Source organism: Erythranthe guttata, chromosome 6 (assembly GCF_056151865.1).
Source record: "Erythranthe guttata isolate IM_541 chromosome 6, IM_541, whole genome shotgun sequence".
Classification (NCBI taxonomy): Eukaryota; Viridiplantae; Streptophyta; class Magnoliopsida; order Lamiales; family Phrymaceae; genus Erythranthe; species Erythranthe guttata.
In genome coordinates this window covers 4,336,365-4,442,095 of record NC_142538.1, presented here as the reverse complement: position 1 = coordinate 4,442,095, position 105,731 = coordinate 4,336,365, and the positions used below count along the sequence as shown (strand labels likewise).

The 105,731-nt window shown below is 35.7% G+C and overlaps 20 protein-coding genes and 1 non-coding gene across 22 annotated transcripts; 8 read left to right on the top strand and 13 right to left on the bottom strand.

Annotated features, from left to right (window-relative positions):
- Window positions 1-713: 713 nt before the first annotated feature.
- On the bottom strand, window positions 714-4,748 carry LOC105977926 (uncharacterized). Its single transcript, XM_013003324.2, has 6 exons — window positions 4,421-4,748; window positions 3,310-3,400; window positions 1,996-2,111; window positions 1,747-1,806; window positions 1,596-1,661; window positions 714-1,245 (listed from the first exon to the last, which is right to left on the bottom strand). Exons 1-6 carry the CDS (start codon window positions 4,475-4,477, stop codon window positions 1,057-1,059), a joined length of 579 nt encoding a protein of 192 aa, XP_012858778.1. The 5' UTR covers window positions 4,478-4,748; the 3' UTR covers window positions 714-1,056.
- Window positions 4,749-6,123: 1,375 nt separating this feature from the next.
- LOC105977605 (protein EXPORTIN 1A) lies at window positions 6,124-18,660 on the bottom strand. Its single transcript, XM_013002926.2, has 32 exons — window positions 18,223-18,660; window positions 15,964-16,080; window positions 15,746-15,838; window positions 15,576-15,647; window positions 15,317-15,424; window positions 15,162-15,244; window positions 14,783-14,921; window positions 14,602-14,670; window positions 14,449-14,526; window positions 14,269-14,331; window positions 14,140-14,184; window positions 13,383-13,490; window positions 13,207-13,305; window positions 12,141-12,344; window positions 11,963-12,022; window positions 10,983-11,093; window positions 10,638-10,735; window positions 10,335-10,443; window positions 10,065-10,130; window positions 9,854-9,952; window positions 9,645-9,725; window positions 9,421-9,510; window positions 8,792-8,877; window positions 8,603-8,683; window positions 8,340-8,522; window positions 7,952-8,018; window positions 7,703-7,813; window positions 7,448-7,555; window positions 7,228-7,365; window positions 6,996-7,133; window positions 6,803-6,907; window positions 6,124-6,700 (listed from the first exon to the last, which is right to left on the bottom strand). The coding sequence occupies exons 1-32, from the start codon at window positions 18,319-18,321 to the stop codon at window positions 6,578-6,580; spliced, it is 3,231 nt and encodes a 1,076-aa protein (XP_012858380.1). The 5' UTR covers window positions 18,322-18,660; the 3' UTR covers window positions 6,124-6,577.
- Window positions 18,661-20,343: 1,683 nt separating this feature from the next.
- On the top strand, window positions 20,344-22,383 carry LOC105977668 (NADH-ubiquinone oxidoreductase-like protein). Its single transcript, XM_013003006.2, has 3 exons — window positions 20,344-20,564; window positions 21,840-21,924; window positions 22,099-22,383. The coding sequence occupies exons 1-3, from the start codon at window positions 20,424-20,426 to the stop codon at window positions 22,206-22,208; spliced, it is 336 nt and encodes a 111-aa protein (XP_012858460.1). The 5' UTR covers window positions 20,344-20,423; the 3' UTR covers window positions 22,209-22,383.
- Window positions 22,384-22,457: 74 nt separating this feature from the next.
- Window positions 22,458-26,863, bottom strand: LOC105977667 (uncharacterized). Its single transcript, XM_088819561.1, has 8 exons — window positions 26,200-26,863; window positions 25,827-25,922; window positions 25,398-25,508; window positions 24,999-25,308; window positions 24,492-24,582; window positions 23,696-24,029; window positions 23,272-23,420; window positions 22,458-23,171 (listed from the first exon to the last, which is right to left on the bottom strand). Exons 1-8 carry the CDS (start codon window positions 26,500-26,502, stop codon window positions 22,658-22,660), a joined length of 1,908 nt encoding a protein of 635 aa, XP_088675687.1. The 5' UTR covers window positions 26,503-26,863; the 3' UTR covers window positions 22,458-22,657.
- A 10,730-nt stretch (window positions 26,864-37,593) lies between these two features.
- On the top strand, window positions 37,594-39,953 carry LOC105977418 (uncharacterized protein C16G5.07c). The gene is made up of 5 exons (XM_013002728.2): window positions 37,594-37,842; window positions 38,891-39,040; window positions 39,147-39,204; window positions 39,324-39,377; window positions 39,702-39,953. Exons 1-5 carry the CDS (start codon window positions 37,648-37,650, stop codon window positions 39,734-39,736), a joined length of 492 nt encoding a protein of 163 aa, XP_012858182.2. The 5' UTR covers window positions 37,594-37,647; the 3' UTR covers window positions 39,737-39,953.
- Window positions 39,954-45,183: 5,230 nt separating this feature from the next.
- Window positions 45,184-49,480, bottom strand: LOC105977563 (4-coumarate--CoA ligase 2). Its single transcript, XM_013002881.2, has 5 exons — window positions 48,050-49,480; window positions 46,262-46,460; window positions 46,002-46,147; window positions 45,817-45,884; window positions 45,184-45,729 (listed from the first exon to the last, which is right to left on the bottom strand). The coding sequence occupies exons 1-5, from the start codon at window positions 49,124-49,126 to the stop codon at window positions 45,510-45,512; spliced, it is 1,710 nt and encodes a 569-aa protein (XP_012858335.2). The 5' UTR covers window positions 49,127-49,480; the 3' UTR covers window positions 45,184-45,509.
- A 2,225-nt stretch (window positions 49,481-51,705) lies between these two features.
- Window positions 51,706-52,637, bottom strand: LOC105977564 (FAS1 domain-containing protein SELMODRAFT_448915). The gene has a single exon (XM_013002882.2). It carries the CDS (start codon window positions 52,537-52,539, stop codon window positions 51,853-51,855), a length of 687 nt encoding a protein of 228 aa, XP_012858336.2. The 5' UTR covers window positions 52,540-52,637; the 3' UTR covers window positions 51,706-51,852.
- A 343-nt stretch (window positions 52,638-52,980) lies between these two features.
- On the bottom strand, window positions 52,981-57,289 carry LOC105977562 (cellulose synthase-like protein D3). Its single transcript, XM_013002880.2, has 3 exons — window positions 56,198-57,289; window positions 55,094-55,901; window positions 52,981-54,954 (listed from the first exon to the last, which is right to left on the bottom strand). Exons 1-3 carry the CDS (start codon window positions 57,115-57,117, stop codon window positions 53,203-53,205), a joined length of 3,480 nt encoding a protein of 1,159 aa, XP_012858334.2. The 5' UTR covers window positions 57,118-57,289; the 3' UTR covers window positions 52,981-53,202.
- Window positions 57,290-60,636: 3,347 nt separating this feature from the next.
- TRNAY-GUA (transfer RNA tyrosine (anticodon GUA)) lies at window positions 60,637-60,724 on the bottom strand. The gene is given in 2 exon segments: window positions 60,637-60,672; window positions 60,688-60,724. It is a non-coding gene; the product is annotated as a tRNA-Tyr (tRNA).
- A 486-nt stretch (window positions 60,725-61,210) lies between these two features.
- LOC105977321 (syntaxin-21) lies at window positions 61,211-63,579 on the top strand. Its single transcript, XM_088818897.1, has 7 exons — window positions 61,211-61,584; window positions 61,994-62,087; window positions 62,347-62,495; window positions 62,743-62,817; window positions 62,923-63,083; window positions 63,185-63,285; window positions 63,487-63,579. Exons 1-7 carry the CDS (start codon window positions 61,403-61,405, stop codon window positions 63,547-63,549), a joined length of 825 nt encoding a protein of 274 aa, XP_088675023.1. The 5' UTR covers window positions 61,211-61,402; the 3' UTR covers window positions 63,550-63,579.
- Window positions 63,580-64,659: 1,080 nt separating this feature from the next.
- On the top strand, window positions 64,660-65,998 carry LOC148769926 (norbelladine synthase-like). The gene is made up of 2 exons (XM_088819558.1): window positions 64,660-65,098; window positions 65,563-65,998. Exons 1-2 carry the CDS (start codon window positions 64,915-64,917, stop codon window positions 65,868-65,870), a joined length of 492 nt encoding a protein of 163 aa, XP_088675684.1. The 5' UTR covers window positions 64,660-64,914; the 3' UTR covers window positions 65,871-65,998.
- Window positions 65,999-66,613: 615 nt separating this feature from the next.
- Window positions 66,614-67,393, top strand: LOC148769925 (norbelladine synthase-like). The gene is made up of 2 exons (XM_088819557.1): window positions 66,614-66,950; window positions 67,028-67,393. Exons 1-2 carry the CDS (start codon window positions 66,767-66,769, stop codon window positions 67,333-67,335), a joined length of 492 nt encoding a protein of 163 aa, XP_088675683.1. The 5' UTR covers window positions 66,614-66,766; the 3' UTR covers window positions 67,336-67,393.
- A 33-nt stretch (window positions 67,394-67,426) lies between these two features.
- Window positions 67,427-68,988, top strand: LOC105977974 (norbelladine synthase). The gene is made up of 2 exons (XM_088819560.1): window positions 67,427-68,320; window positions 68,501-68,988. The coding sequence occupies exons 1-2, from the start codon at window positions 68,137-68,139 to the stop codon at window positions 68,791-68,793; spliced, it is 477 nt and encodes a 158-aa protein (XP_088675686.1). The 5' UTR covers window positions 67,427-68,136; the 3' UTR covers window positions 68,794-68,988.
- A 152-nt stretch (window positions 68,989-69,140) lies between these two features.
- LOC105977893 (norbelladine synthase) lies at window positions 69,141-70,141 on the top strand. Its single transcript, XM_013003283.2, has 2 exons — window positions 69,141-69,508; window positions 69,639-70,141. Exons 1-2 carry the CDS (start codon window positions 69,325-69,327, stop codon window positions 69,929-69,931), a joined length of 477 nt encoding a protein of 158 aa, XP_012858737.1. The 5' UTR covers window positions 69,141-69,324; the 3' UTR covers window positions 69,932-70,141.
- A 1,213-nt stretch (window positions 70,142-71,354) lies between these two features.
- On the bottom strand, window positions 71,355-74,656 carry LOC105977411 (plasma protein). The gene is made up of 7 exons (XM_088819556.1): window positions 74,306-74,656; window positions 74,041-74,145; window positions 73,800-73,914; window positions 73,252-73,367; window positions 72,227-72,415; window positions 71,821-71,963; window positions 71,355-71,687 (listed from the first exon to the last, which is right to left on the bottom strand). Exons 1-7 carry the CDS (start codon window positions 74,428-74,430, stop codon window positions 71,518-71,520), a joined length of 963 nt encoding a protein of 320 aa, XP_088675682.1. The 5' UTR covers window positions 74,431-74,656; the 3' UTR covers window positions 71,355-71,517.
- A 421-nt stretch (window positions 74,657-75,077) lies between these two features.
- On the bottom strand, window positions 75,078-79,085 carry LOC105977645 (WEB family protein At5g16730, chloroplastic). Its single transcript, XM_013002978.2, has 3 exons — window positions 78,529-79,085; window positions 77,836-78,052; window positions 75,078-77,709 (listed from the first exon to the last, which is right to left on the bottom strand). Exons 1-3 carry the CDS (start codon window positions 78,543-78,545, stop codon window positions 75,376-75,378), a joined length of 2,568 nt encoding a protein of 855 aa, XP_012858432.1. The 5' UTR covers window positions 78,546-79,085; the 3' UTR covers window positions 75,078-75,375.
- Window positions 79,086-81,661: 2,576 nt separating this feature from the next.
- Window positions 81,662-83,775, bottom strand: LOC105977425 (F-box only protein). The gene is made up of 2 exons (XM_013002735.2): window positions 83,414-83,775; window positions 81,662-82,163 (listed from the first exon to the last, which is right to left on the bottom strand). Exons 1-2 carry the CDS (start codon window positions 83,728-83,730, stop codon window positions 82,040-82,042), a joined length of 441 nt encoding a protein of 146 aa, XP_012858189.2. The 5' UTR covers window positions 83,731-83,775; the 3' UTR covers window positions 81,662-82,039.
- Window positions 83,776-86,058: 2,283 nt separating this feature from the next.
- Window positions 86,059-87,743, bottom strand: LOC105978019 (protein RGF1 INDUCIBLE TRANSCRIPTION FACTOR 1). The gene is made up of 4 exons (XM_013003427.2): window positions 87,617-87,743; window positions 87,288-87,500; window positions 86,978-87,193; window positions 86,059-86,696 (listed from the first exon to the last, which is right to left on the bottom strand). The coding sequence occupies exons 1-4, from the start codon at window positions 87,617-87,619 to the stop codon at window positions 86,469-86,471; spliced, it is 660 nt and encodes a 219-aa protein (XP_012858881.2). The 5' UTR covers window positions 87,620-87,743; the 3' UTR covers window positions 86,059-86,468.
- Window positions 87,744-89,385: 1,642 nt separating this feature from the next.
- Window positions 89,386-90,499, top strand: LOC105977979 (AIG2-like (avirulence induced gene) family protein). The gene has a single exon (XM_013003382.2). The coding sequence runs from the start codon at window positions 89,796-89,798 to the stop codon at window positions 90,336-90,338; it is 543 nt and encodes a 180-aa protein (XP_012858836.2). The 5' UTR covers window positions 89,386-89,795; the 3' UTR covers window positions 90,339-90,499.
- A 922-nt stretch (window positions 90,500-91,421) lies between these two features.
- On the bottom strand, window positions 91,422-95,590 carry LOC105977915 (uncharacterized). 2 transcript variants are annotated; one of them, XR_016031729.1, is made up of 6 exons: window positions 95,167-95,433; window positions 94,735-94,867; window positions 93,350-93,443; window positions 92,010-92,090; window positions 91,591-91,913; window positions 91,422-91,549 (listed from the first exon to the last, which is right to left on the bottom strand). XR_016031729.1 is itself a non-coding variant. In XM_013003311.2 (5 exons), exons 1-5 carry the CDS (start codon window positions 95,201-95,203, stop codon window positions 91,776-91,778), a joined length of 483 nt encoding a protein of 160 aa, XP_012858765.2. In that variant the 5' UTR covers window positions 95,204-95,590; the 3' UTR covers window positions 91,537-91,775. The 2 variants fall into 2 exon arrangements, 1 of the variants encoding a protein (XP_012858765.2); XM_013003311.2 differs by having other exon boundaries at window positions 91,537-91,913; window positions 95,167-95,590.
- Window positions 95,591-97,241: 1,651 nt separating this feature from the next.
- On the bottom strand, window positions 97,242-105,385 carry LOC105977612 (ASI1-immunoprecipitated protein 2). Its single transcript, XM_088819551.1, is given in 11 exon segments — window positions 97,242-97,879; window positions 97,974-98,324; window positions 99,041-99,420; window positions 99,935-100,059; window positions 100,166-100,396; window positions 100,511-101,168; window positions 101,171-101,650; window positions 101,814-102,283; window positions 102,372-102,457; window positions 103,119-103,928; window positions 105,202-105,385. Coding segments are annotated over 11 exon segments (4,029 nt in total). The 5' UTR covers window positions 105,268-105,385; the 3' UTR covers window positions 97,242-97,507.
- Window positions 105,386-105,731: the final 346 nt, after the last annotated feature.

Here is a 105,731-nt window from a genome sequence, read left to right as displayed (position 1 = left end):
TTTATTAGCTTCAATGGAGGTAAATCTTGTTCATCTCTTATTTTTATTAAAAAAATTTACTCATTGCAATTATATAGTAATGGGGCCCGATATAAACCCGAAACCCGAAAAAATACATGAGCCGAGCTTGAGCCTATTCTAATGAGGCCCGATGACATGTGAGCTTGAGCCTATAGTAACGAGGCCCGATGGTATGTAAGCCTGAGCCGACCCAAGCTCGGCTCACATGGCCCGATTGCCAGCCCTAGATATATACAAATAATTAATCGGGTGTATTATTCTCGAGGAAGAAAAAAAACTCTCATTATGTGTCAAATTTAATTAAAATTTGTAGATTATGTGGAATATTATCTAGTTTGCAACCGTTTTATTCCATTCAGTTTCACATTTCGAAACAAGATGATCATAAAAATTGCCTCTTCACTTTTATAATTAGATTGTGGTGCATTAGAAACTGCATTTCTATACAAAACGAGTATAAACTAAAGAGCGTTCCACGAAATCTGTTGAATTTGATACCATAAAGGTGGACGTGTAAAAATATTCATAGTTAATAGATGATTGTAATTACCGTAACATAAGGGGTTTTTCGTAATTTGACTTTACCTCGAGGGTGACCATAAGTCGCCCTAATTAATATTGCTTCTTAAGAATAATATAAATTCAAGTTTTGTGCATTGCCAAAAACTTTTGAAAAAGTCACCTTAGCATAATTGAGAGAAACCTGTGATGAAATTTCCTACTACAATTTTCAGAAGTATTACTAGGGATGTATTAACATGAATCCACACTGTAAGAAAACTACCCGCAGTTCACCTTCATCTTCAAGGCTTTTTTCAGTAAGCAGCTAATACACACTGCTAAAGGTCCAGAAACACATGCCGAAAACGGGACAAAAATTTCAGAATTTAGGTATCCCCAATTTACAAATTGATTGATTGATTAAAAAAAGAAAAAAACGGCATCACAAAAGTAGTAGTTACTTTTTTTTTTTTAAGTACAAGCTTGTTTACTTTCCAAAGAGTTGTGAGACGGAAAATCGAGTTTCAACCTTGGCTAGAATGAAGGGCCGACTGAAGAAAATCCAGCAGCCTTGTGCTCTTTCAAAGTGCTTGACAACCAGTCCAACCCCTCGTACAAACCATCGCCTTTGAGAGCACAAGTGCCTTGTATGTGCCATTTTCTATGTTTTAGATCGTATAGCCCTAGCCCGTCGCAAACTTCCATTGGTGTCATTGCTCCTTTCTATACGAAAAAACAAAAATCGAATTGTAACAAAACAAATAGAACCAAAATATAGGAATATATTCTGCTAATGCACAATAATATCAGAACTGCACAAAGGACGTTAGTAGCCATGCATATCATTTTCATCGATAATAATACCGTACTATTTTTTTTTTATCTTTGAAGTTCAAAAGTCCAGTGCTTGGTTATATTTAAAACAGGTCAAATCTGAAATTTTATTTTATTTTCTCCAACAGCCAAAAAGTGCAACAAACCATAGATTAAAAATCTGGTCGACATGGTTCCGAACACTACATTGCGTACCTAAATCTAAATTTTACTTTAGGAGATGAGAAATATATGCATACCATGTCTTGCTTGTTTGCGAAGACCAATATAACAGCATTAAGCATGAAGGGGTCTTTGATGATGGCCTGGAAAAAAGAATAAATCAATGTAAAAGATGCAACAACTGGAAAATCTAAGGTATATAAACATATCGATCATTTAAGAATAAACCTGAAATTCTGCCTTTGCCCTCCCGATCCTCTCTCGATCTAGAGAATCCACAACATAGATCTGCATAGCAAGGCATGGAGAAAGAAAACTCACATATCAGGAGAGTTGAAATGTAAATTTGAAAATGGTAATATCACAACCTTGGCAAATTTTACTTTGAAAAAGCTACAGGCAAAATGTAACCAAGCCAAACTTTACAATGCAAAAAATCGTGAAAAGAATTACAGAACTAATTAAAAAAAATCTTACCAGCCCATCTGTATTATTGAAGTAATGTCTCCACAAGGGTCTTAATTTCTCTTGTCCGCCCACATCCCACACTGTAAACATCACATTTTTATATTGAACCTTCTCCACATTAAAACCTGCACGAAAGCAATAACTTTAATCATTTCAAACTTCTGCCACAAGATTTATGTGCACCTACAAAACCATAAGAAATCACACATGCATACACACAGATATAGATCAAAATCCATTATCAACGATGCAAAAGAGTATATCCTTCACGCGTTTTACATCTCTTAAGAATTGGAATGTAAAGAGAGTTTCATGCCAGAAAACTGCATAAACTATTCTTGAACCTCCAAGAAGCATAACTGTAGCATTTGATAAATCTCGTAACCATGAATCCAGGTAGTGTAAAAATCTAGAAGAGATATAAATGTCCTATTTATTGATGTTCAAAGCCATGAATTGACTTTTGTACCCCAAGCACGTCTCATATGTTATATGTAGGGTCATAACCAGGTTCTCTCAATTCTGTCTGACCTATCCATATTATATTTTGGTTGAGTTCTGAAAAATCAGTTTCTAAGTTATCTCCTGACAAACGTAAGAACTTCAAACATAGAGCAGCTAAGCATCTTCGATGAATATACAGAAATAAATTATCAATGTGTAATACAAAGTAATTACAGTATACAACGTCAAAACCAAAGTGCATCCTTCTACTGAACATCATATACCTTGAGTCCTTGAGCATATAATATAAATACATTATTTGTATAGTTTCAGTGTCACTCAAAGATATGGCAAAAGGCAATTTCTAAGCTACGCTTAACTTTAGCGGGATGAAGGCATTCTGTATACGGACACCGGGGTTAGGGGGTGGATATATCGTAGTTAAGACTATTAATAAATATTCTGAAATTATGTACCAGCTATTCCATTTTTACTACAAAATATATAGCATAGTTTATCTTCAATACCTAAAAAACACTGTCTCAAAAGCACTAACAACAGGCTGATGGAACTTCCAAGTCCAACAATTCCAGATCAAGCAGTCAAACTTTAAGACAAAGGAAGAGAGTTATTTTGCCACTCTCTCATTTGAAGTTAAGAAATCTAGTAGTGTTCAAGATATATAATACGAAACAATAAGACAAAGGAAGAGAGTAAGAACTGCAAGACGGCATGAACTCGTGGAATAGTACATATTCAGCTCAAAACAGCGTAGCCGCTATTCCAATGATCAAATACTCTTCTTGTCAGCGATTATGAAAACATTCTAGGCTCAAAATGATACAATATCAAAGAAGAACCTAAAAAAAAAACACTAACCAATAGTAGGCACTGTCGATAAAACCTCTCCAATGTGAAGTTTATACAATATAGTTGTCTTGCCGGCAGCATCCAGCCCAAGCATCACAACCTAAACCAATCAAATATGTAAAACGATGAAGCCTACATCACAAACCAACAAAACTTCATAACATCTCCCCAAATAATTTTTATTTTACAACGAAGCTAGATAGTGCCCATCATTTTGAGCATCAAAATTAGTAACCTCAATGTAATAACAAAACTGCACATGCAATTGGCACAAAAAAAAAAAAAAAAGTTGATCAAAAGAAGTATATACAGTGCACATAATAATAATTTGAAATCGATAAACATACTTTTTGTGATTGCCCCACACTAATGGATGACATATTATCTACTACATTTCTGACCCAAGAAATTCGGCTGAATCTAATGTTCTCCGACTTACATGCATTGGCGAAAAATTGGACTATATACAATGATATCATTTCCGAGTCGGTAATTATCTGCACTAATATCATAGAATATTTATATCATTTTGAACGTTAGATTCGATATTAGATGTTACATTTCCTTTTTGGGAAAACTGTTTCTAATAGCATTTACCAGATAACTTATCGTATCTACAATCGATTCCCTATGTTCAATGAAATGACTTTGAACCATGCCTATGCTAACCCAAAGTACATGCACCACTTCGAAAAGCTGAGAAACATCCTATTTTCAACTCAATTAGCAAACGGCATGTCAGTCAAAAGAACTAGTATGTCAAAGCATACACAATTATCAAGTGCAAACACACAATTTTGGAATCAAACAGCGCAAAAATCTCGCAGTTTCCAAATTCACAAATTGCAAAATTCAATCAACAAATTAATAATAAAAAGCAATCAGATTACTAAGCGGGGAAAATTAAATTGAAAATTCAGAATCTGAGCTCGCCTCATCCAATTAAACAAAATTTGTGTTCGCATGAAGTAAAATACTCCAATCACATAAAATAAAATCAACCAAAAAAAAATAAAAATTAATCAGCTACACAAAGTTGCAGTTTCAGAAAGCAAACCTCAGATCAAAACAAAGAGAATTCAAAAAAAAAAAAATTGGCGTGGATTTTGCGAGCATGTACCCGCATCTCAGAGTTGCCGAAGAAAGTATCGAAGAGTTTGCGAAACGCTTGTCCCATTCCGCGCTCTCCTTTTTTGACCTTGTTTCTTCGCCCTCAGTATAAACGCAAATGAGAAGAAAATCAGCGATCGGAGAAGTAGAGTGAGTTTTCTAATGGTTTTGGGAAATGGAAAAAGCTTTGTACAAATTGCAGAATATGCGATTTAATGGAACTTCGGCAAAGCAAAATTGTTTGTTAGAGAGAGAGAGAAGAGAGAGAAAGTTAGCGTTGTTTTTGTCTCCAGTCCTTTTTCTTTTTCCTTTTATTTTTTAAAGGAATTTGACAGTTCGATAGATAATTATATATTTTTCTTCATTTGATATTCTTTTTCCATCACAATATTTTGTAGGAAGCTGACCGTATATTGATTTTGTTTTTCAATCCTTGGAAAATATTCCAATAAAACGAATTTACGTGCGCCATTTCATAAATCATAATGAATTTATATTATTAATTCCAAATGTTTGTAAAAGTCTACTTCTTCAAGACTTGGGAATGAAGTTCATACTAATCAACAGCTCCAGAAATTGAAATTCAACACATTCTAAATTTTGGTAACGCATTAATTCAAAAAAATAATAATAATAATAAATAAATTGGTAACGCATGTTGATCCCGTTTAGATTTTATGTTATACTATTCACCTACAAATTAATTTGTGTAAAAATTAATTAAAGTAAAGTTTAATATAATTCATTTATAAGAATATTCTAGTTATGCATGTGAACATACAGGTACACACACCGTTTACAGCACACAAAATACGTGCATACCAAATAAAGAAATACATGCGAGTTTAACCGAACTTATTGGCGTCCAAAATTGCATTAGACTTGTGTTACCCCTTAGACGAAAACATTGGCTATGACTCGAGCGTGGCCGGGTTATAGTCGAAATGGTGTTACGGTATATTGGCATAGGGCAAGCTGCACATAGGTCAAACCGTCGCTGAGTGATTGACAAGCATTGGGAGTACTTCACTGAGAAAGCTAGGCAAGGATTTTCGATAGCTGACAGGGGTGAGTAGATCTCGAGCAGCCTTGGAAGGCAAGTGTGGGCAAGGTAGGCTGGCTGACTAGCACGCATGCTGGCAACCTCGACGTTAGGCGCGCACGCGCACCGGCAAGGCAGACTCGATGAATAACTTTACTTGGGCGGTTCTGAATGGCAGTTGCGGAGCGATTGACATCAGCAAACATTTAGATATTGTCTCTTTTATGTTGTAATAGTTAGTCAAATGATTGCATGTCTGTCGCCATATGTCCCTTAGCAGTTTAGTGCATAAATTGCATTGTACCTTGTATTTTATAGGCCTTCTAGTGCGCACCTTGCGCTTTCCTTGTATAATTCATGAGTTGAGTAATTGAGGTTTAACTTTCCCAATAATTTTTTTTGTGTATTGCTTACTTGATCAAAACGATAGCTTTATACGTGTGTGTGTGTGAAGAATTGTTGAACGAGCTGACTGCTTTAGTTTGTAAATCAGGCCATACAATGGGAAAAATTTCATGTGCACGTTTACCACCTGCAACAACTTGCATAATCGTGTGCATGAAATGGATTCTTGTACGATTACTTGTAGAGATCAACATAAAGCTTCAGTTTAAATCCACTTTCTAGCCGACTTGAACAAATAAGATGCTAAATCCACCACATGCATTCTCTTAAAACAAATTAACCTCTAACTTAGCAAACCTGCATAATAATGCTGGGATCAAAGACAACAGTCAAAACAAGAACAATCCATCCTCCAAAATCCAGAAATACTTAAAACTGTCCTAACAATTAATCGGCAAAAAGAGGATTTTCTGCACAATCAACTAATGTTTGTATACATTAGACCCTACCACAAATACCACCTCCCAATGACAATCAGCTTAGACACAGTCCCATCCATTACTAAATTCAGACAACTAAATTACTACTTTACAACCAGCATGTTGTTTCTTCAGCAGCCGAGGATAGCTTCGTCACTTCACACGAGACTATGTTCCAGCCAGATTATATGAAATTGGGAAAAATTTAACGGCTGGACCCTCCATCAAAAACCTAATTTTTTTTTTTGTTTTAAGTTACAAATCCACAAAAACTAGCCTTTAGAAGGAAAATATGCCAAACTCATGAGTCCAGCATCTCATCTTGTATCTCGTTGGGTGCAATAAGTCCGGGAATTGACAGCATGCGTTGCCTCTCCTTCTCTCTCTGAACAGCAGCCTCATCGGCATAAAGATCTTTGTTGTCCTGAAATCATAAAGTCCAGAACAAGTACATGATTGAAACGTTAATTACCAGATGGAACAGTTTAATGCAGCATCGTGAAGCCGTAGAAAAAAAACACCTCACCTGAGCTGAAAATTCTTTTGATTGCACAAGAAAGTCTCGAATATGGTTTTTGAATAAAGGAAGATCCTGTCCTGACTCAAAAAGTCCGTTCACGAATTGGGTTACCTAAAAAGGAACAAAAATGTAAGTAATTGCACTAATGACGCATTGGATAAGTATTTGAAGTATCGCTAACAAGTTTTTTCTTCAATACCTCAGTTGTGGTCATGTTGGGAAACGATGAGCTCAAAAGTTTAATTGTGTATTCGCGAATGAACAAGCCATTATTCGGATAAGGATAAGGAACTGTCGCGACATCCCACAGAGGCTCAGTCACGCCATCGGATTCCACCTGTAGTTGATACAACAAAAGTAAACGATAAATAAGAATAAAGGAACAAATCAAAATTCACATAAGAAAAAGGAGAAACAGAAGTGAAGATTACCAGGCAGAACAAGTGTTGCAACACCAGTACATGCAATTTAAAACCAGGCTTGTGGAATGTGTCGGTTAAAACAGCAAATATTTCTTGTTCTATCGTCAGAAAATAAGTCCTGAAGAACTGATTGCAGAACTCGGAAGCCTGAAAAACCAGAACAATTGTTAGGCACACTGCCAGGAATGATTTTATGTATACTATAATAAAGAAACAATTCAAAATTCACCTGAAAGTTTTTCAGCATCTCTATTAAAAGGTTAAGTCCAGTTTCCGCAATATTTCGTTCAGTATGCCGGAAAGCCCAAATGATGGAATCAATTACAAGTTTCAGTTGCTGAACATAATCAGTAAAACAACATAATGAATTAGATGCTCGCATAAAGATACTGAATAAAAATACTTGAGTTGATGGGGTCCACTTTCAAATGGACTTTATACATCATAATATACAGGGCACTGGCTTTGGTGCAATAGTACAAACCTCGCTTGACAAGTGAATCAAAGCAGGAAAACAATTTGCAGCAATGGCTCGAAGTAACGAAAAGAACTTGAGTCGATGCTCAGGATAGTCCTCAAAATTCTTTGTTATCATCTGAATGAAAACCAATGATGATATCAAACATTACAAAACATCGAAGGAAATTGTAAAAATCATACACTAAAGTAGAATTCATAAGGTAACTAAACAAAAACGAGTTGTTATTAGTGTGTAACAAAGAAGTAAACAAACCTCTAGAGTACACTGGAAAACAGCTTCAAATATCCGAGGAACATCTTCAATCATTGAGCCCTTATACCTAATCAAAGTAGAGAAAAGAAAATAATGGCAAACTAACAGCAAGCTAAGAGAAAAAGGAAACAAATACACGAGCACAATCACAACCACAAGCATCTCGGAAGAGAAACACCGTATTTGAACCATCTAGAAATGTGATTAGAAACACTTGATGTTGCTCTAATTAATGTTACTAAAAACAAATGAATAAAAAATACTGCCATGAAAGTTTCCACGAGATTTCAAGATGTTGACCTATGGATATCCAATAGACACGTGCTCAAACTCAGAAAAGATAAAAGCATACTTATTTATTATTGTAGCAAAAAGAGAGAGAACTTACTTATTTATGATTGTAGCAAAGAGAGAAAGAACTTCCGACTCTCTTGCATCCGGTAAATTCCTGGCATAGTCGCCAAGCACAGGGTCCATCATTGGAGGCACAAATTGTTTTCCAATATGTGGTTGACCTTCTGCCTTGTCTAGAAATGTCTCAATGAGCTTTAGTGTTTCCCTCTTAACCGAACTGTTGAAAAGGGACAAAACCGAAATAATTACCACAATGCGTTACCAATAAGGGAATAATGCTTTAACTTCAGAACTTACCGTAAAAGTTTCACAATAGATGTCCTCGAAGCATAACGCCCTCCTTGGGCAATACTGGTGGATATAAGCTCACTATACATTCTGTGGATGCAACCAATATCTTGTTATTAAGAAAATAGATTGACGGTAACTTCTAAGACAAAAACACAAGTATATTATTTTGAAAAAATAAAATGAAGACAAACAAACCTGTACACATTAAGCATGTCCAGAAATATCAGAGAAATCTGTGGCAGAAAATATGTTCCAAGAGAGGTTGCGGCACTAGTATTCGTCTGGAGGAACAAATGCATGCATAAGAGTACATCCAAAAGAAGAAAGATAGAAGTTGACTGAAAAGCAACATGAAGTAAGAGAACACCGTTGAATAATGTCAATCTTAATGGACTATCATATAGATCTTTGAACAAACAAAAAACTCACAAGTGCTATCAATCAAATACCATACAGTATTGGGATTTCCTCAAACCTCGTATCTGTTTCCAGACCAAGCACTATCTTGAAGGAATGAAACTTGTACAACTTCAATCCGTACAAATAAAGGCATACAGTCACCAGATCCATACCACCAGATTTAAAATGGCTTAGTTTGATTTGACACGACTAATTAAGAGAAATTGTGCTTGACCTAGGTTTCGTTATTGATAATGAAAGCTTCAATTGACTGGTTTCTGAAATGAGCTCAATTATATACATACATATATAAACATACTGTTTTTCAATTTATCATCCCTAAAGGTTACTACTAGAAAAGAGAAATGCAGAGATGACAAATTGAAAATAACATTACAATACAAGTGCACGCTTTTTAAACAAACCTGCAATATATTGAGCACTGCCCTAATCACATCTGGATCTTTCAAGAAATCAACACTCTGACGTGCCTGCCCTATAATTTCAGCCCATTTCTGCAGCATACCAACAATTAGCCACAGCAAAAGCCACGCAGGAGCATCGTAGAAAAAAGACTAATGAATGAAGTGTAGGCAGAAATGCCTAACACATGGATCTATCTTAAAATGGTGTGGCCAATAGAACCAACCTGATTAGGAAGCAGCATCAATCTCTGCAAATATTCATCTCTTTTGATAGCATCAGATTCTGCTTGAATCATAGTACCTACCTGAAGGAGATAAAGTGGTAAGAGTTAAGAGACTATGAAAATCTGTAGTCATGCTAGACATTATAACAAGAACATGGTAATCAAAGCTATCCTTTCAAATAGGTATATGTCATACAAAGGGAACCTACAGATTCATAGAAGGAGTGGATCTGATGAGGCTCTAGATCTGCAATAGTTGTTGGAAGAGTTGTCAGAAGTTCTGATACAAATGGCTCGTTTTCACCAACCTGGGATAGAGAAATGACAGACAAGGGTTAACTTTATTGGTTCTAAAACATCATATAATCATTTGCTCTACTCAGGATTATTTCCAGAGGCAACAACTAACAGAATCATAACCTGCACAGTGACAAATTTACGCTTGCACTTTTGGACAATTTTCAAGAATGTATCGCATGCCATATCCTACAAAGAAAAGGAAAGCATCAACAAAATATCAGTGCACAGTAAAAAACCTGAAAATAAAAGTCAAATAAGCATAGACTTGTTAATGAAGCTGAACTGCATGATGGATAAGGACACCAAAGATACTAAAGAAAATAAACAGCTTTCCACAAAACACGGACCCTTCATCCATAGTAATTCAGACAAGCAAGAGTTGAATTTAACCTGAACTCCTGGATGAATTTCGTGCATGAACTCAAATAACTTGTTCACAACAGTTTTCAAGAACTTCCAGTGAGCCCTCAAAAATCTTGGGTATTGCCCAACCACATACCTGCGGGCGGCCCAAATACAAACAGACAGTGAGAAAATTTCAAAGAAAACGGTCAAACCGTTACAGTATTGCTCACCAAAATTACAAGCAGGATGATAAAGAATATGGTAATCAGGAAAACACCCTCATGCAGCATCCTAGGTGGTAGCTATCAGTATCTAATAAATATTAAGTCAGAGTCTCAAGATCCTCACATTATATTACTGGCTATGACCGCTTTATTGTCCTTTCCTTTGGTGATCTCACAAAGGTTCAACAAATCACGAATTACCATCACCAAAAACCTGTTTTCCTGTTACAATTAAAAAGTGCTCAGGGATATGAAAGCTATAGATGATCAAAAATAAAATAAATGAACTCAATCATGGGGGACACAATGGGGGGGGTTTGAGTGATAGCAGATAAACAAGAATAGATCACTCTTCTTTTGACCGTACTAGCATTTCATCACATAGAAATGTTTGTGTAAAAAATTAGTATTCGATATATCCAAAAACAGAATCATATTCAAGAAGGAAATTAATAAAATGATCACCTACCTGTTCCTCCACCATTGACCCAGATATAGATCCAATTGCCCAACACAGCGTATTGAGGTTGTTCCAGGTATAATCCTCCCCACTTAGTTGTTGACTTAACTTCTTCAACATCTGTACCCACCCCATGAAATAAATCCATAAATTAATTGGTCCAAAAGCAGTATTCAATCAAAGAACCTAAAATTCAGTATGGACAGCAAGAAGGTAATATACTCTTCCAAAACATGATTATAGGCAGCGAGTGTCTCTAAATGATGAACATAATGATAAAATTAGTTTAGGGAAGTAAGAATAATCAGTCAATAGTACATTAAGAAATCAATGGATAACTCTAGCTAGCATGCTTAAGGTCAAGACGATAGATTGTACGCACGCTTGCTTATAAAACAGAAGTACAATTGAACAAATTACATTATCACAAACTTCCATGTGGCAAACTGTGACTAACATTTTGTACTATGTCAAAAGCAGTTAGAATAACTGATGGTGGACTTTTGACTCAAGAACACTGGCGTATGTAGGAGTGAACAAAAACTGAAACCACGATTAACCTGCCATAGAAAAGCATCGGGTCCCTTCCATTTGACAAAGGAAATCATTATTAAGAAAAGTGTTTTTTTTATAACAAGTAATTGAAAAGATAAGTATTGGAAAGCCATTGGCAGAGTCATATATTGCATCTGTATCTGTATGCAGGATGATAAAGAATATGTTAATCAGAGCCACAAGTAATCAAAGAAAACAATATTTTTACATCTGCCAAAACTGTAGGCTCCGGACGTTTTTTATTTGGGAAGAGAGAAAAAAAGAAATTTCTTTCACTGTGAATTCAGCTACACTATCAAACAAATTAAAAAAAAAATCAATAACAGATAAATCAAGTCATATCCTCTCACTGCTAACTTACTACAATCAGATACAGCATTCATCAAGAACAACACCATTTCTAATAGTTATTCTACATCTACAACTAAAGATACCTGTTTTTCAGTATCCTCGTGATCGAGATGTGCCAAGTAAATCAATGTTTCCCTCATTATCTGCAAGTTTATTAATTATTTCATATATTCAACATGAGTCGGACCAAAGAACAAAATTCCAAAAGAAAAAATAAAAGAGTAAAGTGAAAATGCTATTGAGTTTTAAATAAAATTGCACCTTATACTGCACAAGCACATCATTGTCTTTCATAGTTTCACGAACTATATTTCCATTTTCATCCTCTACAATGAGAACCTCTTCTGGCTTTGCCATGCGGCAGATCATCAGTAATCTTAACTTAGACATTGGACCAGCGTAAAGTTGACGTCTCTGCATGAGTGGAGAATTATGTGCATCATTCAATCCTGGAATGATGTGAATCTGCTTGATTGATAAAAAAAACGGGGAAGCGTTAGTGATATCACTACAGTGTGGTCAGACATGCAAAGAAACAGTTCCAGACTTTTTTTTCTTCCCCCATTGCCTCTAAATTAGAGGGGATGTGTTACAAGAATTAATCAATACAGTTACACTCACATCCGCATGAGAAAACTAACATAAGATAAAGTCAGATCTCCCAAAGCTAAAAGAATTTAAATGAGATTTCGCTCCATATGATATAGAGCCTATTAACCACGGAAATTGACCAGAACTCAAAGGGACCAACAAATCAACACGGCTTACAATCTAACCCTCCCACATCTGCCCCAGACTCGAAATAATCCATACACACTGCCAGTTGGGAAATTTTAGACTTCAATCTTGATGCATCTAAAATGCATTGAATAGGCACAAATATTTTCTACGTAAATCAGCATATGTCACCAGATAAGAGACAAAGAAACGGATAGAAAGATCTGAAATTGTAATGGTTTTAACCATAACCATCAACACTAAGAATGAGCAGTCACAAAACCTAGGAGCCACTGCCAGGTCATAACCTAACTTTAGCGTCACTACACAATTGAATCTACACTTAAATTGGGATCCAGATCCATAAGGAGAAGCCTATAATTGTTTTTTGTATACCTCTCGATTCTTCATTCTCAAGCTTATCAACCTTCTAATGATTAAGCACTGACAGAGCACTCATCCAACAAAACTTCTTAGTTGGGTCCGGGGTCTACATCCTTAATTTAGTCCAATTAAACAAGAAAACTACATTTGCGGAAAATATGCAATAATTCCGAAACAATAAAATTTAAAAATTCAAGGAGTACAAAGGGTTCAAAAATAATTCTACCTGCACTCCCATCATGTTTGCAGTTGCAGCAGGATTGTCCAGATTGTGGTGAGCTTCAAACAGCGCCAAAACTAAAGAATTCCAATAGTCCAAGCAAACCTGCAAGCCATACTCAGATATTGCAACAGATATTATAGACGAATAAGAGAATACATCGGTTAAAGTAAGACAGGTACCTTAAAAACTTCGGTGTCATCCACATATGAGATATTTATGAGATACTCAAGACCCATTAGTAGTGCATTTATGCTCTCTTGGGAGGATTCTAGTAATCGGATATGAGACTGCGGCCATGGGAAAAAAAGGCATGTGAGTCTAATAAAAAATCAATTCATGAAGGAACATGAAGGGTCATAATCAGCACACTGGTCTTTTTAGCATACAAGTCTGGAAGAGGGTGAATGAGTGGATCATAAAGAATCAGATGAAAAGTTGGAGATTATTTATTTATTTATTTTGGCAAAAGTTGAATTCAGTAAATTCACTCTTAAGATAACCAAGCACACTGAAACAGCATTTGCATGTACAACCAATTACAATTTTGCGAGGAAGGAAGTAGTTTGTGCGACTAGAGTAAAGAAATTCATGTGAATGAGATACCGAAAAAATATGCAAATAATTAAGCACGTTATATTTAATTGCTAATCACACAGAGCAATGTAGCAACCATCTTAGAATAATCTCAAACATACCCATCATATCCTCTAGACTGATGTCATATGTGCCAAAAAAAAAAATCAAAGTAGCTTTTATGTTAACATATAGTGATCCAGAGATTGGATTCTTTGGAGGATATATATGAGTTCCTGATCTATTTCCAGATAGTTTTCTTTAACACATGTTTCAACTAATAGGCAACAATCTTATTGATGGAGGACTGCTTTTTGGATTTGTTTTGGCCTTTTTTTATGGAAACCAAGAGAAATAAATTACCTTGTAGAAGGACGTGAAAAATAGGGCCAAGTTCTGGATAAATGCCTGCAAAAAACCCAAGCGGAAAGAATCTAAGTGAAGATAAGAAGATTTGAGAGAAGTTCAAATACATTTGTTTCAACCAATCACCTGCTCTTCATTGTTGCCATTCGCATAAGCCTCTAAAAAGTTGGTAGTGGGTGGGACAATGCCCTAGCACACAAAAGAAAGTACAACAGGATTCAGCGTAAAAAGTAATTCAGTTATATTGAGAATCTAAGTAATAAAGACCATATTGCAGTATCACAGCAATGGCATTATATTCTATACCTGCAACTGAACCATAAAAATACTATACATTTTGACATACTGCTTGTTGTAATACTCCCCAAAAGCAAGAGCAGCGACCTGTGCAACAATCAGAACTATTTTTAGGACAAAGTTTGGCATAATGTATTTTTTATTTCATAGGGCATATAATACCTCTGTCAGGCACTGAAGAGTGAGATTGCGGTAAGCCGTCACAGGAAAGAAATTTAGTAGTAGTTCAAGCTGCCAACCAGGAAACAAAATAAGGGCATAAATTTTAAGTGCACAACAATTTAATCCCAAAAATAAATACCAGACGCTGCACAAGCAACCACATGAAAGAAGAAATACAAACCAGCATGGATTCAAATATATAGCCCAGCGGAATCCACGAAAGAAAAGCATGCAATGTGGAAAGGGTAGCCCGCACGAGTTCAGCTCTTTGAGATGCAGACAATACGTATAAGCACAACTCATGAATGAGCTGGAATTCACTGTACACAAATATATTCCCAATTATAGATAAGATAAATGGAAATCACTCCACATTGAAAGCAATCATAAAACAGTCAACTAGATCCAGAAACTTGACGAAGAAAAAAACAATTGCCTTCAGGAGATATACAATGCAATTAGGAAAAACAAACATGTTAGTTATTAGGCCTCAAAATATTATCTAACGAAAATATATCAGCAGGTGTAACCTCGTAGTAGACAATATATCACTTCATTACCTGTTCAAGGATTGTTTTAACTCTTTAATCTTTTGTTGAGTCATTTCACCCCTTGAGAAGTCAAAGACCTCTTCGCTTAGAAGCTGGCAAAAGTAACATCTTCAAGTCAATTAGATGTTGATTGAAAGGTTTACAGAGAGGACAAATTTACTTACTTTCAGAATAACCATGCAATTCTCGCAGATGGTTTCACTTGTTTTTGCTGCGGCAACCAAGTCAGGGATGAAGCTCCGCCACCGAGCTGGCCACTCATGCTTCAGTATCTGAATATAAAATAATCACAATCTAGAAATTTAGTTCATGAAACCAAATCACAAGGGCTTTCTTTTTTTTTTAAAACACACAAGGATTCTTGAAATACACAAAAAAAAATGTGCATTGATTATGATCATTTGGAGGATTAGAAGATATTACCTGAACCAATATAATATTTAATTTATTGACATACAGCCTCTCCCTCCGGAAAGAGATATCGTCGCTTGAAAGCTAACAAAAAATTATCATATGGTGAAAACATAAGTATTTATACTCTCCCAGCCAGAAGTAACCCCAAATCATTGCCATAGAGGTGTGCATTTAGTTACCTTAACTATAACTTCAGAAATATAGTTTTTCATGCCATCTCGTTGTTCCGCGGGTAAAGCATTCCATCTATACTTGATAACACCTTCTAGAACCTGCATGTGGAAGTTTTGCAGATATTTGGTATGTAAAAAAGGCCCGTAGCTATAAAATTAAAAAAAAATATATAATAATAAATAAAATAAAAAATTCATAAATATCATGACAATACAAAACAGACCTGTAAAGCAAAAAATTTGGTGTTCAAATTCGTTGTATTACATAAAATGTGAACCACTTGAAGCCACATGTCTGGATTATTTTGCAAATCCCGCAAGATATGATCTGCAGCTGCTCTCTGTTAAAAAATGGCAACAGAAGAACACAAAAGGAGGTAAGTTCTCGGATATGCACAAAATTTATGTAAACTCAATAGAAGGCAAGGATTTTAGTCGAGGAGCTGGTTATTTAGCAGACAAGATAGAATCTCCTTTCAAGGACAAATTCTAGCAGCAAAATTAGTTAGACGTTGTAGAAAAACAGAACATATAATTACTAGCAAACAGATTCGCAGAAACCACATAAAGAAGATTTCAAAATTAACAGGACACAAATCACAATAAGTACACATAGAAAAGTCCAGATCTGAGAAGATACCATAACGAATATGAATATGCGTAGTTAATGAAGTGTTTGTAACATGATTAAGTTTCTTCACCATAAGAAGATTTACTTTTGCTAATTAAACAAGTCAACGGCCCCTATGCTATATACTTTTCCTGTGTTTCTCCGGATGACAGACAATACCAGCTCCTTGGTCTGTTTATTTCTACCACCTTTCTGCTATCTCTATTCGTCCTACATCACTAATTATACTTCTATATTCTATTTGGGAACTTTATTTCACCTCACTACAGAATTTCCTCCAACACCATATCTTCATGCATTACCACCCTTCGACAAATCTACTTCAGAGAGCATACTCCTCCATCCCAAATTTACTGCCTTCCTTTTGTTTCTCGGACATCCCAAAAATGGAACTCCATTTCCTAAGATGATTTTTTTTTCCAGAACCTAAGTCTCCATATAAACAATGATGTGTGCCGCAACTAAATGCACTAATAGTGTATAGTATGCAAAACTTACTCCAATGTAGCTTCCATCTATATCTCTGGATCAAGTCAAAATAAATTTTGGGACACATGGAGTACTAAATTTTACACATTTAAGATTGTTACCATCTAATCAAGCTGAATAAGAGTTGCCAATCTATAATATTGTAATGGTAACAAAAAATGAAAACTTATTTATTATTTGGACGTCAATTTTGATGTATGCAGAAATTGCTCTACTTGACATATATTCTTGTTGAGTAACATTTGTGAAGTTATATAACTGTACAACAAAGAAAAGGAAAAACGTATTAAGCGAATACAGAGATTCAGGTTGGATTGCCCCCAATCTCATGCATTTGCAATGAATATAACCATAAGTCGAGGCATAACAAGGTAACTCATTTACTACCAGCGTACAACTATTATAGCGATTCGAAAATCACAAAGGTTATTCAGTCGTAAGATCAAGTCAAGTTAATAAATTCCCATTTATAGTTACCACAATTCATTTTGCAAAGTCTACAAGATAACCGTAGATCAAGACGAGTAACTTTATGGCCCTTACATTTTTCACCATTTAAGATTTTTTTCCTCCCTCAAGGAACTACAAACCCTTGATGACAATTCAATGCATACCCACACATCAGGGAAAAATAACGAGAGCTATTATATCAAGGTGAAATTTACAAAATGTACAAGAAATAACCGCACAAATCACAAAAAGCAAATCATGTGCGCTGTGAGATGGTGTTACAACTTCCGTAAACATTTTAACTGCTAAAAGATTGACGGATATTTCATGTGAGCTAAAGATACCACCAACATGCACGCAAGAAGCAAACTGATTGGGAAAAAAAAGTTCTTACCAAATATGATTGATTTAACACTTCTAATCCCCAAAGTTAAGGTGTAAGCCCTAACTAGTTAGCCCCAAAATGTCATACAGAATAAGTTTTTACCATCAAATAAATTAAAGAATGCTGCACTGGTGCAGAACTAGTTCTAGTCAATCTTTACAAATTGAAGTAACGATTTCAGACATAATTCAGTAAAATGCCAATGCCACTGTTCTCAATGACGGACGACATTCAACCACAAACATGTTCACATGAACCAGATACACCATGTTATCATAAAATGTGCAATCCTCTATTCTAAAAATGCATTGGTTCCACATTAAAAAAAAATAACAATAATTATAAGTAAATGCTGCGAAAACACCTTTAAGTATCAGAAACAATTTAATTTTCTCAGGGTTTTTGCAAAAACAAATCAAATTCTCGAACAACCAATGAGGCAAACACACGCAAAAAAAAGTTTTAGGGCCAACAGAAAACCAGGAATAAACAAAAAGGCAAAATAAAAAGAAAAAAAATGCCCCATACCTCCTCTTGAGATCCAGTTCCGTAAAAAGCATCAACAGTAGCGTCGAGCAAAGCGACGTCCATTGGCTGACTTAAATCTCTGAGCTTGTCGGCCGCCATTGAAGAGAGAGAGAGAGATCGTGCTTGAATTCAAAATTAAAACCCTAGGACAAAAACTCACTGATCCAAAAACCTAAAACCTAAGTGCAATTGCACCGATAAACCAAACCTCCGAATATATATGAGAGAAAAGGGAGGGAGAGAAGAGGGGGAAGGACTGAGTTGGAAATAAAAAAAAGACAGCTTCAAATTGAAGCAGAGTGGTTTTAGAGAGAGAAAGTGAGAGGGACTTTGAAAATCGTTTTAGCCCTTCCCTCCCCTTTTATACTAGAGAGAGAAACACAGACGGGATGGGTATAGAATATAGATAGTTGTAATTTGTTAATTGAATTTATGAATAATTATTATTAAAAAATATATATTATATATTCGAAAAATGCAAATAAATGCATAAGACTCATTAATATAAGGTGGAAATACCAAAAAAATATTGAAAAATAATAAGTATTTAACGATTAAGTGGAAAAAATACGTATCCGATTATGAAGTTTATTATAAATATCGGATTATTTCATAATCGGATTTCATGAGATAAATGGGGCTTTAGGAAATCAAATTAAACCTATTTGGGCCGGGCTTTTTAATTAGACGGGCCGATGTTTGTCCTGGGCAATCTATAAACTCGGCAATTTATTGATAATAGGGTAAATTACGAAAACCCACCTGAACTTAAGTTAAATAACGAAAAGCCCCACACCTATTCATAATTATCAAAAACTCCTTGAGATTTGTTTACGTCTTCCACCAGCCCCTTACAGTGTGACATTTCATGGATTTGTTTTGATTTCAGGGAATAGATTTTACCCAATTTCAGATATTTTCTTTTATTTCTCACCTATTTAACTGAAAGTATAATAGTATAATAGACTGTACACATTTTATGTTGAAAAACTCGATCACCATTTAATCAAAGGGGCATTTTGGTTATTACGCATAGGTGGGGTATATTTTGTTATCTAACTTAAGTTTAGGGGGGTTTCGTAATTTTACCCTTGATAATATTGGATAATGTAGATAAATATAATCAATCGGCTTTCAACAAATCAATATATTTCTAAGGCCTAGTTAATGAATGTTGATGAAATTGTAACATTGATTAAAATGGATATGATTAGATTGTATGTAACAATATAGTATTTAAGTAACTTATAATTGAGATTTCTAGTTATGTAATCCATGTATTAGGTTAGACTCAATATCGCACTCGTAGATTTGATTAAGTTTTGAGTTTGCTTTTAGTGACGTGTGTTGAATTTAAACCTTGAATATTTGGTATATTTCGATTATTTTGAATTCAATGTTTTCGATCTTAACTATTAACGCACATATTTTCCTTTTGCAAGCAAATCAATGATGACATGTGATGGGTGGACTAAATCCACGTTTTGCATAAGCTTTACTCTTGCAAGCATGCTATGATTAGATCGATTAAGAGCTCGATGAATTTTTTTTAAACAGTTGATAAGCTCTTATATTTTATAAGCTGTTTTAGGAGCTGATAAACTGTTACGTCTTGTTTTTTGAATTAATATTTAAAGTATTTGAAGAATGAGCTCGTATACTATTTTCACTAACTACAAGATTTTAAATAAAAATGTGGGTAGAAGTATTTTTTTAAAAGAACTTACTTGCTCTCTGGCAACTTATTTTTGAATTTTTAAGATTTTTTTGAAAAAAATTACCATCCACTTTGGAATAGCTCTTTAACATCTTATAAAATCTTTTTAACAACTTATAAGTTTAGCCAAACACGAGGTTCACATATTACAATAATTTGAAGTTATTTATAAAAAAATAAAAATTATTTGTAGTCATTTCAAATTCATTACTTTCAAAATTTTCAATTAAAATATATTTTTTTTTCTAATAAAATGTGGATTAATAAAATATGCCCCTTTGACTGAAATTTTATCTAGAATTATGCCACCAATAAAATAAAGGGGTCCAAATATAATTAGCCTAACTTAGTGGTTCGGAATGCAATTTCGTCATAAATTGTGTCAGGTTGTGTTATTTTATACAATTTCATTCTGTGCTAAAAAAATTCCGCAACTCTCTCTCTCTCTCTCTCTCTCTCTCCACACACACCTGAGCTCCGAGCAATGGCGACCTTCGGGAGAAGAAATGGATTGACAATAGCGACGCAGCTCATGAAAACCCTAACCGGATCCTCCAATTCCAGAAGCCTCAGCGGCATCGTTAGCAGCGAGGTCGTCACCTCTCACACCCAAAAATGGATGCAGGTACTCAATTCTGAAATCACCTCTAAAATTGATGTCTTGTCTGATGAAAATATTCAATTATACCAGAGTTTCGATTTTTTTTTTTTTTTTTGTAGTGAGATTATATGATTGTTTTAATTGATTTAAAATCTGGAATTTGTGCAATTTAGATATGAAGATCTGTAATCATTTATATCTATTGTTTCTATTAAATTTTCTTCTTGTTCGTCCGACTGGAGATTTTGTATTCCCTTTTCCAAAGATTGAGAAACTTTTGGGCTTGATATGCCCTCTATTTATGTATATATGTGTGTATGTATGTATGTATGTATGTATATGTGTAGAAAGATGTTTGCTTTGGGGTAATCTCGCCAATTCAACCCTAATTTCATGTCTTCAGTCTTTGTTACTTGTGCAATTTTCGAATTCTTTTTTCACCATGAGTACATGAAAACAGAAGACGGGAAACCTGTTTAGGTCGGAGTAGTGAAGCATGAAATCGTGTTTCAAGGTAAAATTGTTAATCAGTAATAACTGATAAGTGCATAGAACTTTCCCTTTTCTTGCTTGTTTGCTTTATTGCGGGTAGACCTTTATATATCTCCCCAACTGGTTCATTGAGAAGAGTTCGCGAAAACTCGAAACAGGATAACTAAAATCTATCTAGCTACTTGAATAGTTAATTGTTCAAAAATTGTCTGGATAAGTGGGATAATTCAGGATCATCACTGGAGAACTACCCATTATTTATACACGACTCAGCTGTGTGAATGACAACCATCAATAATGCTTACTGTGTGAGTTACAATAAAAAAGAAAAGTTCTGAGCATTTAGGTGATGTGATGAATATGGCAAATATGCAATCTGAAGCCGTCTACTATTAAGCTATCAGAAAACTCATTCCTTTTGTTGTATCAGCTATAGGAAATAAAATTAGGTCGGTATGTGTTTAGAGTAACATAACCCGTAAATCCGTAATACAGCACTCACTTTTCGATATTAGCTATATTGAAGCAAGATAGATGTGGATTATGTTGATAGAAAACCCCATACCAGACTCGCAAGCTCTTTCGTAGCCTCGTCTTTAACCTAATGAGTGCATTCTGAAAATAAAGACCAATCTTTCGCCCCTTCTGGTTGCTAACTGTATGTCGCTTTTCTGACAATACTGTCAATTGTCGTTACAAGTATGCATGTCTGATGAATCATCTTCTTGGTATTTGATTGTGAATGAGTACTAACACTATTACTCTCTCTCATATCCTTATTATTTGTTTTGTTCGGTACTGATTTAGGATACAAGTAAAAAGTCTCCAATGGAGTTGATCAATGAAGTTCCACCTATCAAAGTAGATCACAGGATTGTTGCTTGTGAAGGAGGTATGCCTACCATTTTACCGCAAAAATTTCAGTTCCACTCAAGTAATTAAAATAAAATTAGCAGAATATCTGCTAAAATATGTTTCTATTAGCAGAATATGATCCTATGATCCTCGGATAATATTCGGCCTCATCTATTTTCATTTATTTTTTACCGTTTCCCGTCTATTGCAGATAACGACCCGGCACTTGGGCATCCAATTGAGTTCATATGTCTCGACAAGGCCGAGCCAGCTGTGTGCAAGTATTGCGGTCTCCGTTACGTGCAAGACCATCATCATTAGACACTTCAAGTCAATGGTTTTTAGTTCATTGAAAGTTTATGACCAATTGTTTTAAGGTGTAATTTCCGTATTAACATGGTGTTATGGCATTGTCTGCCATATGTTCAAATAAGGATTCAACCAAACACTCAATGGAATTTTCCCTGCTCAAATGAAATTGCATTATTTCAACCAATCGACATTGTGATTTGAATTTATTACAGAAGTATTTTGGTTTTTTGAAAATTTTGCTCAAAAAGTCAGCATCAATGAATAGTAAAATTATTTCATTAAATCTACCCAATGAATAGCTCACCCTTTCGGGTCCTAAACTATGCGCGAACCAAAATTCCCCGAGGGAAAACAATTAACCACCGTGTTCCCAGAATAAAAAAAAAAACCGGGCCATTACAAACTTCTATTTTTAAATCATACTGCCAAATAATACAATTAAATCAAAAGAATTCAACTCACTCAGCAACTTCTCCAGTTCCAGCAAGTTTCTTTCTCTGCTGATGCTCGGCAGCTTTATAGTCCACCACTTCCCTAAACAGACTCGCATCCAACACACAGTCCTCACTGCCATAAACCGCCGCCTGAACACTCGCCATAAGCTTGGCTATCTCTCTACCCGAAAATCCCTCAGTCTTCGCAGCAGCTTCCTTAATAATCTCGTCACTAACTCCCTTAATCTCAATCTTCTGCTGCTGTTTCTTGAACAAGTTTGAAAACAGGCCCGGTTTTCTCGCCCCTGCTTGCGCTATGTATCTGTCCAAATACAGCTTAAGCAGCTTAAATCGTTCGTCTTCACCTGGTAATGGAAATTCCAAGACTTCATCAATTCGATCCGACACAGCAGAATCGAGATCGCCAGGCCGATTTGTGGCGAGTGCGAGAACTATGTCCTTTGATTGGTCGCCTGTTCGGTATAGGAGTGCGTTGAGCGCGCTCCTTTGGGCTTCACTCATGTAGGTTTTGTTTCGCCTGAATTTAATAGAACATTCAGAGGGTTAGTAAGTATTGACAATTTTATTTTCTTCTGGAAATTATCTGCCGAATTTCTTTTTCAGGGATTTTTACTTACTCGCACAAGAATGCATCTGCTTCGTCAATGAAAAGCAACAAGCCCCTGTTGGATTTCTTGGCCCAATCGAAGAGCTGGTGTATCTTTGTAACAGCCTGCGAGCCAAGTGGCGCCACGTCACCTCCAGTCATCAGTGCGTAGTCAAGGCCCTAAAAGCAAAGTAGATGGTCAGACAGTAGACACTGAAATTTCAATAAACATACACATCCATCAATTATTACCATGATTCTTTCAAGCCTCTGTTCTAAACCGAAGCTTATAGAATGAATAAGCTTATGTTCACTTTTTCTCATAATTAATTTGTTTAATTCCAGGCACTAATCATTTCCTAATTATGAGCAAGCCATTTGATACAGATTAATATTTAACCCAAATACCAGAATAACTAGTTCCAAAAGAAAAGAAAAAGGTAATAATGTCATACAGATTTACGGGCAAGCTCCCTAGCAGCCATTGTCTTCCCTGTTCCTGGAGGACCATAAAAGAGCATGTTTCTAAACGGCGCCTGATGAGCTTTTGTATTTGCTGTCGCACTAGCCAACTGTTGAATCCGTTTTTGGAGAGAAGGGTGTAAAATAACATCACCAAAACCATTTCCATTTTGGGAGGTGGAACTTTTATTAGCAGCACCAGAAAGTGCACTCATGGAACGCGAGAGCAATCCAGACCACGGGTATTTCCCTCGAGAAGATTCTCGGATTAGAGATGGTTGTCCTAATATTCTGTCCACGTAACTCCAAATCACACGAGCACCTTCTCTGAAAACCCACAAGGCAGATTTTATGTTATGTGCTTGAAAAAAAGCTGATGATAAAACTAACCACCGAAAACCATGGAGATGTGGTATAGATGCCACTACCCCTTGAAAATAACTTTTATTGCCGAGAAACTATTATGCTCTAGGATATGAGACACAATAAACTAATTATCAGACATGATGGCCATATATATACTGTTTACATATACAATAATAATCATTTACCATGACCATGAGCATCAAAATGTTAAAATATTTTTTTTTCGAAAACCATACCAAATGCAGAAATTCTGCTTATCAGGTCTATGCCTGGATCACGGGAAGTGACTGAAAAAAGAAAAATGAAATATGGCATGTTTTATTCACCTTTCAGTCAAATGGGCTTTTACATGTGAATGTAGACAATATAATGCACTACACCTCTTTTGTATTCTAAGGTTGACATTCCAAAATGATATAGTACCTTGTCGTGTAGACTCCTGCTGCTAGAGCCGTTACCCCTGCAACAGCTACAACCAGTTTATTCTGATCTGTTAAAATAGCTCGCATACCCCCTGCATTTCATGGAACAGTAACTTTAAAAAAGATGACGAAACATGTTAAAACAGTAGCCAGGCATAAAAACTGAACAATGTTCAGAAGTGTATGGAACATTACAGTTTTTCTTCTAATATTATGTAGCAATATTTGCATAAACAACTAACCAACTTATCGATTGAGCATGTAAATCTAGATCAGATTGTCCAATAATAGCAAAGTCAGAAAAGCTATAAAGTGAATCCTAGATAACTATCAGCAATTACTCAAAAGAGAGAAGATGCGATGCATAAGGTAAATGCTAGTTATTTTAATGTCTAAAAGGATAAATAGTAGAAAGGAGAAAGCAACAAAACCCAACAACGATAACAAAAGACAATTCATTTTTTTTTTTTTTGAGGAAAAAAAAAATTAACCGATGAGAAAAAAAAACCTCCAATGTGATCAAAAGTCGTGTTAATAGCAGCGACCCATTTCTCCCGCTCTGCATTTGCACGTTCGACAAGCATTCTTCTATTAACATCCTCTGCAAGTTTAGCTTCGTGGGCTCTTCCCTCTGCTTCTGCAATAGCCCTAACCCTTATAGTTTCACGCTCTATCTCAGCCTTCTCCCTTTCAGTTTGGCGACGTTGTGCTTGAATTTGTTCCTCGGATGCTCGTCTAGCTGCCTCTTGCCTCATAGCTGATTCCTCTTGCATTTTTACGAGTTCTTGATTTCTAGCTCTTTGATGTTCGTTCTCTGCCTGAAAAAACAATTGGTATTATATCATCTGTATATTTATTGGAATTGCTTGGCTACTTCCTTTGCATATGAAACGAAGGGATCAGTTACCTGCATCCTTTTTCTGGCCAATTCATCCTCGTACCTAGCCATCTGAGATTTTATTTGTGCTTGTTGCTGAGCAAGCTTTTTCTGTTCATCGTAAATTACCCTTTGTCTCTCCTGCCAAGATTCGGAAGCCATATTAGTTAACAGTAGCACATATTACAGAAAAAGGTGAAAAATTTAACAGCTCGTATTACATTAGGGTTGCTCTCAATAATCGCATAGAAGTACATTTAAGTCAATAAACACAAGACCTAATCAGGGATATCAATCACACATAACAAACATACCTAACAAACTCACGCTTTTTTTTAGAGGATGGATCCATGGACTAGTCAACAACAACAACAATAGCAAATTGAACTTCTTCTAAGTTCAGACGAAGAAAATGGTAGCAAAGGAGCAAAAAGCAACAGCAAAAATAATGAAGCTTACCGCTTCAGCTTGAGCTTGCAATGCCTTGAACTCCGCTGATTTTGAGGAAAACTCTTGTTGTCTTGTTTCTTCTTGCTTTTTCATCACTTCGAATGCCTACACCAAAAGAAATCTCGAATGAATTCACAGCACATCATCAGCTTCGAACGAATTAATGACATCATTTCCCACCCACCCACACATTTTCCACAACTAAAGATTGTAAATCTAATTTTACACAGCCACTAAGATAAACCATGAAGTAAACCACACACACTCGCCCTATTCAATCGCAAATGCAAATAAAATTTAATATCCCCAGTACCTATTCAAGTTTCAATCTTTGAGCAGAAAATCAACAAAAAATAGGAGAAGAAAAGCAAATTTCAAAAACCTTCTTAGCATGTGAAGAACTAGTAATCTCCTTCAAAGCCTTGACGCCCCTTTCCAAGGCCTCGGGGTCGAACCCAGCAGACGTAGTCCTCGGATGATCATTGCGAACCCGCGGTGGCTCGGCCGCCGCCGGCTCAGATGGCGGCTTAGCCGGCTCCGAAGTCGGCTGCTGAGCAGCTGGTGGCGCTGAAGAAGAACTGCCAAATGGGGAAAAATTAAAGGGCCCATCTGCATAAGCACGATCAACGCCAAAAGTAGCATAAGCTAGGGTAGCTAAAACCCCTGATGCACAATTTTTAGCCATCGGAGAAAAAAAAAATTAATCAGTTAATTGTGCAGATTGGTAATGGATTATTGTGGTTTGGAGAGTGCATAAAACTGAAAAATGAAGAAGAAAAACAGCGGTGAAGAAATTTGCTTGGAGAAGAAGAAAAGAGGGAGTATTGGCGAAGACGCCAATCAATTGGGGGTTTTGGGGGAATAGAAGTTCCAGGGTTTATGTAGGGTTTGTTATTTTTAATTTATTTTTCCTGAATTACAAATTTGGGGGTTTTGGTTTGTTGAACAAACAAGCGGTGAGGTGCAGTCGTGTAGATAGTGTAAGTATACGGTTCAAGATCCAACGGGTCGGCCCGTGAGATGACCCGTTATTTGCTTTATTTATTACTCTTGAATTTTGTGTTGGGGGGAATTATCATTTTACTAATTTGTTGAGTGGTAATTATGTAATTACTGGTATATTGAAGTTATTAATTATTTGTTGTCAGACAGTTCCTTAATTGGCCGGCAGTTTTGTTGTTATTTGGTGAGTGACGGTTCTGTAATTATTTGGTGAGTTACGATATCAGGACAAGAAAATGAAAGACCGACTTTTGAAAACAAAAGTTAAAGATTCACATCTCGTAATCCACATCAAAATTAAATTTTCATTCACATACTCATTGTCGTTCACTCCATCGGCGACCATGAAAATTCCCAAAGTCAGGTTTTTTTCTTTCATAGTATTATGTAAATTTAGTGCAGGATTTAACATTTCAGTATTATTAATTATTAGGGTAAATTGCAACCACCCCTCAGGTATAGTTAAATTACGAAAACTCCCCTCATGTTTGAGTAATTACATCTATCCCCCTCAACTTACACGTTCACCCTTGTTGTTTCATATTTTGTGGAATCTTTTATATTATATGGAATATTCTCAATTTTGGACCCATTTTATCTCATTCGAGCTCCACATTTTGAAGCTAGATGGTCATTAGATGTGCTTTTTGGTTTGTATATATCAGATTGTGGTGCATCAGAAACTATATTTTTACACAAAACGAGTTCAAACCAGAAAACATTGCACGGAATCTGGATGATTATGTTGAATTTGATAAGGATAGAAATGTAAGAAGATTCATATTTGAGGGAGGCATATATAATTATCCAAATATAATGGGGTTTTTTCGTTATTTAACCATAGCTTAAGGGTGGATGTAATTTACCATATTAGTTATTAAAGATCGACGCCACATGTCTTTCGATTCAAAAGTTGGGCCTGAGCCCATATATGAATAAAAGGCTAGATTATTAATCAGGCAATTTAAAAGTTGGACTTGGATCCACGGAAAGTATAGGGCATGTTTGTTTCTATTTCCAAAATGAATTTCCAGTTTTATACTATACATAAAACTGGGATTATGTTTGTTTGTGACTTTTCACTTGAAAATTCCTATTTTTCTTAAAACAATTTCCAATAGAAATACACTATTCATATTTTTCTAACTTTTCAAACCTATAATAATACCAACTAATCTATTTCTCTCTCCTCCATTTTTTCTCCCATCTCATCAATAATAATAATATTAATATTATTAATAATAATAATAATAATAATAATAATAATAATAATAATAATAATAATAATAATAATAATAATAATAATAAAAATCATAATAATAATTATAAAAATAATAATAATAATAATAATAATAATAATAATAATAATAATAATAATAATAATAATAATAATAATAATAATAATAATAATAATAATAATAATAATAATCACCATCATCTTCCCCAATCATTATATTCTACTTTTGCACGTACTTTCGTAGAGAAAATTCCCACAACCAAACATATTCTCATTTCTACACCTACATAAAACTAAAAATATCACTCCATCCAAACATATTCTCATTTTCTACACGAAAACCAATACATCTACTTTTTCCATCAGAAATTTTGAAAATTAGAACTTGCCATTGGAAACATAACCAAACATCCCCTATAATGTCAGCATTTTTCCACCTAAAATTGGTTAATTAATAAATGATCAAATTATTGAATTAACCCTCTTCGTACATTCATTTTTTCTTTATTTAATTTAACAAGATATGAAATGAAGTTCAGCTCGAAATCAAAAATCAATAGTAACCATGGCTTCTCCAAAAAATATATGTATATATTTATAATTCGTTAATGTAAAAATTATTAACTTCATGTGCAATTTATTAATTACTAACCATGGCTTCTCCAAAAAATAACATATATTTAATTGAATAAAATGATTATATATTACACTTAAAACAATTTATGTGGGAATAACAACTAAAATAAAAAAAACAGAGTTGATGATCATGATACAAATGTTCAGTTTTCACTTGCGCTACTCCGGAGATTTCATCACAGTCACACGATTTATACATCCGCAAGGCGATATTTTAAATAAATAGTGCACGACGAGGCAGTAAGTAGTAGTACAGTATTAATTTCATCTCGAGAAAAGAATAATAATAATAAATTACTTTAAAAATAAAATTTATATATGTAGTAATAATATTAATGAATGTAATGATCAAGAAGTAGGTGCTGCAAGTTTGGCTCTCAAATCTTTCCTCAAAATTTTACCAGCTGGTGATTTGGGAATTGCATGAACAAAGTACACTTTGTGCAATCTCTTGTAGAAAAAATATTTTAAGGAACTTACGATCGATACAACTGCGCGCGGCCTCATCGTCATTCAAATACCCTGAAACACATTATTATTTATATTAATTAGAAATTATAAACTTCCGAGTAACCGTTACAAATTAAAATAGACAAACAATGTATTATTACCTTTCAGAATTTGAGGTCCACGTATGCAAATTTCACCGGGTTGGTTGCGAAGGAGAGAGCAGCCAGTTTCCGGGTCGACCAGCATTACGAACCACATTGCCACACGAGCCCAATTTCGTGGGTAATGGCTGCTTTGCGAAAGAAGGTGACATAGATAATACAGAACCCGCCTCGGTCATGCCATAACCCTACATACAACAATTACAAACACCATTTTCAAAATTAGTAACTTAGTTTAATAGTTTAATTGTAGGGCAAAGTACAATTTACACCCTTGAACTATGGGGTTGTACCAGTTTGCCCCCTTGAACTACAAAACGACTCAAATATCCTTCTCTATTTAAATTTTGTTTGTAAATTTTGACGTGACACTTTGATTTTATGATTTGTAGTTATTTTTTCCACTTTTGGACATTTTATGACTATATATATAAAAGTTTTTCACTGATTTTTTTTTTGTTTTGCTTATTTTGTCAAGTTTTTTTGCTCCATATTTTTGGGTTTGTTTTCTCGTATTTTAATTTTTTTTCTCCTTATTTAACCACTAAAAGGCCACTGTTTTTTTTTTTCTAAAATTTATTAAAATGTCGAGTAACGGCTCAAATACACAAAAGTCTTGTACTTTGTTGTACAAGACATCTTATAATGCACGAAAATCACCCCAAAAATTATGCATTTAATTAAAGGCATAAACAAAAAAATGTACAATTTGAACAAAAGGACAATTGACGAACGTATTGAATCCAAAAATTAAACACAATTAAAAAAATCATGTAAACCATAAATTCACTTCAATCACAAATTCATAACAAAATAGACAACTACAACATGTATTAATTATATAATTATTAAGTTTCTTACAACAAACCCCAAGGGCAGATAAGTCATTGCACATTTAAATTAAAGGTGTTAATAATTTAATGGTTGACCATAAACTCGAGGCGGGCATTTGAGACGTTTTATAATTCAGGGGACAAACCAGTACAACCTTTATAGTTCAGGGGTATAAACTGTATTTTGCCCTTAATTGTATGCAATTCATTAATTATCTATTTTGGTGAGAATAAGAGATGGAAGTGGGATTTAAACTTATTTCCGCATAGTTTGGATGAGATAAATTACAAACAAAAAGATAATTATAGTCGTTAAACGCAAAAGTATCTAAATAAGACTTGAGTTTTGAAAACAAATTAGTCCAATGTGACATGAGTTGCAATAATTTGATTTCATGAAAATATTTATAATCAAAGTCTAGTGCATGGTGATGCGAATTACTTAATTGTTAAATTAAGTCTAAAAATAGTGATACATAAAATTTCAATAATTCAATAATTTAATAATCTCGCTTATAATTTCTTTCCATCCCAACTTAGTAAAAATAGACTAAATTTCTAGTTTAATAATTTAATATTCACTCAATTAATAAACTTTTATTGGACAACATTAATTTATGTGAAATGCTTTTTGGGGTTAGAACTTATCTATTTGCATTTCATACCCTAAAAAACACTCCTCTCAACAAACCTCTCCCATCTACCCCGAAAAATCGAAACATTTAAAAAAAATTCAAAAAATTCGAATTCAAGCAAAAACTAGCCATATTCATCGAAATTTTGAGGTATTTTCAACTCCTAAACGTTTTTATTGCATTGGGTAGGAAATTTCAGTTGTAATTTCATCTTAAACAACCCTATAAATCAAACCCAACACATGCAAAAGTGCATTGTTGCGGATTGTGGCAGTGTTTGGTATTTCAAGAATAACTTTCAAATACGACCTCCAATTGAGCTGATTCAAGTGGACTTAGATATCTAATTTCAAGATCTGCAACTTTCGTGAAATGCAAAATTGTCAAATTTGGGCTAAAAAGTGGTGAAAACAGTGTTTGAAGTAGACGCAGAAGCCCAGATTGCGATCCAGCCTTCCTGTATCGCGATCTTGGGGTCTTACAAAAGGCATTTTTTATCAGGACCCAGATCGCGAGCCAACCTTCTTGTATCGCGATCTGGGGGTCTCACACAAGGTTTTTTGATCAAGAACCAGATCGCAATCCACTATTCCCGTATCGCGATCTGGAAAGGCGGTACGCAGTTTCCAAGGCTGCCATATCGCGATCCAAGAAGCCCAAACCATATATTTTTCTTTGTTTTCTTACTATAAATAGAAGGTCTGCTTTTTCATTTTTAAAGCTCTCGACCTCTTCTTCGATTTTTCGTCGGTTTTCGCCAGTTCTTCACGGGAAGCTTCGACTCGGGTTTTTCATAAGCTTTTCTTTACGTTTAGTTTTTGATTTCTCGTGTTATTCATTTTGATGCTATGTTTCTAATGAAGTGAGCATTTTTTTAGGGAAATGAAACCTTGTATATATTGATATTGATTTACAGTTCTCTGATCTATTTGTTGTTCTTTGATTCTGTTTATGTTTTCCTGTATTAAATGCTTTCGATTGTTTGGCCAACAGTTGAATTGATTGTAAATGGGGATGAACTCGAGAGAAGATTTCTCGTTTGATTTTAGGAAAACATAGCTCGAGTTGTAGAAACGGAGACGTGATGCACCTCGGGTAGCCCTTAAGGACTTGACCTAAATGCTCTCTTAATATCAGGTTCTGAACGGAGACGTCGGACTTGTGGGTAGAATCTAACTACACCGAAGACAGGGGTTAGGGTATTTTAGTGTATGAGTTAGCGAATATAGAATTGACATTAGATTCGGATTTGTAGATCTTTATCAATAGCACACCGGTGGATTTTACCCTAGAAGCCATAACACGTCGGAATTCCTCGCTTGTCTTGGCGGACCGTTGTTTTTATTTATTGTTTCTTTTTAGTTTCATTTATCCCATTCTTTCGTTTGTCTAAAATTTCGGGATAAATAGATTGCTCTAAAAACCTATAATCTTCTATTGTATATTTCGGATTAGTAATTCTTCTACAAGAGTGGACTTGTACTTGAAGTAATCTAAATTTACAATCGAGAAACTTAGAAAAAAAGAAGAAGAGACAATTTCTTCTCTTGAACGTGAATAGGCGTGTACTCATCATTGTCTCTCTCATCAACATAATCTCTATTATATATAGCACAAGGAATTAGAGTCACACATTAATTCTAATATATAATAGGGTTAATATGCTATGAGCCCCTCAAACGAAACCGAATTTGAACTAAATGACAAGTTCAAATTCATTTTTTTGATTAAATCCTTAATTTCAAATAATATATGGGCCACATCCCTAATTTTTTTTTATCCCTATATTACCCTTATACCCTAAATTATATAACCTACATATATTACGTTTCTCCAATTCAGATTTATTTTGTTTTTTGGTTTCTCTCACGTTCTCTCTCTTCCTCCCTCTCTCACACGATCTGTGTATCTGTAATTCCGTTTTTTTTCTCGCTCTCTCTCTCGCTCTCTCACCTCTCCATCCCCACACACCTCTCTTGTTAATTAATTCAGTAGTAGCCGAGCCAAGCCAGAGGTTGTGGTGGAAAGGGCGGCGACGGGGGCTGTGGTGGAGAAGGAGGCGGCGGCGGCGGGCTGTGGTGGTTGAGATGGCGAAGAGGGGTTGTGGTAGTCGAGACGGCGGCGGGGGCTATGGTGGTTGATTCGGGATCGGCAATTGTGGTGGTCTAGACGGCGGGCTGTGGTGGTCGGGATGGCGGCGAGGCTGTGGAGGAGGACACGGCGGCCGCGGGCTGTGGTGGTCAAGCCGACTGGCTCTGATGGTCGAGATGGCGGCGAGGGGTTGTTGTGGTTGTGGCGGGGGATGTGGTTAATTATGGTGGAGATTTGATCTTGATCTTCAAGAGATTTTGTTTGATGTAGGTTCCAAATCGTAAATCTGGTTTTCCCAAAGTTCGTAGGCGACTATGGTTGCGATGGATGCAGACGTTGGCGGCTAGGGTTTGACGGCTAGGGTTGACGAGGATTGTGTGTTTGTTGGTTGCTAGGGTTTGGTAGTACACCATAGTAGACCATAATGGACCGTAGTATACCACAGTCTATTATAATATTACAACAAATAAAATATATATATATATATATATATATATATATATATATATATATATATATATATATATATATATATATATATATATATATATATATATATATATATATATATATATATATATATATTGAATTAACGAAAACGAAAAACGAGTTTTGTTTTGTAATTTTCAATAATATTGTAGATTGTTTTTTTTAATAATAGTGTAAAAACGATAGTACAACATAGTACACCATAGTATACCATAGTATTTTTAAAATTTGCTGAATTATTTAACAAAAAAAAGAAAAAAAAACGTAAATTTCAAAAAAATGTTATAAATAAGGAATTTTTTTTTTATATATAATAACGTAAAAAATGTAGAGTGAAAATTGAAAAAATAAAGATGAGTGAAAGGGCATTTTTGGAATGAATTTAATAAATGATGTGAAGCAAATGTTTAGTTGAGCTTGTCATTTAGTTCTAATTAGTTTTGTCACCAGAGACCTATATCTTAAGAGCCCTATATAATATTGGTTGAACTTTATCTTCTCGAATAATTAGAAAATCCATTGGGCTACAATAGGGACTATAGGAGAAAATATAAATCGGATAACTAATAATTAATTAAATCCAAACTCTTAAAATAATTTATTTCATTAATCATTAAATATTTATTTATTTTCCACTACCAAATAGTTATTGAACTCCCGTTTATATTCTCAAATATTACATTCGAGCTCCGATCGATCATTACTTAAATTCTCCCCACATTAAGATATTTTATAACCATCAAATAATTTATCACTGCTAAATAAATTAAATGGTGTCTTTTCATGAGTCTTACCCGCTTATAACTTATTTGAGTATGCCGGATACGAAATCCACCTGGCCAGGACTTGGCATAAATAAATCTTATAAGCTACTCAAGGGTTATTATCAATCTCATATTTCAGAGATGTGGATTCCTTTCGATAATTAATTTCCACCTATTAATTCTTAATGTATATACCCAACGCACCGGAGACCATTTGACTCAATATAGGAATTTCTCCCACTATGACATCAAAGTAGAGATCATCAATTAAATATGTAGGTTAATTATCTAGGGATTAAGAGATTAAGTAACTTAATGTCAACTAGAAATAATACAGTTTCATTTTGAACAGTGATGAAACAATTATTTCACTTTGTCCGGTTCAACACATGTCGGGTGTGCTAGCATAATAAGTCAAAACAATAACTATAAAAGTTATTCTCTTTTTACTGAGATCAAGACCAATCATTTAAATATTGTGCTACAATATTTTACCAACGGATCGTCCATTTCCATCTAGATTGTGAACGTTTATCTTTGTATTCTAAACGAACTTTCAAAATTGATATTTCTGTGCGCCGTAGCACACCATTTCGAATACTATTAGAATATTAGACTTATGCTTTTAATTAATTAACAAACAATCAATTAAATGCATTGAATACCCTAGTGAAAATTCTCATAAAATGGTACGAAACTATTTTATTGATTAAATAATAAAAATGTAGCTAAAAGCGAGACTTTTAGTCTGCTATCCTAACATATGTCACAGTCACAAACCACATCCAACCATCTTATATGAAGACAACGAGGTATTTACATATTTTCGTATGAATGATGAGGTTGAGCACCTTGAGGGAATTATCCATCCCAGTTCTGTAGATACTTTTGCGCGTGATGATAGTGGATGAAGATGATGGTAGAGGAACTTTACGAACAAAATCATATCCACATTGCTACTCCGGATTTGAGTGTGAGCCAGGACACAAGTTTGAAATTTGAGGTAGAGCTTACTCCAAAGCTTGAATATCTTATGTACAAGTTTGAGAGATCGGTAGGCAAGCAACCCATTCCAGTCTCCTACCGACTGATTTCCAAAGCAAACGAGAAGTTCCATGGGATGGAATGAGCACTATATGATTGCAATCTTTTCCATGATACGATTGCAAAGTATGTGTCAAGATTGATGGATGGATGCGCAATTTACAAGGTTTTGGATTGGACATAATCCGTCCAAATTGTGTCGAGCCGTCGACGGTAACACATGCGTTGAATGGGAGATAACCCATTATTTATTTCTCGTCATTTTTTTCTTCTTTGTTTTTGTCATTTTTTGCATTTTGTTTTTTTGGTTTAAAGCTAAATTTCACCATTTTTTCTTGATTTTTATCGGTATCTCGTCCGCAAGGAAAGAAGAGTAAGAAGTCGGGAAGTCTAGACAACTCCGGCAATTCGCCCTCGGTGCCAAAATCCACGGCACCCCGTGCAACCAAAGAGCACTTTCGCAACCGTATAACACTGATCAATCTGCGGCACGACTGTTCAGGGCCTATTTCTTTCTCATATCTTTTATTTTTCGCATTGAGGGCAATTCATAAATTTAAGTTTGGGGTGTGTTTAGCTTATTCTCTTTTTGGTCTTTTGCATGCATATCATATAATTTAGTTTCATTTATGTATTTCGATTTCCGTATTGGTGTTATGTTTGTCACATGCATTTATATAGGATCGAGTGTAAGTTGCATTTTCGGATTCTATTGAAGCAGAGCAGTTAATGAATTAGTAGACTTGCTAGTTGATTTTAAAATTAAGGTTGTGCATAGTCGGCAATTAATAAATGAACCTTCCGACTGCGTTTCTACAACTTGTTTTGAGAGCCTTCCGAATATTTTACGATTAAGCATGAGCACACTTTTCTGAAGGGTATAATAGTCTGAGGTTTGGGGGTGGGTAAGAATTGAACTATGGTTTATGGGTGAAAAAAACAAATATTTAAAACATTATTCAATACAGTAAACTGCAAAATGTACCCTTGTGTAATCTCTAAATAGCAAAAACCCCCATGTGATAAATAAACTAGCAAAAACCCCCATGTGAAATTTAGTCAAAGGGAAAACCCCACCGGTTGACTTGTGTGTGGCTCACTCGCGGGTTGCGCGACTGGGAGTTGGTTTTTGGACATGAAATAACGAAATTGACCTTTAAAATGTATTTATATGTATATATATTATATGTATATATTTTTCTTTTTAATTTGGTTGTTTAAAAATTAAAATATTGTTAAAAAATAGTAAATAATTAAATTGAATTTTTTTAATAAATTTGTTAATCAAATTAAGTATATATTTTTTTAAATACATAATAATGAAATTTAAGTTTTCTTTTGATGTATTTAAAATATATTAAAAAATTATGTGATAATAAAAATAGAAATAAATTTAGAAATCCCATTGTACCTTTATAACTAAGATTTAACAAAGATAAAATAATTAAAATATTTAAAAAATATAAGAATTTATTAATTGCAAAATTCCAGAGATATTTGGGTCTTTTTATTTGAATCAACCCTCAAATGAGTAATGAGTCTGTGTGCTATTTAAATAATTTCACAGGGGGTGTTTTTTCTAGTTTATTTATCATAGGGAGATTTTTGCTATTTAGAAATTACACAGGAATACTTTTTAGAGTTTACTCTTATTCAATATAGGATAAATTACACCCACACCCCTGAGGTATGCTTAAATAACTTTAAGATCCATGTGGTATCGATAATTACACTTACCCCCTTGAAACGTAGTTATAAACACTAATGAGATAATTCATCGGATACGTTATAACAATAGAGTTCTAACGGACTATTGGTTTCAGGAACTGGTGGAGACACAAAGAGTTATGGGTGATTTAAGAAATATTGATGGAGCCATGTCACCCCATAACTCCCCCGTTAGATGTTCTAACTATGTTTCAGAGGTGAGTGTAATTATTGATACCATAGGAACCTTAAAATTATTTAAGCATGCCTCAGAGGTGTGGGTGTAATTTACCCCTTAATATAAAGAATCTGAAAAGATTAGGTCGGGTTAATTTTTCAAATTTTCTATTCTTGGAGAACAAGCTAGCACTCTCGGTCTTACTTAACAAGCACCCAATTCCTTTCCGTCAAAATTCCGTCGAAATTTCTTCTCAATTCCGTCAAAATTTGTTGAAAAAACCCTATCAAAATCGAAACAATGAATTTGCTAAGACAAAATTCTGTGAACAAGCTGCGAATCCTCGCCCAAATCGGCAGCCGTGCGATCACAACCGCTCCGCCGCCGCTTGTTTCTGCACATCAGCCCGCTCACCCGGTTGCCATCGCAATCCGACTCACCAGCCAGCCGGCCGACCCTATCCCTAGGTATTACTTGTATTTCCTTTATTTATTTTTTGGGTTTCTGAATTTGTGAGCAACTAATTTTTGCTGTTTTTACCGCCTTTCTTGAAGGTATGATATCTCGCCGCCGGTAAATTGGGGATATCTGACTGTATCAGATATGAATACTTGCATTATTGAGCGATTTGGCAAGTATTCAAAGACATTAACTAAAGGAGCCCATTATCTGATTCCGTTTGTTGATAGAATTGCTTACGTGCATTCTCTGAAAGAACAAGCACTTTGTTTTCCTTATCAACATGCTATTACCAAGGACAATGTCTTAATTGTATTTGATGGAATCATGTATGTCAAGGTATGTGTCAATTTTTCATTTTAAAATTTGCCTAAATGATTTTCTTTTTGAATGACCCTATTCGAAATGTATTATTTAGTATTAATATCTCAAATACGCCTCGTGAATTACATTTGAAGTCTTGCACTTAAAATATTTGAAATGAGTGGTGGTGGGATTCGAACTCAACACCTTCTATTTGGTCTGCCTCTCATATCATGTTAAATGATACATTTCACTAACAACATAAGATTATGTTAAAATGATACATTTCACTAACAGCTTAAGATTTTGATTGAGATGATCATTCAAAGTGGTATTAGAGCCAGATCAAATGAAAGGTCCTAGGTTCAAATGTGTCACCCATTTCAAGTGCAAGACTTCAAATGTAATTAGTTGCACTTGAAGGGACGTATTTGAGATATTAGTATTGAATGATGCATTTCAATAAAAGCTTAAGCTTTTGGCTGAGGTGGTCATTTAACACCATAGTAGTTAAACTCGCGAGATACCGCGATATGTATCGTCGGTCCCAATCAAAACGATACAACTCATGGTCTGTATCGTTTGTGCATAAATATCGGTAAATATCGCGAGATATCGTATCGTATCGCCATATCCGATATTTACGATATTAATCAAAATATTAGGAAAAAAAAATAAAAAGTAAAAGAAAAAAGAAGAAAACTAAATATTCACATAATCAGGATGTGAAAACGGATTTCAATATGATTTAATATTCTTTTTTTACATATATTATGTCCAGAAATGTAAACTTCAAGTTTGATATTGAGATATTGATAAGAGAAAAAAGGGAACAAAATTGAAGTGATGAAGTTGAAATGGAACATGAGGAATAGGGATTTAAATGAAATTTTTTACCCGTTTATAATATTTTTATTATGTAGTTATATATATTTTATTACTTTTAATAGTTGGTTAAATATTTACGATACGAAAAACGATACGATACACATACAAAAACGATACACCGATATTTTCCGATTCAATAACCATGTTTAACACTTTTAAATAAACATTGACATCTTTTTTTTTTCGTGTTCTGAAGATCGTTGACCCTCTGTTAGCTTCTTATGGAGTTCTGAATCCATTGAATTCTGCAATTCAACTTGCGATTGTAGTTGTGCAAACTGAGATTGGTAAGATCGTTGGCAAGAATATATATGTGGAATATAGCACACTCCAAGAGAAGACAACGGTGAGTATTTGATGCTTGGTGTTACTAGTTAGCTGATTTTATCTATTTTTTAAACTTTAATATACACGAGTTTATTTGCATGATATTTCCCTTTCATTTGGTGCAGATTTCAATCAATAAAGTTATTAAAGATTGGGGCTTAGAGTGCATTCGTTGTGAAATAAGTGAGTTTATTTTTATGAAAAGAAATATTCCTTTGTTTGATTGGTTAATCTATCTATCGTTGAGGGTTTATGTTTGTTGTCTTATATGCATCTTTGTTTTACTTCTTCTCCAAATTCAGTGTCGATGGAGAAGGTGACAATGGAGACAGAGGCTGGTAAAGTCTTATCTGATGGTAATGGGTTCGTTTCCTGCTACTTATGTTGTTAGTTTGTATTTTTCGTTCATTGTAATGGAAGCTCGCATGCAGGATATAAAATTCTTTTTCAAGCCTAACGTGTGTCAACTTTGAATTTGGATAACGCGATTTATATGAAAACTTGTAGAATGACAACTCTGTTCGGAATTTATTCTTTTAAACATGTGGAATTACATTATAATAGAAGATTTCGTTGTTGTCGTAAGATCCATACAAGTCTATGTGGGTATAGAGGGGAGGTTCTTCACCTCTTTATCTATTTATATACTTACGTACTTGTACGATGTCTTGTATTTGCAGGTTGCTGGTTTAAAAACTGTCGAGGACCGTGTTGACTTTTTCAAGAAAATTGAGCTTCTTAAGGGCATCTCCAAAGTGGAGAGTTAAAACCACGGATGCTATATCTATTATGGCTCTTCAATAGTGTTATAGCAACTCAATTTTTACTATCTTCTCCAACCATATCATTTATATTTTAGCATTTTATAATATTTTATTAATTTTCAACTATTCTATTATAATAGTTGTGTGTAATTAATTTTTTTCCCCTTATATATGTACAATAGAAAATAAACAATTAAACAAAAATTAAATAAATAATTAATATATATATATATATATTCTACAAATAGTTTTAATCGAATTTACATACATCAAACATACTTAATATAAGAAAATTCAAGTTTAAATAACCATAAAAAAAGAAAAAAAATGACGTAAATTAAAAATACAAAATACACTTAATTTATTTTGGTTTTCACTATCACTTTAGGTCCGTAATTTATTTATTTGACTTTAATTATTACCATTGTTTGTGGGATGGTGGGGTTATGTAATATTTTAATGTTTTTGTCATATACGGTATACCATACGTGAATAGTAGCAGGTATATATACCAGCTCCATCTTAGGTTTTAGCTGGTGACCAATATTATAGCTCTCCCGCTGGAGCATGAATTTTAGTTCATAAACGGTAAAATTGTAAAATTATAGCATTTAGCACTCCAAACACCACATGATTGGAGATGCTCTAATATGTGCTTTGCTTTTTAATTTGAAAACGCTTCAATTTTAGTATTTTACAATCGATGAGTATCCTAGAAATAGGATAAACTTTGATTTGTTGAAAAAGCAATTAAATTAGCCACCAAAATAGTACAAACATTAGGTGATTGTCAGCTATATACAATTCGAATAATTTTTATACTTAAAAGGGTTAAATACAAAAACACCCCTGTACTATGAACTTTGTATCATATATCCCTGTATTACATATAAATACAAAAACTTCCCTGTTGTTATATTTTTTTCCAAAATCTGACAAAAATACCCATGCCAAAATTATAAATGTATGGGTTTGTTTGAGTCATTTTCCACTATATTTTTTAACATTTTCGGTCAATTTTACTTGGGAAATTTTGATATTTTGATATTTTTCTTCAAAACCTTTAATTACTTAGATTTTTTTTTTTAATTTCCTGAATAAAACCTTTTACTTTTACGATTTTGAATTTATTCATTTTTTTCTTAAATGTCTTCCGGTACGTTTTGTGTAAACTTGTACGAAACACACAACACAAACAGTTTACTGTATGTTTTGTACTAGTTTATACGACATATGAGTCAACATTTCATAGTGTTTTGTACAAAATTATTGGTAAACATGTATATGATAGTTAATTTCATACAGAACACCATGAAATCCATTGAAGAATTTCGTGATATTGTACACGAAAAGACTAAAAATCGAAAAAAATATAAGACAAAAACGTAAATTTTTACCTCATTAACGGGATCGATGTTGGTCATCTTGATAATTGTTGGGTTCTAACTGATTGTAACGAAAACAAATCACGATCTACAAAAGTCGGTATATTTAGAGGTTGAAAGGATTTCGAAAAAGGTTAAATGATTTCTAGACAAATGAATTATTTCGCGAACACCTTTTGATTGACGGAATCAATTATTAAGCTTAGGTTTCCACTGTCCAAACCTAGATCGAGAGACTCGTTTTTGAGCTTGCTTGCGCTGCATTCTTCTGAGTCTCAAACTGCCTCCGAATTTGTCTTCTCTAGTCAACTCGTCACCTACCACATTGCATGAGGTCCCTTCATCGGCCTGCGAATCAATATGTAACGATCGAACATCTCTTCATCGCAAACTTTTCATTAGCAACCTTAGCCTATTCGGGATTTTTCCTTAGCGGTTTGTTGTCCCAATTTCATCCCTCCACTTTTTATCCTTTGATATTTGGCCCAATGGATTCATTCATTCATCTTTAGCATATTGGCCCGACCTTGCCAAATTAGGCCCTCATCAACACTAATATCACCATACACTAGTCGTATTCAATCAACGGCGATTTCGGGCTCCACTAGCTTAGCTGAAGAATTCTCAAGGAATTAAAAAAATAAAATTTGCTATTAATTAAAAACGTGACAAGTCACGCTTTTCAACGTAAAATTGTTTGGAATTGTTTTGAGAGTTATTTTTGTAGAATTATGAAGAATCACAGAGAATTCATTTTGAGTTTTTTAGAGAAAAAGAGCAGTTGTATTTCATTGAAGAAGAATTTGTTACATGGAAAAAAACTCAATGAGCTGAATTTAATATTTATACATGTGGACAAATAAATGAAAAATTGCTATAGCTTATACAGTTATACACATGGTTGTCAAATCGTAAATCGAATCGAAAATCGTTTTGTCAAATTTGCGAATCGTAAATCGTAAGATTTATTAAATTTCATTAAAATATTAATATATTAAATAATGTACACATATTTATGAGACATTGCATAATATTAACAACAATATATATATATATATATATATATATATATATATATATATATATATATATATATATATATATATATATATATATATATATATATATATATATATATATATATATATATTGTTGCATAGAAATCTACAATTAAACTACAAGGTTATATGATTAATATGCTAATATTTAAAATTTTATAGTAAATGGACTATACAAAAATTTAACACAATAAAAACAAAAAGTTTAATATCAAAAGAATTTCATTTAATTTGTAGTATTTGTCAATGCATGGCAATTGACGTGTGTCCGAGTAAATCAAATATAACATTGAAAAAAAATAAGAATAAAACTCTCTTGAATATACCTGCTACTTTATAATGTTATTAGAGTTGCAAAGTACAATAAAAATATTATTAATTTAAAAAAAATACAATTGCAGATGAACAATATCAAAAGAAGAAAAAATAGTCATTATAAGATGTAAAGTGTTGGTATTACGAGGAATTATCATATATTATATTATTTGTACTTCAAATCTAATATTTTAGCACAATTTTTAATTTTATTCTGAAAATATATTTTTTTGCTGAAAATTGTCCAAATCGTAAAAATCGTACAAATCGAATCGTAAATCGTACAAATCGAATGCAAATCGTACGATTTTTTAAGATTTACGATTTATTCAACGATTTGAATCGTGAAGGATTCAAATCGAATCGAATCGTACGATTCAAATCGTAAATCGTACGATTTTGATAACAATGGTTATACATACTAGCAACATAAAAAGGATAATTATAGGAACTTAGACGCAATATCTAATATTTTTCAATTTTTTTTGGGGATATATGTTTTGAGAGTGAAACTAATATTTATTTATTATCTGAGGGAAACAAAATACGCTGTGACAATCAAATTATATTTAAATGTATGTTGGAAAACGTATTTTATAAGAAGAGTATGAACAAAAAATAATGTTTTTTTGTTTTTTGTCAATATGTTTTTTAGGGTTACAGTCAAATCTTTCTATTGTAACAGTTAAATTATGTGTAGAGGACAGATAAACTTTTCAAATTGTAATGATAATTATTTTTGAAACGGAAAACAAATGTAATTGATATTAATTAATAATATTAATAAGGGTACATTACAATCCCCTGAGGTATAGTTAAGTTACGAAAACCTCTTTCTGTTTGGGTAATTACAATCACCCATCAACTATAAATTTTCTTACAGGTCCTGTCTCGATTTCAAATTTAGTGGAATTTTCAAGATTATATTGAATATTACTACTTTTGTACCCGTTTTATCCCATTCGAACTCTATATTTTGAAGTAAGATGATCATAATATGTGTTTTTTGACTTGTATATATTAGATTGTGGTGCATCGGAAACTGTATTCAACACAAAATGAGTACAAACTAGAGCATATTTCACGAAATCTAGATGATTATTGTTGAATTTGACACCATAAAGAGCAAGAAAAAAACATAGTTGAGGGGTAGATATAATTATACAAACAAATGATTTTTTTCATAAATTGTTGTAATTTACCCTATGCTTGTGGCTATATGCAATACTAATTCCACTTGTGCAAGACCAAATTAAAGAAAGATTCCAAAAGATTCAATTTTATTAAGATGAAATGACAAATATACCCATAAATTAAATTGGCTTTTGTTGCTCATGCAAGACCAAATAACAAATAATGGGGAAAAAAACAAAAACAAAACAAAAAGAAGAAAACAAAGAAAACGTGAAATTAAAAAAACCCAGCCCCACTCCACTGTGAAACTCTACCCTACACCCAAGCTCCCCCGCCAAAGCTCCGCCGCCAACCGCCGCACTTGATGCGACGTTCTTGATGTCGTGTACAAATTTTTGAAACCTTCGATGAATTTGGACAATAAACTTCGTCTTAGCATTCGCCTTTTGCTATAAAAAAATAAAATGAATATTGAAATAAAACGTAATTAGAAAATAGAAAGTTAAAAGAATATGAAACAACTAAATTTCGACATTAATGTGTTGAATATATGTCCATAAATCGACACCTTAATGTCGAAATTTAATATATTTGGACTAATTCGCTAATAGCTAAATTTCGACACTAAGGTGTCGATATTGTACTCCAAAATTGACATCTCAATGTCGATTTTTACTTATAAAATTCGACCTGTACATGTCGACCGTGTCTGCGCGAGATTGTTTTTTGAAAAAAATGATATTCTAGCTAAAAAACACATAAATGCATATTTTCTTGGGTTCTTCCACCGTAGAATCTTCTATTTTGGTGTCTTCTTACTACATACTTGTCATCTTTGTAAGATTTGTTGAGTTTTAATGAATATGAATGTTTAGGTTGTGGGTTTATGAAGCATGAAGAAGAAAGGTTTTGGGGGTTTTGGAAGATGGAGAAGATGAGAGTTGGTCTTGTGGTTTTGTGATAGAATTTTTTTGTATTTTTGAGTTTTTAGTATTGCACATTTGGAATGTTCTATTTTTTTAACAAGTAAGGATATTATAGTATATATACATTGAAAATTTTAATTTAATCTTGCACAACTGGAATTAGTTTTGCATATAGCCGCATGCTTACTCTATTAATCATTAAAGATCAACAGATGTGGCTTTTAATTTCAAAGTTGGGCCTGAGCCCATAAATGAAAGAAGGCTAGATTAATCAGCCGATTAAATAAAAAATGTCTGGGGCCCATCTCTTCGAACATGCATTTTTCTTTATTCAATTTAACACATATAAAGTTCAGCTCGAAATAAAAAAGTCAGTAGTAATAATTAATAAATGTGTTTGTAAATTGTAAATAATGAATAATTCTTTAATGTAAAAATTTAAAATTCTACTACATTGATCACTTACACTAATATTTATATAAATCAAAACAGACGCGCAAACGAGATCGCGGATATTCAACACTATATATATATATATATATATATTGCAATTTATTGATTACTAACCAGTAACCATGGCTTCTCCAAAAAATAACATATATTTAATTGAATAAAATGGATATATATTACACTTAAAACAATTAATGTGAGAATAACAACTAACAAAAAAAGAAGCAGAGTTGATGATACAAACGTTCAGTTTTCACCTGCGTCGACTCCGGAGATTGCATCACAGTCACACGATTTATACATCCGCAAGACGATATATAAATAAATAATACACGACTAGGCAGTAAGTAGTAGTACAATATAATATTAATTTCATCTCCAGAAAAAAATAATAATAATAAATTACTTTAAAAATAAAATTTATATATGTAGTAATAATATTAATGAATGTAATGATCAAGGAGTAGGTGCTGCAAGTTTGGCTCTCAAATCTTTCCTCAAAATTTTACCAGCTGGTGATTTGGGAATTGCATGAACAAAGTACACTTTGTGCAATCTCTTGTAGAACACCACTTGTTTCGACACGAATTCTTTTACCGTTTCTTCCGTTAGTTCGAACCCATTCGACGGAACCACAAACGCCACTGGTACTTCACCCGCGGCCTCATCTTTTTGCCTGTTACATTTCAAAATATTCAAATTTAATTTCATCGATCGATAAAATCGACCTTTTTTGAAGAAAAATATATTTTAATGAACTTACGGAACAACTGCGGCATCAGCAATATTCGGGTGGCTGATGAGAAGAGCCTCCAGCTCAGCTGGTGGCACCTGATCCAAGAAAATATAAGTTAGTAAAAATTTGATTAATTAATCTGAATTATTCACCCAAAAAAAATCCTCCAAATTAAATTGGGAGATTGAGATGTAAATTAATTAATTAATTACCTGAAAGCCTTTGAATTTGATGAGTTCTTTAACTCTATCTACAATGAAAACATCATCATCGTCATCTACAAAGCCAATGTCGCCGGTGTGTAGCCATCCATCCACATCTATGGTTCTAGCGGTTGCCTCGTCGTCATTCAAATACCCTGAAATACATTATTATTTATATTAATTACAAATTATATATAAATTTTCGAATAACCGTTATAAATTAAAATAGACGAACAATGTATTAATTAGTAATTAAATATATGTAGTACCTTTCATGATTTGAGGTCCACGTATGCAAATTTCACCGGGCTGGTTGCGAAGGAGAGAGCAGCCAGTTTCCGGGTCGACCACTTTGAGCTCAGCATTACGAACCACATTGCCACACGAGCCTGATTTCGTGGGTAATGGCTGCTTCGCGAAAGAAGGTGACATAGATAATACAGGACCCGCCTCGGTCATGCCGTAACCCTACATACAACAATCACAACACCATTTTAAAATTAGTAACTTACTTAGTTTAAATGTATGCAATTATTTAATTATCTATTTAATTAGTAACTTATTTCCGCATAGTTTGGATGATAAAAATTACAAACAAAAAGATAATTATAGTAGTTAAACGCAAAATTATCTAAATAAGTCTTAAGTTTTGAAGACAAATTAGTCAAATGAGACATGAGTTGCAATTGTTTGATTTCATGAAAATATTTAAAATCAAACCAAGAATTTCATTTCATTAAAAAAAAAAAAACAATTATACTTTTCAATTTAATGTGTTACATGAGTGACAAATAATAAATTAAAGTTAAGAATTTGATGTCGCTTGCAAAGATAATAAGCATAAACGTGGAATCCTCACATAAGATAACTGAAAAGTTAAACGAAAATTTGGATGAAGGGGATATGTGCCAAAATATCAAATATTACGCGTTTGGTTGTCGATTTACCAAGGTCGAGTTTATGGTGATGCGAATTACCCAATTCTTAAATTAAGTCTAAAATAGTGATACTGTAGAATTTCGATAATTTAATAATCTCGCTTATAATTTCTTCCGACTCCGACTCAGTTAAAATAGACTAAATTTTCAGTTTAATAATTTAATATTTCGCTAAATTAATAAACTTTTTTATTCGACAATATTAAGGTTTTAAATGTATTTTACTTACCAGATGTTAAATTGAAGGAAATAATTTATGGAAATGAAAGTATTTCATTAAATGTAATATTTGGCCTTATTCATATATTTAATGCAATTTACATTTTTCAACCGGATCTACTATTGGATCCCGTGATTATTTTATTGCCATTAAATTTTAGTGTTTGTTAGGTAAAAGTCAACCATGAAAGTTGTTGGCCCCGTGGACAGTTTGCTAACCAAACACAACTTTTCCTATCAATTGGGGCTGCCATAAACTTATACTATAATTGAAATCTCCTAATTGGTACACCAAAATAAATGTATTATATGTCAAATATTCGTATATAAAAACATATACCTTAATTAAATCAACTTTTATAAGTTATTAAAATAAATAAATTGGTGGCCCGTTTACTTTGTACCATGAAGATTTCCACATTCGGCCTTTTCAAATTGTTAAAACAATCCCCACCTACCTCCACGCTCCACCTACTCGAGCTTTCTTTCATTTTTTTATGTATAAACTAAATAATAATATTTATTTATGATTGGTAAGCACGGCCATTATGTCACAATTAATGCTGTCTGCACGAGAAATTAGATGTTACTTCTGATTATTTACGCCGAACCATCATAGATTTACACTCTTGAGTTTAGTGGAAAAGAAAGTGTATTACTCCTATTAATAATTAATTAAATAAAGGATTGAAATATGATCATTCAATTTGGAAATTTAATTAAAAGTAAAGTAAACTAAATTGAGTTTCGAATTTTGTGGACTGATTTTACTGTAATTATTTTGTATTTGGGTACGAATAACTAATTTGAAGAGCATTTAAATGGCATGAAATTTTGTTAGGTTAGTTGGTTGGTTGGTTACACTTTCGAAAATCCGGGAACGGAGAAAGTGAAGCGTACCTGTCCGAAAACCGCCTGCGGCACACGGCTGAGAAGCGCTGCCTCAAGGTCCTTCCCCAGCGGCGCCGCCCCGGACAACACCATTCTAATCGAGCTCAAATCGAACTTATCCACCATCGGATTCTTCGCCAGCGCCAAAACCAGCGGCGGCACCACCGCCGCCACCGTCACACGGTGCTTCTGAATCAGCTCCAGCAGCGAACCGATCTCGAATTTCGGCATCAGCAGAATCCCCGCCCCCGCCCTAAGCGAACACAGCAGCACGGAATTCAACGAGTATATATGAAACAACGGCAGAACGCACAGAACGACGTCGTCGGACTTCAGGTGCAAATTAGGGTTCTCGCCGTCGACTTGCTGCGCGACGCTCGTGATCAGGCTTCTGTGAGTCAAAACCACTCCCTTCGGCAATCCGGTGGTGCCGGAGGAAAACGGCAGCGCGACGGCGTCGCTCGGATCGATCTCCACCGCCGGCGCGTCGTCCTCGTTCGCCTCGGAAAGCACCGAGAAGTGCAAGCACCCCTCCGGCGGACCGTCGATCGTGACGACGGCGAAATCCTCGCCGAACACAGGGTAATTATTATCCCCTGCATCGCGGAGCTTGTCGACGTACTGCGCGTGGGTGACAATCACCTTCGATTTGGACGCGTTAAACTGCTTGAAAATCTCGTTGGCGGTGCAGAAAGGATTCGCCGTGGTTGTAACCGCGCCGATCATGGAAGCCGCCATGAAAGTGAAGACGAACTCGGCGCAGTTCTGGAGGAGCGCCATAACGACGTCGCCCTTGCCGATCCCGAGCTTCGACAAACCGGCGGCCACTCTCCGGCAGATTAGATGCGTTTCGGCGAAGGAGTACGATTTTCCGGTGCTGCCGACCAAAAGGCAAGTCCGGTCAGGATACTGCGAGAGATTCTCGAAGCAGTAGGTGTGCAGAGGCAGGTGATTCGAAATCGGGATCGTCGGTAATTTGGAGACGAACACATGAGTCTCCGATGCTTGATTCTGCTGCGGCAGAGCAGCAAGCGAAGAAGAAAGCTCTGGATTCTGAGTCGTCTCAACAGAAGCCACCGACAACATTCTTCTGCGTTGAATTAACTGATTATTCTTCTGATTTGGATTTTGAATCTGGATTTGGATTTGGATTTTGCTCTGGTTTTTTGTTTTTGTTCAGAAGTAATTTGGATTGAAGAAAGAAGAGAATTAAGAAGTTTATTTGGGGAAAGAAAAAATAAATGATAAATATATCCGGGAGATTTGGGGGTAGGTAGGTAGGACTTAGGAGGAAATGGAAGTGCAACTGCCGCGGCCCGGCCCAGCCCGACCCGATCCGACTACCAGACCCGTATTTTTATTTTCAAATGATCCACACGCACACCTACTCTTCTTTGGTCAGTTGATTACTGCTTACGAATATTTTAATCTAATAATATTGATCTACAACGGTGTGTGTATATATATATAGAGAGAGAGACTAGTTGTCTGGTTGGAATAAGTATTCACACCCACCTAGCTAGCAGTACTATCTAGCTCCGTCCATGTGTGGGCTTGATATATGTATATGTATGTATGTATGTATATATTATGTGTGTGCGTTGGTGAAATGCATGTTAGTTGTGCATGTTGAAGATTCAACGTGAACGCGTGTCGAAATTAAATTGAATTTTTGATATTGAGTTAGGTGGTGTTCGGCCACAACGCAGTTTATGGTGACACATGATCTAGTGTTGACGTGGTCGTCCACAGGCTTAATTAACCAGGATTTATTTATTTGAACCTCTCTCTATGTGAACTTCACCAAATAAAATTTGACCCAATCATACATTGTCAACTATTCATACATTTGTGTATATATATATATATATATATATATATATATATATATATATATATATATATATATGAAAGAGAATATATTTTTTATTTCTAAATGTAGTGGGGACGAAGGGGCACGTATAACTTTAGAACTATCCACTAAGTACACATACACATGAGTATGTTATTATATGTAAATTTACGGTTTAAAATTGCACGGTGTATTGCACTGGGTGTAGGTTCTATAAAACCGGGATTATATATTGTATAGTAGAGAAAGGGCATCAAAGTTTAGACTACAGTGGTGATAATTGAATAGAATGGCAGAGAATAGAAGCAAATTTCACGTGTCCCACCATTTGAAGGTATGGTTACCCTTGGCTTTGCATTAATTTTGGTGGGGGCAATTCAAATTCAATTCAAGTAGAGACACATATACTTAAATTCATATCTCCACAAATTATAGTAAATAGCCGTTGAATTATTTTGTTGCTAATTTATGAATTCAAATGCATCATTCGATATAGTAACTGCAAAATCTAATTTTATATATAAAGGTTGATTTATTGTGTCGAGCGAGTGTTAAATATCTCTTCATGATCGTTAGCTAGACTGGGGCCGAGCAAATAATAGAGCCACCGTAGAATTCGGTCCAAGCTCACAAACAAACTCTTCCGAAGTAATTTGGGTTGCGCACTAACCCAAATGATGAGTTCGGCCCATCTTGCCAAGCTAGCCCAATCAAAATGCAACTAAGTGGTCGTTTGGTTAAATTTATTTTAAACAGATGATAAACTCCTACGCTTAACAAGCCGTTTCAAGAGTTAATAAGCTGTTAGAGTAGAATTTCGATAAACTAATAACCTCGTTTAAATAATAATTTCTTCCGATCCCGCCTCGATAAAAACAAACTAGATTATTAGTTCAATAAATTAATATTTCGGACCCACATGGTAAGTGTAGCCAAACACACTCTAAAATTGATTTAAGGAATCAATTTATTACAATCTCTTGGACCTGAGCTCTAATCGTACTATAATAACTGACTACTCTAGCATAAAATAAAGCTTTAATTGATTATATTTTCACATTTACTAATTAATAATTTTCTTTTAACTAATATGACTTAATTATCAGTTAACTATTAATTGCTTCATTGTTTTAAGAGATTAAATTCTGAGCGGATCATTCGATATTTAGGTGGTGTTTGCAAATGATTATTTAAAAGCAAAAGTTAGTAATTGTGAGTTAAGTCAGTTTTAAGTGCTTATTTCTAAAAGTTGGGGGTGTTTTGCAAATATTCCGGAAAATGAACTTAAATAGAAAAAACAGGGTTATGGGTGTTTTTAAAGAAATAGCTTAAAGCATATTATTTTAAGAGAAGCAAAAGCAAAAGTTGATTTCGCAAACATGTGAAAAAGATTATGAGCGAAAAAAAGCTCATAATCACTTTCAAAAAGCTTTTGCAAACAACACCTTAATATAAATCGGATTCCACCAATTTTTTGACATGTGACACTCTTAAAGTCTTAACTCTTAATAAATCACGCTATTATAATTAGGTTATAATTAGGGTTAGAGGGGTTACGGGTTATGCTGGAGTTTTTTTTTTTTTTTTTTTTTTTCAATTATTAGAATCCTAATTATATTTTTATTTGAACTATCGAGGTGTCAATCATTATATGACATCCAATTTTCCTATTAAAACAGATCATCCAGTCTAAATTTGCACCCTTATTTTAATATCTAATGAATAAATTTATTTAGCATCCTCGAAATATAATGTATGGTAGCGACTAGCTAACTATAATTAACTAATTATTTTATAGTTCCTTAAATAAGAATTATAAAATAACAAAATATATTTATAAATTAATTTTTATACTATTTGATTACACAAGTTGCATTAACGCCATAATTTGATTTAAAACTTAAAACTCAAAAAACTTTTTGGGCAAATACGCAATTTATCAAAACTATAGTAGACATGATCACATCCACAGTTTCACCAACGCCAACGTAAAGAGTGTTGTCACAATAACCCCTGCACCGCCCATCTCACGGCGGCAGCCGGATTTAACTCGCACACGATTCGACGGTACCGGCGGAGCCACGTCAGATCCTCCGACCGGTGGATCCGCCGGTGGAGTGGTGCCGTTAGAACAAGTAACTGCCGGTGGCTGAGTAACCGTAACACGTTGCGGTTGCGGTTGCACCACTCCATCTATTCCATGGCACCGTATCGAATATCCACCGGTGCATATATTAGGGCTAATTATTCGAACATTGTTGAGGTAAATCCGCCGCCTCCCTTCGTTAGTGACGTTAAACATGAACCCGGCCTTCAACGCCGGGATCATGGATCCAGTCGGGAAGTGCTCAAGGTGGTCGATGAGAAGAGCCGTCGGGATCGAGTGGCGGAGCAGGAAATCGACCACCGTCGTCTCGGAAACGTCGGTGATGTTCGACAGCGCCCGGTCGTTGGGCATCAGGAAAGTGACGTCGTTTGGGATCGTGTTGGAAGGGGCGGCCATTTTCACGAGCATCACGAAGGTGAAGTAGTTGGCTTTCTGCATCTCTTGAGTGGCCGCGACGATGTCTTGACTTGTCGGATTTGCGGCGGTGGCGGCGGAAGACGAGACCAGAACCGCCGTTAGAACAACAATTAACAAAGACATGGTGAGAAAATTACTAACAGTTTGATTCAAGCCTGCAGGTTTTTTTTTTGCTGGTAATGAAGAAAATAAGTGAATTTGATGTTAGCTTGAACATACATTCTTGATGTTACAACAACTAATACTCATTCTTTTTGCATGCAATTTGAACTTTAATTGTTCGAAAAAAAAGAGGGTAAATAGCATTTAGACCCCCGTTGTTTGAATTTTGTGCACATGACCCCTTGTACTTTCAGAAAAAATCTCTTCCTATTAAGTGAGCATGATTATTTACCAAATGGAATATTATCGGGAGTTATGTGCTTTTATATTAAAGTATAAGGGGTCATGTACACAAAGTTCAAACTACAAGGGTGTCGTGTGCGTATATTGAAAGCATAAGGGTACATGTGCACAAAACTCAAACCATATATATGGGTTTAACTGCTATTTACCCAAAAAAAATGATAAAACACTTTCTTCATTTCATAAAAAGAATGGGAGAAGATACCTAAATCAAAACAAGAAAAAGAATAAATAAATTACATGGAAAAGAATAAATTACTCCATCAAGTATCATTGTGCTTCTCTTCTCTCTCTGCAATTGGCCTAAGTTGACAACAAAACAAATTATGGTGTGGACTGTGGTGTATACAAAAAAATAAAAATAAATAAAAAATGTATTCACTAAGGAAACTGAAAGGAACCGCCAATCTGGTTAGTTCCCGCCGGCGGATTTATGGCCACCCAAAGAAGAGAAATAATAATGGCAATAAGTCCGGACCAAACAAACACAATAGTAGGTGTTTTTCCTCTTCTTCCCATAAGCCCTTTAGCAAAGGGGTAGAGATGTGCAAGCACCCAAAAGCTAAAGAACACCCCTCCCAATAGGCGGCTCCACTGCGGTATTACGCTATATATCGTCCGACTGAGGCCGACAGCTATCGCGATCAAGTTCACCATTATGATCACAATCGGCGGTATCATAAGCGACGTCCACTTCACCACGTAGAGTTCCGCAAACTCGTCATCGTCGTCGTCCCCGCTCGATTTCGATGTTAAAGTGAACGAGATTTCGACGCCGGCCACCACTTTGAGTAGTCCTTGGAAAACGGCAGCCAAATGCGCGCTCGTCCCTCCGATCAACCAAAACTGCTCGTTCCTCCACCATTCTTCGAGCTCGATTCCCGACCATTTAACCTCGAGCACGGCTAATCCACAGAGGGTTATGGTGATTATCAGAAGGTACACCAAGAAAGTTACGTTGAGTGTTTGGACGATGAATTGCCCCGAGAAGAGAGACAATGCGGGTAGAAAACAATACACGATCAGGAAAATCGAAGTGAAGGGGTATATTCCGACGTTGAGGTACGCGAGCCTCTGTAAGACCTTCATCCTCGGGCTCGCTAGCAAGGCGTTGTTACGTGAGAAGAATATCTCCACGGATCCCGTGGCCCACCGGAGGACCTGGTGGAGCCGATCGGTGAGATTGATGGGGGCAGTCCCACGGAACGCGTCACGTTTGGTGACGCAATAAACCGATTTCCAACCCCTGTTGTGCATCCGGTACCCCGTGACGACGTCTTCGGTGACCGAGCCGTAAATCCACCCGACACGCTGGCCCCACTCGGTTTTATCCTCGTACCAGCATGAGATCACGCTTATCGCTTCCGCGACAGTGGAAGCATCCAAAAGGTCACGGGTTATGGTGAGGGCCCCGGGGGGCCGCCCGTTCTTGACCGACGGGTGGTCGGCCAACGGGCGGCCTTGAAACTCCGCCACCGGGATGGAGTCAATGAGTAGATTCGAGTTTCCAAACATTTTCGGAGAGAGCGATAGAGTCATCAAATCCTCATCGTCCGAATCACCCATTCGCAGGGCTCGATTTTCCTCTGACGCATTGGTGATTGCGTTGTGCTTCTTCCGACGGCCAAAGCAGAAGCTCCGGCTGTGCTCCTTCGCACGGGGCGGGTCGAACCCGTATAGTGCGATCCGTCGGAACAGACAGCCCGTTCCGACGTAAACGGGGCCCTGGAGCCCGTCTAGGGCCCGCATGTTCCCGTCGAAGAAGACGGTGTTCCGATTGGCGTACCGATCGGATGGGTCGATGCCCTCAAATCGCTGAGGGAACTGGACGTAGCAGATTCTGTCTCCCCCTCGGTCCATCATGAAGCACATTCCTTCCCTCATGGCTTGGGAGTTGTAGATGTAGTGGTCGCAATCGAGATTGAGGATGAAAGGGCCGTTGGACATGATCGCGGACGCTCGAACGAGTGCGTTCATCGCACCGGCTTTCTTGTTGTGGTCGTATCCAGGCCGCTTCTCTCGAGAAACGTAGACGAGCATTGGCAAACGAATATCGACATTACTCAAATCTATCAATCTGTACTCCTCGCCTATCCCGCAGAGTGGTTTGTCACTCGGAGGCTTCAACATCACCTACACGATGACAAAACACATTTTTGCTAAAACACTATATAATAATATCTCATAAACAAAAAAATCTTCCGATTTCGTTTTTTCTTTTCTCTTCGACAAAACGATTTTCGATCGACTCGCGTTTTAATGTGTTTGATACCTGTATGATGCCAGCATGGTCACCCTTTGTGTGAGAAGCTGAAGGTGTCATCCAAGTACCGGGCCAATGAGTACCATCTGCCATCCACGTGGCTTTATTAATCTTGATAACCTCGATTGGATCGTCTTCTTTCTTCATCCTCTGCTCCTTCATCGCTTTAATCTCTTCCCGAGCATTATACGCATCCGATCTTCGGCGAATGGAATCCGGAAGCCCGTTTATCCGAACCTTAAACTCGTCATACTCCCTCTTCACTCTCCTCCGGTCCTTGACAAAGTCGCTAAGAACCTTGTTCTTGTAAGGATCCTTCTTCAGACTGAAATAAGAATCGGGATTCCTCGGCTCAATGTTGTGCTTGCGGCAGAACGGGACCCACATGTTCGCGAAGCTAGCGGCCTCCGCCATGGCCTCGAATGTCAGCAGCGCGCCTCCGTCGTCGGAGACGTAGCACGAGAGCTTCTCCACGGGGTAATCCGCCGCCAGTATGGACAGTATGGTGTTTGCGGTGACTAGCGGCGGCTCCTTCTCGGGGTCGGCGGTAGAGACGAAGATGTCGATCCCGGGGAGGTCAGATATTCCGGTGGGGTTGCTCGGACTGCGCGACTCGAATTTCTCCCTGAGGACGTTGAGGTCGGTGGCTCGGTTCACAGGGTTGAGCTTCGGGAGTTGATCGAGGATCCACGAGAATGTGAACCATATTTCGCAAACTATCGACATCCCCCATAGCCACACGGCGTCGGTGTTGGGATGTTGCACTCTCCACGTCAAGAATAAACCGAGGACAACCATTCGGACAGCGATCAAGAGCCTGCAAAAAACATCGATAAGTGCCGCATATAGATATTATCAAAAACATTCGGACTGATGCATATCCGTCTCACCCGACATTCAATCTAGCTGATTCAAGGTCGATTAAAAAATAAAACAATCCAAAGGACTATCATTTTGGTGTTTTACCAAATTCAAATTAAAAATGAGAAGTTCAAAATCACATTTGAAGTCCAAACAACACTAATAAAATTGAAACAATATTTAGCACCTATATATAACATAATCGAAAAAAAAAAAAACGAAATAGGCTAAAGAAGACGAATGTATATATACCGATACGGGCTGATGATGGCGGCGGGAATCTGCAACTTGCGAGTGAGCGGCCGCCAAGGTTTGGTCATCAACTCGTTCGGCTCCGCCACGTCATCATCGTCGTGGCCCCCATTTCCGAATCCGTTCTCCTTGGGCCAAATGGCATTGCCGTATCCGTAAGTCCCCTTAGTCTCGAAAAGCCAACGGTTGTGATCGAAATCGCCCGTTTGGCTCCTCACCAGCATCGACTTTGTTGACTTCATCAAAGACAACCTCCTCTCCATCTTCGAACCCCCCGAAGACGGGGGCGGCGGGAGCTGCGGGAGGGCCCGCCAGCTCTCCATGGCCTCGTTCAAATCCGTCGTCTTGTATTGCTCTTTGCAACCAGGGCAGATTCCGTTGCCGGTTTTTAACACGTCAATGTAACATTCTCGGCAGATCTTGAAATCGCACTCGCACGGGAGGGTATCGATCATCGCCTTGCTGTCGCATCCGTTGACGGAGCACGACGAGGCCTTGGCGGCGGCGGCGCCCATTAGGGGGTGGTGGGAATTGGCGTCGGAGGAGGAGGAGTCGATGACTTTGTCCATGAGGTGGGCGCGGGTGATGCTGTTGAAGCCGCCGGTGAAGAGGGAGTTGGAGACGAACTGCTCCTCCACTTTTTGGGCGGAGCCGGGGTTGTTGTTACCGTTGTTGTTGGGCTGGTTGTCGGGGGTGGGCGGCATCTGGACGGTGTAGTTGAGGAAGTCGTTGCTGCCGAGTTCGCTGTCCAGGTCGTCGCGTGAGTAGCTGACGTAACGGCCGGAGGAAGTCCGGCGGGCGAAGGTGACGCGGTTCTGCGGCGGCGGAGGCAGCGGCGGCTTGCCGTTCTGCGAGTCCATCATGTCGGAGTCTGTGCTTGATAGATCCGATCTGCTCACCCGGAATGACCTCGACGCCATGTTTTCCGACGATTCTAACCCTGCAGAGAGGGAAGACGTACGACACCGTTTAGGAGTTGAACCGGCGGGCTGATCGATCACCTTTTAATTTTTCCCTCTGTATTTGAAAATGAATCATGAATGCGTGTGCGTGTATATAGTTGACAGGCGGCCTTTTGCTGTACAAATATATATTTACTGTGACTGAATTACAGACTATTTATTCAGTCAAAACCAATTCGGACAAAGATTCTTCTCTACCGACTTTCCTTTTTTCTATGGCTGCAGATATTTGCAAGACGAAAATTACTAAGTGCAAGACCTTACTTCATGCAAGACCAAAATATAAATAAATTTACTAAGATCAAGACTGGAAATTACAAATATAACCCCAATAATAATTTAGATATTATTAATTTAAATTAAGTTAATTGCTATTGCAAGACCAAAAAAAAAATACAAAAAAAAAAAAAAGAATAAAAAAAAAAAGAAAAAATAGAGGGAACTCACTCACCCAACAAAACACCAACATCTTCTTCTTCACCCTCATTTTACACATTTTTTTCCACAAAAAAATCTTCCATATTCTCCAAAACCCTTATCACATAAAACCCTCAAATCTTACTAAAACTTGAAAAGAAGGACATTATGGATACACAAGACATAAATATGGAGGATTCTAAGGTCGAAGAACACAAAGAGGTAAGAAATATTGTACTTTGTGATCGTTTTTCTCGTTTTTCGCACCTCATTTCACGTACAAAAAAATCGACATGTACAGGTCGAAATATCAGCTTTATATCGACACTGCAGTGTCGAAAATGTCAAAATAATTCGACACTCATTAACTGTCGAATTATATTGAAATTATCGACATTCTGGTGTCGATATTAAGCGGATATTTCGACGCCAGTGTGTCGAAATTTTTCCAAAAAAACGACAAGTACAGGTCGATTTTTGTAAAACCGCAACTCCTTCAACAATAGTGCTACAATCGAACCCTAGAATCATCAACTATGTTCTAAAACGACTTGAATTCATTATTCTAACAATAAAATCATGTTTATCACATTTATTTCTAAAAAAAAGTTAATTCAAAAAGTAATTTTTACTTGTTTTTCGTGAGATTGTTGTGGCGGGGTTGGGGCAACAACGGAGTTCAACGGCGACGGGCGACGGCGGTGGACTTCAACGGCGACGGCGACGACGACGGGGCGACGGCGACGGGGCGACGAACGGTTTTTTGCTGCAATTGATTTTTTTTGTTTTCTTCAATCTTCCCTCCTCGTTTTGATTTTGTCAATTCAATTTCTTTTTTCTTTTTGTTTTATTAATTTTTTTTTTTAAATTGGTCTTGCAAAAGAAAATTAATAAAATATTTTTTTTTGTTTGTATTTTATTAAGGTTATTATAGTCTTTTTATACTGAATTTAATAAAAAAAATTAAATTGGTCTTGCACTAAGTAAATTTCGTCTTGCAAATAGTCGCTGCCTTTTTCTATTTCTATCATTGTTCGCCTATTATTAATTTTTTTTTATTTTATTTGTGCAACTATCGCATCTATATTACTCCCTCTGTTCCGTAATATATGTCTCTTTTGAGAATTTATTTTGTTCAATATTATCTGTTACTTTACAATTCCAATACTGCATTAATTGCTTATTTTTCAATTTTACCCTTATTAATTCTGCAGCACTCTTCCAGCATTAATTAATAAACAAGGATATTTTGGTCCATCAATATATACTTTCCTAAAATCAAGACATATTTATTGAGATTCTTAAGATTTGTGGCAAGGTGAAAAAACGACACCTATTTAGGAACGGAGGGAGTAAGTCATTTTTGGTGGTGGTAAAAACTAAAAACTAATTAAATTATTAGATTTTATTTGATTTTGGTTAGTCCAATTTCTTTTCAGACTTTCTACATTTTCGATTAAATTCATTTTTTATGCTGATTTATTGTAAAATTGTTTACTAAAATTATGTAGTCCTTTTTTGGAATTCTTATAAGATATCATATTCTTATCTTAACATCCAAAAATAACTAGATTAGGCCTCGTTTGTTTGTGGAGATTAGCCATTATTAATTAAATAATTAGACTTTAAAGTTTCGTATCCCAATAACTCATCGAGTTGACTCGTAAATATTATGTTATTATAACTTAGCCTTATATTGTTTTTCTGAAACTTTTTTTTGTTGAACGTAGCGAGGTCCAATAAAATTAAAGAATTTTCATTAGATTAATAATCTTATCTCATCAACCAATACCTTAATGAAATTGGAGTTTTTTACTATTAAAAAAGATCTACATTCACTAATTGAGAAAAACATTAAATGGGTCAACATGGCAATTTTCTAGTGTTCATCGTAGAAACTAGAAACACATCGACTAAGCAATAATTACAAGGTTGTTATATAATGGATGGCACGTCCAATTTTTTAATTTATTATTTTTTTTTGTCACCAAACGCATCAACATAGATACATATACTTAGTTCATCCCTTGTATAAGAATTAGGAACCCAAATTTATATAGTTGTTAATAAGAAATACATGCTCCTTACTTGTTATCCACACATTGAACCCTATAAACAATTAACAATTTCCATACACGTCCCACTAATGATTGATATTATTCACTATGTATTTCACTTTTTTTTTTTTTTTTAATATTCTTTGTTATGAGATGGTTTTGTAGGATGATACAAACAACGATGAAATACGTCGGATGATCCTGCACTATTGATCTACATAAGGGTGTGAACGAGTCGAGCTCGCCTTTTTTGGCAGGTTCGAGCTTGAGCTCGATCTATTTGTCGAGCTCGAGTCCAAGCTCATTTTGTTGATATTTTTTTTTTAATTATTATTAACAATTAATTAAAAAATTACACAATAAATAAAAATAATATATATATATATATATATATATATATATATATATATATATATATATATATATATGTATATGTATATATTATTTTTATTTATTTTTATAATATTTTATATTATTACTACATTATTTAAATAAAAAATAATAATAAATAATAAATAAGGCTCGCGAGCCGACTCGTGAGCTCATGAACAATTAAAAACTGGCTCGAGCTCGGCTCGTCAGAAAGCTCGAGCTCGAAAAGCTCGAGTTCGAAAAGCTCGAGTTCGAAAAACTCGAGCTCGAAAAACTCGAGTTCGAGTTTTTTCGAGCCGACTCATCGAGCTCACGAGTCGGCTCGACTCGTTTACCACCCCTAGATCTACACATAATAGCACACAAACTCATGTTTATGTATGTACTTAGTGGGTAGTTATTCGTATAGAGATATGATGCAAAATTATCCAGTGTTTTTCACCGAATGTAGCATCTGATAGACCATTATGGAATCTAAAAAAAATTAAATAAAAAACAATGTTGAGGGCCTAATTAATTTATCAGCTACATAAAGTTGTCACATTGAAAAGCCTGACCACAAAAGACAGAAAAAAAAAATGAAAAGCCCAAAATTGATCTAAAATTATGAGAAATAATGGAAAAAAAATAATCCGACCTACCGGATTCGAACCAGTGACCTAAGGATTAAGCTGCAACCAAACTACAGTCCTCCGCTCTACCAACTGAGCTAAGGTCGGATCGTGTCAGTAAACAATCTTAAACTGATAATATACCATAGCTACAAAAGCAAACTAATCATCATTTTTAATAATAAAAATTGCCTTAATAGTTTTAATTTTTCATCTTATTAGATATATAAATAAATATTGAAGTTTCCATAATGTAAAACGATAATAATTCGTAAAAGGTTAGTATTCGAGTTCGACTCGAGCCCGTTCGTCTAACAATATTTCAAGAATCATGTTTTTATAAGGACTACAAGACTCGACCCATTAAAACACATGTACCCAAATCTAAATTTAAATAGACTAAAAGTTCGGCCCATTTAAAAAAAGCCCAATCCACAACAGATCTCAAACCTCTATAAACCATATATTAAAAAAAGAAAAAGAAAAAGAAAAATACCAAAAAAAAAAAAAAAAAAAGAAAAAAAAAAGCCAGTAGAAGGGTGACAAAATTCACGTTACATGGCATGAAACAACGTACACGTCACACACAATGCAGGAACAAAGACTCCTTTCCCCAACTCAACTCAATCGAAACCTTAAATTAATCCTACTCCTACTACAATTTCTTCTTCTCTTATTTATATATAAAACTCCAACCAAATTGTTTCACGCTCTGTGATCATATTAATTTTTCTACTATAACTTATAAAACACTAATTAATTGTCAAATATATATTATCAAAAAATATGAGCTTTCAGGATCTGGAGTCGGGTCGGCGACCCATGTGTATACACCAAATTGACCACCGGGATCCTTCTCGCCCAGTTGCCGCCGGCGTGTTTAAGATTAACACCGCCGTCTCAGCCTACAAACGCCTTGTCTCCACCATCGGAACTCCCAAAGACACCCCCGAACTCCGCCGCAAACTGTCAGTTTAATTAAACTCATCTTTCTTTCTTTTTGTGTTTTTTATATTATTAATTATTCCGGTCGGAGGATTTTTGCGCTTAATTAAGACTTTTATTCTGTGTTCGAAACAAATTAATAAAAATATACATACAGTATAATCTCGATACAATAAGACTCCACAAAAGAATAACTTCATTTAAATAATAATTTCTTTCAGGTACCTACTCGGTTCAATAATTTGATATTTCGCTAAATTACTAAAATTTTGCTAGTCCGACTCTATTAATTTATAGAGGTTTAACTATATACACGTATACGAATATGCTAATGCAACAGCGTTGTTGTTGAAGGGTAATGTCCGTAATTAATTTGATTTTTCTATTAATTTTTTTGTTTGAAATAATGTTATGTATTAATTATGTGTGCAGGCGTAAAACAAGGTTAGAGATCGGGCAAACGGTGAACGAGACTTCAGCTGCGCTCGATCTTCTTAGAGAAACCGACAAGTCTCCTCGAGTTGATGTAAGTACTTATTTGCGACACCGTTGATTTACACACAATCAATCACACACATATGCTGTGTGTAAAAATATGTACTGTACGTGTACAATGTACAACAGTAGCATATAATATAATATCCGATGAAGCTAAACGAGTGTGGAATAGAACAAACCTGGATTCATTATACGTGCTAATTAATTAATTAATTTAATTACTCAAATCCGATGCGGGATATATTATATATTGGTTAAATTGATAATCAATGTTAAATTATTTTCAGGCAAGAAAGAAAATCGGTCATGCGAAGCTTACGAAAGATTACGAAGCGGTTTTGAAAGAATTTGAAAAGGCACAGGTGCTTGAAGCAGAGAGGGACACTAATTTTGCTGCACATCCTCCTCTTGTTACCAATATTACTCTTCAGCCCGGGTATTTATTTAATTTATTTATTATTATTATTATTTTTTTATATAGAATAATCGAATAGAGAAGTTAAGCTGTTTACGTAAAATTCATAGTCTAGTAGTGCTAGATAATTCAAATTTATTTCAAACTAAAGCATTTGGAAGATCGACTGCATTTGTTATTGAGCGTCTATATTTACTCGTACAAAAAATATCGTTTTTGTTTTTGTTGGAGTATATTGTTTCTTACTCCTGCTAATTTCATGCAGCAGTAATACAGCTGGCGAGACGGGGATTAAAATTTCATTGAACGGCAACAGTACATCTCTGTTTATCGACTCCAACAGGTAAATAATTAAGCCAATATAATTTGAAGAATATAGTTTGTGAATATACAAGTACAATGAAATTATCGATGCGTATTGAACTCATTTGATTCGATCAATTTGCAGATCACAGGCGGTCATACAATTGGAAAACGAGATAAATTTGAACGAAGCGATAATCGAGGAAAGGGAAGAAGGCATTAGAGAAGTTCAACAGCAAATTGACGAGGTCAACGAAATTTTCAGGGATTTAGCTCTGCTCGTCAGAGAACAAGGCGCTTTAATAGGTTCGTGACTATACCGTTTTACGCCCCTTCGTATTAATTATTTTTGTTTCGTTGAATTTTACAATTGGAATAATTTAATATAATATATATCGTTATTCCAGACGATGTAAGTTTGAATATCGAGCGCTCCGATGCTGCCACTACTAAAGCCACTTCGCATCTCAAAGAAGCATCCAATAGCCAAAGCTCTTCTTCATCGATGGTACGTAACATTCTTTCGTAACAAGATAAATAGACATACATATATATTTCTATTTATTTATTTATTGAAAATACTATCGACTTCGTGCGCAAGTGAATGATATATGCTTAATCATATGTTGCGTAGGATTGGAGAAAGAACAAAAACAAAACGAATTTGATTTTGAAATTGTTTTTTAAGTTTTTTTTTTCTTACTTGCAGACCTGTTTGATGCTGATTATGGTCGTGATCATTCTGCTTATAGTATTTTTCGTGGCAAATTAAAGACGTACGCTGGTGTGTGTAGATCAACGGTAAAAAATCACCCGGTGTAACCTTCACCGGGTGTAGGTTACACCGGGTGATTTTTTACCGTTGATCTACACACACCAATGTGGGTGTGTGTGTGTTTGTGTGTATATTAATGGTAAAGATCTACCCGGTGTATTTCACCCGGTGTAGGATCTCAAAAGCCTTCGACAGGGTACGGTTTTGTTAATAAGTCGTTTTTTTTTCTTCTGTTGATTAGTCATATAAGGTAAGATTAAATAATTTACAAATCCTTATGATATTGGTAATTACAAATACACCCCTAATACTAACAAACCGTTATAAATGCTAATGGAATAAATGAATCGTCCAAATCACTCTTTTATTAAACAAACTAGCATTTTTTCCCCGTGCGATGCACGGTATATTATTTAAAAATTGAAAAAAATAATCAATTTAATACATAATAAGAAAATATAGTACACACTAAAATTTAATAATGTAGTATTATTCATATTATATATAATATTAGTTTTTTAAATATTGCAGATTAATATTTATAATTCAATATATAGATTAAGATTTAACGAATCGAATTTCTATCTTTATTTCTTAAGATTTGAAATATATTGATGAAAAATAGGTGATTGATAATTGTTGAAAATTATAGTAAAAAATTAGTAGAAAAAAATATTAAAAATAAATAATTACAGAAACCCCATTAAAATTTTTTAGGGTTGCCCATGGTTTCTTTCTTTTATATATAAGATAAACTATGAGTAAATTAAGCATACAACATGAGGTAAGAGCAATATTACAGTTACACCGTTGTAGGTATACTTATGTTACATTTATCTCCTGGGGGTAGATTTGGGAATTCAGTACGAATATTTTCATGTTGGCTTCAAGATTTCGTTACTCTTTTTTTTTTGATAATTGAAGATTTCGTTACTCGTAACATCATAATGATGTAATTGTTAGACGGATAAATTGCTGTGGCGTTATTTGAAACATAAAAGTCACTACAATACATTTGTCACTAATTAATTCTGAATTAATTGTTTTTTTAAATGAATCAACGGTGACAATAGACGGCAAAATTGAAAAAAAATGCAAGTAATACATAATTGAATTATAGAATAAAATAATAAAAAAAAAATTCTCTAAAAGGACAAATATTTTTCCGATAAGAATCTAAAGGTGAGTATTCATTCAGTGCCACCATTATTCGTGTTGTTGTTCAACAAAGTCAGATCAGAAATCAGAATCCTCCGCCTAACTAATAATTAACTCCTATTAATACCAATAATAGCATTAATAAGGCCGGCAATTAGTAATTGGCATCTCCTCCACCAACCACCGCCGCCGCGAGTGAGGAAAATGTTTGGAACAGTGTCGTCGGAGAGGGAGGTTAAGGTACCAGGAAGTGAAGCGTGGAAGCTGTACAGTACCCTCGAACTCGCCAAAATCGTCGCCGAAGCCCTTCCCAGTCTAATCAGCAAAATCGACGTCGTACAAGGCGACGGCGGCGCCGGAACCATCCTCGAGCTCTTTTTTCCTCCAGGTACCACCTGCTATTAAACCAACTCTTTCTCTCTCTACATTTCTCTCTCTCATCGGGAAAAAAATTAAGTCGCCCGTCAAATTCAAATCGTCTCTGCTCAATCCAAGCCAATGTTGAAATAATAAACTAGATTAAGTGTATTAAGGAATATTCTAGAAGGTTAATTCATTAATTAGCTTATTCATGTATTTGGTTTTAATTAAAGTTCATGTACTAGTTAGAGGGGAAGAATTAAATTAAATAGTGATACATGTACTAGACTAGATTCATGTTGGGAAAATCCTATAAATACCACATGAACTCTAGCCATTTGTAACAAGTCTCCTCCTCCACTTCTCGTGTGTGTGTATGTGAGTGTTGAGTGAATGTGATCTCCATTTTCCAACAGCCAAATGTTCCTAAAAAGCACAATTAATTGATTGATTTGATTAAATAGTTAAATGATCTGCAAATGATGGAAACAGGTGGGGCGGGGCTAACGTCGTACAAGGAGAAGTTCACGGTGGTGGATGATGAGAAACGGGTGAAGGAGACGGAGGTGGTGGAGGGCGGGTTTCTGGATCTAGGGTTTACACTTTACCGGGTCCGGTTCGAGGTGTTTGACAAGGATGAAGAAGACGAGTACTGCATCACTAAAGCAACGATAGAGTACGAAGTGGGAGAAGAATATGCTGCTAATTCTGCTCTTGTTTCCATTCAACCCCTCGTCACTATTATGGAAGCCGCCGCCCTTCACTTGATTCAGAACCACCACAACAAGACCACCACCTGAGACCCGCCGGCCCGGCCCGAAAACTTTCTAGAAGTTATTTGATCCACAAATTAAATACTTCTAAATGAAATGCACTCATTTTTTTTCACCTTAAAGTGTAAAATAAAAAGATTGACAAACTTACGGAACTCGATCGCCTAAGAGCTTATAACTTTGAGAGCGTATAATTGAGCTCTCACTTTGGGAAAGCACACACACACACACACACACGCACACGCATGTATACGACCAAAAACAAACGAACACATGTATGTACACACATTATACATACACACCATCTCAAAACTCCAAAAATTGTGCGTGTTTGTTTCTTCATGTTTGTGGGCGTTCTCGTCGAAGGAGGTGAAAAAGAATATGAAACTTTTGCTTAACAAAAACTGTAAGGAATACTTTTGGTAAAATTATTGGTTTCAACTTTTAAAACGTCGGAAACTATGAAAAAATAGTCTCGTATGTATAAAAGTAAAAATATTAGAGTTCGAATCGATCGGTTCTTAATTATTGTTATCTTCATCTAAAGAACACTTTTAAATAAAAAATTTAGCATCATTATATTATTCACGTATCCTACTTAATAAAGGGTGATCTAGTATAATTTAACTTTAATAAATTTCATTGAAAGTTTGACAATGAAATTTTGGCATTTTTTCCACGATTAAAATGATAAAACAATTGATTGATAGAGCAATTGAACCAAACTTTGGGCCCCTACAACTAAATATGAGGTGGAGGAGGGGTATCTTAATTCACCTCTCATTTTCGCTGCCATGCACCACTAGTTAGAGATAATGTAATGCTAAATTTCTCCGTATTAATAGTCGTATACTAATCGGCATCTTCACCGCCGCCACCCCCACCACCACCGCCCGCCGTCTGGAAGTTAAAAGCGGTAAAATATGTTTGGAACAGTATCGGAGGAGAGGGCGGTGAAGGTACCGGCAAGCGAAGCGTGGAAGATTTACGGTACCCTCGAACTTCCCAAAATCGCTGTCAGAGCGCTTTCACATATGGTCAGCAAAGTCGACGTCGTCCAAGGCGACGGCGGCGTCGGAACGGTACTCGAGATCTTTCTTCATCCAGGTACAAATCTCTACACATTTCAACTTCAATTTCAATTTCTGAAAGTGAAAATAAACCTGATTTTTATTTGGGAACAGGCCCGGGGCAGGGGCCGACATCGTACAAGGAGAAATTCACGGAGGTGGACGATGAGAAACGGGTGAAAGTGGCGGAGGTGGTGGAGGGCGGGTATTTGGATATGGGGTTTACACTTTACCGAATCCGGTTCGAGGTGATCGAGAAAGAGGAAACGGAGTGCATCGTGAGAGCAACGGTAGAGTATGAAGTGAGAGAAGAATTTGCTGCTAATGCTGCTCTTGCTCTTGCTTCCATTCAAACCTTCGTTGCTGCTATGGAAGCCGTTGCGATTCACTTGATTCAAAACTACGACAACAACCATAGTTAATTTGTTGTGATTTGTTTTATTTGATTACATAAATTAATGAATTGCATAAACTACGAAACCAACGTGAATATCAAAGAAATGTTTCTAACACACATAGAAATGAGTAACATAATCTCGATAAATTAATAACATTGTTTGAATAATAATAACTTTTGGTTCCGACCTAAATGAGTAACATATACAAACTACAGTAAGTAGAATTTCGATAAATTACATCGCTTAAATAATAATATCTTCCGGTCGCGACATGGTAAAAACGTATGGCATAGCTGGATGTGAAAAACATCCATTGCTCGTCCATGGAGGGTGAGTCAGGGCCTAAGATCAGGCCGAAGGGCATAGTGGATGGACAACAGGTGAATATTCCTGTACTACCCCTTGAGGACGTATAATTTATCGACTCCGAAACAAGGATTTGAAAGATTAGGTGATTGTTATTCAATGCGATTTTTATATTATCAGTTCGCTAATTAATAGAATTGTGTTCAAACCTATATTAATTTAAAGAGATATTTAAATATGCATTAAAAAAAATAAAAAAATAAATGGTTGTAATTAATTAGAGGGAGTGGTATCTTAAGTTTGAGTATTCTCTGCCACTAATATTCGTCCTGTTGTTTAACAAAGTCAGATCAAAATCCTCCGCCTAACTATAATTAATTAATTAGTACTATTTACTCCTATTAATACGGCCCAATGCTTTTGGTTTTTGCTTATCCCCAATAGCATTTACGCCGGCGTACTAATTCGCATGTCCACCACCGCCGCCGCCGTCCAGGAGTAGTAGACGGAGGAGTAAAAATGTTTGGAACAGTGTCGTCGGAGATGGAGGTCAAGGCACCAGCAAGTGAAGCGTGGAAGCTGTACAGTACTCTCGAACTCGCCAAAGTCGTCGCCGAAGCGCTTCCCAATCAGATCACCAAAATCGACGTCGTACAAGGCGACGGCGGCGCCGGAACCATCCTCGAACTCTTTTTTCCTCCAGGTAGGTACTACCTGCTATTAAACCAACTCTTTCTCTCTCTACATTTCTCTCTCATCGGAAAAAAAGTCGCCGTCAAATTCAAATAATTTCTGCTCAATCCAAGTCAAATGCTCCTAAAAAAATCGCAATTAATTTGATTGAATTGATTAAATACCTAAATCTGGAAATCGGTGGAAACAGGTGGGGCGGGGCTAACGTCGTACAAGGAGAAATTCACGGTGGTGGATGACGAGAAACTGGTGAAGGAGACGGAGGTGGTGGAGGGCGGGTTTCTGGATCTAGGGTTTACACTTTACCGGGTCCGGTTCGAGGTTGTAGAGAAGGCGGCGGCGGCGGAGGAGTGCATCACGAGAGCGACGGTGGAGTATGAGGTGAGAGAAGAATGTATTGCTAATGCCGCCTTTGTTTCCATTCAACCCCTCGTCAGTGTTATGGAATGTGCGGCCCGTTATTTGACCAAGACCAGTAGCTGAGGCCCGGCCCGACCCGACCCGACCCGACCCGACCCAGAATTTTTCATAGCTCTATGCAGCATTTCATTTCAAAATCTAATTTTCTTTTTTCAAGTTATTGCTACTACTACGCCAATGTCAGTTTGGATTATATAGCTTTGGTTCAATTTCTGATTATGTGTTTCAAAAAATAAAACGGTCAACATTTCGGGACTAGCAAAATTCTATTAACTTAGCAAAATATTAAATTAACGAACTAATAATTTAATATGTTTACACCGGAAAAAAACAAAATTTAATTTAGCGAGTTTATAACGTTTTTTTTTCTCCATAAATATCACAACATGTTCCAAAATTTGGTCCCCTCTGATAATATGAGGCAGAGGAGGGATATCTTTACCTCGTATTCGCTGCCATCACTAGTTTCGGGATAACATAACGCCAAGTTCTGCGTATAAATAGCTACAATCACTCATATATATAAGTAGCATCTTCCACCACCACCACTACCACCATCGCCGCGTGCAGAAGTGAAAAGAAAAAGGGGGAAAGATGTTTGGAACAGTGTCGTCGGAGAGGGAGGTGAAGGTACCTGCAAGTGAAGCGTGGAAGGTATACGGTACCCTCGAACTCTCCAGCATGGTCGGCCGAACACTCCCCAGCCAGGTCAGCAAAATCGACGTCGTACAAGGCGACGGCACCGTCGGAACCGTGCTCGAGGTCTTTTTTCCTCCGGGTACAATACAACTCTTTAGACGACACTCGATTTCAATTTTTTTTTTACTCGATAAACTAAATGCCAAAAAAATGTCGGTGGAAGTGAAATAACTAAACCTGTTTTTTGGGAAATGACGTACGGAAAACAGGGAAGCCGGGGCCTAGGTCGTACAAGGAGAAGTTCACGGTGGTGGATGATGAGAAACGGGTGAAGGTGGTGGAGGTGGTGGAAGGCGGGTATTTGGATTTGGGTTTTACCCTGTACCGGGTCCGGTTCGAGGTGATAGAGAAGGAGATGAAGGAGTGCGTGACGAGAACGACGATAGAGTATGAGGTGAGAGAAGAATATGCTGCTAATGCTTCTCTCGTTTCCATTCAAAACTTCGTTGCCGTTATGGAAGCTGCCGCGCTTCACTTGATCCAAAACTACGTCAATAACTAAGCCATGCTCTACGGCCCGGCCCGGCCCGACTCTACGATTAATATTTAATAAATATTTACATATATGCTACAAGTCTATTTATTCCAACGTTGTTTGATGGTTATGGTTTTGGTTCTAAGTTGTGACTCACGTGACAATGTATTTGTATTCTAGTCCTAGAATGGGGAGTCTTTCTACTTTGATTAAATAAAAGGGTAAATTGCATTTTCATCCCCGTTGTATTTTGGCCGTATTGCACATGACCTCCTTTATAGTTATAATTTGAGTGCATAACCCCTGTACGGTCTTCAATGAGTAGCGTCGGTCAAGGTTTCAGTTAAAGTCAACGGTGCGTGTGTGTAGTTATTAAGCGACGGATGTTGATCAAACTACAAAACTTTTGGAAATAACTGAAATACAAATTTTCGTTCAAGGCAAAGTATTATAAATAGATTGAGTACATCCATATGTGGACTCTGTATAAATGTATATCCAATAGAGACTCGTGCATTAAGAATGTATAGATGAATTTGTTTCTAAGTGTCGAAAAACGATTGCGTTTTGATCAAAGTTGTAAACTTTTGTGCTGTTTTTAATATATTTTTTTCTAAATCATATAGTGATATATATATATATATATATATATATATATATATATATATATATATATATATATATATATATATATATATATATATATATATAGTTAAACACTGTGAGACCTTTATTTCCGGGACCCCTTTATACCCTTTTGTGTGTATATGAATAGTACACGTCTACCCAGTATATTTCACCCGATTTTGCATAGAATAGACCCTTTGGGGTTGGGCATTGGTATTGAGTATGGTTGCCTAATTACTTTCTTTAATAACCCACCAAATATAGTTCAATATAACTTGCACCAAAAGGCGAAATCCCTCGCCCCCAGGGCCCCCATCCCTTGGCCCGACCATTTGGTCCCCTATAATTAAGCCGTAGAGCAATTGAACAACCATTTGGTCCCCTATAATTAATTGTACGAGGCGGAGGAACTAAGTTCTGCTTATAAATAGTTACAGCTAGTCATATTCCAATGAGCATCTCCACCACCGTCGCCGCCACCACCGGTCCACCGCCACCATCCAGAAGTACGAAACAAGAAAGGGGGGAAATATGTTTGGAACAATGTGGTTGTTATGGAAGCTGCTGCTCTACACTTGATTCAAACCTACGATAACGAAAGATGAGCCCTAGTTTTACATCTAAAAATAAAACAGAACTATTTAATAAATATTTCTAATTTATAAAAATTCACAAAAATATAAATATATATATATATATATATATATATATATATATATATATATATATATATATATATATATATATATATATATATATATATATATATATATATATATATATATATATATATATATATATATATATTTTGTAAATTATGTTATTTTCCAGCCAAACACTGTCTCTTAATATCAAATTAGTGTATTAGAACTGCCGATTTACATAAAACCAAACTCGGATTACAAACAGTATGACATCAAATTAAATGTAAGAAGACCTGAAAAGCCATGTTCTATACCGAACATGGCGCCCCTCGTGATTCACTATCATGCGCTAAGTGACATGGAAATAATTGAAGAGAGCTTATACTTGCGCACTTTTGTAGAATTCTGCGGTTGGAAAACTACCTCTGTGTGTGATCGAACAGTCACTTCCTCCGACTTTGAAGTTCCGTGATAATCACGTGGTGAATACAAAACTTGGACTGTTGATTGAGCTGTCATATGTTGATAGATAATAAAAAGATTAATCAACAAATGCTACGAATGTCATATTCAAATTAATGATTATTTTGAAATCCACAAAATATTTGAAACTGCAAACTATGAGGAAAGTTACGGAGGAATTACCGAGACCGAACATGCTTATCTTTTGAACACTCATGTGACTAACTTTCGATCTCTTGATCTTTCCCAACGTCTGAAGGTCATCTTGTTTCCCTTTGAATTCAATAAATTCTCCTAGAACGTATCGGTTGCCTTTGATCTCTAACCTGCATTATATCAGGTAATCGTCAATTAAAAAAGACATTTAAAAAACAAAAAAAAATTGAAATCTTGTTTCGCTATTTTTTTTTATAAATCTTTATGCTTCAAACTTGCTAATTTATCTTCTCAATGAGGAAGTGTTTGGAGGCAAAATGCACAAGCCCAATTCAACATAAACCCTTAAAGCTATACTTCAATTTTATTCCCCATCTAACTTCAACAGTGTGTTGCATAGTAACATAATTGGAATATGGGACGATTATCGCACCTATCAGAAATTGGGGCGGTGCTGAGGACAGAGTTAAGCTTCTCGATAATTGAATCCTTCATATTATCCTTTCCAACATGAAGTACACCTTTGATCCATCCAGAATACAGGCTCCCATGCTCGGGTTTTAATTGTGTCCACTGATCATAAGTAATGACCTCATGTGGAAAAGAGTCTGCATGAATGGAACTGCAAAAAAATCATCGGAATTAGAGGCATGGAAAACAGAATCACATATAACCAAAAATAGCTTTTTACGTGGCTAAATATAGATGCCAAAATTCACATATACTGATTTTGAAAAGTTAAAATCCAAGTAATCTACAGCCATAATTGAGTCTCGGAGTTTATGATAAAATCCACAAGAAAGTTTAATGTACAAGCATTGCTTGCTGTAGGGGCAGATATATTCTTCCATACAGCTTTACTTCATATGGAACTTTATGTGCTGCCAACAATCATTTGGTGCTTATTTCATAATCTCTTTATTTCCTTGTTATTTATCCAATTCAATTTGGCAGTGTGTCGGATGAGAGTTAAAAATTTGGCATCTTGTATATATTCATATTACTGCACTACAAAGTTAAAAACTATTGGGTGGAAGTTAGTATTATAACATCGTTTTTCGAAGTGAAGGTATTCTTGAGATAAAATTCATTTTAAAAAGGAAGCCTTACTGGGATGCTGGAAAAGAGAAAGAGGAATGATATATTTCGTAAGGAGAGCAGTATGTTACTTAATGGCGGATAAAGCACTCCAACAGAATCATACAGCTTAGTAACTACCAAATGTGTGACAAACTAAACTTCGCGGGCAAAAACACAGCTCGACATCTGGCACTTTGGTCACGACATACTGATTTTTATAGTTTTCTAAATTGTTCATTACAACAGTATGGTTCTGCTGCAAGAAGCCTTTAAACATATGAAGGAAAGCAATAAAAAATACAAAAGGGAAGAATAAGGAAAACAACAACACTTTTAATCACCATTGAAACATAGTATAAAGGACACAGAAAAACATACCGGAAATTTGGGTTTGGGCATATGACTTTAAAGGACACATATCCTTCTGGAAGAACAACTCCCCTTTGTTCAAGATACTCTTCAAGTATAGGAACCAATTGCCTGGCTTCCTCTACCTGAAATGCGGTAATGCACAAAATTGGTGTAAGGCCTAACAATTCGCTGGAGAAATGCCAAAAAAAGAAGAAACCGACAACAAATCACAAACGAGGAATGAAACTGAAGAGGACTATTAACTATAGCAATTGAGCGAGGTATAAAAATTTAACGACGAAGAAACAAAGAGCTAGCTAATATAGCAATTTTTGTCCCATAGGTTACCACCTATCGAGGAGCACGATAATATCCTAATAGAGTTTTCAGATCATAATGAATCCAAATCTAATCTGCATAAGTAATACAAGCATGCCAAACCCCAAATTTGATCGCATAGGAGAGAGGGTAAATACTTAGGTAACAAGGTAAATTTAAGGTTTCCTAATCAAAGAACGGCAAAAAATTGAAAACAGGCCCAAGAAAAATAAAACAAAAAATGAGAATTAACGTACAGGGTTCGGCACAAGGTCCGTCTTATGGTGCTTTCCGTCGGTGCAAAGCCAATTACCATCCTTGTCGGTGGACACAAACCCTGATAAATTCTTCACAGAAATCACCACAACCCCTCTGTGTAGCAAAACACATGACTAATCAATTTCTTGTCAACAATTCAAGGAAAAGGGGGAATGATCTATTAATGTCTTAAGAGGGAATTAAAACTTAGAATTCCAAAAAAAAAAAAGGAAATCGTACTGATTAGTGACGAGAACAAGATCAATATTCTTGCGAGAAGCGGAATCGGGGTCAGGAATTTGGATGCCGACGTAGGCTTTGCTTCCACGATAAAGTTTTTCCAGCCTGTACTCCGCCATAGAAAACAAATCAAAAATCAAAAATCAAAATCAAACACAGATTCACGCAAATCAAAAATCAAAAATCAAAAATCAAAAAATATTAATTGAAGCTGAAAATTGATCATTTTCAATTTTGAAAAAAAAAAAAAAATTGGGGATAGAACCTTTTGGCGACGGTGAAGAGAGCACTGGAATGAGAGGAAGCGAGATCGAGAGTGTCGTCTTCGTAGAAGAAGGATTTGAGTAAGAAGCAGAGGACGATCAGAACGCATATCACCGCCGTAAACATCCTTCGATTTCTAGGTTTTCTTCCTCTGGATTTATTGTTCTTCACCTTTCAGTAGTAGGCAGCATCTATTATGCGACTCTCGATGAAGAAGAAGAAGAAGAAGAAGAAGAGGCAAGGTATATTCGACGTGTGTCAGTGTGTGTGTGTGTGTGTGTGTGTGTGTAAACGTAATAAAAGAAATATAGAAAAAATAATTTCAGTTGGTTTTAAAAATTGAATTTCAATTGCAATATAAAAATCTACTATTTACCAGCTCATCCTAAAACCTAGTACCGTCAATTGAGTCGGGCCTAATCGAAGCTCGATGGTTCGGCCCGATTCTATTTGAGTCGAGCCTAATTTTCAGGGAGTCGGACCGAGTTTGAGCCATTGTATGAAACATGATTCATTTATGAGCCGAGTTCGAGTCGGCTGCAGAGTTGTAAAGTATGTAATTTATATATTGTTTGATATAAGCCCAATATAAACCCAAAATCCGATACACGAGCCAAACTTAAGCTTATAAAGTAATGAGATCCGATTGTATGTGAGCTTGAACCTATAATAATGAAGCTCGATAATATGTAAGCCAACCAAGTTCGGCTCACGTGGCCCGATATTAAAACAAGAGGCGAGGTTCATTAATATAAAGCAATCATAAAACTTCATTTTAAAAGAAAATGATTATCAATTTTAATGAGGTTTAGATAATAAAACACAAGTTTACAAAATAAACTCACACTAATCACATTGTGACAAGAGTTTTGGGGGAAAAGAATATTCTAAAGATGATGATACAAGCCTTACATATTCAAACCCTATTGAGGGCTAAAAACCAGGGGGTGGGGAAAAAGAAAAGAAGCAAAAGAACATTGGCAATACATACTCAACTGCAATATGAAATCCAGTATCCCTCTACGGCAATGCAAATCGGAAAAAAACGCAATCGATAGTTTCACGTATTACTTATGACTTGGTCGTGCTTTTCTTCTTCAGTAGGCTTCCAAATTTACTAAGCAAGGGTTTCTTCTTCTTCTGACTGCTGCTCTGCTTTGCCGGCGAGCTCCCACCATTGTCGAGATTTTCCGATGAAGATAGTCCGTTGACCTGGTCAGAGCTGTCAACACCCTCAGCTTTCGAGTCAACTTCATCCTCAAACGATTCCGGTTCTACCTCTGCCTCTGCCTCAAGAGAGAAATCCTTTTCTTCAATCTTACAGCTTTCCCACATTTTAAGATCAACCTCCGCAGAATCTTTGCTCTCCTTGTCTTTATCTTTGTCGTTTTCTTTTAGTTCCCCGTTTGATTTTTTCACTTCAGAAACTTTCTCGACAGATTCGTCAATCGAAGAAACATCATTGACTTCAACTACCTTCTCGTTCACATGTGCAGGTTGCTCAAGCTGTACTTGAGAATGTAGCTCCGCCTTGGCAATTGCATCTCCTACACCGTTTTGTTCGGAAAACTCCACTACTTTTGGAAGCATGTCGTAATCTTTTTCACTATCTGAAAGGTCACCGTTTTCCTCTACGTGCTTCTTAGCCAGTGCTTCTTCGAGCAGCTTCGATAACTCCTCGGCCTTCTTCAGAGAAGCTGCTTCTCTTTTCTGTATCTCCTCGTTTTCTTGAAGAATGTTCTGTAGTTCATTTTCTTTGTCCATCAAACCCTCTTTCAGTCTCATGCTCTCAGCCTTCGCTTCGCCCAGGACTTCCTTAAGGTAAATCACCTCCGATTCAGATTCTTTAAACGATTTTTTCCAGCGATCCTCCTCCTCTCTTGTTGCACAAGTTTCTTTCTCCGCCATTTTTAGTAAATTAACGAGCCTATTAATTTCACTTTCCAAGGAAGAGTTCTCTTCTTCGGATTTCTTTTTAGCATTCATCAAATGGAGCTCCTTCTGCTCCCACTCGGCATTCAAGTTCTGGTAATCGTGTTTTGACTGTTCGATCGACTTAGTGAGACCATCAATTTCTTGTTTCGCACCATCGAGCATGCTTTCGTACTTCTCGTTTGTTGCTTTGAGAACCAGCTTCAGATCTTCTATTTGTGTTTCGTAGTTTTCATGCTCGACTTGAACAGACAATAGCCTTTCTTTGGCATCTCTTGCTTCAGAAGAAACTTCGTGCAAGGCCGAAGCTAAACTTTCTAATGCCTTCTTGGTTTTCTCTTCTTCGTCTCTCGAAATTTCCAGCTCGTTAATGAGCTTGTTTTTTTCTTCCAGTAGATTCTGGACACTGGTAGCTGCAAGCTTCTCATTGTCTAAAGACTGAGCTCTCTCTTCTTTTACAGCTTCAAGTTCAGAACTAAGAGACTCAACTTTCTTCACCATTTCAGAAGCTTTTTGCTCAGCCAGTTCAAGACAGATTTCTGTTTCATCAACGTCTCTTTTCTGCCTTGTTATGGTGATTTCGAGCAATCCCACCTTTTCTTTAAGTGCCGAAATCTCCGATTCAGCATCATGCAATGCATCGTTACTTCCTTCGAGCTGCTTCATGACAGATTCCAAAGATTCTGATGCCGATCTCTCCAATCTCTTTGCCTGCTCAGTCTGAGAAGCTAATTCTTCGAGTCTTCCGTGCAATTCATCCACTAAATTACGGGAATAAGATTCAGCCATTTTTGCTGCCTCCAGATCGACATTGAGTTGCTCTAATGCAGCCTCTTTTTCCGCCAATTCCTCCTCCAGAGTTTTCGCCTCTTCGAGCTCTTCTCTCAGAGAATCTATCTCCGATTTCAATTCCGACACGAGTTTATTGTTCTCACTATCCTCCATTTCAACTCTAGAATCAAGCATGGATTTCAAATGGACCAACTCAGCAGAGAGAGCTTCTACTTTCTCGGCATGAGCCTCAGCTATTTTCGTCGCATCATCAGCATGGCTCAGTGCCTGGTTTTTCGCATCGTATGTCATGGCTAGTTCTTGCTTCACCTTCTGAATTTCCTGTGTGGCAGATAGAAGAGCAGCCACATCTACAGCATGCTGGTTTCGTACAGTTTCAAGCTCTTTCTGCCATTCCTCTTCCTTCTTCTGAGCCACTTCTATGCCTGCCTGCTCCATCTCAACTGCTCGAAACTTTTCAATTTCGGAATTTTCTTCTGCTCTCTTTTGTGCCACCAACGCCTCCCTGAGCTTCTCATTGGCTTCCTCAGCCAATCTCTGTGCTTCTTTCAATTCATCAAGGGCCTTTCCTTTTTCTTTCTCGATCAAAACCAACTTCTCCTTTGCCTTTTTCAGATCTTCCTGAGCTAAATTCAGTTCGGTCTGAACTTCAGACGGTTTCGAAACACGGGTGATCTTTTTCTGAGATGCGAAGAAAATATCACATTAAAGAAGAATGCAGCCAAGAACAAATAAAGCATCAGTACTACTAAGCTCTTTTTTAGTCTTCCAGATATATTCAACATGAGGAAATTTGCTGAAACTTACATTTACATCAGGTGGGGTGGCGAGTTTGGGAGAACGTCGGTCTAATGCAGGCTTCGGTGGAACAGATCTCGGAGAAGACCGATCGATTGAAAGACGAGAGTTTTGCAAGGGAGAAGCTGAATCGGCATCGGGTTTAGCCACTCCTCTGCTGCTAGGCTTGCTCACACGAGGAGTCGCCGGTGATACTTTACTGTTGGGTGTTTCAGGTAGAGCAGATCTATATGCCAGCAAGAAATCACAGTTCGTCAAGTTCCATAAATCAGAGAACAAATTTCTAGCTAAAGAAGAACAATGCAAGATCTACATTTACAGAAGGAAGACGCAGTTTCAAAGAAGATGGATTTAAAACGAAGACATGATCTTTTTTTATTTTTGGCAACAACTGCAAATGTGTCATCAAATCAAATGCATCCAAAAAAAAAATTGCGACAAGAAATTAGGGATCCGAAACACTCAAGTCAATTTGGCGGGATCAACCCCAAATTGACTATTGGAAAGGGGAAAAAAAGAAGAAATTTGTGGAATCCGTAAACTAAACGCTAATTCAAAATGATAAACTGCGAACTTGATTCTGAGATGCCAATCAAACAAAACGAACATCGGATCATGAATGAAATAGTGTGTGAACGAAGATCTCTACTTGAAAAACATGAAAACTAACCAAATCAGATCCACAGAATGAAGGAAACTTACTTGGATTTGGCAGACATGACGAATAGCGAGTATGTTTTTTGCAGCAAAAGAAGAGAGAAGAAACTGCAATTCCGCTCAACACAGAAGGAATGAAGATGAGGATTTCACTAAAACGCTGACATTGTCGCACGTCTCGTACAAGGGGAATATAATGCCACACTCTGATTTTGTGTACGTCGGTCTCTGCAAGTAAGTGTGTGTGTGTGTGTGTGTGTTTTACATATATCTATCTGTATCTATTGATTGAGTAATGCAGTGTGTACAGAAGTAGAGTTGGCGCTGTGGGGGAAGAATTTACAGGAGGAAAAAATTATGATTTGCGTTTGGTGCTCTCTCTCTCTCTCTCTCTCTCTCTCTTCTTTGTCGCAGAGTGACCACCACTGTTGTTTCTCTCTCTACCTATTTTCTCTCTCTAAACTCACTTTTGAAAAGGGAATTGCCAGAAATACCCCTACTGGTCTTCCCCTGTAAAAGCTCTTGGTAAAAACTTTTGTCAGAGTGTCTCTCAGAGACAAAGAAAGAAAGAGCTGCAAGTGTTGCGCTTTTTTTATCAGCACGTAGGTCAAAAATGTGAACCAAAAGAAAAAGGGTAATTTTTATTTAATAATTAATATTTTTTAATAAATAATCAAATTGCTAATCAGAAATTTGTTCTCACATGTTTGGATTATTTCAAAAACTCTGATACTTGGAGAAGAAAATATTTTATATATATATGAAGAATATAATGAGGATTTATTTAATTTTAATAAATTAATTGGAAAGAAAAACTGTGAAATGGCAAGTATATTATTATTCTCCAACTATGCTATGACTTTTTGACTACATCTTGATTTTAAGTGTTTGATTGTGAAAATTTAGAAAAGTACTTTACAATCAAAATTTAATCCAATTTCCTTTCAAATTCAAATCCAAATCCAAATCCGAATTTAATAATTGAATCACAAATTTAGTGTAAGTTTTGCAGCTTATCCCACTAAAGAACTTTTAAGTTTATGCCATAATCATCTATATATTAGGACAAGTTTAAGAATAGTTGAAGTTGTTTTAGTAGTGATTAAATTTGAAAAGTTCTTGTCGTATTTTAACTATTTTTTTATTTATTTAAAAAAGGGATAAAATCAAAATTTAATTGGTTTTATTGAGATATGATTTTTTTTTTTTTCTTTTTTTAGTTTGATGAATAATTGTAGTTTCTGGTGTCGGTAGACAGGTAGAGGCAAGTCAAAAGAGTTGATACATAATTATGAAACATTTATTCTGTGATTTATAAATAAAATAATATGGTGAAATGAATTAATATTTAATTTGGGAAGAATACATATAATAATCGGAATTATAAATCAATGAGGGAGGAGTTGACAAGGAAACTAACCAGTTGTTTCCTGATGCTTTCAACTATTGCAAGTTGAATGTAATCATTATTATTATGTTATTATTATCATTATTGTTAATTTATTCCTAAGATTTGATTAATTAGGTGAGATGAGATTATTGGGATGGCGTGTTTATAAAGCCTCCATATTCTTCTATATATCACACACCATTCGATCAAGTATCTCATGTTTTATTTGGACAAAATGATGTAACGGAAACTTCTATGCACACGCATGTTCATATTTTCGAAATTAAAGCGTCCTGTCGAAAACATTTTGGGGTTGTTTTTATAAATATTTAAAAAAAATCCGAACATTTCTGGCAATAATAAAAAAAATGAAAACGCATACACCCTGAGATAATGTTAAATTAGAAAGAAATCACATTAATTACAATTATGAATCTTCTTACACGTGTTGCACCCTTGTTACATAACCTCTATCATTAAATAAATTAGGGTAAATTACAATCACCTCCTTGAGGCATGGTCAAATTACAAAAAAAAAAAAAAAAAAAAAAAAAAAAACCTCTTGTTTGGATAATTACAACCACCCCTCAAGTATAAATCTGTTTACACGTCCACCCTTGCGATTTCAAATTTAGTGGAATTTTCGAGATTATATGGATTATTATCACTTTAGTACCCATTTTATCATATTCGAACTCCACATTTTGAAGCAAGATGATCAGAATATGTGTTTTTTAAGACTGTATCTATCATATTATGGTGCATCAGAAACTGTATTTTTACACAAAACGAATACAAACTAGAGCACATTTCACGAAATCTAGATGATTATGTTGAATTTGACATCATAAGGGTGGAGGTGTAAGAAAAAACCATAGTTGATGGGTAGATGTAAATATCCAAACAAGAGGGTTTTTTTCGTAAATTGATCATACCTCAAAGGTGGTTGTAATTTACCCAATAAATTAAAACCTCATTTCGTCTACAGTTTCGAAAGGGTTTGAAAATAAATAAATAAAATTAAATAAAAATAAGTGAAACCCCACCGGCCAATAGCAAAGTTAAAATCAAGAAACAATGGGCAAATCTACTTAGCCAGCTGCTCAATCATGCATAAACACACCATGACAGCAAAGCTCATCCAAATATTGCATTTGATAATAATAATAAGTATCCCAAATCCCTTCATTTATTATAGAAAAAGACTCGCCTCCTACCTTCTTATTTCTCTACATAAATCATAACTAATTATATAGTCATACTCTATTTAATATCTAATTATAACTATGGGTAGATTGCAGTCTCCTATTCCATAAGGTCAAATTATGAAAAAGCCCTTTATATTTGGGTAATTACGGTCACTCTCAATTATGAATTTTCTTACTGTCCATTCTTATGGTGTCAAATTCAACATAATCTTCTAGACTCCGTAAAATGTTCTCTAGTTTAACTCGTTTTTTGCAAAAATGCAGTACATGATGCACCACAATCTTATATTAACAAGCCAAAAGACACATCTTCTAATCATCTTGTTTCGATTCGAAATGTGGAGCTCGGATAAAACGAGAGTACAAACTAGAGAATATTCCACTAATAAAAAATAAAAATAAAAACATCCAAACAAGCCGGCAAACTATTTCAACATGAAACACGATTAATCAGCAAAAAAATCATCACGAAATACGACTAAAATAGAGGGGAATTACGGTTTCAGACAGTACAAAAAAACACAGTTAAAATGTGTTGATTTATATTTAAAGAAAAGACATTGAAGCAGCAACAACCAGGAAACAAAATAATTAAGTCACTTTAAAATAATAATATAAAAGAAATGAATGGATTCACATGGGAGTGTAGGTGATATCAAAATGACAGGAGTGATCAAACGTGGGACAGACTAACCACTAATTTCATCCCCAATAACTCATAATATAGAGGAGGCCATGTTCCTCTTTCAATCTCTGTTATATTTTAAATTTAAATAAATAAATAAAACATTTATTGATATACACACCAGCTTTTCGACTGCAGAAATGTTTTTATATACTCACAAGATTCATGTCAAAACAGCAAGTACTCTTTCTACATTCTTGACTCGGTTCATTTATATATACTATACTGACAAATACTCACTTTTGATAAGGATGATGGGACATGCAGCTTTTTTTATTCATCATCGTACGAAATATGAGAGCTCGTGGTGCAGCCGGGAGCATTCACATCCTCCACTCCACAACAATCGTAAAATTTGGCAGCGTATGGAGGATCATTCGGTCCCAGTTCATAGTACCTTCAATATTTAACACACAGAGCTTCGTCAACAATATACAAACACACGCGCGCGATACGGATGCAAAGACAAAGGGAAGTCGAACAATTAGATATTCCTCCTATAAGACAGAGTTGATGTACAGCTTATATGCCATTTAAAAAAAAAAAGTCAGAATTGGAGGTCATTGTTTTAAATTGATAAATTGTCCCCTAAAATTTCGAACACAAGAAAAAAAAAAACATGTTTCGTGTTACTTGTTAATGCAAAATTCATTCACCACAGAGTCAGCTTCCATCTGTTCACATCGACTCACAAGTTGGGACCCGTTCAGCGAACTTATAAAGACGGAGTGTTCAATAGTCAATACATATTCAGAAAACCACAATTCTCGTCAGAAGAGTGAGCACGACATATGCATGCTTCAAGCAAAACCAAACTTCACATATTTGTGATGAAGCGTGTAACTTACACATGTATACATATATACATACAAACGCATACATATGTATATGTACGTTAATATGCACATGCGTGTTTGAATATATGTATGTGTGTGATAGAAGGGAAACCGGTCGGAGTTCTTGGTTTTGAAACTTTTAATCAAAGGGGTACAGCAGTACCAGTTTTTAACTATCCACTTAATTCTATTTTTCCATCGAGGGGTTAATATGGTATTGCCCACTTACATTCCCCGCTTAGTTGGGCCAAGAATTGATGGAGGTGCCGAAGCGATTTTCCAATAGATATTGGTAATTAATTTGACCAAACATAAAGTCCGTCCGTGTTATACTTTGAAATAATCAACAATATTCTTTACGACAACCTAACAAAATTCACTGCATAAGAAACCTCGACCTTCTATATGTTACCATTTCAAGCTTTTCGACAAAACTTGTGTGTCAAAAGACGGAAGAAAAGAATACAGTTGCATACAAACCGAATGAAAACAAACATATAAAAAAACTAATCTGCATACTGTGTGAACTAGGCAGCCAGAGATAACGCACCAAAAGTAACAAAAAAAACTTGTTCAACCAGCTGAAATTTCACAGCAGATACCAGATTGTGCTAACCGACAGTATCGAAACATCTAGAAATTGAGATTTGTTAACATAAAGAAATCATTCAATTTTTTTGGCAGTATATTGATTCCACATCAAACATTTTTACTGAAATTCGTCATAGGGTTTATGATTTTCAGCATTTCTCAGATTAATTTCAGCAACAACACATATCAACTACAAAATGTGAAGGGGGTTGTATTGTACCTTTTCTGATCATCGTGGCGGCGGCACACGAAGAACGAAGGATGAAACCGGCAGGATTCGGCGGTGTTGGAAGAAGAAGAAGCTGCGTACGACTGCTTGCACCGCTTGCATAACTTATGCCTTCGTTCTTCTTCGCCATTGCTGACGTCATTCTTGCCCTTATCCATTCTTCGTACTGTTTTCTCTCTTGTGGATAAAATTATCCGACGAATTTCAATTTCAATTGCTGATCGCTGATCGGAGCAATTCCGCCGCCCGTCGCCGTACCGGCAAACCCTTCTCTTCCGATTTTCTTCAGGTACAGTGTGTGCGCGCATACAATTCCCCAAATCGAAAAAACAAAATAAAAATAAAAATTGATAAAACCAGTGGGCTTATAAAATTCAAAAAGAAAATAATGGGCTTATATTTAATTAGGCCCATTGTGGAAGTGGGCTCAACTCGTCTAATCTAGTCCATTTTCATTATCTATTCATTAATTTTAGTGTAAATTGCGGCCAACCCCCTGAGGTAATGTCAAATTACGGGGAAAAAACCCTCATATTTAGGTAATTACAATTTACAGCCACCCCTCAACTATGTATCTTCTTACACGTCCACCATTGCGGTGTCAAATTTAGTGGAATCTTCTAGATTATATGGAATATTCTCCAGTTTGTACCAGTTTTTCCCGTTCGAGTTCCACATTTTGAAACAAGATGATCATAGGGCGTGTCTCTTGGCTTGTAAATATCAGATGCATTTTTCCACAAAACGAGTACAAACTAGAGAACATTTCACGGTATCTCGAAGGTTATGTTGAGTTTGATAACGCAAGGATGGACGAATAAGATGATTTATAGCCGATGAGGGTGGTTGTAATTAACCAAACAAGAGGGATTTTTTCGTAATTTGACATTGTCTTAATTTTGCGGAGTTTTTTTAAGATAGCGTTTTAGCTATGTTTTCATTTATATTATTTTAATCAAAATTTATAAATATTTAATTATATTTGTGCTTTTTGCTATGAAAGAAAAGATGGGCCAAAGCCCGAACACATATTTATGTATATATTTATCTACTAGATAAAATTAATTAGGTGGACAGTGTGCATTAATTTGAACGCCACCTGCCTTTATATGGTCCATTTGAAACGAATCATATGTTGAATCAGATTTATTATATTTCAAAGTATATATAAAAAATAAACAAATTTTATCATAGTATTGAGAATCATAAAAATATGTATTATTTTTATTTATAGTCAACAAATAGTAGACCCACTCATAATATGATCACAAATCCAAATTCATACGGATGAGATGAGAGAGTTACATAAGTTTATTTAAAATAATTAGAAAAAAAACATATTTGATTAGTGATTAATATCAACTATATAGTGACAAGTATCCCACTAAAAAATTAATACATTAATATTAGTGTAAGCTCTCACCACTTAACAAAATATATTGGGAGAAACAAAACACACAGGCTGTGTTTGGTAAGCTTTTGGGCTTTCATTTCCATTTTATTTTGGGGAAAGATGTTTTGGGAGAAGAATTTGAAAATTAAATAAAGTTTGTTTGTATTTTGGGATGAGACAATTTGTACTGTAGCAAGTCAATTCATGTCTGAAAGGTGTTGGAAAAAGGTATTTTGGAAGAAGAATTTAAAAGATAAAGTGATTTGATTTTGTATTTTAGTGAAGACAATTTTCACTGTAGCGGTCAAATCATGTTTGTTAGAGAGAGAAATATTTGAATTTGTTTTGGGGAAAGTTTTTGAAAATAGTGTGAAAAGATAATTTTCATTTTGGGGAAAGTGTGAAAAGAATTTGGAAAGCTTAACAAACAAAACTCACAGTGTTCATGTAGTGCAAATACGAATGGCCCTTGATGAGAAAAAAGTAATATTATTATAATAATAATAATAAAAATATTAATAATTTTAATGGAACCACACCACTGAATACTATTCTTCTTCGAGAGGCTGCCCCTTTGTTTTTGTCAAAAGCTGCTTCTTTTTTTTTTTAAGGAATTTCTTTGATCATAACCAACCATTCACACCACATTTTTTTTCTTTTATTATTATTTTTTTTATTTCCATATATTTTTAATTGTGAATGATTATTCTCTTCATCAAAAAGATTAGTGCACTAAAAAAAATTTAAATTCCATGATGGAGTGGGTGTTTTCTTGGTATTTTCTAAGACCTTCATTGTAAGGGTCTGGTTAAGACTGAGCCGCCGGTTCACGGGCCAATTTAAAGACGGTTACCGGTCGATTTTGTGTGTATTGTTAAAATTTTACCGTTTACTGTTTAATCTTGACCGTTGATCTTCAACTAAGAAACAATGAGGGTCCTAGATTTTTTTAATTATTTCTAAATGTGCAGAACCCTCCGGATTTGACCGGTAGTCGGGATATATCAACCCTTAATCGAGCCGTAGTCAAAATCGTTGACCATGAACCGGTTCCGATCGACCATGGTCATATCTACTAGAAATTGCTTGGCAATTCAACACAAGTGTGCCTGATTATTCAAATTCCAACCCTAGTAATTTTGTTTTTATATTGAACCTAAAGACAAAAAAAAAAAAAAAAAAAAAAAAAAAGAACAAAAAAAAAAGAAAAGAAAAAACTGCATTACCATCCACCTACACACCAAAACAAAAACACACATATACATTATTACATTATTACTTGAAACTTTGTACACAGATTTCTTACATTATTCATATACAAACTCTTTTTTCCCTCCAACTTTGTATGACTATGTTATATATATATATATATATATATATATATATATATATATATATATATATATATATATATATATATATATATATATATATATATATATATATATATCATACACTATTTGCCTATGTTTCTAACCTTTCGCTATATCTATATACACATATAATTACGTAAACGGTAATACTGCACAACGGGTTTTGCACTCCAGCATCGGCTTCCATTGCCACAGCTCGTTATGCTGGATTCTTGACCACTGAAAAAAAAACGAGGGTTCGAAATTCAACTAAGTACATTATAATGAAATCCGAAAGATTTCAGTATTCCATTAAAAGGCCTCCGGTGGGAGATCGGTGAGGAACGCCCTTTCTTCTTTTCGCGCTTCTGTAATTCATCATCGAAGTTTGAGGCGGAGTAGATGGAGTGAAGCTATGGATTTTGTTTCGAATGATTTGTTTGTGCATTGCGATAATACCGTTTGTACACTCGTCGGAATCGGAATCCGATCTTAACTTCATCTCGAAATTCTTCGATGTCCCTACAATCTGAACGGCAAAAAAACAGCCCAGTCAATATCAGTGCACACACACACACACACACACACACACACACACACACACACATATATATAGTTTAATTACTATATATTGTAGTGATCAAAGTGGTAAAGGTGCAATGAATCAGATTCCACTTTTTCTGCTTTTTTGAGGAAGAGAACTAATGCTGCAGAATTTCAATTATTTGTTCTAATAAAAATGAAAATTAAATCCAATTCAAATAGTTTTATTATTTGTTAATTAAAAAAAAAATTAAAAAAGAAAAAAACCTTGCAGCCAAGGGAGCAGAAATGGAAGGAATCGAGGAGGCTGCGGTGGCAGACGAGGCAGGTGTTGGTGACGCCTTTGCCGGGGCGGGGCTGAGGGCGGTGGTTCAAAAACACAATCTTAGCGCTGTTGATTACGTACGTCTGAACTCCGCTTATATCCAGATACTTTTGAATTTCACAAACCCTGATTACGTCATGGTACGATGATCTCCGTATCTGCAACCAAAATTAAACACATTTTTTGAATTACTGAAGATCAATTTAATGAAGAAAAATTGGGTAAATTGTTTTTTTTTTTTGAATAATTGACCTGAATAAGGCGGTGATCCTTGTGAAAATCGAGGCAGAGAGAACAGAGGGGTCCGTTGATGCAGTCCAAGCAGAACATATTGCACTCGCTCTTGTGCGCCGCCGCCGCGTGCAGCTTGCATTGACCGAAGAAGCTTGTCTCCAGCAGCGGCCCCAGCCACGGCGGCCACTTGCATCCGCCGCTATCTTCTCCTCCTCCGCCGCCGCAGCCGCCCTGAAAAAAAAAAGTCAAAATCAATCAATCAAAAAATCAATACGCGCGCGTGAGCGGAATGAGCTGAAATGAAATTGCAAACTTCAGCTGATTGAATTTTGATCAAAACTACTCACCATTAAAATTTGTTGCCGGAGGGGGTTGCGTATTTGGGTGAAATTGTGGAGAAATGAATGTATAGAGAGAGAGAGTTTGTTTGGAGAAGAAAGAGAGAGAAAGGGCAAAGACGTTTCTGTTTTCTCTACTACTGGTAATAATGTTGAATGCAATTACTTTTAAAACCTTTTTCAATACTATAAAGTTTGAGTTTTTTTTATTTAAATACAAAATACTTTTCAATACATAATAAATATCTTTTTCTTTTTCCTTTTTTTTTTTGAAAAGAAAATAATAGTAATTATTAAGACTGGTACTTTCAAGAATTTTTGTAATTTTGGGACCACTCTTGAACTTCTTGCGGTTATTAAATAATTATTGGATTATGTTATTTATGGAATCTTTCTTTGTGGATTTTTTTTCTATTCAAAAATTGTGTATCTTTTTATTTTTTATTTTCTCTCTTAGTAATCCATATATTCGTTTAGAGCGTACGTAATTACATAATTGGATCGTGCTTCTAATTATTTAATGCGATTGTCAGAACTCGATTTTAGGATCTTGCATCAATTTACTACTTAGGAATATACTTATACGGGCATCTGAATGCTCATCAACCCTGCACAACAATGATCAATCTCGTTTTCAGAAAATCGAGACGGCTACATTTGGATTGAAAGGTTTTAAATGAATCTAAATGAGAATAACTAAAAATGAGGATTATGGATTTAAAATTAATTATCAAATGACTCAATTCAAACAAGTTTGTAGGGTTTGTTTGGATTTAAAAAAAATATTCGAGTAATGCTTAAAAAAAGTGTTTCTAATATAAAATTTAATTTTAATTAAAATTAATTGTTAAAATAAGTGTAGCTAATGGCGTGATGCCACCCGCCGAAATTGATTGTGCTTATCTGCACCAAGAAAATAAAAGTCCACTAACCGAGCCTGCCTCCGAAGCTAAACCAAATTATAGAGCTCTTTTATTTTTAGGTAGTGACGTCTTTCATTTTCATTTCCCTCTTTTCTTTTTTCTTTTTTTTTTTATTTAAATATTAATATTTATTATTTAATTTTAGCTTAGTCTACACTTCAAGGAAATGAACTGAGTCAGTAAAACAAACAGTGGGACCATCTATAGAACTCAGTTCAGATTTTTTATTTAATTTAAAATTTAAAAAATAAATATAATATTTTTGCCAACATTTTCCAATGAAAGTTATTTATTAAGAAGTGTTGGTTGACTTCCCAAGCCACATGTACAGGACTGTATGATTGAATTGTACAGAAATATATGGTTAAATTCCTTTTTTTTGTTTTTTTTTTTTTAAAGTTTACATATTGAATTAGATTGGGGAAAAACATTATACTCAAAATTTTGTCCTGAAAGTGAAAGAATAATGGTTTCTAATTAGAACGAAGAGTTTTGTGTGAATTTTGTGAATGAAAAACAAAAACAAAAATTGTGAAAAAAATCGACATCGAAAAATTCACAAATCCAGAAAAACGAACGCATGCGGTAGACACTAATCTGAGTTGTGACAAAGTTTGATAAACACGTATTTTGGTAATTGATAAATGCGATATTCTGACAAAATAAATGTCATACGTTTTTAAGACGTCATGTATTTAAGGTTAAAAGAATTGGGCTTCTAAAGTTGCAAAACAAGCCCAATATAAAGCCCAAGAATTAATGATATTTCCTTCTTCTTTTCTAATTTGGAATAATAAATTGGGGTGGTGTCATTTGGTATAATGGTTAAGTTGAGGGGCGTACATGGAATTTTTAAAACTTGAATGGTCAAACTGAAAAAAAGAATAAAAAAACGAGTGGAGAAGAAGAAAAGCTACCGAAAAAGTAGCCACACACAACCTCTCACTTTTTTATATCTTCTCTTATATTATAAAATAAAAATAATAATTAAAAAAAAAAATCATAAAAAGGAAAATACGGACGAAAAGATGCGCACCGTATCAATAAAGAAATGGTCCTTGGTGGGCAGATTCCGAAAAAGGGCCCAATTCGCTGACGGAGAGAAGAACAACACCCACACAACATCTTTTCATATATATATATATAACTGATTCTCTGCAAATTCTGCAAATGGTGAATCCAAATTGTTGGTGAATCACTGAAGAAATCAAATCCTTTTGTTTCTGAGGAGAGAAGATTGATTGATCGATCGGTGGATTGGATCGATGGGGGTTCCGGCGGCCAAACCTGCGTTGATTTTCACGTACGGCACTCTGAAGCAGGGTTTCTCCAACCACGCGCTGCTGCAGGACATGATGGCGACCGGCGACGCCACTTTTCTCGGCTGCTGCCGCACGCGCCGCAGCCTGCCGCTGGTGTGCGGGCCCTACCGCGTGCCGTTCCTCCTGAATCTCCCCGGCCGCGGCGACCGCGTCTCCGGCGAGATCTACGCGGTGTCTGCGGCGGCGCTGGCGAGGATGGACGAACTGGAGGGGGTGACGAGGGGCCACTACGAGAGGCTGCCGATCGAGATCGAGGAGAGGCCGGAGGAGGCCGTGGAGGCGTACTACGCGCACGGGAGCTACGCGGAGGCGCTGTGGCGGAGGAGCGGGGAGGAAGGGTACAGCTGCTACACGGAGAAAGTGGCGAAAGGATACGTGAAGCGCAAGGATAGACCGCAGCATATTACATTCCTGGATCAAATTCGTCTCTTCATTTCTTCTGATACTTCTTCTTCCCCCAAATCGGCCGAACCAGCCCTGATTTAGTTAAAAAAAAATTACTGCTAATTCCCACACGTTTTGAACGTGTTTTACGTTCACAACTGTGTGTGTGGATTTTTTTTTTTTTTTTGGTCTTCGTGTTGGATCAATGGATGTATGGATTCGTCCTCTTCATTCCTGGCTCATATTCAACTAGTTTTGTCATATATGCCTTTTTTTATCTTTTATATATATGTGTGTATATATATATATATATATTCTCCAGATTTATCATTGAAGAAGAATGATAAAAGCTCCACCTTCGTTCAAATCTGAGCTAATGTTAAATTACAAAAATAAAAATAAAATAAAAATCCTTCTATTTGGATAATTCCATCTTCTCATCTGAGTGTGTTTAACTCATCAGAATCTTTAGATTCTAAATTATGTGAAATGTTCTCTAGTTTGTACTCGTTTTGAGCAAAAAAAACGAGTTTTTGATGCACCACAATCTGATATTTACAAGTCGAGACACATTTTATGAGCTCGAATCGGATAAAACGGACAAACTGGAGAATACTCCGCATAATCTAGAAGATTCTGCTAAATTTGACACTGCAATGGTGATGAACTATTAAGAAGATTCATAGTTGAGGGGTGATTGCAATTAACTAAAGATCATGGATTTTTCGTAATTTGATATTCCCTCGTGGAGTAGCCGCAATTCACCTAACATAATTATATATAAATACATTCATTGTCAATTTGGAATTATGTATAGATTCCAATGTGGCTTCATCAACATCACCAGTTGCTTTCTCTTTCCTACTTCAACTTGATTGAAACATATCAAATAAAGTACAAAAAAAACTAAACTAAACTACAACTTGTGCTTCAACAATGAGCAAGTGGCAAAAGTGGGAATATATCCACCATCAAGTACTCATTAATAATTCAAAGTATTTTCCAACTATGTAACATAATCCTCATCATTTCTACAATAAATTTATACTGATGAGTGATGACAAACTTTTCTAAATATCTGCAATAATCCATCCTGCTCCAGACGAATTTTAAACGAATCTCGCAAAATTTATCGTTATTTAGTCCAATATCTATGTTCAATGATTTTGAATCCACACCAAAATCTCTCGTAAATACCACAGGCACTTCTTTATCCAAATTCAAAATCATAACTGTATAATCCATTCTTCGAATACTAATCATTCATTTATGCAAGTCGCCCATAGATAGAAGTCTCACGTTAAATAATCAATCTAATAATTTATAGAGCAAACCCCTCAAGTGGTTCAACCACTAATATCATACGAAGTTCAGGTTATTTCACACTTAAGTTTCCAAAAAGCACGACAAGACTGTAAAAAAACAAGAATGGTTATGCTCTTCAAGTATTGCTTTTACAGATATAATAACTTGCTAATGACCAAAAAAACTTGCAAGACTCGGAAGAGCAAACGTTTTGGGATGTTAGAAAACGAACTCTCAAATGGAAGCTTCTTCAGCATCGGTCTCAACTGGTACCTGGGGCAAATTATTGCCACCTCCTCTCAACCGGGAAGAGACGTTGTCAATGGCAGAGTTGAGTTGGCTGATTTTCTCGTTCAAAGTTTGCCTGGTTTTCTGAATTTCAGAATGATAATGAATAGTGGTTTAGTGAGTTGAGCGAGGGGAGGCAAAAACTATATGATTAACGAACTGAAACTTTGTCATAATTACCTCTAGACCTTCATCATAGTATATTGGGCGCTTGGCCTTCCTAAACCCGTATTCATCTTCATTTAGCAGTGATCTTCTTATCTAATAATACAAGATACAAGTAAATAACAAATCAGAAAATGAAGCATATAAGATATAACACTAGCGCGTATATAAGCTTTATCCTGTTGAATGCTTATCATATGTTTCTTGTATCATTAAGTACCTTACGGGGAGTATTTGTGCATCTAATTTTTTTTTACAAATGAGTTCATCTAAGTAGTCAAACATCTGGGGCTTATGTGGTAAATAACACGACTTATGGTGCCCACATGATTTAGATTCACTAATGGTTTTGTTCAGGAACCAAGTATAAGTGGTATTTTTTGGAGTGTTTCAAATTGTATTACCAATGCTCTCTACTGGATTACAGTACATATCCAACTCGAAAGAATAAGTAAAACCAAGTTCGGAAGTGTGGGGCACTTCCGTGGTGCAATCTAACTTTAAATTAAACAAGTTTCACCAAACCAATTCAATCACATCAGAGACCAAGAAACACAGATATGTTGTGAGCTAATCGATTACTATGCAAAAACACATAATCATCCTAATGTCGTAAGTTTATTACTTATCACTAGCCTTTTGTCTCAGAATATTGGGAAATAAGACTTCTCCTTCTTAAAAATCTTTTTTTTTTTTCCTTTCCAAAAGTACCCGCTCAGTTTTAAGCAATCATGTGGCATCACAACTCTCGACCATTAATTCCGAAATCAATAATGCAAACAATTGCGTAACTTTTACTTTTCAGTTATCATTTGATCTTTGTACCTAGTCAGTGAATAAATAATAGTGGTTTGGACTTTGGAGGTTATGAAATAAGAGGTCATAGACCAAGATGAGTAGTTCACCTGAAAGTAGGCTAATTGGCCATAGTAAGTGGTGCTATTATAATGACTATTACTTACAATATGTAAGCCCCTAGGCTTTAAAGCCCCTTATATTGGTAAGAACCTAACATTCGGAACAAAAAAGCTTCACAAATTTGACTTTTTTCTTGGATTGCAGTACTTAATCCATGCCATTCTCCTTTTCTTTTCAATTCTTTGCTTTTTAATACGTATAGCATATATGGTGTTTGAATCACAATGCATTTAGCTTTTCCAAATGCGGGCTTACCACAGTTTATCGTTCCGTGTAATCAGTTAAACTCATAGTGTGTCTTATATCTATTGAACTAAGATATATCCTTATCCCATAACTATAATGTCAACCATCAATCAGAGCCTGAAGTCTGCTTCAGAAATAAATATTGGGATAGAGGATAGAACTTGATGTGTAAAATGGATATACATAGTTACCTGTGGAGCAAAAATATATGCAAGTGTTCCAAATACAGCACCTCCAAGAAGGAAACCAGCTGCGAAATCAGCACCACTTCCACTGCTACGATCACTAAATGTAGAAGGCAAGGAGTCATTAATCAACCTCAGATGCTCCAACTTCTAGCTTGTAAACAGTAACAACGGTTTACACAATCAAGACATAAAACGCTGATCACATCCTTTTTAGGTTAATGCAATGATAAGAACAATAGTTATAGCGGCAGCAAGATGAATTTTGAGAAGTTGCACAACAATAATATCTACATGACCAGAACCATATTTTTCAGAATGAAATGATAAAGCTGCATACACATTGTGAAAGCGTCGGTCATTGATAATTCCAGTCTACATCATATAGCAGTAAATATGTAAACCATCAACCATGTGGTAATTCTGTCTCAAAGATAATCACAAACTTGGGTACTAAAAAAGTCCTCGTGATGCAGGAGAACACATTTAAGAAATGCATATTGACAGAAACCAATCACATTGAACCAACATTCCGTAAAATTTAATAGACAACCTGAATCCACCAAATAGTTTACCTCAAAAGGAATCCCCCTCCATCCACTACTTTGACCAGATATGTTTACATGATTAGTGTTTTAAATCATTTCGTGCCAAATTCAATTAAAATTTGTAACCACACAAAGGTTGACAAACTCATGAAAACATATTTCCAGCAGCATATGGACATAGATCGAAAAGCCATCTTATCCCTTGAAAACCATGAACTCCAGAATACAAATAGGTCAACCATAAAAACTTATCTTCTGGACAAGCAACCACAGAGGAAACATAAAAAGAAAGGGACAGGGAGATGGTGTTCACTGTATACAATTCCGTTGAACTTTACATGAAATGCCATTTTATCATGATGCAGAAAAATATCTTTTTATCCAAACCGACAAGGATCTCATAAGGAGCAACTCCAGACAAAGGAAAAATCTGCATTAGTCTAACCTGATAACCATAATGAGGTTGTCTCTGTTTAAGATAATATCATACAGAATAGACAACGAAAAATCAGAGAAGCAAGTAACAAGAGAGAACTAATGGATTCATCGTGGCTGTCGTTATCTAATCCAAGGAGATAGATAATACACTCAATTCAGCAAAATCATACCGGATCTGCACAACAGCATCATCTTTTTACAGCACGCTTATTTCTAAATTCCAGTCACAATTTGATATAGTTTCCCCTACCGACGCACACAAATCTATATTTTCTTTCCATCACTTAAAGCTCTTGAACCTTTTACCGACCAGTGGCAACGAATACATTCATCAAATCATAAAACCTATTATAATTTTAAAACAAACAACATCTACATATATAGGCGAGGGACAAAAATAGATACTCGTATTGAGCACGAATAGACAATTTGCGAGTGCTACGGGCGGCAGTTCTGCTTTGAAATTTTAACAGCGGTCTGTTGACAAAGGCGCCTGAATTTACAGATAAAACACCGCAGGTCATGGTACGATTTCCTCCTGCAACATAACCGAGATAATTCTCAATGACGAAAAATTATAGCAACACCGCAGAATAATAAAGGGATATAAATAAAAATAGTTTTCCAATCTTTCAAATGATTTGGATATAATGTAGAGTATAGCACGCCGCTGTAAATTCAAATTAAAACTAAGAGATAGACAACGTGGTAAGTAGTGTGTGCGCTGCGCAGGATCCGATTCATGATTATCGTGAAATTATGATACAGGTTACGTTGGAAACCTAAACAATTGAAAGCGAAAGGCACACATCAGAAGAAAGCAGTAGAAATTGTTACCGGAAAATGAAACTGGAGCTATGGCGGTGGTGGCCATCGGAAATGAAACGAAGGGGAATACGCACAATCAACAGACGCCGCCGGTGATGAGAGAGAGAGAAGAGAGAGAGAGAGAGAGAGAGAGAGAGAGAGGGATTAGAGTGGGAGTGTTTACTAAAACTATACACACAAAATAGAAATTGGTATTTTGAGTGAGAAAAATATTCCATTTATTTTATTTTATGGATATGCTATTTCCATGTCCATCATAACTAATAATCATTTTGTGAATCAACTACTCTTTTTTAAGTTATCTTATCAAAAAAAAAAGGAACATATTAAATGATTTTATTATAGCTATACTTTGATTTGAATAGATAATCAATTATTATTTTTTTTTCAAGAAACTTATAATTAAGTATGAACATATAAAATTGTGCTTTTCATTTTTTTTTTTTGTTCAAGAATTATGTAGCTATTTACAAAGAAAGTAGACAAATTGCTTTGGTTGCTTCGCCCAATTGGAGTCGGTGACAAGGGTCTTTTTGTCTTGTTGCCTCCTTTGTTTTCGTCTACTCATAGGGTCTCGTTTGGTCGCAGAGATAAAACTAAAATAATCTAATTGTTTTATTGAGCCCCTGAAGGTCATACAAAATTTTCTACAAGGTAAAATAAAGCATGATAACATAATATTTTCAAGTTGGCGAGCCAAACATCAAACAAAGTCTTATTATTTAATTACGGCGGCGACTATATGCAAGCGCAAAATTACTTAATGGAAGACCAAATCTAATTTTTCACCAAATGAATTACTAAAAGACTATTATACCCTTACTAAAATACAAACTCATTTCATCTTCCTCACAAGTAAAACTCATTGCATCTTCCTCACAAACCCCTTTGTGCAAGACCACACAAGTAAAACTCATTTCATCTTCCTCACAATTCCATTTTACACAAATTCTTCAAAAAAAAAAATTCTTCATCTTCTCCAAAAATCCTCAACACCCAAAACCATCAAATCTTACTAAAACATGCAAATGATAACATTATGGAGTCACGAGACATCAATATGGAGAATTCTATAGAAAAAATAGAAAACAAACTATGAATGAATGTATTTATATAGTTAGGTGATCGATTTTTAAGTTTTCAAAACGAAAATTCGCAGAGTCAAAATTCAACATTGACATGTAGAATTTTGTCACAAAATTCGACATTTAAATGTTGATTTTTTTAGCAAAAAATCGACATCAACTCTAGATGTCGATTTTTGTGACAAAATTCGACTTGTTAGTGTCGATTTTTCGCCAAAAAAAATCAACATCTAGATTATTGCCAAAAAATCGACATTTAAATGTCGATTTTTCACAAAAAAATCAACATGTACAGGTCGAATTTTCTTCTTCTTCTTCTTCTTCTTCTTCTTCTTCTTCTTCTTCTTCTTCTTCCATATTCTTCTTCTCTTCCTTTTCAAGCACCCGCGGTTGGGCGGCGGCAATTCTTTGGCAGCGGATGGGCGGCGACAATTCTTCAGCAGAGGATGGGCGGCGACAATTCTTCTCATCTTGTGTACTTCTCTTCTTCCCCTACAACATCCCTCTCTCTCGTTTTTCAATTTCTCCTTTATTTTTATTTTTATTTTATTTTCTTTTATTTATTTATTTTTTCTTTTTGGTCTTGTAATAGTAATTATGTCTAATTTGAATGGATAGCAAAATCAATATTAGGGTTATATTTGTAATTTTCAGCCTTGCTCTTAGTAAGTTTATTTATATTTTGGTCTTGCTGATCAAGTAAGGTCTTGCACTTAGTAATTTTAGTCTTGCATATATTCGTTGCCTTTAATTAATCATGGTTAATCCTTCAACCAAACAAGGCATGAGAGATTATTTTATCGACTCGGAAACAAGGAGTCGAAAGAATAGATGACTATTTCAATAAAATTCAAGATGAAAATTTGCAAGAAAATTATTTTCGATAAAAAAGATGAAACCAAACATTCCCATCATATAAGAGAGAGAGAGAGAGAGAGAGAGAGAGAGAGAGAGAGAGAGAGAGAGAGAGAGAGAGAGCATAATTAAAAAAAAAAATTAAATGGCTGGCTAACAGAAGAAATTTAATATCACACACACTGTCCCGGCTACTTATGCTCTACATATATATACAACCAGCCGTTCAGTACTACTATTCTTCACTTGCAAAATAGGACCCTAACGAAAACTAAAAGATTTCGATCTTGTGGATATCATCTTACAAATTCAGTTCCATCAGAACCCGATGAAAGGAGACATCACAAACACATGATCATCACAATATATATATAACAACCATATTATAGTGCGACCAAATAACTTACTAACTAATTGTCTCTCAAATTCCCAAAAAGAAGCATCGAAGAATTACTCGCACGCTGCTCATTCTTCGCACCGGATTTTGTGCTCAGTTCCTTCTCCGGAAAAGGAAAAGCAAGAGAGAGGGAAAGATCTGCCTTGGGCACCGCCTCTTCACGAATATGTTCCGCATTTACTTTCCTGTCCACTTCACTACCCAACAAGGGCAGAGTCGGTAATTCACTTTCAGCACCGCCTAAAGCAAGCTCAAGATCCGGTACTTTCTCGTTAAGATTCCATGGCATTGATCCTCTAGACATGAATATGCTCCTCACAGGCTGTGACGACTCCACAGGGAAGAAGTGTCTTTCAGCATTTTCAATTAAAGGCGCATGATTCATCTGTAACACAAAACCATCAATCACAAGATTTTTTATTCCTTTTTTTTTAATCATCGCATAAGTGCTTACAATGCAGTAAATTCTTATTACTTACATCTACAAGTGCTCCTCGTGTTCCGTTCCTTGTATCTTCGTTCGTGAGCGACACCTGGCTAGTGCCAGCATAAATAGTTGAACCGGGAGATGTATGTCCCTTGTGGTTAAAAAGCCATGCGTTATTCTTCATTCTCTGGTCGTCATTCAACGAGGTTTTTCTATCCGTAGATAGATCTCCACTATCTGATATTAAGTGAACTTCACTTTGATTACGGGTCTTATCAAAAATGTTTCTTTCCCCTGTGACTTCATTAAGTGGACGAGCCACGGATTTAGTCAAATCGATAGGGGTATCCAAATGCAGGGAACTTTGCATAGCGAGGGGAAGACTGCAGCTAATGCCTCCTTCCTACAGGGGATAATATATATCATAAGATATAACATATAGCATCTCAGTAACTGTATTCTTCATAAACCATAAGAACTGCCCAGAATCTCAGATAAACGTATATCTATGTACAGCTAAACACTTCCGACCATTCTTATACTTTGGTTGGAACTGCAGGGGTGGATTTCTTCGTTGCATGTTAAAACTGTCAGTAATTAGTTAATATCAGAAGCGTAAGGACCCTAAACTAGGACATATGTATTATGCCACAGAAATCCCGATATCTTGATGCCCATGGTCTTACTAAGAATTGCAATAATTGCAAGAAAGGGACAACACCAAATACAGACACATAAGGATTAGTACAGGTAAAAATAACGGCCAAGACACGAACCAATGACAGATGAAAATTTCTATATGAGACGATGTGCTATGCTCCCAAGCTCTGTGATGGGTATATAATGAAAGAACTTGGTATTTGAGAAAGCCACAAGCCAGTGGAATACAAAATAGAAATCAAATATATACATATATATATATATATATATATATATATATATATATATATATATATATATATATATATATATATATATATATATATATATATATATATATATATAGTGAGTTTTTCACCACAATATAATCAAGTAATACTTTCGAATTTAGTACAGCTGCTGAATATAATCAAGTAATACTTTAGTTAGAAACAGTATATGTGATAGGAATAAACATACCTGAGAAGAAGCACTCATTTCTTGGCATTGTTTTGCACTCTCACTTCGTACTATAGGTGAGGAACTGGCATTCAATTTATGATCCAGCTGATCAAAAGACAGTAGTTTGGTACCACGGTCTCCATTAACAGCTTTAGATAACAATAACCTATGTAACTCATCTGAAGCAGGCACTTCAAATACTGGGGCTGCTGCATCTTCACTAGTATGCAAATCCTCAGCAACAGGCCTGATGGAGCATCTGTTCTCAGGCAAGGACATTATAGGTGCGGGAATATCTCGAGAGGCAAAAAATTGATCCAACGGTTCAGGCATCTGTTGCAGGCAACTTTCCTTCTTTCCTCTAAATACACCCCAAAGGAAGTACAACATATTCCATCCTGCGGATATATGACGACATAAAAACAATGTACCCTTGATTGTATCATGAAACAACACTGAAGGATGAGTTAAGACTAACAAATCAATTGGCACTAAGAAAAACAAGAAATTAATTAAATCAAATGTCTACCAAAACCTGCTTTACACAACTTTAGTGAGTAGCATTAAGATCTGTTTGATACCATGTGAAAGGTGTTCCATATTGGATTTTAAATAGCTTTGAATGTAGGGTGACATCTGACATGGGCACACCCAACTTTTTCAAGAAGCAACAACATCAATTAACATCATCTGAGAAGTGCTCATGATAGGTAATTCCTCAAAAGGAAGATTGCGAGACAATTTTCCTCATTAACAATGACAATTTTAGGTAATCAGATTTCAGTTTTTATATAGAAAAGGGTATTCTGTAGACGAAGTCGGAGAGAGAACTTGCTAGTTCTCAAATGTCGTTTTTCTTTTATCTACAGGGAAAAGGTCAATTTACAGTACAGAAAAACTTGTTTGACTTACGCTGAGAATTATCAGGAAGCTGGTTGGAAGGAAATATCAGGAGCTCAACGCCATTAAAATTTCCTTTTAGAGCAAGGTCATTCTTCATCATGTTATCCAGCAAACTTTTGTAAATATTGTCATAGCTGTAGCATTAACAACGTGACATCTCTTAAACACAAGAAAATTGCAACTAAAAATCAAATTTATAAGAACTATATAGTAGATGAATGTAGAGCACTGATGAATTACCTCTCCAGATCTTTAGCAAAAAAGAAAAGAGCTACATTATCTTCTTTGACACCATGTTCCTGAAACTGCGCAGGCCAGGTACTTAAGCGAGGCACTTCATAGAGTACAATTCGGCTTTTGAACTTGTACACAGTATCAATAACTTTAGGAGATGCACTTGTCGATACATGAGCTTGGATTCCATCCCATAAGTCAGAGGTTTTACCACTTCGACAAATATCAAAACTTCCTCTGCACATGAATGCATACGTAAGCCCACTTGTTTCAGGATCATAAAACATAATACATGACAAAAACTGATAAGCAAGTGAAGGTCAGAAATGTTAGTGAAAGTGAACTTCTTACTGCCATATATATTCATGCTCTGGAATTGCCAAGGATTTCAACAAGATAGGTGTTGCTGCTGGAACATTACTGAACATGTCCCTTGAGGAAGAGCCAATATGGGACGCATCTTGTCCTCCAGAAGATAGACCCTCCAAAGGAACCAGTGAGGACGGCTTCATGTTATTTGGAGTTATCTGATTAAGAGGGTCAGTAGCTAAATTTCGGGAGACAGTAGGCCTCTCATGCAAATCTGCATCAGAAGAAAATTTGTTCTTTCTAGCAGAACTTGACATAGGACCCTGATGAGAAGCTACTTCACCACCCACACTTGCCACAGACCGGTCTTCAGATTGACCGAGAGCTCTATGCCTTCGGTACACTCCTGGTTTTTTCAGCACAGCAGCCTCAATTATAGCTTTAAGGTTATGGCTTTCATCTCTCGAAGACTTCGCAGATGGTGGTCCGAAGCGGCTTCCAGAACCTTCCCTCATTCGCTCACCAGCATTTGATACATCCCTGGGCCGAGGCGACCCATCAGGTAGACCTTCATTCGCATCAACAGGTGGCTTTTCAGGGATAACAGAATTACCTGTCCATGTCAAGAGTGGCCGGGCAACATAATTAAGTCGACAAACAAAATGTATCAGAAATAAACTTTGACAGTGAATCGAGCTGTACCCAAAGAACTGGATATATTTGCAGTCCTTCGATCTGCAAGCCTTGACGGTCTCGGTAATGCTGCTAATTTACCATCAGTTTGGTGAGGCTTGACTTCATGCTGGTTAGCAAGTGAAGAAGAGTCTCCCCGAGATGCTGGCCGTTTATCAATTCTTGGTGTAGAACTCGTCGAAGTCCCCACCATTGCATGTTCTGCTCTAAAGGAACTCTGACGATCAAATGAGCTCCTCTGTTTTGTGTTTTTATTGTCTTGGATGTTAGACGATCTAGGAGAAAACATCTTTATTTTTGATTCAGATCGGCTAGAGTTTGTAGATTTAAATGACATGGATTTGCCTATCGATCTGACACCACCATCCTTAAGACGAAAAGAGCCATGTTCCTTAGATGATTTCTGCCTCTGGATAACAACTTGATCTACAAGTTTGACCTTTGGTTTTGAACTCAGAGAATTAAATGAATTAGACTTTGAGAAAATACCTGCAAAAATAGGAAGCATTAGTTGATAATCTGGTAAATGGAAATTAAGATGCTTGTCAGGGCAAAAATTTACAAACTATACACAAATAATACAAGAAGATTGAATAATACTCCAGGCAATGACAGAAATAGTAAGACAATGTAAAATTTATAAAACAATAACCTCGAAAATTATGCCCTCGTCGATCTGAAGGAGTGCCTGCTGTTTCTGTAATTTCATTAACCGGGACTGTGTCCGGAACAGAATGGTGTGAGGACTGTAGTCTACCTTTATCTAAGTTCTTCAAAGAAGTCTCACGAGAAAGAGCAGCAGTTTTGCTAGGATTGGAGGTCTTAGGTGAACCAACTATTGTCTCGAGAGCAGGCTTCTTCCCTACAGAAGAAACTTCAATGCCATCATCATCTCTATGCCTTTTACAAGGTGTTCTCATTGAACCTTTATTTCGACGTCCCTCAGCATCAGAACTATTTGCATATTCACTGCTCGCTTCACCAGAGGAGTTATTTTTCTCCTTTTCATCAGCCTTTCCCATCTTTTCTTGTCTTCCATTTCTCACCCGCTCCACAGACTTGCATTCTTCACACAGCCAATCACCTTCAGGGACTTCAGTCAGCATTTCTCGCATGCAATAACTGGCATAGAATGATTAGATTGTCATTGTTATAATAAAGAAATAAGCACATTTTCATGGCTAATGAATCGAAAGTTTTGAAGGCATACGTGTGTTCCGCCCCGTCACTACACCGACAACAGATAGCAAGCAAATCCTCCCGCCCTGCATCTCCACAGATATCACAAACTTTCACCTTCCCAACAAAAAGAAACTTAAATTAGTTTGGAGTCAGAAAAGAATTAATACTTCACTTGCAATATGAACATCTTCAAATATTCAAGTTTAAGATCAACATTTTTTAATGTACATATTCTTATAAAAAATCAACCAGCAGCATATGTCCACATCATTCTAATAGCAATTAAATGTCGATGCGGGATAGAAATTGTTAATTACACAAGTAGCAACATCTGAGTCGTAATATTAGTCAATCCTTTAAATTTGTGATTAAACAACTATTGTAGAATATTTAAAGGAAAATTTGGGAAATAGTTAACATCAACAATATTATTTTTTACTGCGTAAAGCACTACAAAATGAAGTATAAACAGGAAATTCAAGATAGCCTTCACGTTCAAATCTTCCAGTTTGATTCAATTCGAACGAGTTAAACTTTAGTTTTCTGTTTACTGAATGATAGAGGAAATGTCTGTCAGCAATCTAAATGTATGGGACATACATGAAATTCTTTTGCTCAACGAGTATTGAAATTGCAGACTAGATATTCAAGAACATATTTTTCTATAGTAATATGGTTAAATTTTAAGTTCATAAATATGTCATGATAGGTCCGCTACTATAAGAACTAAGATGGAGAAAAATCTTCGACAGACAAGAAAGGATCGCATTCTTACATCTTGCTCCACCATATCCGAGTCTTCAGTCTCATCAACAGAGTGAATTTCCACCTCCATGTCATCATTCTTCACAATAGAAATCAGAGGTTTTGCAGGAATATCACCACAAACCACATTGGATGCTGCACCTTTAGGCGATAATGAATCCAAGTGCTCAGTTAAGCCTTCCAACAGTTCGCCCTTTGTATCAGAAGGCTTATCACCTCTCGCAACCCCTGGGTTTCCATCATGTGACGGGTATTCTCCATTGGGAGCTTGAGAAGAAGTATTCTGAACCTTCAGTAAGTCAATAGCATCATTTATGATTTTTGAAAAAGGAATTTCTGAACCTGTTAGCAAGCTACGAGGTGGCACCTTGTCAGAACTTTGTTCACTAATTTTTCTCTGTTTATCATAGTTTATCCTACTGTCCTCGATATCAGATTTTCTATTTGCATGTTCAGTTCCATTCACACGTGACAAACAATCATCATGCACTTCTGGAATTATCTGATCCTCTGACTTTGATTGCCCCATACTATCATCTGATGCAGATGCGTTGGAAGTCTTATCTACTGCCTTATCAGAAAAAGAATCAAAATATGATTTCATGCGTTCGACAGCACTCGGTACACTTGGTTGGCCAATTTTGATATTCTCTGCACAGATTTCTCCGGACTCATCATTTGATTTCATTAGAACCTTATTAACATGAAAGCAAGACGAGCAAGAAGAAGAGCACACGTTACAGGTCCCAGACCTCCCCGTGTGGTCAACCTTTTGTCTTATGCCTGAACAGCTACTGAAGCCCTTACTCTTTCCAGATGCCTAGACAGTATAAAATAATAAATAAGAGAGTAATTCATCAAAAAACGATTAACAAAGATTCATGATAACAGGGTTCGTTTTGTACCAATCAGAAAAGTTAAGAAAATAAAGCAAGCAAAATTGGTTGAGTGTTGGAGGCAGAGAGGGGGAAAGGTAGGATGTACACATTTCATCATCAAGTAGAAAAAAATACATATGAAGTATCCAAAGGATGTATTAATCACCAATCTGAGGCAAGAATGATAATATGCCCGACCACATACGACAATTGAACAAATACAATTATTCTCCAATTCACTTTTAAACACTGTTATATCAAACGTTCTCTCTTAATGTCAAATAAGACATCTGCCAAAATTATTCACATAATTTTCTGAGACGGGTAAAATTGAGATCTCTGGAGAACCAGCTTCATATGATATTCTCAGAAAAGAGGAAACTTCAGTGGTCACTGACAAGTGATAAGGCTCATCCTGCAACTGATGGTCTCCTCTAATCCAAAAGAAATGGCACAAAAACATGTAGACAAAACCAAGTTGGTAGGAATAACCTAAAATCCTGTTAGACCTAGACCTTTTGCCCAGTCTAGGCCACATTTTGAAATCATGCCTCATTTTCCTTCATATTATCTATCATGCATTAATAATGTGAATAGAAAAGTCTCTTCCATTAATTATAACAGACAAATGAGAGAGGTCAGGGCAGAAGAATAAAAGAGATGAAGATGGAAGGATAAGGACAAACAGTGGTCATTACCTGAATACTTATCTCTCCGTAAAGGTCAGCAAATCACAATTTGCACTTCATCAACTGACCCTTGAATCCTAAATGTTCCACTTATTATTGGGGTAACCTGAAAAGGCACAGATAAAGTACAATAGATACATAGAAACTTCTAAACTTTGGACCACATAAAAGCACAAGGATTATGATTACATCCAAATCACATACAGCTTCTATATATTTTTTCAATCTTGTAACAAATTTCCAACTGAGATGCAAGAAACCAACAGAAATATGCATTTAGATGCACAAATAAATCCAATAATTAGCCTGTCGATGATGAAGCCAACAAGTACAAGTGTGAAAGTTCATCACATACTCCATATCGAATATGACAATGAAATCAATAAAAACTGAAAATTTAATACCAAAAAAAACGATAATTGAGAACGCAAGAAGAAGATTACAATTTAGAAGGCAATAAAAAAAAAAAATCAATCAAGTGAACCCTAATTGAGTAGATTAAAAGGGGGACAAATAATTAACATACCTGGGTATATAGATATGGAGTGGCATCGCAAAGGTATTGTAGGGTTCGCTCCCTGCGCTTATTCATGGGCAATTTGCCGCCGATCGATCAAGTGTTAATCCCCCAAGTTTCATTTAACCCACAAAAAAAAAACATATGCGTGAAAAATTATCAAGGCAAAAATGCAGGAAACGAAAATAATTCCCCTCGCACACTAAATGGAGATTATTTACTGACGGAATCAATGCGGGAATTCGATTAGCATGGAGTGGATAAATCGTAATTCATTCGCTAATTCTTCGAATATAATAATAATCCGTAATTAAAATTAAGGAATCTACCAAAATAAATCTTCCAAAACAAGAAGGAAAATCGAGGGCACAGGAGAGAAGGTTTTAGGAATTTAAGAGGAAATAAGACGAAGGGGCATGGTTTTTGCTCTGGTGCGAGTTCAAGTTTCTCTCTCTCTCTCTCCTCTCTCTCTACATGTATTTCTCTCTCTAGAAAAAAATACAGATATTACACTGTGTCCTTTTATACACCGTATTATA

Excerpts from the sequence above, each read along its gene's own strand:
- LOC105977926 (XM_013003324.2), bottom strand. The coding sequence starts at position 4,477 with ATGGGACAAGCGTTTCGCAAACTCTTCGATACTTTCTTCGGCAACTCT. Across the intron at positions 1,807-1,995 it reads TCAATAATACAGATGGGCTG|ATCTATGTTGTGGATTCTCT; the intron begins GTAAGATTTTTT and ends CTTGCTATGCAG. Across the intron at positions 1,662-1,746 it reads GGGCAAAGGCAGAATTTCAG|GCCATCATCAAAGACCCCTT; the intron begins GTTTATTCTTAA and ends TCTTTTTTCCAG.
- LOC105977605 (XM_013002926.2), bottom strand. The coding sequence starts at position 18,321 with ATGGCGGCCGACAAGCTCAGAGATTTAAGTCAGCCAATGGACGTCGCT. Across the intron at positions 13,306-13,382 it reads ATGACACCGAAGTTTTTAAG|GTTTGCTTGGACTATTGGAA; the intron begins GTACCTGTCTTA and ends TATGGCTTGCAG. Across the intron at positions 7,366-7,447 it reads AGATGCTGAAAAACTTTCAG|GCTTCCGAGTTCTGCAATCA; the intron begins GTGAATTTTGAA and ends CTGGTTTTTCAG.
- LOC105977668 (XM_013003006.2), top strand. The coding sequence starts at position 20,424 with ATGGCGACCTTCGGGAGAAGAAATGGATTGACAATAGCGACGCAGCTC. Across the intron at positions 20,565-21,839 it reads ACACCCAAAAATGGATGCAG|GATACAAGTAAAAAGTCTCC; the intron begins GTACTCAATTCT and ends GTACTGATTTAG. Across the intron at positions 21,925-22,098 it reads GATTGTTGCTTGTGAAGGAG|ATAACGACCCGGCACTTGGG; the intron begins GTATGCCTACCA and ends CGTCTATTGCAG.
- LOC105977667 (XM_088819561.1), bottom strand. The coding sequence starts at position 26,502 with ATGGCTAAAAATTGTGCATCAGGGGTTTTAGCTACCCTAGCTTATGCT. Across the intron at positions 25,923-26,199 it reads GTTCTTCACATGCTAAGAAG|GCATTCGAAGTGATGAAAAA; the intron begins GTTTTTGAAATT and ends CTTTTGGTGTAG. Across the intron at positions 24,583-24,998 it reads GACTTTTGATCACATTGGAG|GGGGTATGCGAGCTATTTTA; the intron begins GTTTTTTTTTCT and ends CATGAAATGCAG.
- LOC105977418 (XM_013002728.2), top strand. The coding sequence starts at position 37,648 with ATGAATACTTGCATTATTGAGCGATTTGGCAAGTATTCAAAGACATTA. Across the intron at positions 39,205-39,323 it reads GTGCATTCGTTGTGAAATAA|TGTCGATGGAGAAGGTGACA; the intron begins GTGAGTTTATTT and ends CTCCAAATTCAG. Across the intron at positions 39,378-39,701 it reads TGGTAAAGTCTTATCTGATG|GTTGCTGGTTTAAAAACTGT; the intron begins GTAATGGGTTCG and ends TTGTATTTGCAG.
- LOC105977563 (XM_013002881.2), bottom strand. The coding sequence starts at position 49,126 with ATGTTGTCGGTGGCTTCTGTTGAGACGACTCAGAATCCAGAGCTTTCT. Across the intron at positions 46,461-48,049 it reads CGCAGGCGGTTTTCGGACAG|GGTTACGGCATGACCGAGGC; the intron begins GTACGCTTCACT and ends TGTTGTATGTAG. Across the intron at positions 45,885-46,001 it reads TCAAATTCAAAGGCTTTCAG|GTGCCACCAGCTGAGCTGGA; the intron begins GTAATTAATTAA and ends TTCTTGGATCAG.
- LOC105977564 (XM_013002882.2), bottom strand. The coding sequence starts at position 52,539 with ATGTCTTTGTTAATTGTTGTTCTAACGGCGGTTCTGGTCTCGTCTTCC.
- LOC105977562 (XM_013002880.2), bottom strand. The coding sequence starts at position 57,117 with ATGGCGTCGAGGTCATTCCGGGTGAGCAGATCGGATCTATCAAGCACA. Across the intron at positions 55,902-56,197 it reads GCCATCATCAGCCCGTATCG|GCTCTTGATCGCTGTCCGAA; the intron begins GTATATATACAT and ends TGTTTTTTGCAG. Across the intron at positions 54,955-55,093 it reads ACCATGCTGGCATCATACAG|GTGATGTTGAAGCCTCCGAG; the intron begins GTATCAAACACA and ends GTCATCGTGTAG.
- LOC105977321 (XM_088818897.1), top strand. The coding sequence starts at position 61,403 with ATGAGCTTTCAGGATCTGGAGTCGGGTCGGCGACCCATGTGTATACAC. Across the intron at positions 63,084-63,184 it reads AGAACAAGGCGCTTTAATAG|ACGATGTAAGTTTGAATATC; the intron begins GTTCGTGACTAT and ends TCGTTATTCCAG. Across the intron at positions 63,286-63,486 it reads AAAGCTCTTCTTCATCGATG|ACCTGTTTGATGCTGATTAT; the intron begins GTACGTAACATT and ends TCTTACTTGCAG.
- LOC148769926 (XM_088819558.1), top strand. The coding sequence starts at position 64,915 with ATGTTTGGAACAGTGTCGTCGGAGAGGGAGGTTAAGGTACCAGGAAGT. Across the intron at positions 65,099-65,562 it reads CGAGCTCTTTTTTCCTCCAG|GTGGGGCGGGGCTAACGTCG; the intron begins GTACCACCTGCT and ends TGATGGAAACAG.
- LOC148769925 (XM_088819557.1), top strand. The coding sequence starts at position 66,767 with ATGTTTGGAACAGTATCGGAGGAGAGGGCGGTGAAGGTACCGGCAAGC. Across the intron at positions 66,951-67,027 it reads CGAGATCTTTCTTCATCCAG|GCCCGGGGCAGGGGCCGACA; the intron begins GTACAAATCTCT and ends ATTTGGGAACAG.
- LOC105977974 (XM_088819560.1), top strand. The coding sequence starts at position 68,137 with ATGTTTGGAACAGTGTCGTCGGAGATGGAGGTCAAGGCACCAGCAAGT. Across the intron at positions 68,321-68,500 it reads CGAACTCTTTTTTCCTCCAG|GTGGGGCGGGGCTAACGTCG; the intron begins GTAGGTACTACC and ends CGGTGGAAACAG.
- LOC105977893 (XM_013003283.2), top strand. The coding sequence starts at position 69,325 with ATGTTTGGAACAGTGTCGTCGGAGAGGGAGGTGAAGGTACCTGCAAGT. Across the intron at positions 69,509-69,638 it reads CGAGGTCTTTTTTCCTCCGG|GGAAGCCGGGGCCTAGGTCG; the intron begins GTACAATACAAC and ends TACGGAAAACAG.
- LOC105977411 (XM_088819556.1), bottom strand. The coding sequence starts at position 74,430 with ATGTTTACGGCGGTGATATGCGTTCTGATCGTCCTCTGCTTCTTACTC. Across the intron at positions 73,915-74,040 it reads CTTGTTCTCGTCACTAATCA|AGGGGTTGTGGTGATTTCTG; the intron begins GTACGATTTCCT and ends TTTGCTACACAG. Across the intron at positions 71,688-71,820 it reads GATAAGCATGTTCGGTCTCG|CTCAATCAACAGTCCAAGTT; the intron begins GTAATTCCTCCG and ends AACATATGACAG.
- LOC105977645 (XM_013002978.2), bottom strand. Across the intron at positions 77,710-77,835 it reads CCACCCCACCTGATGTAAAT|AAAAAGATCACCCGTGTTTC; the intron begins GTAAGTTTCAGC and ends TTCGCATCTCAG.
- LOC105977425 (XM_013002735.2), bottom strand. The coding sequence starts at position 83,730 with ATGCGCGCACACACTGTACCTGAAGAAAATCGGAAGAGAAGGGTTTGC. Across the intron at positions 82,164-83,413 it reads CGCCACGATGATCAGAAAAG|GTACTATGAACTGGGACCGA; the intron begins GTACAATACAAC and ends TAAATATTGAAG.
- LOC105978019 (XM_013003427.2), bottom strand. Across the intron at positions 87,194-87,287 it reads AGGATCACCGCCTTATTCAG|ATACGGAGATCATCGTACCA; the intron begins GTCAATTATTCA and ends TTTTGGTTGCAG. Across the intron at positions 86,697-86,977 it reads TCTGCTCCCTTGGCTGCAAG|ATTGTAGGGACATCGAAGAA; the intron begins GTTTTTTTCTTT and ends TTTGCCGTTCAG.
- LOC105977979 (XM_013003382.2), top strand. The coding sequence starts at position 89,796 with ATGGGGGTTCCGGCGGCCAAACCTGCGTTGATTTTCACGTACGGCACT.
- LOC105977915 (XM_013003311.2), bottom strand. The coding sequence starts at position 95,203 with ATGGCCACCACCGCCATAGCTCCAGTTTCATTTTCCG. Across the intron at positions 94,868-95,166 it reads AGCTCCAGTTTCATTTTCCG|GAGGAAATCGTACCATGACC; the intron begins GTAACAATTTCT and ends GTTATGTTGCAG. Across the intron at positions 91,914-92,009 it reads ACTATGATGAAGGTCTAGAG|AAAACCAGGCAAACTTTGAA; the intron begins GTAATTATGACA and ends TCTGAAATTCAG.